At 54.2% G+C, this 141,744-nt stretch overlaps 1 protein-coding gene and 1 long non-coding RNA gene across 2 annotated transcripts; both read right to left on the bottom strand.

The window, feature by feature from the left end:
* Window positions 1-22,005: 22,005 nt before the first annotated feature.
* Window positions 22,006-134,344, bottom strand: COL15A1 (collagen type XV alpha 1 chain). Its single transcript, XM_051843674.2, has 43 exons — window positions 134,131-134,344; window positions 133,871-133,956; window positions 133,704-133,789; window positions 94,208-94,755; window positions 92,899-92,973; window positions 90,976-91,056; window positions 85,770-85,917; window positions 82,707-82,822; window positions 80,362-80,484; window positions 79,062-79,184; window positions 76,560-76,709; window positions 75,955-76,104; window positions 70,557-70,607; window positions 69,261-69,320; window positions 68,233-68,325; window positions 66,640-66,765; window positions 66,092-66,154; window positions 58,005-58,040; window positions 57,515-57,655; window positions 57,289-57,357; window positions 56,148-56,183; window positions 55,955-56,038; window positions 53,376-53,441; window positions 51,379-51,414; window positions 48,942-49,004; window positions 46,623-46,691; window positions 46,506-46,541; window positions 44,071-44,124; window positions 43,913-43,972; window positions 42,493-42,561; window positions 42,321-42,362; window positions 36,994-37,039; window positions 34,833-34,913; window positions 34,375-34,424; window positions 33,799-33,900; window positions 32,789-32,933; window positions 29,374-29,438; window positions 27,191-27,319; window positions 26,983-27,042; window positions 26,208-26,273; window positions 24,914-25,099; window positions 23,576-23,691; window positions 22,006-23,122 (listed from the first exon to the last, which is right to left on the bottom strand). The coding sequence occupies exons 2-43, from the start codon at window positions 133,879-133,881 to the stop codon at window positions 22,909-22,911; spliced, it is 4,125 nt and encodes a 1,374-aa protein (XP_051699634.2). The 5' UTR covers window positions 133,882-133,956; window positions 134,131-134,344; the 3' UTR covers window positions 22,006-22,908.
* A 3,235-nt stretch (window positions 134,345-137,579) lies between these two features.
* On the bottom strand, window positions 137,580-138,621 carry LOC127484851 (uncharacterized). Its single transcript, XR_011381200.1, has 3 exons — window positions 138,566-138,621; window positions 137,977-138,228; window positions 137,580-137,885 (listed from the first exon to the last, which is right to left on the bottom strand). It is a non-coding gene; the product is annotated as an uncharacterized lncRNA (long non-coding RNA).
* Window positions 138,622-141,744: the final 3,123 nt, after the last annotated feature.

Here is a 141,744-nt window from a genome sequence, read left to right as displayed (position 1 = left end):
ATTACAAAGAGAGCTAAAGCTGCATTCTAAACCCGGATTCCCCGGCTCAGTCACCAGGGAAGAAAAGCTTCGCTTCCCGAAGCCTCGGCCTGGGTGGGATTCTCTGGAAAGAACCTGACTCCAGAAGACTTAAGGGAGGAAAAAATTGGCTGTCCCCACTGAGGAGGACAAGGGCAGATGACGTCATCAGCTCCCTCACGCTCTCCCTCCATCTCGCCTCCCAGTCTTTGCTCTCTATGGGCCTTGCTCTCTCCTTCAGACAACTTCCAGCATGCATTACGGGAGGGGGTGGAGGGAGGAGAGTGGTTAAGAGTCAGGCTCTCACCCCAGCCAGTGAAGTAAGAGCAAGACACCTTCTCTTCCAGATTTTCTAAAACAAAACCCCAGGGACGGACACTACTTGGTCAGTTGAAAGTTGTCAATCCCAGGGGTCAGGGGTTCTCAGCAGAGATGCAAGTGGCCTTGTGAGCAGGACAGGGTACTGTTCTGGGCATGGCTGGTTTCTGGCAAGCCCTTCAAAGTCATTATGACAACAGCAACTAAACACAGCCAACCCCTGCCTCATGTGTCCAGTGCTGGGAGTGTGGGCTGTAGAACTACCTCCTGTGGAGATACACTGCCTTGTGAACCATGGACCTGGGTCTTGGGGCATGGTGGTGGCCAGCTGACTCCCTGTCATCTGCCCTTGCTTGTGGGGGAGGACAGTACAGATAGGACACTGTCCTTGGCAACCCCATGGGACCATAGGACATGGTGGTTAAGGAGGAGTCATTTCCCAAAGGAGCTATCACCAGGTTCCTGCTATTGGATGGATGGTCTATAGACAAAGAGCAACACCTGCTGTTTCCCAACATCCCAGTGGGGAAAACGAGTGCTTCCCAAGGCAAGGAGTTCCACCTTCCTCTCCCCACCCCTCCTCCCTGCCTGGGCCACTCTGCATCCTAAATCCCAGGACTGCAACTCAAAACCAACTGTCCTTCCTGGGGCACTTGATGGCCCTCCTGGTCTCTTGTGTTGGACCCCTCCACCTGATCCCTGACCACAATCTCCAAGAAGGTCAAGGCCACTCTGTCCCCACTGCTAGGCTTTGGGAGTCAGCTCAGAAACTTGCTGGACCAAGCAAGAGCCAAACGGAGGATCTGGGGATTCATCAGAACCAGGCCACGTGGTCTTTCTAGGAAAGAACCCAGAGTCCCAGAGCCCCAAGCTGTCTTTGGATTCTGAGAAAAAGGGAAGATACAGTTACTTCTCGAAGGGGCCCAGGGCCTTCAGATCACCACAGCTGAGCTAAGCTGACCCAGCACACAACTGCTGGGACCCAAACACTGGGGACAAAAGCAGATGTCAGGACACATTTGTAGGGTAAAAGTTCAGAGAGCATTGGATGAGCCCTACTGAAGGGGTTGGGATATGCAGGCCAGCTCTGCCCCTGGGGCATCACCATTGTACCCAGCCCTCCAAAATACAGTCTTGACTTTTCTCTGAGGCCCCAGAATGCAGCCCCAATGCCTACCTAATTTCCACTAAGATAGTTGAGACAATTAGGTGCTTTCTGTAGGAATTTAACTGCTAAGCTGAGGGAAGTGAAAAGAAGAAAATGCCAGCCCCCACTCTCCACCCTCAACCTTACAGAATCTGTGTCTGAGTTCTGGAAGGCAAAAGTTCCACTTACAAAGCACTTTATATTTTTCCAAGGTTGGGTTCCTCCAAATTCCAACTCAAGTCCAGTTCGGGGTTGAGCAGGGTTGGGTGGAGGAGGGTGGGTGCCCCCAGGGGGACAGTGCAAAAGTCTGAGACCTTCCTACACATCCTTACGTCTTTCCTCTCCCGAACATTGCGAGGCCACCTCTTCTCACCCAGTTATGTTGTGGTCCAGGAGCTCACAGTTCAGTGGAGGATGGTGGCCGCATACCAGGCATGACCTGTCCTAGTGCTGGGGCTCCAAGGCTGACCACCTCCCAGCCTGTGCGTCATGATGCTTTGTCAAGAGAAACAACAGCTTGGCTCCCCCACCCAAACCCCCAGATGGTAAGTTTGCATGAGAAGGAAAACTCTTACATTGACATCTTCTCTCTACTTATGATCTTTGCCACTCCCTCTTCTTTCCCGGATGTTGTCTTTGCCCCAGAGAGGCCTACCACTGAAACACTCACATACTCTATTAGCCTTTTCCCTCCACTTCTCCCAATCCCCAGAGCTCTATCATGGAAGCCTTTGGGGTGTAGAGCAGGCCTTGGGGAGCCACCCCTGAGGAGAGGAAGGGAAGATGGGTCCTGTTGGTGACCGCCATGATGCCACAGGCCAGGTCCAGCCGCATCCGGCTTCTTTCTCAACACCCTTTCCTCTGTCCATTCCCAGGCATGAATGCTCCCCTGCTCTGCCCCAGGTCTTTTTCTACCCTTTAGCCTGAACCTTTCCCAGGACAACCTCAAGTGCTCTCCTGGTGTGGATATGCTATTGACTCCCCAAACTCTGCTCCCCTAGGAATTCAGCCTCCTAAGTACCCAAGTTTTTCCAATATGTAAACATGGGGAACCCAGAGCTTGAGAGGGACCTGTGGTCAGCTACCAAGCTCTCTTTAAGGGCAACAAAACCATGACTGTTATAAGTGGGTTATTGATGATGTCACTTAGAAATTAAACTGTGACTTATTTGTTTATCTTTTGGTCTGGTTTTCTCCCTTTCCAGCAAGTTTGGTCTGGTAGGGTAGACACTGAATAGGTTTTTTTGTTTCAGACCAGATTGAGCCTCTCCTAAGCATGCATTTGTAATATTTCCAGGTCCATCAAAGGATCTGGATGGATTCCCCAGAAGAGAGATCCTTAGATGATTGGATCACATATTTCCCCTCCTCCCTGCCTCCCTGCCACCACACACACACACACACACAGTGGTTAGGGAATGATATGTACTAATTGGTCTAGGTCTGGGATTACTGCCTATCTTTGGGCCAACCATGGTAGCAACCTAGCTGGGATTGTGGTTAATTGGTTTAGGCTATTCATAGCCACTCCTAGAGCCCATCCAAACGACAAGGCTCTCCTACTGCAAGGAAGAGAGGGAATAATAGATGAATAGGGGTGAGTAAGCAGCCAGTGTCCCTAGCAAGCTTCCTCTTGAGCAGTGACTTGCAAATATATTTTGAATGTAATTCATTCTGAACACAGGAAGTAGTTTATATTATGACCTAGGACACACACACACAGAAGCAAAACACAATTTTCACTAAACAGTATTTACCTTTGGCTGTCTTGCCACTGAGAACATGTTCTGATAGTTTGCAATCCTGACAAGATAATGCCCAATTCTGTTGTGTGTGTGTGTGTGTGTGTGTTTTTTTTTTAAATCCTGGTCTGAACTCACTGAATTGACTTCACAACTCCCTGGTGGGTCATGACCCAGAGTTTGGAAAAAAAAATGCGATTCTTCACGTTTGCATAAACTGCTGTCATTGTTGATACGGTTGTGAAAACGTGACATAAATCCTCCAGGAATCTGAGAGGAAAGTGTGAAAGGAAAAGGAAGTTAGGTGGCCAGAGGGTCACTAAGGGTCCGGGGGAGGGGGAATCTTGTCACCGGAGACTCAGAAGGAAGGCGCTGAGGGAAGAGATTTTCAAGCTCCAGAGTGGGACTTCTTCAAGGAGCAGGGCGGTTCATCAGGACTTTCCCCTGGAACAGCTCAGATTCGTAGCAATAAAGGACTCCCGCGAGTGGCGCTGGACGTGCAAACGTAACTGGGTGCCCCAAGATGTTTTGCTCCGTGATTTTTGTTAGCTGGAACCCAATTCTCTAGCCTATGAGCACACTCCTTCAACCCCCTGGAGACGTGGATGAGCAAGCAGAGCGTTTCTGGTCATGCGGGAGCCAGGCTAGCCCAACGAGCTGCTGTGTGGGGGCTCCGTCCATGTAGGCCAAGGGGTGCGTGCGTGTGTGTGTGTGTGTGTGTGTGTGTGTGGCGGGAGGCAGAGGAGGATAAGCAAGCTAATTACATAAAGTTACATGACATCCACAAGGGAAGAGTCGACTTCTTAGGGCTGCATTCGTATGAGAAAGACAACATTCAGGGTTGAGAGAAAGATAAGGGAAGGGGCAGAGAGGAGCCTTGCACAGTTGGGGTACACCTGGGGTTCTTAATCTAAGCAGTGGGATACCCAGCTGCTTGTTTTAGTATTGTAAATGTGACATGAGTAGCTTGCACACACACTTACCTACTGGCATGTACCACCAAAAGCAATAAGCCATGGACTCCATGCTTCATGAGCTCACAGGCTCAAGTGGAAGGCAACCATCCCAGCTAATATATCACACAGTGAGGTCATAAGAAATACAGAGGCAATTCATTCTGGCTAATAAAACGACCTTGGGTAAGTCATTTTATTTCTGGAGGCCTCATTCTTCAGATACATTACACATATAGAGAAATATAAAATGTATACATGGTATACGTGTGTATTTTCTGTATATAGTACACATGTATATGTACATAATAGGCTTAGTATGAGAACCGACTGATATAATGCATGAGAAAATGTCTGACAAACTGAAGTACAGAACACGGGAGAGAGTGTTATCACTTCACGTATCTTTGCAACTGCCGATTTCTGCTGTGAAGCTGCTATCCCACATGGATGGGTGCTCAAATGGCAGTCTGAAGCAAGCAGGTTGGCAGTGGCTGCAAATTATTCTCAATCCAACAGATTTTGTGTCTAGCACAATAAGGGATGGAAATAAAGGTGGCACTGGCTATCAGCGAATAGCCTGTAATTGTCAGAACAGAGGCTTGGAGCTTGAGAGGCCCAGGGCTGGCAGAACAAGGGAGCTGAGGACTTTGGATCCGTGGACCATTGTGGGTGGGGGGAGCTGGTGCTGCAAGCAGAGTACAGTGTTTCACTTTCCCTGATAGAGGCTTCTGTCTGATTGCTGGACCTGCACCGCCACTCTTATCCTAGCTCCTGGCAGGTGCCATTCCTTGGGCCTGGGCATGGACACAAGTCCTTCCCCCACTTCCTGTGAGCCAAGTGTAAGAAGCATAAAAAGACCCTGGCTGGTGAGGCCGCCTCAAGGGTCCCAGAACCTGTCCATGCCCCTCTACTCCACAAGACACCCAATTCAGCACACGCAGCCAGCACAGCTCTGCAACCTGCTTGCTTGAGGTCCTCATTTCCTGGTTGCTTGCCATCTCCCTGGGAGGGGCCCTACCTCAAGTTCTCAGAGGCTTGTTGTCCGGGATGAGGTGAGAATGCGGCATCAAGCCCACGGAGCCCAGATTCAAGGATGCTGCAGGCACACAGACTCCTGAAAGCAGGCTCCAGGGATCCTCCCCCTTGGGGAAGAATCTGTCCCAGAGCCTGGGGGAAGCTGAGACCCAGGCTTGATCAGGTAGTTTATCAGTCAGCGTTCCTGCTGAGCAGGTGGCACGTTCAACCAGGGTGTTTGAGGCAAGTTTAATGAAGGGGTTGTTTTCAAAAAGGATGGCAGTGTGTGGAGAAACCACAGAGGGAGTTTAGAACCCCTATGGGCTCATCAAAGCACTGTAACAGCAGGTACTGTCAGCAGCTCAGGCCTGAACAGGTGAGGGGGAGGAGAGCTGCTGGCACCTGGAGCAGGAGGCCTGGGAAGGGAAGAGCGCTTGATAGGGTTTGCTGTTTTCTTTTTTTTTCTTTAAATATTTATTTATTTATTTGAAAGGCAGAGTTATAGAGAGGGATATGAGAGATAATAGTCCATCCTCCGGTTTACTCCCAAAATGACCACAATGGCCAGGGCTGGGCCAGGCTGAAGCCAGGACCCAGGAACTCCATCTGGGTCTCCCACCTGGGTGCAGGGGCCCATCTGCTGCTTTCCCAGGCACAGGGAGCCGGATCGGCAGTGGAGCAGTCGGGATTCAAACCAGTGCTCATCTGGGATGCTGGACTAGCAGTAAGCTGCTACGTCACAATGCTGGCCCCTGAAGAAGCTGCTGTTTTCAATGGAGGGATGGCTGCTGCAGCCCTTGGAGAACCCACAGAGAGGCAATGGGCAGACCGTACTCTGAGCTCACGCTCCTCCCTCCTGCCTCCATCCAGTTGGCTGACCCCAGCTGGAAGCAGAAGGGAATGAGGACACAGTTCATATTCCAGGGAGACCAGGTTGCATGGCACAGAGCCAGGGGCATGGGGGGAGCTCCTCATGGCCTGACTGTGTGGAGGGGGCTACAGAGGCCAAATTTGGGTAGCACAGCCCAACAGTCAAGCTGGGAAGAGCCAGCCAGAGGCCACCAGAGATGACAAATACATGGCCAAGCAGACTCCTGGGCAGAGCAACTTCAGACCACAGGGATTCAGGGCCTGAAAAAGCCACGGGCAGGTGAAGGCACTGTGTGCAAAGGTGTGACCTTGGTGGCTGTATTCAAGCACGCTGCGTGTGTACCAGGACGAAGTCACATCTTTGTAGATCTATTTTTGGCACGCAAGGAGTGAATTCATTTAGCAATTTCACTTGCAGCACTAGGTTGAATTTTCCCATCAACTGCTTTCAAGGACATTTAGAAGCAAATTCATAGCAGACGCCCTATTATTTACTTTATTAAGCAAACCCGAGTGACTTAATGCAAAGATCCTCATGCAGCGATTCAGAAGCCCTCAGCGCTGGGATTCACAATGCCTCTGGCTCACTGGATTTTAAAGTCCATTCCCCCGTACGGGCCTCAGTTGCGTTCTCGGGAATGTGAGAGGTTGGCTGTGTGGTTTGAGAGCCCTCTGATTCTGGCGTGCTAAAATTCAGCACAAGTCACAGCACAGCATTTTAGCCAAGCCAGTTTGACAGTCACTATGGGATTGCATTTTGTAATCTGCAGTTCTGTTTCTTCAAAATAGCTCTTTTAAATCGCTCCATTAGATGAGTGTTTGGCACAGAGGTTAAACCTCTACTTGGATACCTGTGTCCCATCCCTGGGATTGACTTTTGGCTCTACTTCTGATTCCAGCTTCCTGCTAATGTGCAACCAGGGAGTCAGCAGGCTCTAGTACTTATTCCTGCTGCCTGTGTGAGAGACCTACATTGAATTCCAGGCTGCTGGCTTCAGCCTGGCACAGCCCTGGATGTTATGGACATTTGGGGAGTGAACCAGCAGGCAAAGGCGCGCTCGCTCTCTCTCTCTTTGTGTCTGTGTATCTGTCTGTCTCTCTCTCTCTTTCTGCCTTTCAAATAAAAAGTGAAAATAAATAAATAAAATTTCACTTCGCTCCATTCCTCTGACGCAGTAAGAGACAAGACAGAATCATTGCTTTCCAGTGGACTCATGCCCATGAAAACAAACCCAAGCGTACTGCTCCTAAAAAGGATCCGTCTGCCACACTTCCTATTTATTTGGCTTTGGAGGATTGGACGGAGCAGAGCTGGGGAAGGCGCGACACACCGCACTGAGTCACCCCTGGAACGGCTGCTTCCCGAGAACCCAGCTGGCAAGCACGGGGCGGCTCTCACCGCTCCCCCTTCTCGCATTCCTCTACAAAGCGCAGCGCTCACACTCACTTCCTCATTGCAATTCCTGTCCACCAAGCTCATTTCTTGTTTAAGACAGAAAAGAAAACAGAAACAGGCCTCTGAATGCTCACTCTTTCCTCGGGTCCTGGCAGGCAGCCTGACTCGCGGTCAGGGCTCTGCTCCACTTGCCCACCCGGCTTCTCGTTGCTTTCTGAATGGGGACAACTGGCCTCACCTTCGGCTGCTGTTGGAGATCTCCTCCTTCTCTATTCAGTCGTACTGTGGATTCTGGCGTGGCTGCCAGTAACAGATTCCAGATGCCAGGCCAAAGAGGGTGACGTGACCCTGGCTGCACCACCCCCAAGACTGTGGGCAGAGGGGAAAATTCAGACACAGTTTCTCCTAGGAGATGCTCACAACGTCCTGTGACCCCAGGAGTTGCAACAAGCAAGTCATTCTGCAGCGGACAGCGGCTGGGTGTTCTTGAATGTAACTCAGCTCTGACACTGGCTTCTGGAGATAGCATCAGGTGCCACGGGTCGAGAGCTCACACCCCATCGCTGCCTCTAACCTTCCTCGCCAATCACAAGCCTACGTCACTCTACCTGTGCTTCCAACCAACCTGCCACAAATTGGGCTTCGTGCAATTCACACCTGTCTTCAGGTGTGATGACATTGAGTACTCTGTCCTCAGGTGTGATGATGTTGAGTGGCACCCAGGACCCAGGGAAGCACTTGGCCTAAGTTTCCCAGTTTCTCATAAAGGAGATTACAAAGAGTACCGATGAAACGATGCAGGGGGCGAAATGTAGGTGAAGGGGAGTGGGCACCACCCTCCAGGAGCCTCCACATTGTCCACTGTCCAGCTCTCCAAAGCCTGTCCTTTCTAGGTTTTTATGGAGACTTCACTGCATTCGTGTGACTGCAGCCTGGACAACCATGCAGAAAAGGGATTGGATAAAAAGAGTGAGATCTGCGGCTAACAGTCTCAGCAGGGTCACCAAGCAAGAGCAAGGCCCGTCTGTTCCCACTCTTCTTGGCCTCTGTGTAGTTATTTCTTCCCCTTGGGTACCGCAGGACCCCTTCTGGAAAGCAGCATGACAACCTACTCCCAGACAACCTACCAGGGCAGAGAATTTCTTTATGGCCGGTTCCAAGACAGAAAGGTGGGATAAGTTGAGTTTCCATGACCAGCCTGGGGGAGGAGAAATTCTAGTTTCTATGGCCTGCCCTAGGGAGGGAGTTATGAGCCAGAAGCTGTGGATAAAACCAATGTGTAGATAATCTTCATCCAGCCACTAAGACTGAATGAGGAAACTCAAAGCTGGGCCAGTCAACTGGAACTCTTCTGTCCAGTCAAGTGAGGGATGGAGAGAGCCAGCCCTCTCTTGCTTTGGCAAGGCTGAGCTGAATACTGTAAGCCACGAGCTCCTGGTAGACGTGACTTCCATATCCTGTTCTTGCTAGGACAAAGCCATTGGCGGTTAGAGACTGTGAGACCCCAAGCACAGAGAAAAGCTAAGATAAGTGATGGAAGGGTAGAGATGGGAGAAGGGAAGGAAAGACTTGACAATGTGGTTTGTTTATCCTGCCGCCAGGTCCACCGTTTTGTATGAGTTGCTCTCCTAAGTCCCCCAAGGGTGTAGGACGATTAGGAGGACAGAAAGAACCTATTGATGCTGCCAGGAAAGAGAATCGTTGCTGCTCTCTGTCCCAAGAGATGGGATACAGGTTCTTAGCTGATGACAAGTGGAATTGTTTCTTTCTTTCCGCTTCTAAATGGAAATGTTGCAAACATACATGGAGTAGTTCAATGTACCATTTAGTCATAGCTGGCAAGAGCATGAGTGTGTCCAATAGGCTGCTCAGCTTTCATGTGAACAAACTATGGCTTTTTCATTTATTCAACACATAGTCATTGAGCACCTGCTAAGCGGCTGATAACTCTTCTAGGCCTGCAGATAGAATGATGAAGTAACCAACCAACCATACGTCTGTCTCGTCCTTACAGAGCCACTCCCATACCAGGAAGTAGCATCTCCATTGAGGCACCTGGCCAGGCCCAAATCCCAGAAACTGCAAGATTCCTCCTGCCAAATTCATGCCAAATCTTCCCACTTTTCTCCACCTCCAGCTCCTCAACCTTTGCCCGGGACATCATCTCAGCTAAGTCACCACAAGAGTTGATTAGCTGCTCCGTTCGCCTTTGGCATTGTCCTTGCAGTCACCAAGGTCTCTCTCGAGTACAGATCATTTAGATACTACTAAACCTAGTAGACCTGTGGAAGCAAACATCTAGATAGCTGTGTCCGACCCAATAAGAAAATGAATGGCAGCCACAGGAGGTGAATATGTGTGTGGGGGCCTCTCTTTGTGTACCGAAACAGTCAACTCTGGTTTTGTTTTTTGACAGTGGAAATGTCACCGTGACACATCCAGTTATCTAATTTGCCACCTCAAAAAAGTAAAATCACTTTATTCAATGGAACCATTAAGCCTTTGATTATAATGTAATGTTATCTCCAAAAAATTAGGTAAAATATTCAGCTGAAATACAAATTAAAATCAATTCAATTATATCAGCTACTTCCAGCAGCTCCTTGGAGCAAGCAGATGTAAAATCAAAGCCCTCGCTTCGGCCTCCAGTGACTGAGGCGGTCCACGGCTGCCTGCCTACCTTTATCTCACTCTGTCTTCCCTGCAGTCGCACTTGCCCCAGCTCCTACCAGCTCCCTCTGCCCCATGCCACTTGCCAAGGCCTTTCCATGTGTTGTCCCTCCCTCTTGGGCACTCTGCCCCCAGCTCTTTTCCATTGCTCACATCAACAGGATGCTCCATGACTGAGGGGCTGTACAGTGCTCTAAGAAACCCGGCCCCCCTCCCAGAGTTTACTAAAAGGCATCTCATCTGCTCCTACCAGCCTCTCCCCATCCGTCCTCCCCCATCCCCCTCTCCAAGCTCCATGAGAATGAGAGGACTGGGAAGGGAAGAAGGAGGGGAGCCAGGGTCAGAACCACCTGCTTTGTGGGGAGTTTAGTGTTTATGAGGGGAAGCAACCTTCCCCCCAAGCCAAATACTGGGGAGACTCCAAAGAATCAGGCATGGAATAGAAGGAGGGTACCAGAAAGAAGGGGAAATTATGCTGTTCTCAAGTTGGATATCATTTTCTAATTTGGCCTTGCACTTACCTGAGTAAGATAGGAGACAATGAGCTTTCCTTCAAGAAAGGAATGAGGGCAGAGGAGGAGCTACCACAACTCCTGCAATTGCCCTGGCGAGCATGGGAGGATTTCCAGCTGGGCCTGGTAGATACTGCAGAGATGGTTGGGTTTGTGGTTACAGGTCCGCCAGAGGATCACCTGCATTTGTGCCTGCACAGCGAGGGTCACAGTGGCCAGCATTACCCAGAGAAGCAGTAACAGCCAGCCTAGGAAGGGCTGCAGCTGCAGCCAATGAGTAGAGACTCTAGTCCGGTTTCTTCTTCTTGCACCCAAGTTGACTATACTGCAAGAGCTGGGCCTTGAAGAAGAAAGAGGAGGAGATTTCTCAGCCAAGGACCACATTCCTTCATTCCTAGAAGTCAGGATCTGGGGCAGGGGAGAAGGAAGGAGACACATACATAGAATTTGAGATTAGAGTCTTGGAGGAGACTGCACTTTTTGTAGGACATTCTGGAATCTTCCTGTGTCTGCCTTGGGCATGCTTGCCCTCATCCTTCCCTAGCCCTGCTCTGCGTTGGAAGTGGGGACCTGACCCTGCAGGCTGTGAACCCCAAGCTGCTGAGCCCACTGACCCTCGGCTGTGCGGTGAGAGGCAGGCAGAGTGGAGGGACTGGGAAAGAGGAGGGAGGAGGGAATCGAGGTGTTCGCCTCTGTCCTCCCCGTCGCCAGTGGGGTTTCTGCTGGGAGCTCTTCCTCCTCCTGACCCCAGGCCTGGTGCAGTCCAGCTTCTGATATTTGATTCCAGCCTCTGAGATCTGGCAACACACTGCCTTCCGTAGGCAGACAGTCCTCTGTCCTCTGTTCCTTTCTTGGCTCTTCCATCACTCATGTCATTAATTGTCCGCATCAAGTTCTCTCTGCTTCAATTTAAAAAAAGGTTGTTTTTTGTTTTGTTTTGTTTTTTTTTGTTTGTTTGTTTGTTTGTTTTTTGTCTTTTGGATAGGCCTTAGCTAATACTCTGCCCCACAGGTCTATTAAGGGTCTATGCTATAAAAGACTGTGCTGTAGAGACAGCATGGTCAGGCATAGCAATTGCAAGAAACCAAATAGTTTCCCATTTATACCTCCACCAAGACATCCTCACACACAAATTACAAATGCGGCAACTCAAATGTCATGTCCTTCCCCGTGCTAGGCTAATCCTCCGCCTTGCGGCTCAGGCACACCAGGTTCTAGTCCCGGTTGGGGTGCTGGATTCTGTCCTGGTTGCCCCTCTTGCAGGCCAGCTCTCTGCTGTGGCCCGGGAGTGCAGTGGAGGATGGCCCAAGTGCTTGGGCCCTGCAACCCATGGGGGACCAGGAGAAGCACCTGGCTCCTGCCTTCGGATCAGTGGAGTGCGCCGGCCACAGCGTGCCGGCCGAAGCGGCCATTGGAGGGTGAACCAACAGCAAAGGAAGACCTTTTTCTCTGTCTCTCTTTCTCACTGTCCACTCTGCCTGTCAAAAAAAAAATTTCAAATGTCATGTCTTCTGAAGGGTGTCTCGATGCTAGCAAGGGCGGTGCCTCTGCTCCCCTCTCATTTAACCCCATTACCTTTGTCTTGTAGCAGCTTTCAGTACCCAAATTCATCTTCTCTGTTTATTTGTTTGTATGTTTATTATCTCCTACCTCTGGGATGGAAGATCCTCAAAGGCCCACTCTGTCCTTATCTGCACTCCTGGGTGTTCAATACATGATCAGCAATTGCCCAGTCAGCTCCAGGAGCTGACTGAATGGGACATGTATCACCAGAGATCCCTGTCCCTTAGCTGGATGTGACAACTAGATGTTACTTGAGGGCATTTTTATTAAAATGAGTTAGAACACCTGCTGGGGTTTGGATATGTGTTGAGCATGTCCCCAGGGTTCATGTGCAGGGAGATTGTCCCTAGGATGTTGGAGCAGAGAGGTGAGGTGTGAAGTGGGAAGACCTTGGGTCACCAGGAGAGCTGCCCATGGAAGGGATTAAGGTGTCCTGAGTGAGTGCCTGAGTTCTTGTGAGAGGAGTTGTCATAACAGCGAGATCAACTCCTGAGTCATCTCTGGATGCCTATTTCCAGATATTTCCTGTATCTTCATCCAGCCCAAGCTCCTGTCAGTGTAACTCCAACCATCCATAAGTCCTAACCAGGCTGAACCAATAGGGCTGTTACAAGTGAATGGCAGGGTTCTTGTCTTCGCGCAAGAAAGAATTCAGGCATGAGACAGAGAGTAGTGGAAAGTAAAATAGCAAGGTTTATTAGGGCAGGGACATCTGTAAGAATGGATGGGCACCTCTCCAGACAGAACCTGAGAGAGAGTGCCCAGTCGCTCAGACTGGGGGAGAGCGAGGTTACATGGTTGAGTGGAGAGAGTACACCTGGCCAGGCCAGGCGGGCGGCTCAGCAGCGAGGCAGAGGGCTGAGCGCAGTCTCTGGTTGAGGCTGGGGGTCTTGCCTCCCCACCTCTGCTCCTCTTGGAACAAATAACTCCTTGGATGTAAATAGAAAAACTCCTATCTAAGTTTTCCCCCTGAAGTTATCAGACAGGAGGAAGCCTGGCTGGCACCACCCCAGTTAGAGGAAGGGTGAGCAAGACCCCCTGGAGGATCAGGATCCAGGAGCAGGGTATTTGAAATGCAGATACTGGGCTGCACCTGAAGGATTATCAGGCAGAAGGGGCAGGGACCCACACCTGGCAGGTTATCTGGTAGAGGGGCAGGGCAGGAGTCAAATCCTGGGCTGCCCCTGAAACGTTATTTATCAGGATGACTTTCAGATGCATATGCTGGACCTAAATGTCTCCTTAGGCCTTTGTCATACACACATAAGCTCATATCTGACTTCCTACCTAACAGGGCCGCTGACCTTGAGCTTTAGTTTTCCAAAACCAAGAGCTAAGTAGTCGCCTTCCTGAGTAACCTGCCTCGGGTACTTCAGTAGAGTAATGCAAAACAGACTAATAGGGCATTTGTGCAATGGGAGGGGTGTGTGTGGGCATGTCCATTCTATACCCAAGGAGTGCAGGTGCACTGGGGATCATTGCTTTTCACTTGCTCATTACTTCCCCCTTCTTCTATGACATCCCCCCATCTTTGAGCTACTGCTCCTATCCCACCCATAACCTATCTAAGAATGCAAAATTTGGGGAGCTGAGATTTTTTCCCTAAAGTTTATTTATTTGAAAGGCAGAGCAACAGCTTTATTGTAGTTTCCTTTAATAATCATAACACTATAAGAAGAAGCAACCGGGACAGAATCTGGCACCCCGACTGGGACTAGACCGGGACTAGACCCGGGGTGCCGGCACCGCAGGCAGAGGATTAGCTTAGTGAGCTGCGGCACCGGCCAACCCACCTATAGTTTTCTAACACATATTTTTTTTTTTTTGGACAGGCAGAGTGGACAGTGAGAGAGAGAGACAGAGAGAAAGGTCTTCCTTTGCCGTTGGTTCACCCTCCAATGGCCGCCTCGGCCGGCACGCTGCGGCTGGCTCACCGCGCTGATCCGATGGCAGGAGCCAGGATCCAGGTGCCAGGTGCTTTTCCTGGTCTCCCATGGGGTGCAGGGCCCAAGCACCTGGGCCATCCTCCACTGCACTCCCTGGCCACAGCAGAGAGCTGGCCTGGAAGAGGGGCAACCGGGACAGAATCCGGCGCCCCAACCGGGACTAGAACCCGGTGTGCCGGCGCCGCTAGGCGGAGGATTAGCCTAGTGAGCCGCGGCGCCGGTCTGTTTTCTAACACATATTAACTATTAAAGCAAAAAGCTCCTCAGCCCAGATGCGGGACACATAGTACACACTAGGAAACATGGATTTGGACATAACGTAACTTAAGCTGATGGTGTTTCTCACTAGGTTTCTAGTGTGAGCTCCAGGAAGAATTTCTAGATCATAGTAAGTTTCCTACCTCATCACCAGTGTCACAATGAGTGAAAAAAAAATTTTTTTTGAGTGAAGCTCAAATCTCCTTGGTATTCCTGCCTCTGGGGAAAATAAGGTTGTCTAAAGATTAACAAAATAGGAATTTTCTGGGATGTTATGAGTTCTTACCTCTCTGCCGACTTCCACCTGGTTATGGTTCTTCCATTGAGTCTGTTTCTCAGAATGGGGACCTGAAGGCTATAATTTTGAGACTTGACATTTCTAAAAATGTCTCTCTTATTTTCGTACATGAAGGTTTGACTGGCTGTGAAATTTTAATATAATTCTTGGCCACAGGGTTATCTACATGTTGCTCTGCTGTCTCTCTCCTACTTCTCTGTCTTTCAAACAAAACAAAAATAAAGAGATAAAAATTAGTGAACCTGAGTCCTGCGGAAGCCTGGGTCAACCAGGGTGTTGTTTGTGCTGTGCAGACTCCTCTCTGCTGGTTCCCAAGACACAGGAACTTTCAAGAGAGCTTCACCACAACCAGGAAACATCAGCCACAGACTAGGAAATAGCCACCGTACTGAAGATTGACTAGGGCCGGTGTGGGAAGGGTGATTAACGACCCCACTGTTTGCTGTACACTGATAACACTGCATGTGGGAAATGCATATGGCAATGGTTCCTCCTGATCAATAACCAAGTCTCTTAGTTATTCCCAGGGGGTCTTCAATTTCCAATGAGGTATCTTTGGCTTTCAAAGTGATTGATAACTACACACAAATCTGCATTGTTGAAGCCTACTCCATGCGTGTACTCACCCCGTGGGGAAAGTGTGACACCCACAATCCAAGCAGCAGAGTAGCAGCTCAGGTGACTGGCCGGGAGGGCTCTGGGTTTAAAGCCTCAGCCTGGCCGGCTGGAGAAACTTTAGCTTTGGTTTTCCAACCAGACTGTGATTTCTGGCTAACAGCCATCCTCTGCTGCCTCCCAGGGTGCGCACTAACAGGAAGCTGGATGGGAAGCAGACTAGCCAGGACTGGAACCAGGCATCCGATAGGGGAGGCAGGCGTCCCAGGCGGGGACCGAGCTGCTGTGCCCCATGCCCGCTCTGTCTTCCAGTTTCTAAGATTGGAAATGAGAACGCCAATGCCGATCCATAGATAAGACTCAGGAAATATTCTCTCATCCTTTTGTTAATTGACATAGATCCTTGTCTTCCATCCATTCAATGTTCTTATTCTAGGGGTCCTGTTATATAAGTATTGGAACAGTATATCTGTCTCCCTTTCCCTTGCCTTTTCTCTCGAGAATTTATCTTTCTGTCTCCGTGCTGAGAGGATCACATTCAATTCTTTTGATTTTGTGTAATAATCTGCTAAACCAGGTTTCTACAGCACGTATCCTGCACTTCTATGTTGCTGAGCCCAGTCATTCTTTCTTTTGCAAGAACTCTTTTTTGTTCTCCTTGTATTCCATTTCATGTGTTTTTTTTTTCCCTAAAGATTTATTTTATTTATTTGAAAGGCAGAGTTACAGAGAAAGAGAGAGGTGGGGGGCGGGGGCCAGGATCTTCCACCCACTGGTGGCTACAACGGCTGGGGCTGGGCCAGGCTGAAGCCAGGAACCTGGAACTCACTCAAAGTCTCCCCCATGGGTGGGGGGCCCAAGCATTTGAGCCATCCTCTGCTGCTTTCCCAGGCATATCAGCAGGAAGCTAAATCAGAAGCGGAGCCATGACTCTAACCTGTGCTCCCATGGGGGATGGTGGCATCCCAAGCAGCAGCTTAACTGGCCCCAGCTGTGACATTTGGAGAGGTATTTCCTGGTTCTGATCCACGTGTCGGTTCCCTTTTGGAGGCTGCTGAACCCCTCCTGATGACCATCGATGCTCTACCTCCACAAGGATCCACGGCCCTTCCGGGTGCTGTCAGCAACAGCACGGCCCCATGAGCATCAGTGGCTCTCCTCTCAGCTTCTCTTTGCCACGGTCTCTGCGGGCACGGTGAAGTGGGTACCAGGCTCAGCGCAGACACTCAGACTCGCCGGGCCTTCTCTCTAGTTGTAGCATACCCCAGCACACCGGCTGCCATCTTGCAGAAAGCCCTGATGGTTTCTGCTTGCTTGGCCTCTCTTTTTCAACAGTGGTGTTATAAGTTGTTTTTCTTCGCGTTTTTATCCTTTGAGTACCATTTGAGGAAGTTGCTCTAAGCTAAAATCTTTATCTTGAAATCAAACCCCAGTGGCTTCCTGTTAGACAGACCCTCATGTAGTAGGTACCCAGGTCTTCAAATGCTGATTGCCACCTACTCATTGCTTTGCCCGGAACTGTTCTCTGGCAACCTGAGCCCCCTCTACCTGTGCAACTAGAAGTTGAGGCAGGGCTCCCACCCCCAATTTTGCAGTGACTGATGCAGGTTGGGGTATAAATATGGGGCTACTTCAATAAGCCCATGAAACAAGAAGGGGGCGGGCATTTGGCTTGGTGGTGAAGGCAGCTGTACCCCATATAGGAGAACCTAGATTCTAGTCCTGGCTCTGGCTCCTCACCTCAGGTTCCCGCAGATACAGACCCTGGGAAGCAGTGGTGATGGCTCCAGTGACGGGGTTCCTGCCACTCAAGTGGGAGACGGGGATTGAATGCCTGGCTCCTGGCTTCAGCTCCCAGCCCAGGCATTTGGGGAATGAACCAGCAGATGGATGAGGGATCCACCTCTACCTTTCAAAAATGAATACTTTTTAAAAATAAACAGATGTAATTAAAGGATAAGTTTATGGTGCCAAATTGAAATCCATGCATAGTCTTTTTCCTGATGTACATTTTCCATGAGCTTCTGGAAGACCCCTAAAGACCTTCCAAGTGTCAGCCTAAGAGTCCTCGAGTCCCTAAGAGGAGCGTATGACCTGGTCACCCAGTGTGGACAAGATGCAGAGTTCGTTACAACCTGCTTTTCCTCCCCACCCTCAGCTGTGTTTCCTGGAATCAACTCCTATATATAAACTACTTGCCAATGAGTCTTCACCTTAAGGAAAACCCAAATCAAATTACTGCCTGCTTGTGGCATGCTTTTTTTTTTTTTTAATTTTTTTTTGACAGGCAGAGTGGACAGTGAGAAAGAGAGACAGAGAGAAAGGTCTTCCTTTGCCGTTGGTTCACCCTCCAATGGCCGCTGCGGCTGGTGCGCTGCGGCCGGCGCACCGCGCTGATCCGATGGCAGGAGCCAGGAGCCAGGTGCTTTTCCTGGTCTCCCATGGGGTGCAGGGCCCAAGCACTTGGGCCATCCTCCACTGCACTCCCTGGCCACAGCAGAGAGCTGGCCTGGAAGAGGGGCAACCGGGACAGAATCCGGCGCCCCAACCGGGACTAGAACCCGGGGTGCCGGCGCCGCTAGGCGGAGGATTAGCCTAGTGAGCCGCGGTGCCGGCCTTGGCATGCTTTTTCAAAAGTGCTCTCTCCTGCGGTGGGGAGAAGCGGGAAGGCAGGTGGTAGGCAGGGAGGTGTGCGGCCCCTGTGTGGAGGGAGAGACAGGAGCATCACCCTGCTGTCTCAAAGGAAGACCGCACAGGCAGCAATGCGACAGTACCCCAGGAAGTTTCTTCATGTTTTGACATTTAAAAAAAAAGCGACATTGGAGCATGCATTTGGCCTGGTGGTTAAGACACCTACAACCCCTATCAGAACGCCTGAAGTCCCACCTCTGAGCTCCATTCCAGCTTCCTGTGAAAGTGAAAGTGCACATCGTGGGAGGCAGCAGGTAATGGCTCGAGGGGTTGGGTTTCTGCCGCCCAGGTAGGAGGCCTGGATTACATCTCTGGCTCCTGGCTTTGGCCTGGTCCAGCCCTGGCTATGGCAGGTATTTGCAGAGAAAACCAGCAGATGGAAGACCACAGTCTGTCTGTCTCGTCTCTGCCTCTGTGAATCTGCATGTGTGTGTGTGTATATGTGTGTTTCTGCCTCTCCAGTAAATTGTTAAAAATCAAAGTAGTCATCAGGGAAATACCGCACCTTGCTGAGCCTCCTAGCACTCACTCTATGGTTTATTCTTGTTATTGTTGTTCTCATTACTAAGGAGACACTCAGTCAATATTTGTTGAATGAATGCATAAATAAACGACTCCCAGGCTACTGGCCGGGCAGGGTTGCCATTGACTGGTAGAAGGACCAGAGGCAACAGAGTAAGTCTGGAAGGAGAGGAGAGCAGGACGTTGCTTCTACCCACGTATCACATAACAGGGCACTCTGGGCAGGCTTAGGCAGGGGGATAATAAATCTGTGTAACAGTCATTGTGGCACGTGCTGCTGTCAATCAGAAGGAATCTAGCCATAGTGTCAGGGCTGAGTCTGGGAGCCCCTGCTGAGCCAGATGACAACATTGTGTTGGTTGGGTTACAGGCAGGATGAGCACAGGGCAGGGCTGCTGGGAAATTAGGGCTCGGGAGAGCCGACATTCCCCAGGCAGCAGGTAGAGCTGTTAACTGTGTCCACGGTAAGTCACAGCTCTGGACGTGCAGACAGGCAGAGAAACCAGGCCGGGGGGAGAACCCCAATAGCTCCTGGGAGACGCAGGCCAGGGATAACGAACACTGATTGGAGCCTTACTCTGGGCCAGAACTCCATTCCCAGTGCTTCCAATGAATTAACCCAATGGAGAGAAGTTCCCCTGATTATCCTTATGTTATAGATGAAGAAACTGGTGTATAGGAAAAGATTCCATAGGAATTATTTTCAAGAACTAAGAGATTTTCTGTACCTTGCCTATAATTACATAGTAGGTGGCAGAGGCAAGCTTTGAACCCAAATACCTCTGCACACTTGCCTGTAAGTTGGAGCACAAGGAGAAAGGGGAGGCAGTCAACCAGTAGCCATCAAATGGCTTTGAGGCGGCTTAGTAGCATCCCAGTGACCCAGGAGTTAAAGGTCTCTCTCTAGAGTCAGCTAACACACAGATCCTTGTCCCAGATCCTTGTCCCAGCTGGTAGGTTTCTGAGTTGTAGGATAAAGTTTAAATGCCTCGCCCTAGAATTCAAGGCTGGCATGATCTCACCTCTGCCTATCCTCCACCCCCACCAGACCCCCACCCCCAAGTCAGCCCTTTCCTGCTGCTCTGTGTGGAGGCATCTCTCTCTCTCTCTCTCTCTCTCTCTCTCAATCCTCTCAACCTCTGTGTGCCTGTTTTCAGGCCATTGCCGCTCCAGCATGCACGCACAGATACACACTATTTGGGATGGAGGAATTGTTCCTTCTGCACAGCTCATCTCTGGTAGGGCTGCTCAGCAGAGTCATGGGCACAGGCACACCACACGAGTAGGACCCATCCAGGTCATTTGCAGGAACCGATACACTCCCAGAGGGGAGAGGAAGCCTTGTGGGGGTGGCGCAGTGATGCAAGGCTGGGGCTGTCTGCAAGCACCCCTGCCACACAAGGAGTCTTTCCTTGGTTGGATTGAAGGGATCATATACAAAGAAAAGCAGCGCGTGCGCACACACACACACACACACAGGTGCATGGTGTCGTGTGCCTCTGCATCCCCTGTTCTTCCTGGTTCCAAGGCACTTACACATACAGTAAGTATCTGGACTAATACTCAGCTGTCCTGGATTGCTGATCCTTCCTAGAATTCCACACCTCTCCTACTTTCACCCCCAGCAGGCTCATGTGAAACAGTGCAGGCCACAGAGTCCAGAGGGGTTAGGAAACCTGAGGGCGGTGCCACATCACACGGCCATGTCCAGGTCAGTGGGTATTGTCCTGTATCTTCTTGGTGCTGTCGCCTTGCTACCGTTTCAGTCCCCTTGCTCTTCTGCCCCCTTCTCGTGGGGCCTGGCTCTGGTGTGGGCGGGCAGCTGTTTCTGTCCTGCTTCCTCTGCTGCTTCGGACCTGTGGCGGCTGCAGGCTTCGGATCTTGAACATCTTGAGGGTCTGCCCCAGGTACTCGGAGCAAGCACTCCAAAGACCTGAACACTTTGAAGATAGCTACTTGTGGCCATCCTCCTTTCCTTCTTACGCCTGAGAGCTGCTTCCTAGCCTTCAGGTCCATTCCAGACTTCCAGGCACAGAGCTCCCTGCTAGGCATGGGACCCTTGCCCGTTGGGCTTCAATCGTGTGATAAAATCCCTATTGGGGTCAGAGCGGGGAGCATGAGAAGGTGGGCAGGTGTCGAGGATGGAGGCACACTGCAGATGCACCAGCCATCGGCAGGAGCACCAGGGTCGACCTGGAGTGACTGAGGCGTGCCCGAGATGGGGCAGGGCACGAACACGGCCTGGCAGAGGAGCCCCTGTGGCTTCCTAAGTGACCACGAAGGCTCTGGGCTGCGGCCGGCAGTCACGTGGTAGGACAAGTCAGTGGGGATGTTGCATGCCAGCCGGGCCAGGGATTTCCACAGTCTTTCTCAGGTCTGAGTGGGGCTGTGACTGAGTCAGGGCCTGCTTCTGGGACGGCTGCTTAAACCTGCTCCAGGGCGCGAAGAGGGCCAGGAGCCAGGACTCCTGGTCTTCCAGTTCCTCCCTGAGTCTCCATCCCACCCTGCCCCTTCCACGGCCATACAGGCTCTCCCTGGAACGGGTGGCATCTGCCGTTGTGACCTCAGGTGCTCCTGTCCCCCACCCCTCCCGGGGCCGTGATTCCCATTCATGACACCCTGTCACCCAGCAGGTATGCTGGTCCTCAACTCCCCACCTCTGGGGCTTCTGTCTTCAGTCCCTGACTTGCTGTGGAGACTCTCACTGCTCTTCCATTTGGGAAGCCCCTAAGTGGAGGTTCCGGCTGCTGGGTTGTGTTGTTTTTTCCTCTCCTTTAACTTCCTTCCTACTGCATCCACTGTGAGAGCGAGTTCACTTCGCTGAGTTTCTGGGCCAGCCCAGCTGAATGGCAGGAAATATCCCAGCAGCCCTCTTGCCTGGTGATTCTGTTTCACCTACAGGGAGTCACGCACGGGAGCTGGGAGGGAGCTGGGAGGAGCCTCGCACAGCCGCTCCTAGGAAAGATCTGGAATGAGACAGAGCCTCTGTCGGAGTCCAGCCCTGCTGCTCTCAGCTCTGGGACCGGGGGCATGTCTGCACCTCCACTTTATTTTTTCCCCCTCATTTGCAAAGTGGAGATAACAATACTGACCTTGCTGAGTTATTATAAAAAGCAAATGGGATCTAGAGTGAGTCTGATGTTCAATACCTGGGAGCTGACTTATGCTTGTCTTAGGCTAACTCCCTTAAGAGACAGAGGCAGACACGCCCCAGGTCATACCCTGAGACAGTGATGGAAACACACCTGGGTCCCACTCCGAGGCTCTTAGGTCCACCTGACACTGCCCCCACCAAGTGAGATGACAGGCAGCAGAGCAGATGAGCATGGTGGGAAAATCTTTCTAGTCTCTGATCCCCACGTGAGGGCTGGCACAGGTGGCAGAGACAAGATAGCAAACCCACCCCAGCCAGCTTCCACACCCGCGGTGGAGAATAAAGGAGCTGGGGGAAAAGTCAAACAGAAGAACGTGCCTGGAAAAGATGTTTTTTATGTTCACTTACATGGAGGGAAAAAAAATCAAAGTATACAGCATGAAGATAATGCTCAGAAAATCCACCCTCTGAGCCAGTCAGTTTCAGTGGCAGCTGTAATTCAAGAATTGCCAAATGCAAGTCATAGAATCGGGGGGTGGGGGAGAGGGTGGGGGTGGGGGTGGGGAGGAGAGCCGCCGAGGACAAGGTGGTGATTAGGTACTATTTCTCTTCTAGTTTCAGATAATTTGGAGTTTCAACTTTTCCAGTAAGTCAGAGTCATATAAACAGATGCCATAGCAAAATATGATTGTGTACAAATAGATGACTCCTGAAGCATCATGGAAATACTATTTTAGGGAAAAATATTAAAGTCTGGTAATAACAGAAAACACAAATAGGATCATTCGAGCAGTTCTGTTTCCTTGTATGAACAGCAGTTGTAAATGATAGAAGCATGTGGAAGAAGGAAGCACTGGGTTTGCACATAACTTAGAATGGGGTAACATCTCCAACACTGGCTTGGTAAGAAAACATGGAAGACATCTTACACTCAACAACAATGGCTAAAAGAAGGACATCACTGTCTGAAAAACGCAGTGGGCAAAATGCCATGGCTTTTTGTTTTCAACTCGCCCTTAACCGTGTTGGGATGTGTTCACACCGCGTGGGTTTCCTGCGGGATCTAGCACCGATATATGGATCAGATTTTGCTATTGATCTGAGTCCTTTGTGTCTTCAGTATTGAGTGTATTGAGGTATGTTTTCTTTGGTTGCTGTTGTAATGACTGTGTAATAAAACATGTAATATTTACAACATTTAGACATTTCAGATTTCAGTGTCAACTCTTCTTCACATCAGAAACATTGGAAAACTCTCTCAGAAGCATCGGAAGGTCATTACTTCCTAGCATCTGTCATGAAACTGTTTTCGATACACAGAACAATCAGCCGGTTGGCACAGCTGTAGGCTTTCTGGTCCAGGATCTTCCCTGTGCTCAGCGGGGAGGCCAATCCGGTGACGGCCACGTCCGAGGTTCGCCACGCTTCACAGTACTTGTCCACAAGACGGACGCCATGCGTGCTGGAGCCGTGCCAGACGACCTTCTGGGGCCTAGAAAGTCATGTTGTCATGTTATTTTTCCAAGTGACACTTTGGTGTGGTATATCTCCGTGAGCAAACTGGCACACATCTAGTGAATCAAGTCAACTCGTTAACCCTGTAGGGACACCTCTCTCTCTCTCTCTCTCTCTCCCCCTCCCCTCCAAGTCCTTCCAACTTTCTGAACACAGGCTACCCTGGCCATACCCAGCTTTCATGACTCGGAGCCCTGCTCGCTACATTGCTTGGTCTTGAGTGGCTCCTCTCATTCTCTGCCCAGGTTAGTGTCTCATCCGTCAGACTCCATCACTGGCCTCTCCTTGCACACAGCCTCCTCTGATTCTACCCCGAAGCAAAAGCGATTCATTTCGTTGGACCTGGAGTTGCTCTGGCTCCCGGCGCAGCTGACCAGGGGCATCCCGTTGCCATGCCCGGGACCCCAAGAGGGCGTCCACCTCCACTTACCAAGAAGGATCTGCCATGATGTCTCGACCGTCGAAGGAGTAAATCGGAACACGTGCGTTGAACTGACCTCCATGGCCAGAAAAAATCGAGTCCCAGTTATTAAAAAGTACTTGGCCCTGTGGCGACAAAACACCACATTAGAATCCTTAATCCATCAGCCTGCAAATGAACTCGAGTTTTCCGCATTCCACCTCAAATGAAAGTCCCCACCCACGAACCCAGAGACTGGACATCGTGGGAACTCCGGAAATGTTCCTGGTTGGATTTTATAATCTATCCTTGAGTTCTTCTTTAAAAATTACCTTAATTTCTGGAGTTAAATTCTCTTAATATATGCATGTCTAAGGCTCTTCCCCACGCGAGGTATGCTTCAGGTCTTGGTTTTATTTATTGTCATCTTAAAAACTTTTATGCATGTGTACTGAGATTTGACTCGGTGCCAGGCTTTGCCCCAGTCTACACTGTGGGTGATACGGTCATGAATCTCAGTCCCTTTCCTAAAAGGTCCTGTTCTCTTATGGAGAGAGGGAGAAATGCTGATTATTCCAGTGGGCAAAGGTGGTTGGGATAGAACCAGGGAGAGCGGATGGAAGGTGCTGGCTATGGGGTCAGGGTGGAACTTGCCCGCCTGTAGCTTCCAAAGTGGGGCACTAGGGTTGCAGGGACAGGAGGGTCTCAAAGCTCGTTTGAGATCTCCTTAGGCATCAGCACCCAGGATGTAGGTATGAGTAGCAATAGAACCAGGATACATGTGGGCGGCAATAGAACCACCTCTCTCTAGCCTTACAGGAGCTGACCAGTGCCATGGTATAATGGAGTGGTCTTGCAGGGCTCTAATGTCTGCCATGCTCTGGCAGCTTGGATACCTAAGAGTAGCAGGCCAGGGTCCTGGTCCCCTGCCCCTGAGCTTGCCCAGGAGCTGCTCAGCTGCTGCCTTCTGGGAGGCATCCTCGAGTGCTGCCAGGCACAGGGGTCAAGGACACTAATTTTAGTTGGCCGTGACTTTGAGCCAAGTTTTCTCATCTGATAGACTGGAAAAGGAATAATTCCCATTTTTCTTGGAAGTATCTATTAATATAATAAAGTGCTCTGTAGTAAACAAAAGAGGTTATTGTTCTCCATCCTGTCTGTTCCAGCAGCCGTGGACCAAGCAAGCAGGAAAGGCCATCATAAGCACGAGGAAGTGGAGGTCCAGAGAGGACGAGTGACCGCACAGAGCCAGGGAGAGAGCTGGGCCTGGAGTCGACACGCCTACTCTGTTAACATCACGGCAGTGGCTGCCAGTCCCCGGGGGCCCAGTGAGTCCGAAAGGTAAGGGAATCAAGTGTTTGGCTTTACCTTGAGGTTCACTATAGGAAGGCTGTATCGCTCTGCCTTCCTCACAATGGAGGAGAGATCTTGCAGGTGGGTGGATAAGAAGGCTCGGTAGGTTGACAACAGGCCTGCAGCCCTGGCCTGCTGGAAGCACTGAAAATCAGCTCGAATGTCCCCTGAAAATGGCGTGTTCAGGGCCACCAGGTGCAGCTGAGAAAGTAAGGGAGAAAAGACAGCACAGTGAAAGGCAAATCCAGCCCTGAGAAGATCCAGACTTCTCAGGGCTTACTGCCATGTTCTTATACCAGCATGTGTCCTTTGTATGAAAACCACGTCACGTCACAGGGGTCAAAGTGCTCAGCTGGCTGTTTGGGAGGTGGCGGCAGTGTGGGTGCAATTACAGGTGACTACTTAGTCTCCATTCCTGTTAGGCGTTGTCAAAATGTACTACAATGAATATGGACTGCTCTTGAGTTTATGAAACACTAATTTTAAAAAATCCATCCCTCCTGCCCTACGTTCTTTCGGGGCTCTCTGAAGGGCCCCCTTCCACATGCTTCTCTCCCAACTCCCCTCCCATTCCTCATCGGACAGCAGCCCGTGAGCCCCTGGGTTGCCTCGCTCTGGTTTCTAAATTTGAAGGACACCTTTCAGTTCTTTTTCTGGACCGCCTGGCAGCCTCTGACGCCGCTGGCCACACTGCACTTGGCATTCTTTCTTCCTCCCTGGCTATGGCTTCTCAGTCTCCTCGTATTTCTTCCATCAGCATCTTTTTTGTTTTTGCTCCTCATAGTCCAATCCCTCTTTGCTGGACAGACCCACTTTCAGGAGCCCCCACCACTCCTGGGACCATTGCTCTGTCTCCAAAGGCTGCGATGTCCACGCCAGCAGAGGGCTTCCAATCTCCATCTCCTATTCCCTTCTGGTGGTCTCCACTCAGGCATCCCGCAGGTGCCTCAGACTTACCAGGACCCAAGTGAGGTCCTCCTTGACCAATGGTGGCCCTGTATGAAGCACGTGTCTAGTGTCTGTCAGGTTCAGGCCTTGTTCTTTGGAAGCACACCCGCAATTCTTGCCAAAAGGAGGGCCCTTGGGATCTTCGTTTAGTGGTAGCCCCTTCCAGGCAGACTTCCCTGACCTTCCTCACACTCTAGCACCCGATGGCTGTCTCACCCAAACACCGCAGTGCATTGTAATTGTCTGTTTTGTGTTTGTCACTCTCATTAGTCCGTAAGCACCCTGTGCACCCAGTATGAGGCCTGGTAGAGCAGGCACACAGCTCCAGTGCATGCTGGATAAGCGTGTGGATTGTACTTACAGCAGGTCTCTCATAATTGGCACTCAGAACAGGGTTCAGTGGAGGTTGAGGCTGAGGCTGATGTGGCTGTTACAGAAAACAAGAGAAGAATCAGTTCCGACTGTGGACTCAGTGCCAAATGCCAGGGTGCTAGCAGGGAGACGTTAAATAGTCTGTCTTTAACCGTGAGGAGTTTTGTGTTAGAATGAAAAAGTTGGCCTCAGAAAGGGAGGAGCATGTTCTGAAGCCTTTTACAAAGAGCGCCAAATCAAAGAAGCAGAGACAGGTTTCATAGCCAATCTGCTCACTTCCTGGAGCAAACCACCTCTTCAAAGTCTCAGTTTCATGATCTGCAAAATGGGTATGATAGCACCTGCCTCAGAGGGTTGCTGTTGGGGCTAAAAGATGCACCATGTCAGTTGTGCACGATTCTAGAATGCCCATGATTTACAAGACAGAGAGTGTCAAGACCTAAAGGGTTGTTGGAGATCACTCATGCCAGACACTGATTTCACAGAGGAGCAAACTGAGGCCAAGAGGAGGGAAGGCCTTGTCCCAGGAAGATTCAGCTACTGCATGGGGGTGGGCAGCAGGTCTCCAGCCTCTGGATTCAGTTCTCCTGGCACTTTGTGGAGCGAGAACATTTTATTGGTACCCAGTAACCTCAGGGAGCCGCCCAGATTTAAACCATGCAGAGCCGGCTGTCCTGTCTGGAAAGCAGCGAGCTGGAGACCCCAGGGCACTGGGAAAGCACTGATGAACCGAGGCAGCGGGGCACAGCCGGGAGACTACTCACGTTGCTGGAGAGCGCAGGGGGCGGAAGGCTGTCGGCCGGGATGGGGATCAGCTCCCCCAGCTGGAAGGGAAGCAAGACATTGACAGTGGGACCACCACTAGAAACTGTTTGCCTGTGTTCAACACAGACGAGCGGTATTTGCAGGAGTAGACGGCTATTTTCGTAAGGTGCCTGGAGGCAGGTTGTTAAGGAAAGTGCTGGGAATTACCTGTAGTTTTTTCCAGCCATCTCGGACGCGAATGAAAAACTCAGCGCTGTCCTTCAGGTAGATGAACGTCCCCTCTATCACCAAGTGTGCGTGCCGCAGCATGTCGTCCATGTTGCTGAGTGCTGTGACCTGCCAAGAACACAGCTGCTCTCAGGGGCATCGTGGCACACATTGGCCACTCGTGGAGCCAAACAGGAGCCACCCTCCCATATCTGATAGAAAGGCGTAGTGTACACACGGGGATCTAGAGCTTCATTAATAATGAAAGGATGCTCGTTTTTCCTAAATTGTTTATTTATTGGGGAGGCAGAGTGGGAGATACAGAGATGGGGTTGGGGGAGAGAGAGAGGGAGAGAGAGAGAGAGGGAGAAGGGGGGAGAGAGAGAGAGAGAGAGAGAGAGAGAGAGACTCCATCTGCTCAGCCCCAAATACCTACAATGTCCAGGGCTGGACCTGGCTGAAACTAGAGCTAGGAACCTAATCCAGCTCTTCCATATGGGTGCCAGGAACCCAACTACTGCCTCCCGGGTCTGCATTAGCAGTAAGTGAGAATCAGGAGCCAGAGCTGGGGTTGAATCTGGGTGCTCTGACATGGGACATGTGTCATAGCTGGTGTCTTAACCACTAGGCTCAATGTCCACCCCAGGACGTGCTTTTTGGGAAAACAAAGCACATAGCACTCTGAAACACAACACTGCATGGCTAGAAATGAATTAAAACAAATAAGAGAGTATCTGTGAGTACAAAGACGTAACAGCAGGGTTGAGTTCTGGCATTAGCAAAATCATCAGTAAGTTGCGCTCTTTCCATTTTTAAGCTGTTTGGTGGCACGAGCACTGGTCCACAGTGTCACCTCATGCTGCTCCTCAAAGACGTCCAAAAGTGAGCGGCCATGCGTCGGCCTTGACTCTTTGCCGTCCCACGGGGTAGGTATAAAATTAAATACTCCTTAGAGAGTGGGGGCCTCTAAATTCTCTGTCTAGAACACTGACAATGATCAGCCAGCCATTTGGCCTATCTGAAGCAGACTTGAAAGTCACAAAAATCCATTGAATAGCACCAAATCTCAAAGAACTGTCAGCTAAGACAGCTTTTATTTTTCATTTTAAGTGAGGAAGATTATAAGTAATGTTCACCTAGCTTTGAAGGTAATGACTTTGTGCATCAAAAATGGCTTAGAAATCCCACATGTTACCAAATGTGAAAATTCCTATCACACGCTGGACAATTCTCTCGTAAGTATTTGAACCAGACACTGCCGTGTGGCACGTGGGCATCCCAAGCAGGGATGGGACTTAGCCACTGTGCCAAATGCCCATCACCAGTTCTTTTCCTGGCAGCCAGTTTTTCTGATTAGAATCCAGTAAAGATCAAAGAGCATCTGTGGGACTGCTGACATCCTCAAGAGATATTCTCCATCTTTCTGCCACGTACAATAACCCCAGAGTCCTGTGCCCTGCTCTAGTGAACTGTGGAATAGCAAATGTACTCGAGGCATCCTTGGCAGAAGAGGGAAGGCTGAATTACCCAGGGCACATCTGGCTGGCAAAGGACCTGCTGTGATATTGTTTATAGGCTTGTGCTTGGGGCTGGTGCTGTGGCACACCTGGCTAAGCCACCACCTGTGACGTCGGCATCCCACATGAGGGCCAGTTTGAGTCCCAGCTGATCCATTCCCAATCCAGCTCCCTGCTAATGCACCTGGGTAAGCAGTGGAAGATGACCCAAGTGGGATACCCAGATGAAGTTCTAGGCTCCTGACTTCAGCCTGGTCCAGCCCTGGCCATTAGAGCCATTGGGGAGTAAACCAGCTTATAGAAGATCTTTCTCTCCCCCTCTGTAACTCTACCTTTCAAATAAAATAGTAGTATGAAATATGTAGTAAAAGATACATACATATTCTTGAGCTTATGGAATGTATATATTATGAATGGCTCTTACTATAGCTTAGTCAATTAAAGATTTGAAGCATAGAATGTAGATCACAAATATTTTCCTGCGTCTTTTTTATTTAAGAAGCCATCTGAATAGAAATAATACCTTCTGTGATTTGTGGAGCTCTACTAATTTGTCACAGAATCCTAATTCCAAAACAAAAAGAGTGCTAGGCTCTAAACACTGTTTTAAAGTTTTCAGGAAACCCATATGAAGTAGGGTAATAACAGACACGCAATGCTACTCACCAAGTTTCTGGTTCCTGGAAGCCCTGGCTGCCCTGGAGGGCCAGGTGGACCAGGCAGGGCCACGGCTAAGACAAAGCAGAAAAGGAAAGTTACAAAAACACACTCAGAAAAGTGCCTCTGGTGTCAGTGGGTCACCTCACTCCTGTGTTGCGAGGTATCCCACCTTGCACCTGCACCCTGGGTGTTCGGGCCCCAGCGTATGACTTGGGCTGCAGAGATGGTCCAGGGAGGAACTGAGATTCCCATCACTCTGGATCAAGCCACACTGAGCACTTTTCAGTTTTGTAAGTGAATAAATTCTTCATGCTGTTGTTTGTAAGAGACAGTTGAAGCTGAAGTTTCTTTCCCGTGTATGCAAACGTGTTTTGACTCATTCAACTTCTTCCTCTCCAGAGCCAAGCATGTGACCCGTGAACAGAGGAAGCAGGCTCAGAAAGAGGAAGCGAAGGTTCTGGGCTGTGGGAGGAGGCGCGGGGGGGGGGGGGGGGTGTAGTACCAGGAGCCGTGACCTTGGGGCTGGGAGACACAGACCCAGGTCCCTGGGCTGTCAGCTCCCAGCTGGGTGATCTTGAGGAAACCACAGCTCTGTGAACCCGTTTCCTCAACCGTGAAATGGGGACAGGCATTGCTTCTTCACCGGGCTGTGGTGAAAACAAGGGCAAACTGTCCAGCATTCAACCAGGGCTTCTCAGCCTTTGAGGAGTCACCGTGCCTTTGGGAGCCTGACCCAGGCTCCACAACACGCCTGCACACACACACACCCACACAAGGTTCTACAAAAGTGAGATGACAGATCCCAGAGGCACATTCCTGACTGCTCCAGGAGCCCTTCCCTCAGGCAAACATAAAGTAGGCACATAATACCTATTCCTTTGCCCTTTTTCTACCTCTCCAATCCCCTGCCACTCAAAATATCTGCCAAGTTCTCTGCAGAGTTAAAGATACTTTGACAAGTCCCCATAAAGTCACTGCATATGATTCCTCAGGTCATTGCACACCAAGTCTTTAGTTCCAACGAGGGACTTGAACATCTATACATAGGTGATGAATGTCTGGTGGACAGAAGAACAGAGAAGGACTTGCATTTGGATCCCAGCCATGCCTCCTACTAGTATTTGTGACCTTGAATAAGTCTCTTAACCTTTCTGAGCTCAGTGTCTTCATCCATGAAATGAGTTTTAGAATAATATCCATTTTATCTCCCCAGGGTTGCCGTGAAGATGAGAGGGGATAATGGCTATGCAAGTGTTTTGTAAACTGTGAATTACTGTCCATCATGTGAAGGGCAGTCCTTGCTCAATGCAGCAAGGTGCCCTGGGGTAGCCCGGCGCAGTGCTGCTCAGGGCCACAGACTCTGCACCCTGCACTCACACTGCTCTCTGCCTCTGCCTCTTGCAGCTCCTACTCAGCGCCAAGGCCACGTGGGCCTCTCTGGCTCCATCTACCTGGCATCTGCTTTCTTTGCAAGGCCAGTATCCTTGTACCTTCTCTTGGGCTCTTCCTCCTCATCTCCACAACCATCTGGTCCCAAAAAGAGCTACCATGTTCTCATGGGACCCCACCTTCTGGCCAAAGGTGATGGGCACGAAGCTCAGGATAAGCCAATCAGAATCCTTCCCTGGGAGTTGTTCTACCCCAGGAATTTCTGACTAAAATTGAGCAATAAGTTAATATTTCTAGCTGTCAGGGGAAGCTGTAGGTTGTTGTTAACTGTATGTCCCTGTGTGCAGGGGATGTGGGCTCTGGGGAAGAAGCATGGCACAGATACACAGAGGGAAGCTGAGACAAAGCCACAGAATCCTGGCAGGGATTGAGTCTTTGGTTCTAGCTGTCCCTGGGGTCCCACGGCACATCTACTTCCCCCATGCATTGATCCTTTACTCTCCTTCATGACCAACACGGTTCCTTTTAAACTGAGCCAAGTTGTTACGTTTTCATCACTTGCAGACAAAGGGCTCAGGGATAAGTTGAAGCCCCAGTCCCAAAGAGATCTCCTATGTGGAGCTCTGCCTGGTGCCCCAGACTCTGGAGATGTCTTCCCAGGTGTGCTTCCACCACACCTGGATTATGCCAAACAAAACAAACAGGCATTCAGGCTATTATTGCTACTATTACTTCCTCAGATAGGTCCAGGGAAGTAGTACAGGCTTTGGAGCACACTGGTCTGAGGCCTAATCGTGTTGTGCCACTTATTAGCTCTGTGACATTGGAAAGATTCTTGAATGCCTCTGGGTCTCCCTCTTCTCCTCTGTCAAACGGAGGTGCTGATATTTTCCTTTAAGGGCTACTGGGATAACTCAATCAGATATTGGGGGACAGCGATTAGCAAATGCCGGGCACATGGTAAATATCCAATAACTGACGATTTTCTTTAATCTCGCTGATATTGCATTTGAGACTCTAAGAGGCAAATAGATTTTTACATAGGGAACCTTAAGTGGGGACTTACAATCTCAAGTCCTTAGGCATCTACATAGAAGTCAGAAAGGTTCTACCCACAGACAAATAGAGGCTCAACATCACTAGTCATTAGGGGAATGCAAACCAAAGCCACAATGAGCTACAACTTATCTCTCATTCGATGGCTGTAATCAAAAAGATATAATAAAGACATAACAATGGCAAGTATTGGTGAAGACAAGGAGAAACTGGAACCTTCACATGCTGTTGGTAGGAATGCAAAATGTGTGGCTGCTTTGGAAAACAGGTGGGTAGTTCCCCAAAAAGCTAAACACAGAGTTATCATATGACCCAAGCCATATGTGTCCCCGAGAGAACTGCAAATACACGGTCACACAAAAACTGGTACACGAGCGTTCACAGCAGCGCTAGCTTCAACGGCCAGCACGCAGAAACCGCTCAAATGTCTAGGAACAGATGAGTGAATAAACAAAGGAGATACCCAAGCAATGGAATAATATTTGTTCAAAAAAAAAAAAAAAAAAAGGAGTGAAGTACTGATCCTCGCTTCAACATGGAGGAACCTTGAAAACATGCTGCTCAGAGAAAGCAGCCAGATACAGAGGACCATATGCTGTGTAAGTTATATGGCTCCATTTATACATATTGTCCCAGACTGGCGAATCCTGCGACAGAAAGTAGATTAGCAGTTGTTACGGTCCTGGGTGAGGGGTAGTGGGGATAAGACAGTGACGGCTAATTGATACAAAGTTCCTTTGGGTGTGATGAGAATGTCCTGGAATCAGCAGGGGAGGGTGCAAGACTTTACGACTAAATTAAAAACCACTGAATTGTACACTTTACATAGGTGAATTTTATGATGTGTGAATTATACCTCAATTTTTACAAAAGAACAGAAAGCAGTTTGCATGGAGCCAACAGCCTCTGTTAGACAGTGTGTGGCTGTGACGCACTACCCACACATGGTGACCCCGACCCTGCTCACAGTACTAACCTGCTCCTAGGATAGCTGGTGGTCCTGGTGGCCCTGGGGGTCCTGGGGGTCCGGGAGCACCAGGTCTTCCAAATCCAGGGGGCCCAGGCAGGCCAGGAATACCCGGGGGTCCTTGGGGGCCAACAACAGTCTCCCCTTTTTGGCCCTGTCAAGGCAAGCACAGGGTAACAGAGGGGAGAAAGGACCACAAATCCCTAGAAGTCCCTCCTACTCCTCCTCTGGGGTCCTTGGTAAGAAGTCAAGGCACACCAGCTACTGCTATTATTACATTATTGTGCTACGTGACTGTTCTTCTCAATCCTGGGTCCCATTCACGGAGATGCAGGACCTAAGGATGGCAGCCCAGTCTCGTTGAAAGATACCACAGAGAAGCCCAGAGTGCCCTTGGCAATGACCTAGCATGGGGTCCTGGTGTGTAGTTACATTTTGCAGATAAAGAAAGTGAGGCTTAGGGAGAAGTCACGTTGGAGGCAGAGCTAGAAGTGGAAGGCTGATCTTGCCTGTTCTACCCTTGTGCTGAGCTCTGGGGCCAATGCCAGTGACCTGGACCCTGCGGTCAAAACTGGGCCCACTGGGGCACGAGCTTGCTTTCCTCCCTGGTGGCCTGGAGAAACCTCTCATTCTAGGGAGACCGAGCAGCCCAGGAGCCCCTTCTTCAGTAAAATTTCAGAAGAATCAAACAGCCCCCGGAACCTCTCCCCAAGCTTTCATTCTGCCTCCATTATCTGACAGGACCACCGTTAATAACTCTGCATTGAGCAAGATTTCGACCGCTGACATGAATAAGACAGAGGGCTCAGTGTCTTGGCCAGTTCTCTCCCCTCCGTGGGCCTCAACCAACCTCCCCACCGGCCCACAACCACAGTATTGAGGGGAGAGCTGGCTGATCCCCAAGGCCTGCTCCAGCTTGTAGTTCTGCGACTGACCCTTGAGTCTCTGTATCAACACTGGGGGCTTCGGGGGAAGCTGTGAGTCCTCGGGGAAGATGACTTAAAGGCATCACTACTCACAACCAGACCCGGACTTCCCGGCAGGCCCGGAGGCCCGGATACAAAGAAGTTGTCATTTGCATCGCCTTTTTCTCCTTTGAATCCCCTGTCTCCATTCTCCCCCTGGAAGAGAGAACACAGGAAGGCTGAGTCAGGAGTGGGATAAACTCAGTCTCTGACATAAGCCCAAGAAACCGGACACAGGCTGCTATGCTCTGAACGTGTCCCCCAGATGTCAAGTGTTGAAAACTTCATCCCCGAAGGTCATAGGTCAATGGTAATTGGAGGCAGGCTCTTTGGGAGGTGACTAGGTCATGAGGGTTTTGCCTTCAAGAAGGGATTAATTCATTCATGGGCTAACGGATTCATGGGCTATCAAGGGAGTGGTTTTGGTATAAAAGCCAGTCCTCTCTGGCTCCCCTGCTCTGTCTCACCACGTGACACCCTGAGCTGGCCTGGGACCCTGCAGGGAGGCCCCACCAGCAAGCAGGCCACCACCAGATGCAGCCTTCCAGACCCATGAGCTGAATTAACCTTATTCTTTATAAATGGCCCGGATGAGGACACTGGCCACGTGGCTAGTAGAGAAAGCCTCACCTTCAAGCTGCTCAGGATATGTCTCAGGTAAGCAGGATCAACAGGAGGGCCTGAAAAAGAAATACTCAGTAAAATCCACAGCCTCAATGGTGAGAAATTTAAAAATAAAAGTCTCCAGGCTGGCAATCCTGGGTTTCTGCTGGTGGGAGCGACCCTGCTTTGGTTTAGCTAATTCAGAGTCAGCGCTGGGCTTGGAGGCAGAAACAGGTGCTGGGCACCCTGGGCAAGTTCCTGGCCCTCTTTGGGCCTCATCTTGCACGTAAAACATGAACAATGGAACTTCTGGTCTCTCTTGACAATGTTCCAACTTGGCCAGGCCAGGCCCATGACAGGGTCTCACTGGCACGCAGTGGGGCTTGTGGCCAGGCTGGTAATGCAATCAGTCTCCCTCTCTGGCCCAGCTGCATTTCTCATGGAACAGAAATCAAAGGCAAGGTCTAGGACAAGAGCTGGAATACCTGGTGGTCCCTGGGCTCCTTGGTCACCTTTTTCTCCCTTTGATCCAGGAAGACCCCAGGATCCTTTCTCTCCTTTAACACCTACCGCCAAAACATACACACATAAAAAAAAAAATGAAACATAGCAAATCACCTCCATTGTGAATAGAACTTCCCTGAGACACGTTTGAAACTGAGCCTTTTTAGCCCAGTCCACTCACATGAAAACACTGGGTGTAAAATCCTCTGGCAAACGACGGGGAGGGCAGAAGCAAGTGCATCCAACACAACCCTGACCTTGAAAAGCTAAGTCTCACTGGGGAGACAGACATAGCGTGCAGTACCACAAGGCAAGGTGGTGAGTACTATTGTGATGCCAGCAGAGTGCTGTGGGAGCCCAGTAGAAGCTACAGCGAACTCTCACATGGACAGTTTCACGGGTGTGGCCTGAGGCTCCACATTGGATCAGTCTACCAGGCTCATCTCAGCTGGGTCTGTGCAGCCACAGGATGAAAAGGGAGCAGAGGGATCTCCCGGAGTGCCCGCCCCCCAGGACAACCAAGAGTGCTCAGTTGTCCTACACTGTTGGGTGAACGCTCCAGGCGCCTCATTGCGCCCCCTGCAGGACCCGTCAGAAACACCATTTCTGCAGAGCTGGCACTGCAACCCCACCCTCGCCTCCAGTACTTTATACCAGAAGAGCTCAGAAGACAGCCTTTTCGGGAGGACCAGCAGTTGGGAAGTGGTTCAGGTAGGGTGGGCGGTAGACCCATGAATCCCTGTTCCCTAAGAGGTACAACAGGTCACCCTGCCAAGGAGCCAAGCCTGGAGATGGGGTCACAGAATGCATATGAGGTCTGAGGCTCAGGCTCCCCCAGCGTGGGCATCAAGGCACGAGACTGGCTGTTGCAGGTCAGCAGGGAGATGGGAGATGCAGCCCCATCTCTTGGAGCCTTGCCAACAACAGGGCAGTTGCCTGAGACTGGACATTTGGACTGTGGGGGCCAAGACCATGGATAGCAGTGAGCAAAAAAGGAGACCATGAATTCACCACTTGTCTGGGGGCGGGGGCGGGGAGGGGGATGAAGACCCACAAACAAGCAGGAGGATACTGCGCACCAGGGCCCATGGCAGCCAGAAAGGTCTGTCTGCTCCCACCCCAGGCAGAGGAGCCCACAGGGCTCAGGAAGAATTAGGGCTCTGAGAAAGCAGAGCCAGCTCCATCCCTCCTCCCCAAGGCCCACCTTGCGCCAAGGGAAAGGACAGCCTTGGACTGGATCTGGGCATGAGGTTTGAAAATAAGCTAGGCACTGCACCAGAGGTGACAGAAACCTAGAGGCCAGATGTCATCAGGAGACCCCCGGCTGGCAGGCCTGGGGGACCCAGCCCAGGCAGAGGTGAGCATTGGAAAAAAAAAAAAAAGATCTTCCCTTATTTAAGGAGCATGCGTCTGGACTCTGAAGTCATGAGGGGGACACCGGGAGACACCGGGGGACATCTGGTGCCACCGGCTGTGAAGAGACAGTGACTGCCCACCTGCAGGCCCCCATCCAGGCCTGCTCCCCTCCTCTGTGCAGTGAGGACGGTGCTGATGTTGAGTTACCAAACATCCAAGCCAGCACTCATCACACAGCTCCCCCCCGGAAGCCTGTTAAAAGGCAGGTGCTGATGGGGCAGGTGGAGGGTGGGGCCTGGGGCTCTGCATTCCTAACCAGCTCCCAAGGGATGGCTGATATTGCTGCTGCTCTGTGGCAGAGGTCTTCTGAGCCGCCACTGCTCTTCTCGGTGTTAGCCCTCGGTCTAGTGCACTACCACGACTATTTAGCCGTCAGTTCTCTCAACGGATTCCAAGAGCCTCAGAGGCAAGAACAGCTTAGGGGTCATGGAATTCATGTCTCAGTGCAGTGCATGGGGTAATACTAAGCAGGGGGTCAGTGACAGTTTTCTGAACAAATGGAGGGCTTCCTGCTACTAGAAGGCCAGCCAACACGAGTAGCATAGACAGATGTGTGACTACACCTCAGGGGCCCAAGCCCACAGCCTGGCTCAGCTGCCACCCCTGCCAGCGCCCCCTGGGCACCCATTCTGCACCAGCACAGGGCACAGGAAAGCCATCTCCTTCAGAGGCCCTGGGGCCAGGACAGGATGCGGAGAAACACAGAGCAAAGGAAGGAGTGCGTACCGTGGAAGGTGATGAGTTCTGGGTCGCCAGAATGAGTGGTGCCAACCTGCAGAGAGAAAGGCCACGTCACACACTGCCAACCCCGCCCTGGCATTTGCAGGTGGCCATTGTCCAGGGGGTGGGGAGAGTGGAAGAGGCGATGACCTGGAACCAGGCAGCCATCCCTTTGACTCTGGAGCCCCATAAACCCTAAGCTCCAAGCGGGAGTCTCAGCATGTAGCTGGGCTGGGGCAGATAGAACTGAGACCCACTGGCCCCAAACCCAGCAAAGGGGAAGTCCAAAGCTTTAAGGCAACAGAGGATGGCGGTGATGGTCTGGGGCAACAGGAGCACTCTTGGCCTCCTGTCTTATCAGCGAGGATTGGTTTATGCAACCCAGCCAGTGATGTGCACAGGCCACACAACAGCTTAGCTCTTGTGTGGAATCAAAAATGAGCTTAAGGAATGGGAGCAGGTGGTAATTATTAAGTGGGGGATTAAGTCATTAGATTGGAGGAGGGGGGCTATTCTGAGCTCCCTGCTAAGCGCCCAGGTCCTGGAGTCAGTCTGTCGCTCCCCGTCTTCATGGGGGAACGACACAGGACCCTGCGCTGTTCTTTTGTCTGCTCGGCCCTCCCCGGGTTTGCTGCTGGTTCTTCCCGGGTTGGCTACTATCCCTTCCACCTCCGTGGAAGGGCAGTTCCCCCTGGCCGCATTCCCCACTTCCGCAGGGGAGCGGCACACCGCCGGCCGGGTCTCTCGGGGGCTGCACGGGTTCCCTTAGATGTTCCCCCATAGATGTTCCAGGTGCGTGCCGTCTCTCTCCTCCTTTATAGTCCTCTTCCGCCAATCCCAACTCGGCTGAGTACGCTGCTCTCCAATCAGGAGCAAGTCCTACAGTTAATTGGTTGAACTGGAGGCAGCTGTGCGGAAGCCGTTTACTTCTCTCCCAGCGCCATATTGTGGGAGAGCAGATGCATAGAATAAGTCTTAATTCGAGCAACAGTCTAGTCCGGATTGCTCCCCACAGATCCCCCTTTCTTTTTATTTTTTAGCGTTGATACGCGCCTGTCTTCGGTGTCCCGCGGCACACACTCTGCTCTACTTGCTAGCGTTGCCACAGGCTCTTACAAGTCCTATCAATCAGGAAAACCGAATCCGGGTCCTCTCTTCGCCATTGTGAGGAGGTTTTTAGGCGCTGATGCGTGCCTGTGTTCGGTGCCCTGCAGCGCATGCTCTGCTCTGCTAGAACTGCCTGCAGGTGTTTACAAAACCTATCAGGCAAACCGAATCCAAGCCTTCTCATTGCCGTATTGTGGGGGAGACTTATTAGTGTTGGTTCGTGCCTATCTTCGGTGACCTGCAGCTCATACTCTGGTCGAGCTTTGCTGGCGCTTACCGCCTTAATTCAGGCAGACCGAATCCAAGCTTAATATTGTTGCATTGTGGGGAAGCTTTACTGATGTTAATTCGTGCCTGTCTTCGGTGACCTGCGGCTAGCCACCCAGGTACTCATCGCCTCACTAATCGGGCAGACCGAATCCAAGCCTTCTAATTGGCATGTTGAGGGGAGGCCTCATTTTTCTCTATTTCTCTATCTCCGGGCATTTCTATTTCTCCCATTTCACTTCTATCTTCCAGCATTCCCATTTCTCTTTTACTTCACTTCCAAACTTCTGTTTCTCTTATCCCTGCGGCTTTCCGGCACCTCGCCCCGCCGGCGGGTTCCCGGCTCTGCGCCGCTTCAGCCCGCGCGCCTCTCTGCGCGGCTTCCCGGCTTTGCGCGGTCCGCGGTCTCCACGCTTAACCCTTTCGCGTCTGAACCACGGCCTACGCCAGCGTTCCCTATCTATTCACGCCCCGTGCTCTCTCTGCACGCGGCGGCTTCCGCGAGTAACACAGCGTAGCTTGCGTCTCCGCCACTAGGATTCAATCTAAGTTCCCCGGGCTAGCCTGGCGAATTCAACCCAGCGTACGTCTCCGCCCCACGATCTGGCTTCCCGTCCTTTGCTCCCCGGGCTAATCAGACGGATCCCAATCTGGCTTGCGTCTCAGCTTCTGGTTTCAACTTTTCGCCCCCTATTCCCGGGCTAACTTGAGAACCCCAAAGTGGCTTTCGTCTCCGCCTCGGCCTGCCCCCCGCGGCTTCAATTTCCCTAACATTTTTCTCTACCCGGTATGTTTCCCCAAGCTTTCCTCCAACGATATTCCTCCCTCATTTCTCCTGGCCTCTCCCCACAGTCCGCGTCCGAATCTGTTTGTTCTAGCTTTCACTTTCGCTTTCGACCTTAGAGATTTCTCCCAGCTTCCCCCCGTAGTCCGAATCCGAGTCTATGCCTAGGCTTTCAATAGCTTCTTCCGGCTCCTTTTTCGTCCGGCTTTTCCCTAGGCTGTTTGCTAGTCTCTCTCTCCGGTAATTTCCCAGTTCTTCCCGTTTCTTCCCTCCTAAGTTTCCTATCCGAGTCAGGTTTCCTATCCGAACTAGGTTTCCTATCCGAGTCACGGCACCATTATGTCGCTCCCCGTCTTCATGGGGGAACGACACAGGACCCTGCGCTGTTCTTTTGTCTGCTCGGCCCTCCCCGGGTTTGCTGCTGGTTCTTCCCGGGTTGGCTACTATCCCTTCCACCTCCGTGGAAGGGCAGTTCCCCCTGGCCGCATTCCCCACTTCCGCAGGGGAGCGGCACACCGCCGGCCGGGTCTCTCGGGGGCTGCACGGGTTCCCTTAGATGTTCCCCCATAGATGTTCCAGGTGCGTGCCGTCTCTCTCCTCCTTTATAGTCCTCTTCCGCCAATCCCAACTCGGCTGAGTACGCTGCTCTCCAATCAGGAGCAAGTCCTACAGTTAATTGGTTGAACTGGAGGCAGCTGTGCGGAAGCCGTTTACTTCTCTCCCAGCGCCATATTGTGGGAGAGCAGATGCATAGAATAAGTCTTAATTCGAGCAACAGTCTAGTCCGGATTGCTCCCCACATCAGTCCAGACTGTTCTAGAAACTCTCCCTTCCCAGAGGCCTGCAGTTCCTTATGTAACAGGATGGAGCCACCTGCAACCTTGCTTTTAATAATCCGCCTTCACCTTTTTCCCCGTAGATACATGGCATCAGGCTCCGGCTGGTGCCAGGCTCCTTCTATGCCTATGGGGCAAGGGTCACAAGTTGCTCAGAGGCCACCAAAAGAAGGCTGGGGGCTGGGGGGCTGTGAGGGAATCTTCCAGGCAAAACGTCTCGAAGTTAAGGACGAAGGTTGCAGCGCCAGGCTCCTATCTCGCAGCTATGCTGATAAAGCTGCTCCAGCCCAGGCGTGAGCTGCGAAGCAGGGAAGAGCTGGAAGGGGCTGGCGTGCGAAGGGACCGTGAAAGGCTGCTGCGGGTGAGCAGCACTTCTGCTTGGAAACAGCCACTTTGAGAGCTGGTGCCCCAGCTCCCATGGGGTCCAACGAGGCAACTTGAAATAAAAGTCATCAAAGGGGCTCTGTTACCCTTGGGGCGAACTCCATGACCCCGCAAAGGCCATGGTGCTGGGAAGGGTCCCAGCACAGGACCTGGTACTTGCAGTGACATTTCTCTGAAGCTTCTGCAGACTAATATGAATGGGCCACCCGTGGGAAGCACCTGGCATTCACTCACTATGGGCCCCAGAGCTGGCCATAGCCCCTGTGAGCTGTGAACTCTCCTCTACAGGGTGGAGGTGGCACACGGAGATCTCCCAGGAGGGTCCCTCCACGTGGGTATTTTGTGTCTGTCTTCAGGTCATCAATACAAACATATACCAGGATGCTGTTGCCCTCCCATAGAGCTGGGGGCCAGCAGGCCCCTTTGTCACCTTCCACAGGCTGGTCCTGTCCTCTGCCTCCCAGGCCCTGGGCTGCAGATTTGGATGCCTCAAAGCTTCGACATGACAGACGCATAGGGAAACGCTCAGCTGAACTGCATCACCACCCCCGACAGACACCAACTATGAACCCATTTCAAGGACTGTTTCTAAATCGTGATCAGCAAGCTCCCAAGAGCACAGGCCACACCCGGCTAGTTCGCTCCTGTATCCTCCAGGGCTTGGCAGAGGACTTGGCACTCCCAGAGTGCTCAATAAATATTTGTTGAATGAACGAGAGTGTGATCACACACAGTCTTGTGACTCATGCCTGGGCACACACAGGAGAGGCCTGCCCTCCCTGGCTTCCCCCACCCCACGGAAATGAAGATCTCTTGATGAATAGGGGGATAACCTCAGGCATAATGCTGCTGACCTGTGGGGGGAGCAGGAGAGTGAGCCCACAGAATTGGCATCTGCACCTGCTGTCCAGAGGGCAGGACACCCAAGCTCCAGGCCCAGAGACACCCTGTCCCACGACCTGGGACAAGCCAGTGAGCTTCTCATCATCAAGTGGGAGAGAAGACCCCAGCCCCACTATGTTGTGTGCTGTGTGGTGGTGCAATCATGGGGGAAAGGCCAGAACACAGTCAGGTACAGGGTTTAGCCCAAAAGCACCACGCAAAGACTTCAGGCACCATTGCTTTCTTTTTCTCACCTGTATTTTTTAAGAGCTCTGTTTTTCCCAGTTTTATACTGCTCCAAGCATGATGCTAGTGTGGTCACAATAACAAATGACACCCTTTTTAATGGACTGTATTAAAAGCAGCATCCTGCCACTGCGTGCCTCCTTTCAGTGTGCAGGGACCGGCGTTGTAGGGCAGTGGGTGAAGCCATTGCCTTCAATGTAGGCATCCCACGTGGGCACTGGCTCTCGTCCTGACTGCTCCCTGATAATGCACCCAGACAAGCGGTGCAAGATGGCCCAAGTTCTTGGTCCCCTGCACCCATGTGGGAGACCCTGATGGATTTCCAGGCTCCTGGCATTGGCCTGGCCTGGCCCAGCCCTGGCCATTGTGGCCATTTGAGGAGTGAACCACCGAATGGAAGATCTCTCTCTGTGTCTCCTCTGCCTTTATCTTTCTTTCAAATAAATAAATCTTAAAGAAAAAAGATATCCAGTGTATAGCCATGTGTTGCTCAAGGACAGGATGAATTCTGAGAAATGCACCCTTAGGCAATTTGGTTATGCAAGCAGCATAGAGTGATGTTATGTAAGTGATCCTTACACAACCCAAGGCAGCCACGATGCCGCTAGGTGACAGAACCCTGTGGGACCACTGTCGTAATGCAGACATGGCCGGCCGAACCATCATCATGTACTGTGTGGCTGTACTGTGTGGCCACTACTCAATCTAGAAGCTTCCAGTCATTTAATGGTCCATGGGTAGGTGATAGAAGACAGAGGCTGATCTGTATCTCTGGGTTGCTACCCATGCAAAGCCTGCTCTTAGGACAGGGACAGTGTGCTACTTACCGGCGTTTTGCAGTGTGGCCGGACAGGTACTGGGAAAACGGCCTGCGGGACGGGAAACGAGAAGGGGGAAGCCCTCAGGACACCCGACTCCAGCTCAGGCTGGTGCGGTGCCTGGTCTACGATCTTCCCCGCTCCATACCCGCCAGCCTCCCTCTCCCCACTCCCAGCTTACTCCTTTGATGTTAACCACAGCTCCAGGTGGTCCTGGGGGACCTGGAGGGCCAGGTAAGCCAGGTGGGCCCTGTAGAGAGAGAAGCGAAGCTGTTGCTGAGTTCAGGTTGTTGTGAGGAGGCAGCTGCAGCACACTCCCCACCTCCCAGCTTGGGAACCACGGCAAGGAAAGGAGGGGCCTCGGACCCCACCACCTTTTCCCTGGGGTAGGTGGTCCCATCGTCCACAGAGCACTTCTACACCTGTGACCTGCTGGGGGCCCCCTAGCAGATGGTGGCAGAGCAGCTGCAACTGCCAAGTTGATACCCATGTTTATGGACGCCCAGAAAGGAGAGGTAACCTGCTCAAGGCCACACAGCAGCTCTCCGTGGAACCGAGACTGGAACCCAGGTCTGACTCAGGAGCAATGCTTGGTGTACAGCCAGCCTCTCTACCAGCATGTCCCCAGTGTGGAGGCAGGGTAGGGGGTGGGGTGGGGTCCCTTGCAGGACACGGTGGTGGCAGGGTGCCTCATAAATGCAAAAGTCAGCATGGACCCCACAGTAGACTGCAGAGTCCATCCTAAGCCAGGCCAGCCCGACATCAACGCCAGCAATAATTCCTCCTCCTCTGAGCCAGGAGGCTGGGCTCACGGCAGCAGAGCTGAGGCTCCGGCGGGCAGGCACGGAGAGCTTGCCCAGGTACAGACTGAACTGATGGCCGTCGCCGAAGCCACCGGTCTGCCTCCCAGCTCCATGGGCTTGAGGCCTGTACGTCAGACCCGCGGTGTCTCAGGCAAACAGTAAACTGTGCTGCTGGCCTTACAGAGCGGAGCTAGGGTGGCACAGGCAGAAGCAGCCACCGATTATGTTTGCATCCCGGCTTGGTGTTTCTCTCCTGCATGACCTCCTAGTTAAGGGGTGGGGGGGGGGGGCTTCACTTCTCTAGGCCCCAGTTTTCTCTTACATTAAATAAGGACCCTGCAGAGTATCTTCTGGGACAGTTATCACCAAGACAACATGAGTCCCTCTCCGCACAGGGTCTGGGACATAGTAGGTGCTCCGTGAATGCTTGCTTCCTTCTCGTAGACCCTGCTCCCCCCTAGATCCTGAAGCCCCAGCATTTTCCACCTCCTGCGGCTCTGCCTCAGCAGCTGCTCTGACTTTGACCTCACTCACAGGAGCTCCAGAGCTCCCGTGAAGTGAGCAGCCCTGGGACTGTGGGGAGAAGGGAGGAGGGGACGTCACCCTAGAGGCAGAAGACCTAGGATTTAGAAGCACATTCTCCTGAGTGTGCCCGGACCCCCATCTCCCACTGTTCCTCTGGGGTCTGCATGGGGAAGCTGTGGCCCCCGAGGTCCTGCAGGTGGATGGCAGCTGGCCCTCACTCATTCCGCCCCCGGGCCCCGTGCTCTGAGTTGGGGGCAGTAGCTGTGGACTCACCGGCATCATGAGCCCTCGATCTCCTTTGGCGCCCTTGGGGCCATTCAGTCCTGGGCGACCCTGAAACCCACAGGAGACACCTGGGTCAGCCCCCTGCCCACAGGCCAGCCCGGCCCACGCACCCCCACCCAGGCAGGCTGAGGATCACGGATACCTACAGGCCGTCCAGGGAGGCCAAATTCTCCTTTGTGTCCTGGGGGTCCTTTGGGACCCTAGAGTCCAAACAAACACCAGATTAGAACATGATAGAAACTCAAGGTCCAGGGGAATGGGGGTGCCCATCTGCTCTTGTGGGTGATGGCAAAGAGGAACCATGGGCGGGAGGAAGGAGGACAAGGAACAATTCCAGAACGTCCACCCGCCGGGCCCCTTGGCTCCTGGTCTCTCCTGCTCAGCTAGAAGCACCTGCTCAACCCCACAGCACACCCCACTCTCCCGCAGGTCTACATCCGGGACTCTGCACCCAACCCCCACAGTCAGGGCTAACTGAGGAGCAAGAGCTCAAGTCGTTCAGGGACTCAGCAGCACCCAGGTGACCACTGCTGGGCCAGCTCAGAATGTGACCTTGGCCCCTGACCTCGTGTCCGGAGCTCACCTTCCCCTCTGAGGCAGCCCTGCCTCCTGGCCCCTGCCCGCTCTGCCCAGTAACCTGCTCCTGGATCTGGCTCCTGCCTGTTCCGTGCACCAGAGGCTTGCCTGGGCAGCCCAACCTTCAGCTGAGGCCCCAGGGCAGGGCGTCCGTTTCAGTGCTGGCTCCCAGGGCCCACATGCCTCTGAAGCCACTGCCCTGGGCAACCGGGGCGGGTGCAGCCTACGTGGCCTACAGCACCACCGATACTGTGCTGCTCCCAGGAATCTGCTCCACCCTGGGGCTGTGACTTCTCCTCTTCCAGCAGAGTCCGCCCTGTCTCCCAGGGGAGCGGCCAGTTTTTGCCTGGGGCCCTTCCCTGTCCTTGTTCCTGCTACCATTAGGCCCCGAAAGATGGCAAATAAAGACAGAGCTGAAACGGAGCCGGTATGTAAAGCTCCCGTCCCTATGACTCTTACAGGCAAGGCAACGCAAGGACGCAAGGCATTTACAGGGCACAGGGCACAGGCCACTTGGCTGGCACGTTCTGCTGCGAGTCACTCCCAGGAGCCTCTTGGGTCTTGGTAAAAGAGAGACCCAGTCTGTGTGGGCTGGGACCCGGGGTTCTGCATTTCTACCCCGCTCCTGGGTGTGTGTCCCTGGTTGGAGTAGCAAGATCCTAGTGCGTTTGCAAGGGAGCTGTGACCTGCGCTCACCACTGGGGCCACGGTAGCCTACATGGCACCTTCCTGCAGATTGCAGGGTGGCCCCTCACTGCCTGAGCCTGGCAAACTGTGCACAAGCTGGCCACCATCGCTACCTGTTCATGTTTGCCGTGGTATTGCAGGCTAGTGAGTAATGGGTTATGATTAAGACTCTCGCGGTCTGCCTTAGCCCTCAGCTAGGCGCACAGCAACCAAAGGCATTAAAAACGTTTTAAAAGTTGCATCTCAGAGCCGACAGGTCATTCAGCAGGGACACGTCTCTGTGAGAGAAAAGCATGACCCTTTCTCCCCAGCCCGAGGTCCATATTCTGCCAAACCAGCCTCATGGGCAATTCTGGAGCCCTAAATGTGTCAGAGGAATCGAGGGCAGTGCATTCATGGAACACAGCAGAAGGGCCCAATGTAGGGTCTGGCTGGCTGGCCCCAAGTCCCCACTCTGCCACTCAGGTTCTGTGACAGCAGACAGGTTACACAAACTGTCAGCCACGGTCTCGCCTATCAAGCAGGGATTCTGAGGCTTGTGAAGACGGGATAAGGTGACCCGCATGGAGGTCAGTGCAGGGTCTGTCTGCCCACGGCAGATGCATTACACCTGAACTTGGGGAACAGGGAACGGCAGGGAAGTACAGCAGCATCTATACTCAGGCAATGCCCTCAACACACGGATGGGAAGACGGGAGTGCGGAGACACACAAGGGCTCGCTCAAGGTCTCACAGCAAAGGACAGGGAGATCCGGGACAGAACCCAAAGGGGCCCCGGGGAGATCTTCTGGGGTTCCTCCAAGGGCTTCCCTGGGCAACTGGCGGTCCTTAGCAGGGGGATGCCCTGCAGCGTACCTGGGAGCTCACCACAAACCCGACTCTTGTCTTTCCTGGACACACAGCGACGCTGCGTGTCTGGCCAGCAGAATGTACTAGAAGTGCTGCTCATTGTTTCCCACCATCTTCTCCCCCTCCCAAGCTCAGCCTGCCAGCCAGAAGACACCAGAGCGACCCTGAGCCCACAGGAAGGCAGAGTCCCAGGAGGAACACACCCTGGGTCCTTGTGTCACCGTCACCCTGCAGAGAGGAGATGCCCCACTGGGAGCCACACAGTGGGCTTTGCAAGCGCGAGGACTAAGCTGCCATTGGGTCCCACCGCTGAGATTTGTACCTGATTGCTGCGACCCTGCCCTTAATACCGCATATTTCATCACCTCCTTCGTATTCCCGCTACTAGGACAACCAAATCTAACCGAACACGGGTGGGAGAGATACTTCTAAACCCAGGGCAGACCCCGCCCAGATCGCTCCGCCTTACCATGGGTCCCGGGGCCCCGTGCACTCCAGGCTCCCCCTGAAACAGGAAGATGACACTTGTCACTCGGGGGCAGAGGCCAGAGCAGACGGCTGCCTTCGGGATCGGGTGCGGAATTACCTTCTCTCCACGTAGCTTTTCCAGATCCACGTCCCCGGTCAGGATGGCACCTGGCTCTCCCTTCTCACCCTGCAATCCAGAGCACCTTCTGATGATGTCGCGTCTCCTCCCACCTCATCCAGAGGGTCCCCAGACCCCTCAGCACTGCCACTGTGATCTCTCGCCTTCATCCTGTCTCCGTGCCCACCCCCTAGACTACTGGTCTCTGTGCTCCTCCCGCCCTGCACTGTCACAGCTTCTGTCCCAGGGCCCAGGCCATGGCCTTCCACGCCCCCCCCCCCCCCAGGCTCCCACAGGTGACCAACCTGCATCCTCACCTCACCCCTCCAGGACCAGCCTCACCCACAGCCCTGTCCGCCCCCCCCCGACCCCCCGCCAACTCTAGCCAGTTCCAGCTCCCAAAGTATTTGATGGCTTGCTTTCCTAACGACCTGACGCGATCTGTTCCCCCCAAGAATCTGTATTCTTGTTAAAACACGGAAAGTGGAAACGCTCAGAGGCCTCGTGTCTGCCAACGCCAGGCTCCTGTGCAAACAGTTCAGGTGATCAGGCAAAGAGAACTGAGAAGCTAGGTAAGAGCAGATGGGAAGACTGGGGGCAGGGACTCTGGATCCCGGCCCTAATCCTGTCCTAAGCAGAGCCCTCTACTATCTGCGGAGGCTTCTGGGAAGACACGTGTCCCCAGGACAGGGCCGCGGGAGAAACATACAGCACCCTGGGGCCTGGGCTCCAGGCTTCCACACTGGCCCCTGGGGAGCTGGGCCAGGCCACACAGATGCCTTCTTTCACGAGGGCGGGAAGCAGCCAGGGCAGCGGGACCAAAGCAAGCAGAGCAGCCTCTTCTCTCGGTCCCCTAAGCCCACATCCGGTAGTTGGGTCTTACCACTCCACTGGTGAGGCGAGGCAGTCCTGAGCGGGCCAGCAGCCAGGAGAAGCAAGCACACAAGCATTAGAGGCAGAGCGAGAGGAAGCGTGTTCGCTGCACTGGTCAGAGCCCAGCCGCCTGGCTCGGTGCCCGTCCCAGTCGTTCAAGGTGGCAGGGAGTTAGCAGCAGGGGTGGTACCTCCATCCCTCTAAATCCACCTGTGCTCACGACACACTGGAGACAGGGCACTGGAGCGAGAGCTGCTCCTGCCTGCCCCCGCCTCCTCCCAAGCCAGCACTGGCCCAGCCCTGTCCCATCCTCATCGGTTCCTTCCGGCAGAAGAAGTGGTCCAAGACATCATGGCCGTGAGGTGCTGAGACTCTGCACAGCATGCTGATCCCTGCCCCAGCCCAGAGCTGTGGTCCAGCAGACATGGGGGCCTCGCTGCCCTCCCGTGTGGCGTGGTGGGGAAGGAAGGAGAGAATCCTAAGGCTCCTTCCTCCAGAGGGCACGCCCACCCTCCCTGACTCCCTCTGCAGCCCCGCCAGCTCTGCACAAGCCTCCCTTACAGTGGCACATACACCCTGTTTGCCTATTTGTTCCTCGTGTCTTAGCACCATAGCCCTAGTGCCCAGGACGGGAAACTGGCTGGCACCTCTTAGGGGATCCGTGGCTGAAAGATGGATGAGTAGAGAAATGGATGGGTGAAGAAGTGACTCCCATCCAGTCTTTGCCACCTGTTTCCGGACATCACTCTCCTCCTTACCTTGAGAACACACCTGGGAAGTTAATTCTAAGAGCCAAACACGGAAGGGTTTGCACCCTGGGAGTTCTTGGGAGGTGCTGTGAATGCTGAATTTTATTGCGAAGATTTTGGTCCCAGACTGTCACCCAGCCGTAGAACACTCTCACTTACACTCTCTAAAGATCTGTATTCCTGTTACTCGTTAGTCACACACTCTGACCCAGCAAGCATTTTGGGTGTCTTGTGTATGAGGCCCCACACTGGCACTGGAGTTATGGCAAAGGCAGGGCACATTCTAACAGGAGTGGAGTGCCCAGAGAGTGGTTAGGCAAAGCACGGTGCACATGGCTCCAGCATTCAAGGAAGTGCGCCCTCCTCTTTCCAAACCACAGTGAAAATCAATTTCACCCCCTTTGATCATGGAGAAACCTTGAGATTATGAAAGATCCCAGCTGCAGAGTGATTGCTAATGGGACACCATTTTTTTGACATGATGAAGACATTCTAGAATTAGATGGTGGGGATGGTTGCACAAGCTGGTGCATCTACCAGAAAAAGTCCCTAACTTGTACAATTCGAAGCGGGTGAATTTTGTGGTATGTGAGCTGTATCTCATAGAAGAGACCTGTCCATAGTTTCTTTCGGCCAACTGGAAACATTTAGCAAATTCCAGAACCTCATCCCACCCAGAAGCCTGGGTCCCTCTTACCTGTTCTCCTTTGAGTCCTGGAAATCCAGGCACGCCAGTGTCGCCTTTCGGTCCTCGAGGGCCCTGGAAGGAATTACAGGAGGGTACTTTGTTGTTTGTCCAGACAAAGATGCATGAGCTGATTGGAAAATTGTTTCCTTTCAAAAAGTGTAAGAGTAGAGCAAGCTATTTATTCCCCCCAGGTAGGAGAAAGTGTGATTAGCTGTGTTATTTTCTTATCTCCAAGTGGGCCAGGAACTGTGGTCTGATAGATAACGTAGAAGGAGCAAAGTGTTAGGAGGCCTTGGAGGCTTCCTGCATCTTTTCAAAAATGAGATTCTTAAAAATTTGCTTTGTTTATTTGAAAGGCAGAGGGACAGGCAGACAGAGCTCCCTATCTGCTGATGTCACTTTCCAAATGTCCACAACAAAGCCAGGTGCCAGAAACTCAATCCAGGCCTCCCGTAGCGGTGGCAGGGGCTCAACTACTTGAGTTATCACCTGCTGCCTCCCAGGGTGCACCTGACCGGGAGGCTGGAACCGGGAGCAGGGTTGGCAGTAAAACCAAGGCACTGTGAAACTGCCCAAGCAGTGCCGAGTGAGGCCCCTCTGCGACACATCTTTACACGTGTCTTCCTTGCAGCTGGCGACACAGCCCTGTTACCTGGCCTCTGGTCACTCCAGGCTCCCCTAGTCCATCCTGCAGCCTACCACCTTCCAATTCACCTTCCAGGACCCCCTCCCCGTCTCTGGCTCCCCGCTTGCCTATGAGATGGGATCCAAATGCCGTCACCAGATACTCCGACCCATCCCAGCAGACCCCTGCCCCTCACCTTCCACACCACTGGAGTCCATGCCTTCCCCAGGCCTCCCTGCTCCTGCCACCCCTGCAGGAGTGCCCAGACACCCCTCACCAGAGCCAGACACCACACCCCCAGCCAGAGGTCCCACCTCCAGCAGACCTGGAATGTCTGTGACAATGACTCATGCAGCCACAGATGTCTGCCCCCAAAAGGCATTTCAACACTTGATTGCTACCTAACTTTCACAAGTCTTGGCTTGCCCTCTGGGGGAAAGGGTGAGTTACCCGTTGGAACAGCGGCTTCCAAATCTCTGTTCTTGGTAGATTTTAGCTGTGAAACGTTTTACTTTTTTTTTTTTTTTTCCAAATACAGTCTTAAATGAAAACCCAACGTTTCAAATACTCCAAATGGAGCCTCCGCTATCAGTGGTTGGTGGTCTGGAACCTGCCTGTTTAGCCCCCTGCTTACTGCCTGCAGGGGTCCGGGAGGGTCTTCACAACCACAGAACCACTCATCTGGAGGACAGTGTGGTCTGAAACATGCCCAGGTCTGCAGCAGCCAAGCTGGGGCTGCAGTCAGAGGGCTGGCCTCTTCTGCTAACCAAGAGGTCATCCTGTGGCTGGCTCGCTCTCTCGCTCTCTCTCTTTTTCTCTCATGGCAGAGAGACAGAGAGTGTAAGAGAGAGGCAGAACTTCCCTATCTACTGGGTGGCTCTCTAAATGTCCACCACAGCTGGGGCTGGGCTGGGGCGGAGTCAGGAACACAATCCACATCTCCCATTGAGTGGCAGGAACCCAATTACTTGAGACACCACCTGCTGCCTCCCGGGGTCTGCATTAGCAGGAAGCTGGAGTCAGGAGCTGGAACTGGGAGTCGAATTCAGACACTCCGATGTGGGACATGGGTGCCTTAAATGCTAGGCTAGGGGCCGGCACTGTGGCGCAGTGGGTTAAAGCCCTGGCCATATGGGCGCTGGTTCCAGTCCCGGCTGTTCCTCTTCCGATCCAGCTTGGGCCCCTGCACCCATGTAAGAGACCTGGAAGAAGCTCCTGGCTTCTGGCTTGGGCATAGCCCAGCCCCAGCTGTTGGATCCATTTGGGGAGTGAACCAGAGGATGGAAGATCTCTCTCTCTGTGACATAGACATTCAAATACATTAATAAATCTTAAAAAATGGGGGGAAAGGGCTGTGCAGTCATGAAGATGGTGCAAGAGTGTGGGCACACAGAGACAGAAAAAAAAAATGCAGTTCAAGGGGCCGGTGCTGTGGTGCAGTGGGTTAAAGACCTGGCCTAAAGCGCCGGCATCCCATATGGGCACCGGTTCGAGACCCGGCTGCCCCACTTCCCATCCAGCTCTCTGCTATGGCCTAGGAAAGCAGTAGAAGATGGACCAAGTCCTTGGGCCCCTGCACCCACATGGGAGATCCGGAAGAAGCTCCTGGCTTCAGATTGGCACAGCTCTGGCCGTTGAAGCCAATTGGGGAGTAAACCATCAGGTGGAAGACCTCTCTCTCTCTCTGGCTGCCTCTCCTCTCTGTGTAACTGACTTTCAAATAAATAAATAAATCTTAAAAAAAAAAAAAAAAAAACGCAGTTCAAGTGGAGAAGAGACAGAATGAGCAGAGCCCAGGGCCCAGGGGCAGGTGGTACTTACTGGAAATCCCGGCAGCCCAGGCAGCCCGTCAGGCCCCTGTGACACAGAGACAGAGCAGCTGGGTCAGCAGCAGCATGTGCAGAGTCACAGGATCCCTGTGCCCCGGGGCCCTCCCCCTCCCTGCACCTTCCTAAGGCCTGAGCCTGCTCCCGCGCAGCAGGGCTCCCTGTCCCGTTTTGCAGGGCAGTTTGAGGAGGGGAAGGAACCGAGCAGGGCCCGACAGAGCCAGTCGGTTCCAAAGGCAGACTGCACCCAGCCTCCCAGAGCCCCCACGTCCTGGGCAAGAACCCAGGTGGCCTCTCCTCCGAGAACTCACTGCCCATTTGAGATCCCTGGGGGTGGCGGGCATGGTGCCAGTACTCCAGCAAATACGCCCTGAGGGATGGGCTCGGAGGAGCTGGGCTATTGCAGGTGGATGGGGGGTGCGTGTCAGTGGGGCTTAACTCATTCCCTTTAGCCGGGGGAGAATCTTAAGGGAGCAGGCATTTTAAAGGACGCAGGAAGCAGACAGCTTGTGCTTCACTCCACTGGGGCCAGGATCTTCCTTCCTAACATCTCCAGATACCTGCAGCTGTTAAAGGTGTATGAACTTGGTATATGTATATGTACGCGTGCATTTGTGTCTGTCTATCCATCTATGTATCTACAGAACTAGGTAGCAATGAAATTCTCAGTGCACTGCACCTATAGCAAGGTAGAAAATCATGAGGGTGACAGCCAGGACTTGAGTCCTCCTAGGGAGGAGCTGCCAAGCTAGGGAAAACTTCACTCAGCTCTGGGATGCAGGGTCCCCCTATGGGCCTGGATTGACAGAGGGACAGTGACTGGGAAGGGTGTGGGGAAGAGGAGGAATGCGGGAGGCACAGGGCTGCAGGCAGACGGCTCGGGCCTCCTACAACACACATGCCCAGCCTTGGGGTTTAGGCCATCTGTGTTTTGCTCAGTGTCAACCCCCCTAACACCTCCTACCTCCAGGAGTTTGGGGAAACCAAAGACGCTCTGGGAATGGACTTCTGTTTGTATGTTAGTTTAAGATTTGATTATTGAGGTGTCTTGTTCATTTCCGTAGAAATCAAGGGCAGGGAGCAGGACTGGGCGGGGGGGTGGGGTGGGGGGGGAGACGGCCCAGAGACAGCCGTCCCTCTGCAGAAAGCTAAACGGTGGCGCAGCAGCTGCCCAGACATTTGCAGCAATCTCGGGGCGGGCCTGGCATCTCCCCCGGATGTGGAGGGTTGGGATTTGGGTCAACCTCATGGGCATGTGCAGAGGTGGTAGCCCCGGCAGGCATCTGGTTGCCCAGCTGTGGAAGCGGGGCCTCTCCATGTGCAAAGAGGTTTCGCACGCCTCGCCTTCTACAAGCTGTGCACAGACTGGAGTGACACCAGCCGAGAAGAGAACCAGAGGCTAAGAATGGGTGTGGTGCTGACAGGGCCGGGCGCCCCAGGCCTTCTGAGACCAGAGCTCCTCCTCTCTGCTCCGCACCACCAGCAGGGGCTAGGAGACGCAGGGGACTTATTGCACAGGCTGAGGGGGAGGCTGCCTTCCTCTCAGGCCCAGGTGTGCCGTGGGCCAGCTCCGTGGACTTGCAGAAACCCTGTGACTTTGTCTGTCAGTCTCCTGATCCCTAAAATGGGGCTGGAATGACCGAGGCCGGCTCCACACCGCCTTGCGCTCTGGCTTCCCCGGGAGCAGGACGCTAGGTGTCGCTTGGCTCTCCCTGTTCTGGGAAAATGAGGTCACGTGACTAACAGCCGGCCAAAAGCATTGCATTGACACCTGCTTGCTACTGAGCCTGCTCTGGTTTCCAGTCCAGGTAGTTCTGGTGCCTGGGACAGGACCCTTCCACTGCATAGGACAAAACTCCCTTTGTGACCACATGACTGGGACAGCAACTCTGCGCATGTGCAAGGTTCTCTTCCTGGCCCCCTTGGATGTAGTCGAGCTGAGTGCTTCAGGAGCAACAAGGAATTCAAACCAGCCTGGCTGTGGATACACACCGGAGGCCCCATGAGCTCAGGAATGTCCGAGAAATTCACGGCTCCGTGGGTGATGTTGATCAAGGACTGAAAAGAGGGAAAGCAGACAATGAGGACAAAGGTGGCATGCATTCCGCCTTGCTTCTGGCAGGGCGGCCTTCACGGATGTCACCCCGCACGGTGGCACACGGCACACACTGAGGACACCCCCAGGCCAGCCCTCCCACTTTTATGAAACAGCTCTGGGCTGCCTCAGCACTCCCCTCCCATAATTGATGTAAAAGTCACAAGACATGCCTGTCTTCTCTCTTTGGCAATCTTTCGACATAGATGTGTATATGCAAAAGCATGCGCCCCTACAAGCATGTGTGTGCAGGGAGTGTGTGCGCGTGTGTTCATGGGGGTATCTGATATAAATGGCATCAGTCTGTAGTATTCCTCTGCTTGCTTTTTTCGCTCCACCATATTGTGTGCAGATCTTGCCATGTGGAATTTTGGAGGGTGGGTATTTTTAGTTTTAACCGACTGCCAAAGAGCCTTCCCGACGGGCCGTACAATTCACACTTCCAGCAGGAGCGCCTGAGACGCCCTGTGTGCCGACATGCTGACCCATACTTTACTTGCTGTAATTACACCTTTGCCCCCTGCTAACGTCACTGAGCCTTTCCCTGGGTATTCGGGACTTCTTGTCCTGTGCTGTCTGCCAGCACGATGCGACTTCTCTCAGAAGAGCCAGGGTTTTTCACAAATGTGACAGCTTAGGTTAAGTGGCCAGCGAGCTGGGCCTCGCCCACAGTCTGGCCTCCTCTCCCCACCCCAGCCCACCCCCACCCCAGCCGGCTCCCTGTGCCGGGCCACTTACAGGGCTGCCAACTGTGGCCTTGGCCCAGGTGTTCCTGCCACCCCAATCCTGGAAGCCCCGGCCTCCGTGCCAAGCAGGTGTAAGGAACCTTTTTTTCCTGCCCAGAGCCATTTGGATATTTATAACATCATTTGCAAACCATAGTAAATTATCAATGTAAAAATTAGCCTGCTGGGGCTGGTGTTGTGGCATAGTGGGTAAAGCCACAGCCTATGACACCTGCATCCCATATGGGTGCTGGTTCAAGTCCTGGCTGCTCTGCTTCTGATCCAGCTCCCTGCTAATGCTCCTGGGAAAACAGTGGAAGATGACCCAAGTGCTTGGGCCCCTGCATCCACGTGGGAGACCCAGAAGTTATTTCTGGCCCAGCCCCTGGCTGTTGCAGCCATCTGGGGAGTGGATCATAGGATGGAAGATTGATCTCTCTCTCTCTCTCTCTAACTCTGACTTTCAAATAAATAAATACTTTCTTTTTTTAATGAGCCTGTTACAGATTTATAGATTTCAGATCCCACAGACAATTGCTTTGGAAGGGCCAGCCAGACCAAATGTGTTCATAGGCCTTATCTGGCCCACCCCTGCGGCATTCGCAGTTTTCTAGTCCCCGTTCAAAGACACTTCCTCCAGAAAGTCCCCCTTGATTTCTCAAATCTGGAACTGTCTTTCCTCCCCTATTCTCCGGCTTGTGATCCTTTGCAAGCAAGAGTTACAGTAACAGTTCTGCTGCAGCGATTCTGGCCACACAGGGGCTCCTGGAAGGCAGGAATTGTGTCTCGCTCGTCTTGATACCCACAGGGCCCGGCATGGACCTGGCGCAGAGTCTGTGCCCGTGAGTATTTATGTCCAGATGCTCAAAGAGAATGAAGGGACATCGACACTCCATCAGTGAGCGGTCACTGAGCCTGCACGTCGGCCAGGCAGCGGGGGGACAGCAGCAAAGCCGGGCCACGACAGCCATTTCCACAACGAACAAAACCCCGTCCGTGGTTTCCCTGCAGATGGGGGCTGGGGACCCCACTCGGACAGAGCTCTCTCCACGGTGGGTGGAGGGTTGGAGGCTGGCTACTTTTAGTTTTAACAGAGCTGTCCCAAGAATCCAGTCAATGACATTCCCTCCCACAGGAAAGCGGCTCCTGAGTGTGGCCCTGGCTGCTCGCGGCCCCTTGACTCCCTCCCTGGAAGGTGGCAGGTTCTTCCTGGAGGGCAGCTTGGGGAAGCTTACCTGGGCACGCTCAGCCCACCCTGGCCCTCCTCGCCCTTGGGGCGCCCGCGTGCCCAGTGACAGATACGCGAGTCTGATTCTCGGGTCTCCTTAGCGAGAACACTGTGCTCCTGCTGGGCACGGGCTGCCGTGGTGACCTTGATCTTGATCCTCCAGCACACACACACACACACACACACACACCCCGCTTCACCTGTAACCTTGTTTCCCAACTTGGCCAGAGCCCGCCAGGGGAAGATGGGCACTGCTTACTCAGGGCTTCCTCAAAGACCCCCTCACCTCTCACGCTCCTAGGCTGCATTGACCCTGAATGCTGCCAGAGGAGAGGGTTCTGGAAGTCCCCTGCGAGAAAACAGTGGCACCCAAGTAGGGACAGACAGGTGTGGCTGCTGGCACGTGGAGGCCCCGACACCAGAGACCGCCCCTATGGCCCCCATAACTAGCGGCCCCAAAGCCCTGAGGTTGTGCACAACCTCTTGTCCCCTTGAGCAAATCTCTGACCGGGATGACACTCACAGCAGACAGGACCTCGACGCGCCCAGGGGGCCCCCTAGGCCCAGGGGGCCCCACAGTGCTGGTTCCATCCTTGCCTCTGTCACCCTGGTTACAGCAGAGAGAAGAAAATAAAATGAAGCTCACTGTGCATGGCTAACGCCCCTGGCACCAGCCTGGAGTTCCCGCCACCCTGCCCGACAGCTGGGGGCCTTACCTTGGGTCCCTGGTCTCCCTTTTCTCCTTTGGGACCCTGGAAAAGCAAACAAGCAGACCTGTCAGTTTGTTCCGGGTTTCTTCCATCCACTTTGCCCACCCTGCTCCTACCCGATTGTCTCTCCCTGGGCTCTCACAATGATTTTACACTTCCTTTTTTTTTTTTTTTGACAGGCAGAGTGGACAGTGAGAGAGACAGAGAGAAAGGTCTTCTTTTTGCCATTGGTTCACCCTCCAATGGCCACTGTGCACCGGCGCACCGCGCTGATCCGAAGCCAGGAGCCAGGTGCTTCTCCTGGTCTCCCATGTGGGTGCAGGGCCCAAGCACTTGGGTCATCCTCCACTGCACTCCCAGGCCATAGCAGAGAGCTGGCCTGGAAGAGGGGCAACCGGGACAGAATCCGGCGCCCCGATCGGGACTAGAACCCAGTGTGCCAGCGCCGCAGGCGGAGGATTAGCCTATTGAGCCACGGCGCCAGCCTCTCACAATGATTTTGTCTAAGACAATGGAGCAGGGGAGGAGGGGAACGAACAGTCCCCTTCCAGAACCAGAAGTGAGGGACGCACCACAGATAGCGAGAGTCAGAGGCCCCCTCCAAGCACCATGCCCACTCCTCCTGACCCTGTGGCCCTTGGGCCGGGGGTGGGGGGCTGCTCCGTCATTCATGGAGGGGCCGTGCTGCTCCCCTCCCCTGAATGGGAGTGCTCAGCTCTGGACCTAATTTGGCAAAGATAATGAGATCCCTGGCCTGGTCCTTATGAGAGCTGGTGTCACGGCAGAAAGGAGCCGGCACCTGCCAGGGCTGGATGCCCCGGGCAGGGGTCCCGGTCAGGAGCACGAGGCTGGGGAGAGGGGCAAAGAGGGAGTGGTGCATGGGACAGCAGAAGGGAGGCAGCAAAGCAGAGACAGGGGAGGGAAGGAGGAAGGGAGGGAGGGAGAGAGAGAGAGAAAAAGACAAATGATGTCTTATGCAAAATTCTGGGTTGGTGCTCATTCAAAGCAGCTAGGCTCCTCCCCCTCACACAGCAGGGGGCTGGGAGCACAGAGAAAGGGGCGGGGCCAGGGTGGCGTCCCACAGCCTGCTCACTCCAGCATTGCCAGCAGCACATCTTCACAACACAGGCTTTCTAAGCCAACCTACACTGGAAGCCGTGGGGCCGAAGAGTCGGGGTTCACTCAGCAGCCTGACACTTCCGGAGCCTTCGGTATCCTAGGGAAGGAGGGAGAAAGAACCTCAGGTCCAAGTCCAGGTGTGGTGCTGGCTGGGACCTCTGGGGGGAACGTGTCCCTCCGCTCAGCGTCCAGTAAGCTGGACTGTCCCGTGGCCCTTAGCATGTGTCATTACCCATAGAAAGGAGGAAAAGTACCTCGAATCCGGGTCCCATGGTACAGCCAGGGCCTGGGGGCCCTGGGGGTCCAGGAGGCCCTGGGGGTCCCATGACCCCAGGAGTGCCGACTTGTCCGTTTTTCCCAGGGGGTCCGGGTAAGCCTCTGTTGCCAGGGTCACCCTGTAAGGAAGAGGACAGGCTGATGCCCCAGCCCCAGGTCACTCGAGGAAGGCAGAGCATGTGTTTCCCGAGTGAGGAAAGTCCTCCGTGAACTTAACGGGGTTGACAAATTCTCCGATGCGCACCGCTCCATGGCACAGAAACAGCTGCTCGCTAATTGACACTGCACTTGGAGAGCAGCCAGGGCACTCACTGGAGTGCAGGTGCAGGGAGCAGGTGTGCCAGGGGAAGACATCCCAAGGGCATTCACACACACACACACACACACACACCCCACCGCCCGCAGCCCAATGGCCAATGACAGGAAACCCAAAGAAAGGGCAGGGAGAGGGGGGCGGTCTCTTTTTACCTTCTCGCCAGCTGAGCCAACAGGTCCTCTTGCTCCCTGATAGACAAAAACAAGGGCCAACTGATGTGGGAGCAGACTGCAAAAAGTTCATGGAAAAATGCAATTGAAAGGGAAGTTTGTGGATTGGCCCAAAAAAATGGAAATCCACTCAGTGCTCTCAGAATGCACATTTCCTGTGAACTTTTTGAAGGGCCCTGGTATATCTCGTTACAAGGCAGAGTCATGAGCCGTAAAGTAACGGGATATTAATAACAGGGGACTCTCTCGGTCTGGGTGCTGGCTGGCGTCTGTGAGTTGAGCGCATTACAGGAGGTGCTGAGAAAGTCGTGCTGAAAGCTTGGGAAATCCACTTCCCGATGATTAAATCATCACTCCCTCAAGAATAAAGCAGAGGGGCAGGCGTCCTGGCACAGCGAGTTAAGCCGCTGTTTGGAACGCCTGCAGGTGCCCAATATAGGGTAGCCAGTTCAAGTCCCGGCTGCTCCACTTCCCACCCAGCTTCCTGCTAATGCAACGGGTAAGCAGTGGAGGGGGGTCAATTCCTTGCGTCCCTGCCCCCCATGTGGGAGACCCCGATGGAGTTTCTGACTTCTGGATTCAGCTTTAGCCAGCCCTGGCTCTTCTGGCCACTGGGGCATGAGCTGGTAGACAGAAGGGTTCTCTCTTTCTTCCTCTCTCATTCTGCCTTTCAAATAAATAAATAAATAAATAAATTTTTTTAAGGAGTACAGCAGAGGAGTAAATATTAACCCAAGAGAGACACAGAAGAATTCTCTTGTAGAGTTGCCTGTGCTGGGGCAGCCCCCTCCCCACCTCTTCCATGACAGGTTAAGGGGGCTTCCCACGCCCCAAACCAAGGGAAGGGGTTTCAGGAACTTGGCATGTACACCCTAGACTTTTGGAGATCATGGACAATGATGACTGACTTTCTTCTGGAAAGATCTAAAGACCAAAAGCTGGCTGGAGTGGTCTGCAAGGGACCGAATAGGGGAGCAGGTGCCATTAGAGAAAGCCGCATGTTCACCAGACCACACCGCAGTTTCCCGCAGGGGTGGGGGTGGGGGGTCCTACAGAAAGAATCAGCTGTGAGCGCCGAGCACAGGGGTGGCTGGAAGTGGTCAGCTACAGGCGATGCTGCCTACAACAGGGGTGCAGGTGCAGAAGCTCCAAGGAAACCACAAACCCACCTGCCAGAGAAGAAGCCATCGCCGGCCAGAGGGGAGGACCTGACCAGACTTCAACGTCCCAGTCGCCTAAGACTGCACCCAGCCCCCAAACCCCTTTTCCTTGAGCTATATCAAAACCACAGGAGGAACAGAATGGATAATTCTAAAATAGATGTGCTCAAAAATAAGATGAGAGTCATGTTGGACCTGAAATAAGAATGCTAAGGGGAAAACAGATGGGAAGCTGAAGACAGAAACCACGCTGGGAAACGTCTCCTGCAAAGCAGTGGTGGGAGCCAGGAGCCGGGTGTGGCCCCTGGGCCTCTGCCAGGGAGCGAGGCTGAGTCCACTGCGGGCCAGCCCTGCCCACCCTGCCCACCACCCTTCACTCCCCTCTCCCCACCTCTGAAAGGGGCAATTACAAGTACTTTAATTTTAGAAGAACAATCAGAGCTGTGCATTGGGGCAGGGCCTCAGGTGACTAAGGAGCCCTAGGAGTCAAGGGCGCCTCCCACCCCCAACCCCCAACCCCCACCAGCTGATGCATGGCCTATTCCTCCCTCCCCTTCCGGAAACCTGCGAGGCTCAGAAGTAGCTACCACCCACGTCCCCAGAAGTCTGTACAAACAGATTAAAGCAGGATCCCAATCTCTAAAGCAATCACAGGGGCCAAGAAACACTGAACACCGAGGGAAGGCGACGTAGGAAAGAGAGACAACACAACCAACAGCAGCACACGAGGGAACTTCAGAAAGTGTGTGGCAAAATGGAATTTAAAAACAGGGACATTTAGAGATAGTTTGTTTGGTTGCAAAAAAAAAAAAAAAAAAAAAAAGAATTTGAAAGCCAGGCATCACAACTTGCATTTTCCATCAACGTTCTAAGCAAATACAGTGAAGAAAACAAGTCGATCAGGACTTTTAAACATATAATGAAGGTTCTCGGAGAGAAAAGGGAGGACACACTATCATGAAATGAGAACAGTGCTTATGAAAGAGAACCAAGTAGAGATCTTGGACAGAAACATATATAGCTGTTGAAATAAAGGTCTCTCCAGAGGGGCTGGATCACAGAGTGGATGCTACCTGAAAGAGAATTAATAAGAGAAGATCGGACTATAGAATTCTCCCAGGAAGAAGGCCAACAGGGTGAAGACAAAGTAGAGACACGGGCGACAGAATCAGAAGTCCCAACATCTGCTTAACGGGCATGGCAGAAAGAAAGCAAACATTAAGAAGCAATAGCTGACATTCTGTGAAAAAGCAAACCACAGGAGCACCCCCCCCCCAAAAAAAAAGGTCATTAAATCAAAGAGCACATTTTAAAGAAAATGCACGTTTAGTTACTACTGGCAGGAAAATTTCAAAACATCACGAATAAAGAAAATAAATCCCAAAGTCTGCCAAACAGAAAAGTCAGATGACCTTCAATAGAGTCAGATTCAGAGTGAAATCTGACTTTGTGTTTAGCAACCCTGGGTGTTAGGAGAGATTAGTGATTATTTGCAAATCACCAAGGGAAAATGACTTCGAAGCTGGAATTCTAAACTCCACCCAATGGGAGTAAAATAAAGACATTTTTATAACCAAGGTCATTTGCAGACCTTTGCCAAAAGTATTACTAGAGGATGCACTCCAACAAGGACAAGAGGAAACACAGGAACAACATATCCTTATCTGACTCTCACAATTAATAAATCAATTTAAAAAATATCTAACATGGTTTGCATTGTTCCTCCACCCAGAAGCTCCAAGCCACTTCCATAATGTCACTGTGAGAGGCAGGGCCTTTCCCATGCCCCAGCTGCTCCCCCAGACATGACATATTTGTGACCCGTGAGCCAAGATGCAGTTGGAAACCAGGGGGCTAATAATTTCACAGGTATCTTCTGGCTCTGACCATCTGGGACTTGGGTTGAGATTGAGCCTAAAGGAAGCTCTCAGTATAAAAAAGATGAGGCCACAGCGTGCACCATAGGCAGCCCCCACACCACAACCTCCCCCTCTCTCCTTCCCAGATGAGAACATCATGCTCTCTTCTCCATGGCTAAGATAAGTTCCTTTGGGAACTGGCTGTTCCCTCCCCTAGGTGAGGCTCACAGATCTGCCTCTGGGTGCTGTATAAAGATGAATGCCTCACGTCTGGGGGAGCAGCTGGGCCATGGGAAAGGCCCTGCCTCCTGACAACCACTTTGTTCCTCTGTAGGGTGACCCTGCCTGGACCTTGGTGTAGAAATGGGGACATTGGAGAGAGGCGGGGTGGGGGGTGGACCTCCAGGACAAGGCACCGGGCTCCTGGGGCAGGAAGAGCGATTTCTACACTCAAAATCCTCTTTAGGCACTGCTGAAGCTGCTTTGTGGATATGTGGGTGTCTTCCTGGTCATGGGTCCAGCAGGGACACCCTGGCTCTCCGGAGAGGTGGAAGGAGGAGTGTTTGGTGCAGGGGGTAGCTGCAGCTGGTCCCTGTCGCCTCCCTGCTGGGCAGCCTCCCCAGGGAGGAACACAACTGTCACCCTCCACCTGGAGCAAAAACTCAACGCAAAGAATCGGACCCCATTTTCCTGCCTAACCCTGAGGCTACAGCTTCTGCATGTGCTCTTGGGTGTGACCAATCACGCTGTCATCTGCTGCTTGCAGCAACCTGTCCTTGATGAAGTGCCAGCCTCATGCAACTTTCCAATTACAGGTCAAACCACCACCAGGGGTATTGTGAAACAGACGCTGAGGGAGTCTCCTCTCTGGAGACCTTATCACAGCTGTGTTATCAGTTGATCTTGTTAAAGAAAATTATTAATGTAAAGTGAAAAGCTATGGCTTCAATTGCCTTCCCCAGTCCTTGAAATCAAGAGTGCTCCTAGGCTGGCACCGTGGATCACTTGGCTAATCCTCCGCCTGCGGCGCCGGTACCCCGGGTTCTAGTCCCGGTTGGGGCGCCGGATTCTGTCCCGGTTACTCCTCTTACAGTCCAGCTCTCTGCTGTGGCCTGGGAAGGCAGTGGAGGATGACCCAAGTGCTTGGGCCTTGCATCCGCATGGGAGACCAGGAGGAAGCACCCGGCTCCTGGCTCCAGATCGGCGCAGCGCTGGCCATAGTGGCCATTTAGGGGGTGAACCAACGGAAAAAGGAAGACCTGTCTCTCTTTCTCACTGTCTAACTCTGCCTGTCGAAAAAAAACAGAGTGCTCCTTGTAGTAGCTTCAAAGGAACTTCTAGCAGCTCTTTTGGACTTATTTATCTGTGTCAGAAGCAGAGGGTTTTGTCCAGCTTCTATGTGGTGGAAGGATAGTATTTGGAGGCACCCCATGACTCACAGACATGCTGGTCACCAGCTTGGAACATGAACAGATTAGCTTAGGACAGCAGAGCCCATCTGAATGGAACGTATTTGGAGAGGTAGGATAACCAATGGGAGCTCCAATGAAGGGGCTCAGAAGGGACCCCACATGCCCTAAATGGCGACGGTAGAGCTGTTCTTAGGGTAGCTGTCCTTAGCTGTTCTTTGGGGGATTTTTGTGTAGTGAGGCTATGAAGTATCTTGGAATTTCCATTAGTAGAGCTGAAAGCATTGTTTAAGTGACGATGTAATATGGAGATAACGGTTCTGCACAGAGAAGCGTTCTAATGAGGTAGAGTTGTGCCACATGTTGCAAAATCATGGTGTAGAATTCGTTAGAAATTTTGGCTCCTCGTGGTGAATTGGATGTCCGAGGACATCACTAGACTTCAGCCTACAGGAACATCAAAGAACCTTCTAGATCATTTTTCTATTGCGGCATGTGGAACAGCACAGTATGTTGCCTTGGGGAAGCTTGTTGGTTTTGCTGGTGGTGTGTCTGTAATGCTGACAACTCCAGTTTGTTATCCATTACAATCGACCATGATCTATTTGGTTGTTATGGAGACCCAACATCCAGATGTTGCCCCAAACCTGGCTGCTGCTGAAGGAAGATACAAAATAAGAACTCAGGCAAATACTGTGATGCTTCATGTAAACACATCACTTCGTTCTAAGTCATAAGCCCAAGACAGGAGCCCAGGCCAAGCCAGCATGTGGCTCAGATTCCTGAACGTTCCCTAATCCTTGTTATACAAGATGTAGAAAGTTGTTCAGAGGCAGCGGGGATTGCTCAAAGAAACTGCAGGAGATGGTTTAACTGCATCGCTCCTACACGTTACGCAGACACAGAATCGGATTTTACAGAGCCATGCAGACAGCTCGGTGGGATTACTCAAAACCAGTTACAGGCAGTGCAACATTCTGCAGCAATTCTGGGCCCTGAAGAAACTTCCCACACACAAACTCTTCCGAGCCCGGATGTCCCAGGACCTTCTGAGACTGCAAATAATGTAAATGACGTAGATTCTGAAAGCACAATCTCCAGGACAACTGTGATTCCTCGCTGTGAGCCGAAGACCTGGCTGGCAGGACCCACAGTGCACAGTGCAGGGGCCCCCTTTGCCAGCAGGGTCCCCCGTGCCCTCTCCAGAGCATTCGGCAGCAGAAAAAGCAGGCTGTTCCTGCACCTGCTCCTTCTTAGGCCAAAGATCTGAGAGTCAGCTGCTCTTGTGAATTTGGGGGAAAGGCAGGCTGATCTGCTCACCACATGGGGACAGGCTGGCTGACAGGTGCACCCACCAGAGCCTGGAAGGCACTGCTCGGGCCGGGAGGGAGCCGCTCACCAGCGGGCGTGTGTGAGCCAAGGGAGGAGGATCGCGATGGGAAGCTTCTCGACTCCTGTTCTGTAACATCCCTGAGGCTGTTCATTTCCTTTAGCACATGTTGGTTATTTTACATCTCGATTATACTCCTTGGCTTACTTTAGAAAAAAAAATAAAAGGCAAACGCCGCAGGCAAGTTTTCCTTCCAGCTCGCAGAAGCAACTTCCCAAGTCCGTTCTAGAGTCTGCTTGTACTTGACCAGAAAGCCTCAGATGCGCACAATGCAATGCACACAGCTCAGCAGGTTTCAGGAAAGAGCAGACACACACATGTGACTGGCCCCCAACAGCCAGGCTGGGCGAGCCTGCTGCGGTGCGGGCCCATTCTCGGAGCACCGGGCTCTTTAAGTGCAAGGCAGCACGTGGGAGGGCTGTGTCGGGCTGGGGAGCCGGCAAGAAAACAGGCAAGGCGGTGTAGGTCTGGGGTGTTTCCTGCGACACTGAATTTCTTATGAAACAGTTGGTACGCGTGCAATGAGTTCTGCAAAGCTTGGCAATTGTTTCTTTTTTTTTTTCTGAGAAGTGAGCTTTCCATGAAAACCAGGGTACTGTTTCCATGAAAATACACACACCTGGGAGCTGACCGCCCTGGAAGTTCAGTTCAGTGACGATGATGGTGTCCAGGGAGTCGAGGGGTATCCTACAGAGACCCCGTCTTTCCATCTCGAGGGAGGGCACCCTCCCTGCTTGGAGCCCCACGAGCCCCCCCGACCCAGTCTCTCCTACAAGAGTCACCTTGTCTTCACTCTCCCCTTTGCTGCGCATGGCTTATTCCACCAACAATGCCACCCCTCTGTCCCCCTGCCCCAACATCAGCACCGGAAGGCCTACGTAAGCGAAACGATGAAGGGATGAAGGCAGCCAGACCCTGAGAGAGGCAGGTTAGGACGTGTCTGCAGGAAGCTTCCCTCGCTTATCAAGTGCTGACGGGGGCCTGCGCAGGTGCTGAGGTTGCACACACAGTACCACGGGCTCCGCGGCAGGCCGGCTAACACCTTGAGAGTCACTAGCTAGGAAGGCTCTCGGGAGCATGAACATGGTGCTAACAGACAGGGAGGGGAGGAAGTGGGTTTTTTTGCTCACAGAGTTGGGGGAGTTTCCCAGAGCACCGTTACCTGTGGTCAACCACAGTCCAAAACTATTAAATGAAGAATTCCAGAAATCATTCCTAAGTTTTAAATCGTGCATCTGTTCTGAGTAGAATAATAAAATCTCACACCACCCACTCCATCCCACCCAGGACGTGAGTCATTCTTTTGTCCAGCGTGTCTACACTGTATGTGCTACCTGCCCAGTAGTCACGCAGTAGCCAGCGCAGTTATCAGACTGATTATTGTAGTATCACAGGGACTGTGTTCTAGGAAACCTTCTTTCACTGAACAATCACTCCAAAGTCCTACAGTAGGAATGCTGGCATTTATTACAGTATATCGATCTCTTTTATCATTAATTACTGTTGTGAATCTCTTACTGTGCCTAACATATGAACTGAACTTGATCGTAGGTATATTTGTATAGGAAAGAACATGGCACCTTTAGGGTTCAATGACAGTTTCAGGCATGCCTGTGGGGGTGGTCTCGGGATGCACCCCCCACAGGGAAGGGGGCATGACTGTATCTCAACTGGGCCTTGGAGGATGAGAAAAGGAAACGCACATCCCAGAGAGAGAGAAATCCACATGCGAGGGCCCAGAGGCTGGTGCAGACGAGCCTGCCCACAGGGCCCTGCCAGGACTGGCCAGAGGCCGTGGGAGGGGGCGAGGCAGCTGGTACCACCCAAGGAACCGGGGAGCTTGCACAGAGTTTGGGGTGTGCTCTGCCGGCAGTGGGGACAGGGCCATGACCGCTGAGAACCTACTATGGGGTGGTAGGTAAGGTGGAGGGTGGATTGTGGGGACAGAGAATGGGCTCCTGCCATGGGGTGCATCAGGGTGGAGAGAAAGATGAGGGAGGTGCCAGTCCATACTGGCAGCTGACCAGTTGTGGCAGGAAAGGGAGAGGGAGGAGCTGGTGAAGACTTTGTCTGAGTCCCAGAGCCTCACTCCCTGCAGCTCGGACGTACAGGAGTGGGCAGGGAAGGGGCTGCCCATGCTGAGGGATCCAGCAGAGGTGACCATCAGGGTCACCACACAGAAGAGCCAGTCAGGCATAGACAGTGGGTCTGGTGGCCCCTGTGTGTTAGAACCTTCCCGCCTTCCTCATACCTTCTCCCCTTTCATCCCGGGAAGGCCGGTGGCTCCGTCAAGTCCAGGCTGTCCTTCGGGGCCCTGGGAAACATCAGCGACAGTCAGCACACAGCATCTCTGCTACGAGTCACATACAAACCCCCTTCCCCTAGAAAGAGGCCAGGGTGGCAGGGGTGAGGCCATTGTGTCCAGGGCAGGAGCACTAGTCCCCAGCCCCAGCAGGGCCACGCTGGCCAGGCCGCTGTGGGGGAGAGCCTGCATCCTCAGGGTCTTGCTTTTCCTCTGTGGGGTTGGGTGGGATGGCATCCAAGAACCCCCACCGCGGCCAGACTCTGCAGGAGCCTGCACTTCCCGTACCGCCTACCGGAGGAGGTAGGCAGGGAGGAGGCCGACGGCTTGGCCGCTGCAATGATTCAGCGGAGCAGCATTTCTGTCCGCAAGCATTGGCCAGCGGCTCCCCGCCATGGAGAGCCTCAGATGGTGCTGGGGTCTGCGATCTGGGTGCCCCCTCCCCGGGAGAGGAAGCCCCAAGGCCACAGAGCGGAGAGAGGACTTCAGCTACTCACCGGGGGCCCAGGTTCACCAGCAACTCCATCTTCACCAGGAGATCCAGGGGGTCCCATGAAGACATCAGCCCCAGGTTCTCCTGGAATCCCAGGTAAGCCAGGTGGGCCTGGAGGCCCTGGGGGACCCTAAAACACAGGCCTTGCGTTAGAAACAGCGAGGGCAGGGTAAGCACACACTGAGCACGGACGTCCCCAAGAGGCTCTCTATTCCAACGGCCCTGCGAGCAGAGATCGTGCAGCCACTCCCAGAGGGAAACTGAGGCTCAGCGAGATGTTGTTTCTGAGGGAGTATGCACACACACGCACACACAGCCAATCAGTAGTAGAGCAGGGATTAGAATCTAGGTCTTGGGGTTGGCCTGGCATAGCCGGTTAAGCTGCTGCATCCCACACTGATGCCGGTTCGTGTCCGCACTGCTCCACCTCCAGTCCAGCTCTCTGCTAATGTGCCTGGGAAAGCAGCAGAGGGCGGCTCAGTCTTTGGGTCTTTGCTCCCATGAGAGATTCCCAGATGGAGCTCATGGCTCCTGGCTTTGGCCAGGCCTAGCTCTGGCCATTGTAGCCATTTGGGGAGCGAACCAACAGATGGAAGATCTCTCTCTATCTCTCCCTTTCAGCTAACTCTGCCTTTCAAATAAATAAATAAATCTAAAAACAGAAATCTAGGTCTTCCTGAGGTGGATTACATCATGTTTTCTCCCAAAAGGGGGTATACAATAAAGATCTAATTAGCTAGAATTCTCAGGTATGCGCTTGCTAATTTAGTTGTCAGGTTCACGGTGAGGTTAGTCACAACCCACCTGTCACTGAAATGCTTCTCTCTGGCCTCTGGCTGGGTTGGCTGACCCTCCCCACGACCAGCCTGGGTGATCCCTGGAAGGCTCACTGAGTGCAGAACCCGCCCAGCCCTGGTCATGAGGAATCCGCAAGGAGCAGCTAAGTGGGGCTGCAAAGAGGGGATTCGGCACAGGTGCCCCGGGGAAGGACGGAGAGGAGGTTGGGGGCTGGGGACAGAGGTGGCAGCTGCAGCTGGAGGAAGCAGGAGCTCCCCTTGGGGCAACTCAGAGAAGCGCAGGCGGAGCCCCAGCCTTGGGCAGGAGGCCAGGGGAGCACGAGTGCCAAGGAGGGAGAAAGAGCAGTCTCCGGGCAGGGGGCAAGGGACGGGGGCTGCTGAGTGGTAAAGATCGCTCGAGAAGAGTCTGCACGCCCAGGGGTGAGGCGCGGTGTCTCTGGAGAGAGAGTAAGAGCTGAGAGAGGCAGGGTGGTGCGGGGGACCAGACGCCGACTTGCAGCCATGAAGGTCAGTGGGTGCACCTGCTGGGGAGCAGCCTGCTCCGGAAGCTGCCAGGGACGGGGGACTGCGGGCAGTGGAGGAGAGGCGGTCTGGCTACAAAGCGAGCCTCATATTCACTTAAAACGAAACCGATCAAAGTGGGAAATGTCAAACACATACAAACGCCCATGGACTCACGGCCCACAGTCCTCAGCAAGGCTGATCTGGTCCCATTCACTGCCTGCTCCCCACCCCCACCCCCCAGAATCCCAGACCCATTCCCCCCACCCCACCCCCGCGGTGTCACCCAGCACACTCACCCTCAACAGCTCCTCACTGCCCACCAGGTCCCCGGAGCCGGAGCCAGCGTCAGAGTCCCAGCCCAGGCCGGAGCCCTCAGCCTCTGCTCCCACCTGGAGGGAGAAGCAAGTCACAACTTGGCTCCGCAGACAGCCCTGCCGCGGGAAGTTTCCCTGTGTTCTGTAGCCCGGTAACTTCTGCTCCCAACTCCCCTTCGGGCCTTTTCCACCAAGGCCCTCTCCACGGCCTCCCAGTCCTAAACCTCCTCTCCAGCTATGCAAACTCCTACTCATCCTTCTCGGCCTGGTTCTGCAGTCACCTCCTCTGTGAAGCCCTCCCTACGGCTCCTTCAGGCAGACTTCATCTCTCCTTCCTCAATGCCCCCGCTAGCCTCCGCTGGCACCACCTGACCTGAAACCTAGCCCTGCATGTGTCTGTCGGCTTTAACAGCAGGGTCCAATCCTGAGGTCCCTGGAGCCCAGTGCAAGGCCTGGCACCAAGAGAGCACTAATGTGTGCTTACTGGATGTTATCAAGTGCCTGCAAACAACCAAAGGGACTTCACAAAACCCCGTCCTGGCACTTCATGCTTGAAGGCAGGAGCCAGGTGAGGCATAATTCAGTCACCGAGTGCATGTGCGTTAAGGCTGCATTGAGCTACTCCAAGGAGGAGCTGGGACCGGGAAGGTCGAAGTAGTGGGGCTGTGTAGGTGGGAGACAGGAGTGAGATGGAGGCAGGGAGACCAGGTGGGAGACTGCCACCCTCCACGGGATGAGGAAGCCCTGCGAAGCCAGAACCAGGAGGCTGTGGGGGCGGGATGCCTGGCTTGCATGTGGGTCAACAGGTGCGTGGGGTGCCATCCCCGGGGAGGGGGAGGTGTTGAGGGCAGGCTGAGTTGGAGGGACTGCAGGCCACACAGGGTGCCAGTTACAGACCGAACAGGACTGGTAGTAGAGGTGGGACTCGAAGGTTCTCAGGGGGCTGACAAGCCCTCACCCATGGCATCTCTGCACACTGGGCATGGGGCAAGCCTGGCTGGGAATCTCACCGTGGGTCCAGCAGGTGCAGAAGTTCCGGGGGACCCGGGAAGGCCCTCCTCAGCCTCATCCTAGGGAAACAAAATGGTCAGTGACCCCTCCTCTTGGCTCCTTTCCTTCTGCAGAAACTGTGCTCATCTTCAAGATCAAGCTCGCCCACGCGTAAAGAAAGACACTGTCCTTCCCAGCCCAGCCCCCTCTGAAGCCCATCCTGCCCACCCACACCTGCCACCAATCTTTCTAGCTTGTAGGGGCCTCTACGGCCCACAGGGCTGCCTCCCCTGACTGTGAACTCCTGCAGGGCAGGCCAGGTGCCAGCGCCCACCACAGGGCTGGGGCCCAGGACATGCTTCCAGAATGGCAGGGTGCCCTTGGGAAGGAGATGGAGACAAGATGAGAACAGGGGCCTCCCAGAGGTGTCGGCCGCCAGCAAGCTCCAGAGCCACGGCTGCCCTGACACACACAGTGACCAACTGGCTGGACCACCCAAAGAACGGAAATGTCCACAGGGAAATCCCCAAGTCCCCCTGAGAGCTGGCCACTGCTCTGAAGTGCACTGAGAGAGCCGGAGCAGAGGGAGGGGGGACACCAGCCTCCCTGTCCTGGTGCCTCCTTCCACACTCAGGTGGGTACATACCCAAGGCATGGGGCAGGAGCACCTGCTGCCCGCAGGGCAGAGGAGCAGGACCAGGGTACAGATGGGAAGGGTCCCCAGAGGCAGCTTAGCAGACTCCTGAGCCAGACCTCCTGGGGCCATCAGCTGGGGTCCCATGATGCAACCCCCTGGGAACAGCTTGTCACTAGTCGTTCCACTAAGGGGAACCCATTATCTTCCTGTGATGACTGGCACCAGACAAGGCATTTCCTAAACACCGTCTCCATGCTTCCTGGCAGCCACCCTGCAGGGCCATCGCCACCATCCATTATGCACAGACGAGGAAGCTGGAGTGGAGTGCAGGACACCCAGGATCCTGCAGCTGCCCAGAGGCAAGCCTGGTCCAGGGGCCCGAAGCTGTGCTTTGCCCCACGCTTTCCCAGGGAGACAATCAGGGCTGAGTTTGGAGTGGACACACAGAGCCCCCGAACAGGAGGGACCCTTTGATAACAAATAGGGAAACTGAGGCCTGCGGAGGTCTGGAGACTTGGCCACCAGAACTGCTGCTGTGCTGTGTCATCATTCTCCCACCCCCACCCCAGTCCCATCTCTCCAGGACTATCGATCAGAACTGAATAAATTAACCCCAACAACATGTGCAGGACCCTTGACCAGGAGCCAGTGCCACCTCCAGAACGGTCACAGCACAGACCTCTTCTCCTCTGGGTGCGGCTTGTCCTTCCATTTCCACATGTACGTGAGCCTAAAACAAGAAGATCTGGTTAAAACGCAGTCATAACCACTTTGGGACACGGAGCTGCAGAGCTCTGGCTAGTGAGCGGGGGCCTTCCTGCCCAGCAGGTCACTGGCTCTCGGTGCCTATTAGCAACCAGTGGACCGTGACATCGGAGTCCCCACACTGGACCATCTAGTGTCTCAAAACACAGGTGTTAACACTCAGTACTTCCTCTCAAGGACAATGTTCTCCAAGTGTTCTCTGAAAGATTCTTTTTTTTTTTTTTTTTTTTTTTTGACAGGCAGAGTGGACAGTGAGAGAGAGACAGAGAGAAAGGTCTTCCTTTGCCGTTGGTTCATCCTCCAATGGACGCTGCGGCCGGCACACCACGCTGATCCGATGGCAGGAGCCAGGTACTTATCCTGGTCTCCCATGGGGTGCAGGGCCCAAGCACTTGGGCCATCCTCCACTGCACTCCCTGGCCACAGCAGAGAGCTGGCCTGGAAGAGGGGCAACCGGGACAGAATCCGGCGCCCTGACCAGGACTAGAACCTGGTGTGCCGGCACCGCAAGGCGGAGGATTAGCCTAGTGAGCCACAGCGCCAGCCTCTCTGAAAGATTCTAATACACAGGTCTTCAAAGTGGGATGACCTCATTGAGACCACTGTGGGCTCTGCTAACCAGCTTCAGGCTCAAGTCTAAAGATGGTGGTCATGGACAGTGTAGAAAGCCAAGGCAGAAAGTCCAGAGAACAAGGCTCTTGTCTCTATGCAAATCCGTGTAGCTGTGTGACCTTGAGCAAAGTCCTGGCCACCTCTGAGACTCACCTGCAAAATTATTCTGTATAGCAAGTTCGTTGAGCACGTACTGTGTGCTAGGTGGAGTTTATGTCTTAACTCATTTAAGCCCCACAACAAATCAAAAGGTACGTAGGAGGTTCAACAGTTCTGATCCCCAGTTCATGCATGAGCAAACTAAGACAGAGAGAGGTTCAGAAATTAGTCTTGGATATGTGGCAGAGCCAAGCTGGGATGTCACCTGCCACTTGCCAAGCTATACTGCTGGCCCTCTGCATTCACAGATTCAACCAGCCGTGGGCTGTGCACCATATAGTTAGGCCTGCAATGGTTGCATCTGTACTGAACATATACACACTTGTTTTTCTTATCACTATTCTCTAAACAATCACACATCAGTTTTTTGTAATATGCATTTCCACAAGCTTTTTGCACACCCCTCGCATGCACAGACTTTAAACTTCTTTGCACCAAAATAAACTCATTTTTAGCTCCACTCTCCACAAGCTTTTTGAGGTGCCCTTGTGTTGCATAGTAACAATCTGCACAGCATTTCCGTGGGATCAGGATTAAAAGTAATCCGGAGGTGATTTAAAATACATGGGAGGTGTGCACAGGCCATGGGCAAACTGCGCCATCTTGTAAGGGAGTGCAGATTTCTGTAACTCCGCAGGTCCTGGAAGCTGTCTCCTGTAGGGACAGAGGGACAGCTGCCCTCGGTGACTCTGGGATTCAAATGATCCTACAGATATTCCAGGGGTGCTCTCTCGATCGTCCTTACTGTGGACCCTGGAAGGCGGCAGTGACAGTTCAGTTAGTTGGGTCTTTGCCATCCCAGGGGGAGAGCTGGATTGAGTTCCCGGCTCCTGGCTTCAGTCCTGGCTGAGCCCCAGTCACTGTGGACAACTGGGGAGTAAACCAGCTGATAGGAGCTGTTTCTGTCTCTGACTCTCAAATATAATAATTATTACTAATACTAATAAGCTGCTGTAAAACCATAAGCCTCCATGGTGGAAAATATCACAATGCAGTAAGACCCTAATTCCCACAGTTCCCCCACTTGGAGGCGACGATGGCTAACATTATGGGAAACATTTCTTTAGGGTGTTTTCCCATGTGTCTTTTTTTTTTTTTTTTGACAGGCAGAGTGGACAGTGAGAGAGAGAGACAGAGAGAAAGGTCTTCCTTTTGCCGTTGGTTCACCCTCCAATGGCCGCCGCGGCCGGCGCACTGCGGCCGGCGCACCGCGCTGATCCGATGGCAGGAGCCAGGTGCTTCTCCTGGTCTCCCATGGGGTGCAGGGCCCAAGCACTTGGGCCATCCTCCACTGCACTCCCTGGCCACAGCAGAGAGCTGGCCTGGAAGAGGGGCAACCGGGACAGAATCCGGCGCCCCGACCGGGACTAGAACCTGGTGTGCCGGCGCCACAAGGCGGAGGATTAGCCTACTGAGCTGTGGCGCCGGCCCCCATGTGTCTTTTTTAAATGGTTAAGACCACACAAGACGCTCAAGTTTACAACCAGCTTCTTTCACTTAACATTACATGGTTAGCATTTGCCTTCATCTTTAAATCCTCCTAATAATAATGTTAATAGTTGCATAATGCTCCACTACTTGGATGTACTAACCAAATCATCCCTGCTGCTGGGTGATTAAATCATGCCTAAGCTTTCCCCGCGATGGACAATATTGAGATTAACAGCGTTGTCCACAAAGCCTTTTTTACACACATGTTGGACTATCTCCACCGGGACCAGTTCCCACAAGAGGACTTTCTGGTTTTAGTTTTAGGGTTGTTAACAGATGTGGACAAAGACTTTCCCGCATGTGGCACACCCTCAGCACTCCCACCAGCATTGCTAGGTTCACCAGGCCAGCGTCTCAAGGCAGAAACACAAAGATCTAAGGACCAGGACCCATTTCTGCAACAACTAATGGCAAACAGAAGGTGGGAGACAATCAGATTAAAAGGAACCTAAGAGAACTATCAACCAAGCACTTGTTTCGTTTCAGAGCCAAACTGTAAGATGGCTTTCTTTTTAAACAACCAGGTTATTAGATAATATGATGGAATTGTTGATTTCATTAGAGGAGGATAATTATGGTTATGACCAAAAAAAAAAAAAAAGCCACCGATCAACTATTGGTAATGCATACTGAGTTATTAACAAGTTAAATGATATGATGTTGGGACTTATTCATTATTTATTTTTATATGTATAATATATATTTAAAAGGGGGGGCAGGGGAGAGAGGGAGAAAGAGAGAAATATTCCACCTGCTGGTCACTCCCCAGCAGAAACCAGGAGCCAGGACCTCCATCTGTGTCTCCCATGTGGGTGGCAGGAACCCAAGTACTTGGGCCATCACCTGCTGCCTCCCAGGGTGCACATTAGCAGGGAGCTAGAAGGGAAGCGAAGGCGGCTGTGTGACCTGATGGGGCACTCTAATACTGAAGCAGGCATCCCCAACAGCAGGTTCACCCTGTGCGCAACAGCATCTGCCCTGGGACTCCTCTGCAAAGCTCCAGGCTTCCTCTTCCTTCCCCAAAGGATGGAGGTAGAGGGCGCCATGGATAAAGCCAGCTGGGCAAAAATGCTGGTAATCACTCAGGGCAGTGGACGTGTGAGGGATTAATGATCCTATTTTAAGTCCATTTATGATTTTTCAAGATTTTCACTATGAAAAGACAGACAGTGCAGAAGTGGCTTCACCTGTGTGTGATGTGGTATCCTCTAGGGGAGATCTGGTCTTGGGTCACAGCCAGGCTTACACGGTGGGATGAGGGCCTTTGCTAGAAGTCACAGTGTGTGAGCAGTGGGCCAGCGTCTGTGCCCATGAGAATCCGCGGGGAGCCCTGAGCCCCAGCCTGTGTCTCGCTCACTTGGTCTAGCATGGGACTCAGACCACCACCGGATGATGGACCCCAGCTTCCCAGGGGTCTCTAACGTGCAGCCAGCGTTCCAAGCCAGACAGCTCTTGCTCGCCTGCCTCCCTTTGTGGAGGAAGACGACCAGGGCAGGCCCACCACGGACAGGGCTTTCTCTGGAAGTAGAATTGTGGTCTCCTGGCTCCCTGTCTGGACTTGTCCCGCCATGCCACGCCCGCAGGGATGACACCAGCAGCCGGGGGAAGCTCAGAAGCTCTGCAGGACACGAGGCCTGAGTTCAAACCCCAACCTGGCTCATGGAGACCTCGCATAGAATGGAGGCCGTCCACCTTACGCCAGAGTGGTGGTGCACACAGAACCAGATACACCTGGAGCACAGAGGGCTTCGTCAGTGTCGGGGCACTTGGCTGACTTCCTGCCCCTCCGACTGTCGATTCCTTGGGGACAGAGGGTGAGTTCGATTGACCTGTATCTCAAGGGGCTGCTCTGAGAGGCTCTGAGGCCCAGAGGTGACTTGCGTGCTGTTAGTGAGCAGAGGACAACGTTGAGGAAGCAGTTTACACAGCGGTGGTCAGCACACTGCTGAAGGGGCCCTGGACAAGAGGTGGGTACTCAGGACTCCCTGGGGATGCCCCTGGCCTGCTGTCCGTGGTCTGTGGGCCCAGCGCAGGTCAGTCCTGGGGGCATTGCAGCCAATGTCCCACACGACTGCAGTCTGAGTTGTAGCTTTCAAAGTATGCATGACCAAGTGTCACCCAGCAAGCTGACCAGCCCAAGCCGGTTGCTAATGGGGTGTTTTCCTTTAACACTCTATTTAAGGGTGGGTGCCTGGCTCAGCAGTTAAGCCACCACTTGGGATGCCCTCATCCCATATTGGAGTGCTTGGGTTGCAGTCCCCACTCTGCTTCTGATTCCAGCTTCCTGCTAATGTGCACCCTGGGAGGCAGCAGGTGGTGGCTCAAGTCCTGGGGTCCCTGTCACCCACATAAGCGACCTGGATGGAGTTCCCAGCTCCTGGCTTCCATCTGGCTGTTTTGAGCATTTGGGGAATGGACCCGCACCTGGGGGATCCCTTTTCCTTTCAAATAAAATAATTAAACAAATAAAAAATTCTTTAAAACCTCCCAATCTACATTCACACTCAAAAAGCAGCTTCAGTCTCTGCGTCACACAAGCCCAAGCCGAGGGCCCCTCTGGATTTCCTGTTTCTGAAAGACAAAGTCACAGCCCCTGCGCGGTGGCAGTGGCAAAGCCCCGACGCGAGAGTCCGGAGCCTCCCAGCTGCCCTCGGACCTGGCCTCGCAGCCACCCTTTCACAGATGGAGAAACTGAGGCCCTGGGCGGTGCAGGGATTTGCTTGAGGTCACACAATGGCAGCCCCTGCGCGGCCAGCACCTGCTGGTCACCCCACAGGCTTCGTGCTTCAGAAACAACCACAGCGCTGCCTTTCAGAGAGGTCACATTTCAATCAGAAAGAGCAGGAAGCTCGGTCCACTCCATTTTTTCCCCTTGCTCATCCCTCTCCAAACTGCAGTCCTTCTAGTATTCCCTAGGCTGAACGCCCTCTAATGGCCAAATGGACACCCGCCCCCGAGAAAGCCAGAGGCCAGCCCTCCGCCAGCTCCAGCCTTTCTGCCTCCCCAGGGCAACCGGGCCCAGTCAGTCTCCACACCCCTGGGCCTCTCACCAGAGTGACCCCTCGCTCAGGAGCCGCCGTGGGAGTGGGGAGTGGCAGTGGAGCCGCAGGGGGGGCACTGGCGGGCTCCTCTTCCTCAGCTGAGATAAGGGGCTCCCAGGTGGTGGCTGCCGCCAAGTCTTCTCCATCATCGCCCGGTGCCTGAAACAGAAGCAGCGTGAAGAGTCACCTCCTCCAGCCGGCGAGGCTGCGGGGCTGTGGGTACAGTGGGTACGGTCGCGCCAGTTCAAAACCCCTGCCACTGTTCTCACCCCTGCCACGCCCAGGAGCCCACATCTGCTCTGGAAATCGTACCCCTCTAAGCACCCAGCCTCTCCCCCCAGGGATGGGGCGCCCACCGCTCTGCCCCCAACTTTAGACCACCTGTCTCTGAGAAAGTTCTGGGACAAAGCTGGGCAGTGGCAGGTTGGGTCCCACCCCTGGGGTGCTGATGCCCCCCAGTTTGTTCCCTCCACGGTCTCCTGCTTCCCTGACCCAGGCCAACCCATAATGAAGCTGGGTGTGTGGGCACCTCTGTCAAGGCCAATACCCGCCCCCAGCCCAGGCTGCTGACCTCGCTCCCCTGCCAGCCAGAGAGGACACAAGATGGCACTTACAGAAGTGACCGCTTGCGCAGGGCTTGGGCTAAGGACGAGGGGTCCCAGGCCATCGGTGGGGGACCCGCTGGCTTCCTCTTCCTCGAAAGTGCCGAGGGGCACTTGGGTTGCAGCTGCAGCTGTTGCTACACTTTCTCCACCTTGTGGACCCTGGAACAAAACACTAGGCTACAGAACTGCCCTTCCCCCAGCTCTCGGAGGGCTATACTTGAGCCCCTGTCACCTGAACCTCAGGGCATGTACCCTGCTGAGTCCCCTCTGGCACATCCCAAGGGCTTCCCTGGTCTTTGTTTGCAAATCTCTGATAAGGGAACCCCCAAGGGCAGCCCTTTGATTTGCAGAGAGCTGTAGTCAAGTTCTAGTTTCCAGGGAGCTCAGACCTGTGCAATAGGAACCCGAGCCTGGTGTTCTCACCCTGTGGTAAGAGGGAGGGAGGGAAGAGGAGGAGAAAGTGGAGAGGAAGCTAAGGACCACTTTGTTCATGGAAATAATCCCTACCGTGGTCAAGTGGCCCGAGAGCTGGCGGCTGGCCAGTGCACATCCTCCCCCACTGAAGGGAGGTTCGGCAAGTGCTGGCCCCTGCCTGATCAGTGTGAGACAGACTGGGGAGCAAACGAAGGCAGGACCTCAAAGGCAGGGGGCGTTGATCTGTGCTGGCCGGGAGACCCCATTCATTCACTCAGCTAATGCATTCACCAGGAACAAGACCCACGAACATGACAAATGTCGCCTCTGTCCTCACTGTGCTGACATCGTGCTAGGCACCTGTCACCAGGCTTGGCATGGTTAGGTAGGAGGTTAGAAATTAGCCTGTGTGTGTGTGTGTGTGTGTGTGTGTGAGGGGCCTGAGGACAGCAGCATCTACAGAAGCTCACTTTGGAAGCAGCCCAGCACCTACACTTCAGTGTCCTGTACACACCGAGATAACGTTCCAGGTGGTCCCAGGAGAATCCTCTCTCCCCAGCACCAACTGGGTTACCTGGCCTGATAACACTGAGCGATAAAACTTTACATCCTTCCTAGGTGGCTCCCAGTCTGATAACAAACTGGCACTCAGCAAACCCTTTGTCCTGGAGGAGAAGGGGGAGTGAGTAAAGAGAGACTCCTTTAAAACCAGGAGTCTAAACAAAGACTGCACACAGCTCCCTCAGCTCTGCTGAGCCCCCTGCCTGGCCTGCCAGGTGTATTCTCCATTCAACCACGTAACCTTGCTTTCCCCCCAGTCTGAGTGACTGGACACTCGCTGTCCCCTCCCTTCTGACGGATGCCCTGTCTGCAATAAAACGCGGCTACTTGCTGTCTCAGGCGTGAATTCTTCCTTGTGCAAAGACAAGAACCCCATGACTCCTCTCTGGTGACAGCATCAGTGACAATTATGACCAGGCCTTGCAGGGACCAGCGGGACCACCCCCGGCCTGGGACAGCACCTCGGTGAGGAAGTGCCTGCGAGGTAAGCCAGGGGGAAAAGGAGAGGACTGCAAGAAGGGGGCTGGCGGCAGAGGGCAGAAGGCAGAGGGCAGAGGGAATAGGAAGCCTGGGAGGCCAGAGGCAGGGTGCAGGTGTGGTCAAGAACCCCAAAGGTCAGGGAGAGGGGCCTGGGATGTGCTCAGCAAGGCTGCCCTCGGATGTCTCCCAGCTTCTGAACAGGGGCCTGGCACCTGACCGAGGGGTCGTGAGTGGGTGCAGGAGGCTGGGCAGGGGCCCCAACCATAGCCCAGGCTAGGAAGGTGGCAGCTCAGTCAGTGCAGGGCCTGGGACGGGTGGAGCACAGGTGTGGGCAGGTTCACAAAGTGTTAGAAAAATCCACAGGACCTGGCATGGGGCAGGACATGGGGTGCACGGACGAGGGAAGGGAGTTCTGGACTGGGTAAGGGGGAACACATTAACCAAGGGGAGAACGCACATGGAGCATGCTGGGGGGGGGGGGCTTGGGAGCATCCATGGGCAGGGGGCAGGAACCTGGTTTCTACCAAGGGCCACGTGGCTATTTCTAACATCACCCAGGGGCCATACTAAGTTATCAGCCTAAAAAATCAGCCTGCCATAGATGTGCTGAATTCGAAGTCCTGCTTGCGGTTCTAGGTCCCAGATGTTCCCCACCCCTGCATCAGAGGGACCCACCGGGGCAGACTCGCCAGGGCCCTGCAGGGCTCGTGTCCTGCATGCAGGAGCTGGGTGCAGTGTCTCTGCACTGTGGGGGGCACATAGCTGAGAGGCACAGCCCCGCCCTCTGCTCAACCCCACCGCCTTCTAGACTCTGAGCTCTGTCACTTCTTCCATTCAGAGCCACCACCTCTGCTCCCTGCTGGAGCCCACAGGGGCCCCCCCAACCCCATCCTCCAGGGGGCTCCACCTTGCCCTTTCCCAGGCTTTGGCAGAGCCCAGCCTGGGTGAGCACTGGGTCAGGGAGGTGCCCCTCCCACTCAGGCTCCCCAGTGTTACGCACGAGAACCTGCACTGCGAGAAGGTGTGGGGCTGCGCCCGGCCCCTGATGCTCCTTACCAGAGTGGCCTCTTCCCCGAGGGTCTGGGTGGATATGGAGAGGGGGGACCCCTCAGTGGGCGCCCCGCTGGCCTCGGCCTCCACCGCTGCTGTGGCTGCTGAACCTTCTTCCTGATCGGGACCCTGGATGGAAAGACATCACCCACTGCCTGGGGCTGCAGGGAGCGAAGGCGCAGGAACTCTCCTCCACCCGCAGCGCTCGCGTGTTGAGGACCTCGCCTCGAACCAGCACCCTTAGTGTGGCATCAGTACAGAAACGTGGCCTCCCACACCTCCCCAGGGCACTGCTCCGCCCCAGGACCCCTCCCGTGCCATCAGCCTGCTAACCTGGAAGGACCCCTGCAGCCTCTGTCCACCACCCCGGAAGCAGAACTTCTCCTAGTACTGAGGTACTGAGTCCTTGCAACAAACCTGAGTCCCCCGCCCCATCGCTCCCTTGCTTAAGGAGCCCCGTCCATCGCCAACCGCTCCCCCAGCCCAGCACCTTCTGGCTTCTTGCCTCCCACATCCCTAAAAACCTCTCTCTCCACGGTCACCCATGGTCACGTGAACAAATGCAATGGGCATTTTCCATCCCTGGCTCACCGGGACTTCTGGCAGGTCCCGGCACAGGTGACCCTGGAGCACGGTTAACACTGCCACTTACCCGAAGCCCGACAGGGTCACCCCCCCCCCCAGCCGCCGTGTCCAGGCCTGCCTCCCCATCCTCCCTCCACTGGGAGTCAGACTGCTGGCTCCAGAATCCTCATCCGGCTGCCTCTCTTGCTTGCTTCCTACCCTCCCAGGACTCCCCTTTTCTGCAGGGGTTCTCTCGGGTTCCTTGGCATGGCTCCCAAAGCCTGCTCTGGCCTCGGAGCCCCTCCAGCCCTGCCCCCCACCCTCACCCACCATGCTCACGCTTGGCCCACAGGCATGCCACGCTTCTTCAGGCCTTTGCCCCAGCAATACCTGCCTCCCTCCCCCCTGCTCTGCCCTGGCTCAGCTTCCTCATCTGTCCCTCAGGAAGTCCGCATTCTGGGCCCCTTTTCTGTGCTCCCAGGGCATGCTGGGACTCTCCTCCTGTACCTCTTGCCACTGTGTGTGTCCCCAGACATGTCTATGCACCACTGCCCCCTATGACCAGGCTCCAGACACATCTGCTGCATGAGTCAATGCAGATGCGAGCCCCCTGCTCAGGGCCTGGGGGGACCTGGCCCCACAAGGCTGTCACTGTGCATTCCACAGACAGTGGGGGAAGGGCAGTGACAGCCCCCACCCCCTAGAGGCAGATGCAGTGGAGCTGGCACCGTGAGCTACTTACTGGGGTTACCCCTTCCTTAGGGTCTGGGCTGGACACGGCCAGGGTGGGCCCCTCAGTGGCCTCTGCTTCCCCAGGGGTGCTGCCGGGCCCCTCGGCCTCCCCTGCAGTTGCTGCCACTAAGCCCTGAAAATAAAGACACCACATGGGAACACACGCGTCACTGGGGCCTCCCCCCCAGGCCCATGGGGCCTGCGGCTGGAGAGAACGGGACCCCCCGGCCACGGCTGCACCTGCAGCTCTTTGTCGCGAGGACTTTCCTGTTGAGGACTTCACCCGAACCCCACAGCAGCTCCAGAATCACAGAATCCGGGGACAGGAGAGACCACCTGGGCACCGACGCCCTGGGTTTGATTCCAAGCATCTGTGTGCACCTCCGGGCACGGGGGCGTCACTGCCTCCAGAGTCAGCCCCCTCCAGCTCTGGGCACTTCCGTCTTGGACACCTTGGCCAAATGCACCTGCCCAGAGGCCACGGCACAATGTCTCTGCCCACAATGGAGCTTCAGCAGTGGGCAGGCAGCACCTACGTCCTCCTCGACCCTCTGCGGGCCACACGTTCCACGTCCTCTCTCGCCCCGTGACTCAGTTTCCCCTGAGAGCGCACAGGCAGTCTCTCTGACGGGCTGCAGAGCAGATGGGGGAACTGGAAGCCGAGCAGCTTTGGCTGCTGCTGTCACCAAATGGACTGTGTTTTATCTCTGTTTTCCAAAGATTTATACTTTGATGTTTTTCTTTTGCAAAATGTAGGTTCCTTTGGATGCAAAAATACGATCATGGTCAGATTTCCTTGCTGCGGGGCTCCTCGCAGTCTATAGGAGGAGGAATACGGAAGGGAGCATGCCCGAAGCTGATTTGACGTGGTGTCTGGTTTTCACGTAACGTGCTATGGCCCTGCAGAATTATTGTTTAGATTTAGAGAAAAGACGATGTCACAGGATATTACAGGGGACTTTTTCTGACCAAAGCCCTGTAGGGCAAGGACAATCCCACAGGCATCAGGGGACCAGGGAACCCCCACGTGCTGACCCGGGGGCCTGCATGCCTCTCTCCGGCGCCGGGCCATGCAAGGAAAGGGTGTTTGGGGCTGAGTGATTGGACAGCCAGAATCCCCTTGGTGAGGATTTTCAGGGTGCTGTGGCTTTTCCTCTCCCCTCTCCACACTGCAAACCACTGGGAGAGCGGGATATGGACTTCACATTTGGGAGACACAGGGGCCCATGCAGGGTTCTCTCCAGGGAAACACAGAAGGTGAGTGTGGCAGCCATGTAGTTCCAGAGTGGGGGGGGGGGGGAGGAGAAGAGGAGAGGGGAAGGGAAGGCAAGGATAGAGGGAGAGAGGGGAGGGGGAGGAAGATAGGCTCTGTCCTGCCACTGGAGACAAAGACACAATCCCTCCCAAGGCAGTTGGCAAAGCCATCTGGAGGTGGACAGTACTCAAAGGATCACCCTTGTGCCAGGGCACCCAGGAGTGGGTGGAAGCCCAAGCAGAAATGACAAAGGCAGCCAGGGACCTTGGTCCTGCAGGAGGAATCACAAAAGCCCCCATGAGGGAAGGGCCCAGCCATCAGGCATCTTCCACGCCACCTGCCCAGCCTTGTACAGCTGTGCCCCTTGCTGCAGGTGGGCCAAGGCCTGCAGAGGTTAAGACAGCAGCCACAGGAGATGGCGAGGGGCCAGGGAATGGGGAGGCGAGAGCAGCAAGGAACAGAGGAAATCCCTAACCACGCTTCCCTTCCCTGGGAGATTCTGGTCTGCAGCCGGCCTGGGCAGGGGAAGAAGACACTGTGTTTGTATTTTGTTGAATTGTTGACATTTTAAAATACCTGTGAAACTAGCCTGTTACCAGATGGCAGTTGGGAGAGCTATGCATGAGAGTTATCGAAGTTCTCGTCCCGGACGTGAAACGGCACTGTGGGCTTTGAGCAGGCAACTTTGTGAGAACATTTTGTTTCCTTCTGTTCTGCACCCAGCCTCACACAGCATTTCGAACTTTGCAAGTGCAAAAGCTAATTACCAAGCAGCAGCATGGGCACACCTGCAATTGACTGGCTTCGGCCTCGCAGGGGCTCCCAGGGCTGCTGGGGCTACGTGTCTTCACAGGGGAGCAGGGGCAGGTGGTTACCATGGTGAGGACGGGACGCAGGTGAGGACAATCTTGCATCCCTCCACCTGTCCTCAGGCATCCCTGGAGACTCCCTGTAGCCCAGGACTCTCCCTCTCGGTACCAGGAGGATGGAGGTGGCCTTGGTAGTGATTCTCCATGGTGCCAGTCGAGATCACCATCGAGTTTGAAATAGGCACCCAAGCTTCCCAGGGACCTACCCAGTGGAATTTACCACTCACTCACCTTTCCTTCGGTGACATCAAGGAAGGACCCATCGCCGGAGCCAGTGCCAGCAGCCGCGGGGTCTTCATCCACCACGTGAAGCCCCTCCAGTGTGTCATTCAGCATCTCACCAGACCCTGCAGGAAGCAGGCATTCGGCAATTGATAGCCACAGTGCACCCACTTGGGAAAGAAAGCACTATCTCTTCACCTCTTCTCTCGGAAAGATGTTTGTATCCCCGTAATGCAGGACTAAGAAGGAAGGCATCCAGCTACAGAACAGCACGTGGCGAGGTGGCGTGGCGAGCTGGCAGCCGCCGCCGCGGCTCTGCCACCTGCTGCTGGCCTGCGGTCTCGCTCTGCCACTGACCAGGAAGAAAACCTGTGGCGGGCGGCTTCCCCTGTGCCCCAAGGTCCTCCTCTAGACATGGGCATCGTCACCACTCCTTGAGGACTCTGTCATAAGGATTAAGTAAGTTCATGCAAGAAAGGCATAAGGACAGCATCAGACAAATGTTCCTTAGCAGAGTGGATGTAGATTTATGTAGATTATGTAGATTTATGTAGATTTATGTACAAAGGCATATGCGTGTACATGCTCCACCCTTACACGCAATGATTCTACAATACGTTCATGTGATAGGATAGTTGTTACATACAGCATATAACACATGCACATACAGGGAGATGTGTGTGTCTACACATTAATACCACAGTGCCTAACATCAGTGTCTTCCAGAGGATGGGAGTGAAGAAGAAGAGGAAACTTAAATGCTGGGTCCACACAGTTGGGAGCTGACAGAATCGCTATCGCATGCAGGTCTGTCTGTTGCAATTTCAAAACCAGATGGAGTCCTGAAGCAGAGGAAGAGATTCCGAGAGAATGCCTGCCTGGATAGGCCGGGCCCCGTGCAAGGCACCTCCCATGCGCACCTTGCTCACTCTCTCCGCTGGCTCACCCTCCCTACCCACAAGCACCCAGCCGGCCTCACTGCGGCCAGTCCGGCAATCCCGGGTGTTCTGTCTGCACCCCCCCCCCCACCAGCCCGTGGCAGGTGTGTGCTCTGGCCTGCACATTAACACTGTAGGATTATGAACCCCATCTGCCGAGGAGGTCCCACAGAGAGCAGGGGCTGGGTCGATTTGTTTCAAGGACAGGCCCTTTCCATACACACTGGACTCATGCGTGCCCCCTTGGTCAGCACAGCGCCCAGGGAGGTGCAAACTCTCCAATGGGCCCTGCGCCCCCAGGACTCCCACACGCAGCACAGGGAATGGTCCGCCCTGCCTGGCCCCAGACTCACATCTTCCCTGCTCTCACCACCAGGGGGTGCTGTGCCAGCAGCTGGTGGGCCTGAGTCCTGATCCTGGCAGGGTGGAGGCTGGCTGGAGGTATTGCCAGGGATAGGAGGGGCTTTTCCTAGCCAGGACTGGCGCACTGGTGCCACCGGGGCTGTCTGACCCACTGGAAGAAGAGGAACCCGCGGCCTTCTCGGGGGACAGGCAGCCCACCTGGGATCTGAGTCTGCCCCCTTGGGATGTTACCCAGCTCTGGCCCCAGGCCCTGCAGCCTCTGCTTGCCCCTTGCCACTGGCCCCCAGACCCCAGTCCCACCCCGGGAGCAGCACTGGCAGTTCATAAATCACTTTCCCACCGCGAATACTTGCTCCTCTCACGCACCCAGGAGGCAGGCAGGCGCTGTTACCGCAGCCCAGGAACCAAAGCTGGGAGACGCTCAGCCCCGCCCCAGCCCACGCCCCTCCGATCTATCCCCACCCCCCACCCCCCACCCCCGCGGAGGGCCGCTCCCTGCCCACCCTGACTCCTCAGGTGCATTACAGCTTTATTAGATTATTACACAAGTTCTTCGTGCAGTTCTCTCTCCCTTCTCTTACCCACAGACTTCTCTAGACGTTAAAAGAACATTCGGTCGCTCCCAGCATAAAGAGTGATAAATCTTACTCCAGGCAACTTGTAAAACACAGAAGTGTAATAAAATCGAAACCCCCCCTCACGCCACCCCCCAGAGATCACTGCCCAGAGCATCCTGAAGCATGCCGCATCTAATGCATCTAACACACATGCACAATGCCCGACCTCGCTGCAGAACGATACGTATAAATAACTCGTGTTCAGAGGTCAGGCCACAGCACACAGAGCCTGGAAACCTGTGCTTTTGGGGGAAAGCACCACGGCATGTCCCGTCCCCGGCTCATTAGAGCTGTGTCACTAATGTCGGTGCTGAGAATGCCAATGAAATAGCTTGCCCGAGGCGAGGAACCCCTGCTCAGGAGGTTTGCAATGCCTCACAGGGCTTCGAGGGCTGCTCTTGCTCCTGCATCTCCATGCTCTGGCCTTGGCTGTGACCGTGGTCCGAAAGGGCTGCCCCTTGGAGAAAGGGCAGGAAATGATGGCCACACCAGGCCTTGGGCACCTTGGGCTGCTGCCTGGGAGACTGGGTCTGACCTCTGCACTTCTGGCATTGCTTCTCCACGCAGGTAATGGGATAAGAGACAGGACCAGAGCCCTCCAGCTTAGGGCTGGCCACTGACTTGCTGAGTGACCACAGCAGTCCCTGTTCCTCTCTGGGCACCGGTCAACTGACCTGGGACTCTGAGAGACAGGCAGCTGTGGCAGAGGTCAGGAGGGGTGGGGACCTGGCATCAGGTCTGGGCTGCAGGCTGTGTAACTCGGCTCAAGTCACTCTCTGAGCGCTGGAGTTTTCTGCTCTAAACGCATGGTTAGTGCAATCAACACGGGGGTCAGAGAGGACGCACCCAAACATGTGGTGCACAGTAGGTACCCAGAAAACAGGGACAATGATCACAGCCCACAAGGGGTGGAGTCCGGGGGCTCAAAGTCCAAGTGTGCCAGATCCAAGGCCAGCGCTGCCGTGTGTGAGCCGCCGGGTCTCGCTGGGTCACTCAGCTGCCCTGCAACTCAGTTCCCTCCGCCTGTCTGTCAAGGAGGGTGACCGTCATCCCTCCCCTAAGGCGCTGAGGGAAGTGGCGTGACATTCCCGGGTCCCAGCCACAGTCATCACGCAGTGCAAGGCTGCCCAGGGTGAAGGTACCCAAGGACTTGCCTGGCTCAGGGCTCCTGTGCTGGATGGCGCTGAGGGTGGTGGCGTCCGGAGTCCCCTCGGGCACGGGCTCACCCGAGAGCTCTGGGTCCTCAGATGCAGAGGTTGGGATGGAAGGCAAGTTGAGGGGTTCAACTTTGGCTTCCTGTGGCTGCAGGGAAGAGAAAAGAGACATGAAGGGGTTTGCTTGGCAGTAGAGCAGGGGACGATGCCAGGGGGTGTCACGGGAGGAAGCAACACACCCACAGATGATCATGCAGCCCAGACCTGCTCCTGAGCCCTGGGCACGCAGGCGGAAATGCTGATGTGGTCCCCATTAGAGAGAGGCAGAGCCAGAGGCAATTTAAGACCCCTGTTCATTTAGGTGAGGCCGCCCAGCTCTGCCTAAGCTCCCTGCGCACGGGAACCACGCTCCGAGAGCCCCGAAGCCCAGGCCATGCTCGGGAAGGATCTGTTAGAGGAGAGTATGAATGAATGAATGAATGAATGAAGGAGCCAGGCTGCACGCGGTGAAGGCCGGGTGCATCCGACCCGGAGGTGCACTGGTGATGAGCACCTCTGAAAACGAGAGACGGCCCCGCTTCCTTTCCAGGAACCCCCGGCATCTGCAAAAGCAGCTGATGTCTTAACCACCTTGACGAACCAGGAGAAAACCAGCACAGAGCGCCTCGGGGATGCAGGCAGAAATGCTGATGTGGGCCCCAGAGGCCACGACCTCAAACCCGGACGGCAGCTCCTGAGAGCCGGGGCTGACAGCACTGAAACCGTCTCAACCGTTTCCAGACTCGAGGGACCCGGATCAGGGGTGGGGGTGAATGATGGTGCCTGCGGACCGGCGCTGGACTGTGGTCAACGAGAATAGACCTCTGTTTGGCTAAGATGTCAAGGTTAATTTGTTACGGCGGCATCTCATGCCTGTGCCGGCCAATGGCTGAAGGTTCTCTCCTTAACATCAGAGTCCAGTGTATACACGAGAAGGCTCCAGCTTAGGAAGCTCATCATTTAGGGCTGGACAGGTCAGTTTTCACTGTCACACTCAGCTACAATCCCAGCTCTCTGGTTATTCGCTAAGTTGTACAGGGCCTCAGTCTCCTCCTCTGTGAAATGGGGGCACTAGGAACGACTCAAGGGAGGGCATGCATGGGAGCGCTCAGCACGCCTTTATTTTTGGTGCACACACATCCCACAGTCATTACCACCAAAACCTGCAGGTGCAGATGGAGAGAAAAAGAAAACAACAGCCTCAAAGACCAACGCGGGGTGTGGGAGCGAAGGCCTCAAAGAGCTGGGTCTGGAAGAAGGAGCAGAGTCTCAGGAAATGGGGAGGGGGCAGGGGCTAATGGGGGGCACTCGAGCCCAGGGTTGGAGAGAGAAGCAGCCGCACAGAGCCAGGGAGGGGCGCTGAAGGGGGGGCTGCTCCCTTGCTGAGAAGTGTGAGCTGGGGCCCCGGGGGCAGCAGGCAGCAGGCGCGGGCTGGGAGGCTGGGAGGTGGCGTGGTCAGCCGTGGACTTTGGAGAGTGCACCCGGGAGGCGGTGGGAGTCTGGATGAGGGCAGGAGAGCTCGAGGCTGGGAGGGCACAGTCACTCCCTTGACACAGGAACGGGGGCAGAGCAGGGCCAGGGAGCAGGCACCTGCAGAGCAGAGGCTGCGAACACAGCCAGAGCTGACTTCTGTATTTCACCCCGGAAGTTGATCTAGCGGGGTGGGGAAGGGCTCCTACCCAGGAGCTTCCGCTCCCCTCCCTGCCAAGGGTCCAGGCGGAAGCCCCGTCAGCACAACAGAGGACTGCCCGAGCCTTCCCAGGGTGCACATTAGCAGGGAGCTGGGATCAGAAGCGGAGCCAGGACCGAAGCCAGGCACCCTGATCTGGGATGAGGGCATCTCAAGTGGCCCAGTCCTGGCTGTCACCAGCCACCGTGGACTGAGCCAGCAGAGGGGAGGTATCTCCCCATCTGCCTCTGCCTCTCTCTCAGCCTGCCAAACAAATAAATTTAAAAATTTGTTTGGACAGGTAGAGTTATAGACAGTGAGAGAAAGACAGAGAGAAAGGTCTTCCTTCTGTTGGTTCACTCCCTAAATGGCTGCTATGGCCAGCACGCTGCGCTGATCCGAAGCCAGGAGCCAGGTGCTTCCTCCTGGTCTCCCATGAGGGTGCAGGGCCCAAGGACCTGGGCCGTCCTCCACTGCCTTCCCGGCCTACAGCAGAGAGCTGGACTGGAAGAGGGGCAACTGGGACTAGAACCTGGTGTCCATATGGGATGCTGGTGCCGCAGGTGGAGGATTAACCAAGTGAGCCATGGCGCCGGCCCCTAAATTTAAAAATATTTAAAAATAGGAACATCAGGCTGGCGTTGTGGTATAGCAGGTAAAGCTGCCATCTGCAACTCTGGCACCTCATATGGGCACCAGTTCCAAGTCCTGCATGTTCCACTTCCAATCAGCTCCCTGCCAATGCACCTGGGAAAGCAGTGGAGGATGGCCCAAATCCTTGGGCCCCTGCCACCCATGTGGGAGACCCAGATGGAGCTCCAGGCTCCTGGCTTCAGCCTGGCTCAGCCCCACCATTGTGGCCATTTGGGAAGTAAATCAGCAGACTGAATCTCTCTCTCTCTCTTTTCTGTGTGTGTGTAAATAGTCATATATTTATAAATATTTATATATTCATATATAAATTTATATATAAATTTATATTTACATATAAATATAAATATGTATTTATTTGGAAGGCAGAGCATCATATTAAATAGAACTTTCCAGAAATGCAAGGTTGTGTCAGCAGAAGCTAACTCAGCATGAGACATGAGGATGGGGTTGCAGGGGCTCCAACAAGGAGGGGCTGACTCGAAGCTTCTTGCCACGGAGCCTGTCCACAGCTCCGTACTGGGCCTGGCTCCTAAGGCTGCGAATGGGGAACTGAGATCAGTGTCAGAAAGAAGCCAGACAGGGCTGGCTGGGGACTGCCAGAGACAAGGAGGGGTGGCCACAGAGCTGCTGTAGGAGATGACCAAGGGGGAAGCCCCCAGCTCGGGGCTGGTGTCACCGAGAGTGCCTGGACTCAGGCCCAAGACCTGGCTCTTCTACCTGCAGGCGGGCAGCGGCGAGCTAAGTTCTCCTCTGCCTGAAGCCCTCGGTGGCCTCCTCTGCGGGCCCACAGACCTCTTCACCCCATCCTGCAGACGGCACTGAGGAGTGGGAGCCCTGGGACAGCGCGAACTGCAGGACAGAGGCAGGGAGTCTGGTGATTGGGAACAGACAAGCAGGCGGCAGGGAGCTGGGCCAGAGCCACAGCCCGGGGGGATCCCCCTCCAGGGGTTTGGCATGACCGCCAGGCTCAGCCGCCAGCCCAGCGGGCAGCAGGACCAGAGGACCGAGGCATCCACACTGTGCCAGCGCCGAGTCCAGCCCAGAGCCGGGCCTCCCTTCAGCCTCACAACATTGTCACGGAGAAGAAAGCCGAGGCTTGGAGAGGTGAAGCTGCTCGCTCACGGTCAACCACCGGGAAGTGGCAGAGTTTGAATCCACACCTGGTGGGACTCTGACCTGCCCTGAGCAAAATGGGGCTGAGGATCCAGGAAGGATCCTCCGGGCACCCCCTGACCTCGGGGTGCCCCTTGACCTCTGGTGCCCCGTGGTCTCCGAGGCTATCACATCACAACTCTTTCTTCTACATTCCTCCAGATCCTCTGGGGATTTTGCTCCCCTTCTTGGCTGACCCCTGCCCCACGTCTGGCCCTGCACCTGAACCTGTCCAGAGGGAGGCTGGGCCAGGCTGGGCCCCTGCCATTTCTTTCCACCTCTATATAATGGGCTCACGCCTGCTCCCACGCAGAGTAGTTGCGAGGAATAAGTGACAACACAGAGACCCGAGTGCCAGGCACACAGTGGGGCCCAGGCAATGCCGACTTTCCGCCTTCACCTCCCGTTTGGGCCCCCTGCCCCAAGTCCCTGCCCAGCTCTCCTCCTCGCGATCATGTCACACTCTCAAAACTCGCTCTGCTCTCCTGTGCCTCCCAGAACCACCCTGGGTTATTGGCACCTCTGCGTGAGCTGCCTTGCTCCAAGTTGTAGGCTGGTGCCCGGTGTGGGGGGTAGGGGGTGGGGGGGAGGAGGCGGGCAGCAGGCTCAACAGCCCAAGGGACCACCACCGCGTGCCTGGGACACGTGGACAGGGTGGCCAAGGGCTGAAGGACACACAGAACTGCAACAGTGCCCAGGGTAGGTCCCTGCCCACCTCCCCACCAAGGTTTGAGTGCCTTGGGCCCCCAGTATCCTCCTTCCCAGCTGCTCAAGCTTGGCTGAGGTCCTGGGGTGTAGACTTCTGCAGCACTCCTGGGGCCATGACCCCAGAGACGGGCAGCAGGAGATCCTCCTCCAGCGCCAGCTCTGCCCGGGCACCCCTCCCTGGGCCTCAGTGTGCCCGGGGGCATGTAGGGCAGTTTTCTGGACGCTTCTGTGTAGAAAGCGGTGACCATTCCTTCCCCCTCTTCCGGAGCCGCCCCGTGCTGTCAGGGATGAGTCCCAGAGCGAGCCCGGCCGGCCTGGGAGGCCTCTGCAGCTTCTCTGTGCTCAGTGACTCAGGCCTTGCTCGCTGTTCTCATTAAAACTGGGCTCTGGGCTCCTCGGTGTCCACGCAGTCTGACTCAAAGCTTCCCAAAGCACTTCCTCGTCTGGACCACAGGGCGCCTTCCCAGGAGGGAGGAGGCCTAAACACACAGGGAGAATGCTTATCTCATGGGGCTGTGAGGACGTGGCGGCATGCCGGAGTCGGGCCCTGGCTTTGCTCTCTCAGCAGGAGCCCAGGGCTTACCCAACAGCAGAGTGGTCATTGTTCAAGGTCACTTCCCTTGTGCCAGGTGCCGGGCTGAGACTCGTGCCTGCACTGCCCCACCCCATGAACCCTCGCAGCAACCCTGTGCAACAGGGCCACGGTGATCACCACCCTGGGGAAGAGGAGCTGAGGTTCAGAGAGGCTGCATCATTACCTAGGACCACAGAGCACAAGGGCACCTTGGGACGGCCCTCCCATGGCCACAGGCCACTTGCATCATCAATGTCACTGGCATTCCAGGGCACCTGGGGACTCTGCAGAACACCCATTGGCCAATGCCCTCCTGGCCTCTCCAGATGGGCCAGCGATGAAGCCTGCAGATCTGAAAACAGAGACCTCAGAGCCACGGCTTCTGGCGGGCACAGCAGCCCAGCACTCACCGGCACTTGGGTGTAGGTGACGGCTTCTAAGATCTCCGCGACCCCGTCTGCCTCTTGAAGCCCACTGGTCTCTCCCGACGCCTGTGTGGAGACAAATCACGCCCCGCGCCGGGCACGGGGAGCAGGTTACACACAGCGCAGCCACTGGGAACGGCACAGGAACTTGCCGCCGACTCCTAAGGAGGAACAGTGTATGCACAGGTGTGGGCGTGCTCATGTGGGCACACGTGTGTGTATACAATGCACGCACACATTCATGTGTTCACATGTGTGTGCACAGTATGCATATGTGTGCATGGTGTATGTGTGTGTACATGTATGTACGTGTGTGAGATACAATGGGGCTGAGGGGTCAGTGTGTGTGCAGTGTGCATGGGCATGCATGTACATGTGTGTGTGTGGGAGAGAGAGACACGGTGGGGCCGAGGAGACAGCGTGTGTGCAGTGTGCCTGGCTGGTTATTTTTCTTGTTTCCTTCCACCTTTTACTATTCAGATAAACACAACCACCCGCAATCACACCGCAGCCTTTCTAACATCTCTGCTTGTATTTCACCCAGGTTCCCTGGCCCTGCCGTCTTTGTCATTGAAACCTCACCATGGGGACCACGACTGCTGAAGGCAACTCCTTGTTGCCCCCCAGTCTCCATATTGAGCCCCATGAAGGCAGTCAGGATGTCTGTGGGCCCTGATTCCAGAACCAACGCCATGCTCTTGTTCTTGTCTCTACTTTTTCAATGGCAACACAGAGATGAACGCATGACAGCGCCAGGGTTCCCTGCCTCACAGCCAACCACAGGCCCAGGGAGAACACACCGCTTACAGAGCCGTTCCACCTCTGGGAGGCGGTCCAACCCCAGGGACAGCAGCCTGGGTTCCAGGAACCGGCCATGCTCCGTTCGCCTCAGGTGTTTGCACCTGCTCTCCCTGCGCCCTTCTTTGTCTGCCTGAGGCTTGTGCGTCCTTGGTCAGGCCCCAGCTTCTCTCTGACACTGCCAGTTCTTGCTTTTCCTTCTTCCCACCACCACCTGAGCAGCTGAGTTCAGATCGGAGGAGCTCCCCGCCTCCACCACTGCGTTTGCTTGCAGGAGGGTCCATGCGCAGCCTGAGGACAGGGACAGTTCCCAGCTGGTTCCCCCTGCCCCAGGCCCAGCAGGTGCTCAGAAACCCATGAGGAGGGGACGTTGCCATGGCTCACTAAGTTAATCCTCCGCCTGTGGCGCCAGGTTCTAGTCCCGGTTGCTCCTCTTCCTGTCCAGCTCTCTGCTGTGGCCTGGGAAGGCAGTGAAGGATGGCCCAAGTGCTTGGGCCCTGCACCCCATGGGAGACCAGGATAAGTACCTGGTTCCTGGCTTCAGATCGGCATAGCTCTGGCCATGGCGGCCATTTGGGGGGTAAACCAACGGAAGGAAGACCTTTCTCTCTATCTCTCTCTCACTGTCTAACTCTGTCAAATTAAAAATAAAAAGTTTCATAAAAAAAAAAAAAGAAAAAGAAACCCAGGAGGAAAGGAGTGGGGAAGGAGGAGGGAACCATCTTTTCTCCATGCCCACCACCCCACCCCCACTTAGGAACCGATGCCCTTTGCCAACATAAAAACTAAAGTTAGGTTCGCTTTTATAGGAATTCGCACCCAGACTATCTCAGAGTTTTAGCTTTGATTTTAGAATCCTGACACCTTTTCTTGGCAGGAAGGCTGGAAACCAGGCCACTGACTGCCACAGACAAGGAAGCAGACATTCCCACCCCAGAGAGGGACGGAGAGCTTGAAAAAGTGAAGTCAAAGCCAGACGCCCAAAATAGGACTCGCGGCGGCACTTGCCAACACGAGAGGTCCCGGCGACTCTATGACGCGGGGGATGAAGAACCGCCTGGGCACCCAGCCACAAGGCTGCCGGGCCCTCCGCAGGGGTCGGGGGCTCACCGATGCCTCCTCAGCTTCACACAGCTCCTCGGGAGTCCTGGGGTCCGGGTGGAGGGTGAGCCGCTGGATGGAGCCCTAGGGAGAAGCAGAGGAGCCATAAGCCCCGGTTTGCATGTCCACGGCATGACACAGCATGTCCACCCATGGAAAGTGTGACACTGACACAGAGACGTGGGTGAGAGGAGGGTGGTGACCAGGAAGCCGAGCCTCGTTGGTGGGGTCTGGGAGACCCTCCTTGGGCCAGTGTGAAACAAACCCCCTTAGCAGAGAGCTCCTGGGAGTGCTCCGGCGGTGAAGTGCTCCCCCGGCCCCCAGCTGCTCAAAAGCAAGCCTGACATGCAAGCCCCCCTCTGCCGCAATGTGTCCCCGCCCCTCCCCCGCCAGCTCAAAGCTTCTCAGGCAGCCAGAGCCCTCCCTCCATCCTGCACATTCTCCCTGAGACAACTGAAGTGAGCACTTAAAAACTGTCCATCAGCGGCAAGTGTTTGGAACAGCAATTATGATGCCACGTTGGGAGGCCTGCGCTGCGTAGCAGGGTGCCTGGGTTTGAGATCTGGCTCTGTTCCCAATCCAGCTTCCTGCTAATGCATACCCTGGGCAGCAGCAGGTGATGGCTCCAACACTTGGGGTCCTGAACACCCACATGGGAGACCTAGATGAAGCTCCTGGCTCCTGGCTTCAGCCTAGCCCAGCCCAGGCTGCTGCAGGCATTTGGGGAGTGAACCAGCAAATGGGAATTCTGTCTGTGTGTGTATGCATGTGTGCGTGTGTGCGTGTGTGTGTGTACCCTTCAAATACAATGAAGACTGGGGCTGGCATTGTGGCATAGCAGGTTAAGCTTCCGCCTCCATCCCATATGGGCACCAGTTCAAGACCTGGCTGCTCCACTTCTAGTCCAGCTCCCTTGGGCCATCTGTTGCTGCTTTCCCAGGCACATCAGCTGGGAGCTGGATTGAGAAGGGGAGCAGCCAGGACTGGAACTTGCACTCATATATAAGACAGTCAGCATCTCAGGCAGCAGCTTAACCCCTTCAACACAATGCTTTGGGCTGAGTTTGCTTATCTCTGCTTACAGACAAGGACCAGGGATCAGAGAATCTGGGTGCTGGCCAGAATCCGCAGGCTAAGGTGCAAACAGAGGCTGGAACCCAGGCTTTCTCATTCTGGGCACAGTGTCCTTCCCACTATAACACACGTGCCTCTCTCAAGACACAGAGAGTGAAACAAGAGCAGTTGCTGGCATTTCCAGCAGGGTGAGCTGTGCCGGTCGTCCCACCCCCGACCTCCTGGCAGCGGGATGTGGACTCACAATGAATCTCTCCAGCCCCGTGGCCCCGGCGCTGCCCACGAAGATCCCTGCGCTGGGCTCGAAAGCCAGAGGCCGGGAGGACCTCTGGAAAAGGGCGTGGCCATGATCTTCACAGTCCAGGAGCAGTGTCACCTCCTCGCCCTGCACGGTCACCGCGAAGTGGTTCCACTTGTCGGTCATCACAGGCACCTCGAAGGCAGCGGCCTCATGGGACACGTGCGAGCCGGGCTCCGTGTAGTAGAGGATGACCCGCTGGTGGCCGTCCTCCACGCCCGAGAGCCGCAGGCCCAGGTAGATGACCTTCTGGAAGGCATCGGTGATGGCAAAGAGCACCCCACCACGGCCGCCGCTGGGCTTCACCGTGACACTGATGGCAAAGTCCCGGAAGAAGGTGGGGGGCAGCAGGGTCCTGGCCGGGCGGCCGACATTGGCCCCAGGCCCAAAGCTGTAGGCCGGGAAGCCACCGTAGCCCGTGACAAAAGACACTGATGAGGGCAGAGGGACGCCGATGAGCTCCGTGAGGTCCAGATGGCCCTGGGAGACTGACTCTGTGGGGAGGGAAAGAGAGGCCGTGTTTACGGGTGTATCATACCACGCATGGAAATGAGGAGGAAGCAGCCACACCGTGAAACAGAGGCCGTTCCGACCCCACTGAGGCTGTAGCTTCTAACCTGCTGGTTTCCAAGCTTGTTGACAATGACTTGCAAAAAGAAATGCATTAACACTGCAGCCTGGGCCGCACACATCAGATAAACACGCACCCCCAACACGGAATCGAATGTTTCAGAGAGCGGGATTGACTTTTAATTCTCACCAGACACCCAGGTCTCTTCCCTTCCATTTCATTATTCCTTTTGTCTTTTAGTTTATTAAAAACATGCTGGAAATGACTCAAAGTAACTTCGTTACCCACTCGTGAGTCAGAATCTGGAGCTTGCAAACATTTACAAGTCATTTCTAGGATATATAACGTTCCCCCATCAACTCGGAGATTTTTTTTCTCCGTTATAAAACTAGGTCGGTTTACTTTCTTTTGTTTTATATGAGGTCCACTGGTTAAGTGACTCAGGCTGTAGGGGGGAAAGCAGGGACAAGATCATGTGCGCCACGACCTCAGAACATCGTCGCCCTTGGTGGCGGTTGTGTCGTCGCCACAGCCAGCCTCATCATCCGCATTCCCCACCTTCTCACTTTGCACCAGGCACTGCCCTGAGCATTTCACGTCCCTTAGCTCACTGAACCCTCGCAACAGCCCTGTGAGCTTAGGTGCTATTATCCCCATCTTACTTTGGAGCAAACTGAGACGTTAAATTTGCTCAACTTAAGTTCAATGCAAGGGACAAACCCAGTGCATCTGCTGCCAGCACCCGTGCTCTTAACCTCCACGCCTTGGAGGGAGAAGTGAGACAGTCCCATTATGGTGGTTGGGAGAGGACCCCAGGCTCGAGCTGGGCCATCCCAGGGCTGTCCCCTGAGGGAGCTCGCAGCAACGTGCGCCCACTCCGGAGCGGATGTCCCAGGCACCTGCAGGGAGTTAGGAAGGCGGGTCCAGGGACAGGTGGACAAGACCACCGCAGCCAGGACTATGGACAAGCAACAGCCGTGGTCTCAAAAGTGAAGCTGGATCCTGAGGAATCAGCCAGGGAGGAGGCCTGTCATGAGTGAGGCTCAGAATCAAGCGGTGTCCTCCCCCGGAAGGCCACAGGGCAGAGCAGATGCCCTGGGGACTGCCTGGACTGCAGCCATGGCCAGGGGCCCATGAGAACCCACCTGGCCCTTGGGACGGGGTGGCTGGTCTCCAGAGGAGGCACAAACCACTGGAGGGCGCTAGCAAGGAAAACGCACTGCACCAGTGAAACCTGCTCTCCACTCTACCCAACTTGCCTCCCTCTCACTGGGCACAGCTAACCAGCCACGTGAGCTCTCAGACAACGGGTACTGACTCAAGGACAGCCACAATGCAGTCCACACTCTCCACTCTCCATCACGCCCAATCAACAGCCCCAAGAGGTCAGTAGGGAGGGTGTAGCACCAGCCCCACTGTGCCGGGTGAGGCTGCGATGCGGGCCTGCCTCTGGGCCCTGGAGCTTCCATGAAGGGGCGGGAGGCTTTCAAGCCACAGCTGGTCTGACTTACAGCTGCAGCCTCACTGAGGTGGGGGAGGCCCCCAGGGGTGCTCCCAGGGCTCCAGCCAGTTCTCCTGCCATACCCACGTCCCATCAGCAGCATGAGGGACATAGGTGCAATTTCAGGAACTCTAATTCTCCAGGGATGGCCGTGTGTGTTCCCGGAGAATGGGAAAGAGTGAGAGACAGACAGAATCGGAGTGCTGTGTCCCCACCCCCATGCCACAGCACCCACAGAGAGGGCTGCACATGGCCAGTGACTTCTGTGAGTGTGTGTGTGTGTGTTTGTGTGAGCGAGGGAAAAACACACATATAATTATTATGAAACATGCAGGCCACAGAAAAGGGTATAAAGAATAATATGAGATACTTAAAAATGGTTAAGATAGCAAAACTGATGTATATTTTATCACAATAAAATATAAGTAATTAGGGGCCGGCACTGTGGCATAGTGGGTTTAGCTGCCGCCTGAAGTACCAGCATCCCATATGGGTGTCAGTTATAGTCCCAGCTGCTCTACTTCCAATCCAGCTCTCTGCTATGGCCTGGGAAAGCAGAGGAAGATGGCCCAAGTCCTTGGGCCCCTGCACCCGCATGGGAGACCTGGAAGAAGCTCCTGGCTTCGGATCAGTGCAGCTCTGGCGTGAATTGGGGTGTGAACCAGCGAATGGATGATCTCTCTCTCTCTCTCTCTCTCTGCCTCTTCTTCTCTCTCTGACTTTCAAATAAATAAATAAATCTTTAAAAAAAAATACAAGTAATTAGTCCATATGGTTGTTGTGAGAATTAAAAGAGACCATACCAGGTTCAGACACAACATAGGAAAATGCTCAAAAAGTGGTGGATACTATATAGACTTTTAAATTTTTATTACCCGAGAGGCAGAGACAAATAGAGAGCACCCCGACCTGCTGGTTCACACTCCAAATGCCTTCAATGGCCACAGCGAGGCCAGGTTGAAGCCGAGAGCTGGAAACTCCATCCAGGCACCCCGGATGGGTGGCAGGGACCCACCTACTCGAGCCATCACAGCTGCTCCCTCCAGCCCGAGCCTTGGCAGGAAGCCGGAGTCAGGCAGCAAGGCCAGGTGGGGGGTACAGGCACCTTACCTGCTAGGCTCAAGGCTCCACCACCACCATCATCATCATCACCAGGTCCCAAGTTCCGAAAAGGAATCTCAGAGGTCACCTGCTCACCTGTTACCTAAGAGGTGTCACCTCCCTGTCCATCATGGTGGCTTCCAGCTGTCTGTGAGCACGGGCCATGTGAGTTCCTGGTAGACATGGCCACAGTGGAAAACGCAGACGGCATCCCAACAAAGGAGTGTAAACTGACACATTAATGATCGCTCTCTTGAGTGTTATGGTCACATGATGATTTGGGAAAATACCGGGTCCCATAAGAAACAGCATTTCAAAACAGCTTTAAAGACAAGGAGGAACAAGCCGGTGCTCACCACTCCACTCGAGAAAGAAAATGTCTGTTCAGCTAAGCTCTCGGCGACTCCCTCCAGTCCTCGCCGTCTGCCCAGGCCCCAGAGGTAGCCAGGCCTGGGAATGTGGTGTTTTTCACTCCCACGCATTTGTCTGGCAGTTTGCTATGGGAGTCTGTGTCTTGCACAGAATGCAGAACCGCTGTGTCTGTTTCTAAACTTCATGGAAATGTTGGCAGGCTGACTTTCTTCTTCTGCCACTTGTCTTTTTCCTTTTTTCACGCAACATTGTATTTTTCAGATTTATCCTTGTTGACACATGTGGTTTTGGTTTTAAAATTTCACAAGAGTACTTGATGTTATAAATAATCCACAATGGATTGATTCACTTTTTTGTTGATGGAAACTCAAGCTTCTCTCACTATTAACATCAATGCCACCGTGATACCCTTGCCCACGCCTCCTGGTGCTTACCTGTGCAGGTGATTCTACAACCTGGAGGTGGGATTGTTGGACCATATGGATGAGTGCACCTGCAACTTCATCAAACCCTGCTAAATTGTTCTCAGAAGCAACTGCACCGGGTTACACACCCGCCAGCAGCACACACGTGCCACCATTTAGGGCAGGCAAGGAGATGGGCTCGGGGAAGGTGGAGGGCTTTCAACCATAGTGATCGTGTTTATGTTTAAAACGAGGTGACAGGCCAGTGTTGTGGTGCGCCAGGTTAAGCCACCGCCTGCGACACTGGCATCCCATATGAGTGCTGGCTGAGTCCCAGCTCCTCCCACTTCTGATCCAGCTCCCTGCTAACGGCCTGGGTAGGCAGAGGAAGATGGCCCAAGTCCTTGGGCCCCTGCACCCACGGCAGAGACCTGGAAGTTCCAGGCTCCTGGCTTCACAGTGAGCACTTGGGGAGTGAACTAGTGGATGAAAGAGCTCTCTCTCGCTCGCTCGCTCGCTCTCTTGCTCTCTAACTCTGACATTCAAATAAATAAATAAATAAATCTTTAAGAAAAAATTAGGGCCGGCGCCGCGGCTCAATAGGCTAATCCTCCGCCTAGCGGCGCCGGCACACCGGGTTCTAGTCCCGGTCGGGGCGCTGGATTCTGTCCCGGTTGCCCCTCTTCCAGGCCAGCCCTCTGCTGTGGCCAGGGAGTGCAGTGGAGGATGGCCCAGGTGCTTGGGCCCTGCACCCCATGGGAGACCAGGAAAAGCACCTGGCTCCTGGCTCCTGCCATCGGATCAGCGCGGTGCGCCGGCCGCAGCGCGCCGGCCGCGGCGGCCATTAGAGGGTGAACCAACGGCAAAAAGGAAGACCTTTCTCTCTGTCTCTCTCTCTCGCTGTCCACTCTGCCTGTCAAAAAAATAAAAAAAAAAAAAAAAAAAAAAAAAAAAAAAAAAAAGAAAAAATTAGGTGATATTCAAAAAAAGTAGTGAATGCATTTTCTGTGAACTGAATTCCACAGCAATCATCTCAAAACACGGAGACTATGCAACCTTGGTCATAAGGAGAGAACTACAAGGTTACAAAGAGACGCAGGTCCCCCACCAGACTGGCAGGGGGCAGAGTGCCGGAAGCCGCGCCGCGCTGGCCAGGGCTGCAGGCGGCAGGAAGCCCTCGCTGTCACTGCTGGTAGAGCACAGAAGTTGCTCTCACTTCTGTGGGCTGCAACCTGACGATGCTGATCAACATTACACACGCACACAGACCCCGTGACCTGGCGGCTACACTTCCGTGAATATTCCTTCTAAAACTTTATTTACTTGAAAGGTGGGGCGGGGGGGGGGGGAATTAATACATTTGGTTAAATCTGACTGCACAGCAAGAAAAAAACTATGATAATTCTCACCAGATCAACAAAAAACACCAAACACTGGAGGAAAAAATTCTTGCTCCTTATCTCACAGACAACAATCTCATTTCCCTAATATCCAAAAGACCAACAGCCCAAAAGGAAAATGGGTTAAGAATAGAGAAGTCTGGGGCCAGCGCCACGGTGTAGTAAACTAAGCCTCAGCCTGCGGTGCAGGCATCCCATATGGGTGCCAGTTCTAGTCCCAACTGCTCTACTTCTGATCCAGCTCTCTGCTGATGGCCTGGGAAAGCAGTGGAAGATGGCCCAAGTGCTTGGGCCCCTGTCACCTATGTGGGAGACCTGGAAGAAGCTCCTGGCTTTACATCAGCCTAGCTCCTGCTGTTGTAGCCATTTGGGAAGTGAACCAGTGGAGGTCTCTGTCTCGGCCTCTCTGTCTGTAACTCTGCCTCTTAAATAAATAAGTAAATCTTAAAAAAAAAAAATAGAAAAATCTGTCTACAGCAAAAGGAGAGAGAAAGAAAATCTCCCATCTGCTAGTTCACTCCCCAAATGACTACAACAGCTGAGGAGACCACCCAGGTCTCCCACAGGCAGAAGGAATGCACCTGCGGCCTTCCTTCCTTCCTAGGTATGCATCAACAGGAACCTGGAATCGGGGTGGAGCTGGGACTTGAACCCTGGCACTCCGACATGGGATTCGAGCAACCCAAGAAGTGTCTTAAGCACAGCACCAGATGCCCGCCCCTCTGTGAACACTCTAACAGATGATGTTGCACACATGAACTTAAAGCCTGTACAAAAACATTCACTGGAGCCTTAAGATTCACCTAACCGTCCCTCTCTGGGAATGGTTAAGTAAATAACACATTATGATGCATCCACACAATGAATCAAAGGTGTGACCCTGGTATACTGTTACAAAACCAGCAACAACATGTATCAAGCAAAAAATGAACAGACTAAAACAAAAAACAAAACAAAAACAAGGTGCACCATAAATTGAGAGAAGGAGGAAGAGAAGTATCATTATATTCTTAGAATTGTATTTATGGACTACATTAAATATGTTCTCTTTATAGTTATTACAAGAGGTATACTAAAAAAAGAATGGCTGCAGTTGGCATTGTGGTATAGCGGGTAAAGCTGCTGCCAGCAGTGCAGACATCCCATGTGGGCACTGGTTCAAGACCCGGCTACTACACTTCCAGTCCATCTCCCTGTTGATGAGCATGGGAAAGCAGCAGCAGATGGCCCAAGTGTTTGGGTCCCTGCACCCACATGGGAGACCCAGATGGAGTTCCAGGCTCCTGGCTTCGGCCTGGCCCAGCTCTGGCCGTTATGGCCATCTGGGGCATGGACCAGCAGATGGAAGGTCTCTCTGTATCTCTGCCTTTCAAATAAATAAAAATAAATCTTTTTTTCTTTTAAAGTAGTAAGCATGTTAGTCAAGTTTAAGGACAGAAATATACCTGACAGACTAGGTAGGCAGTTTAGGCAAGGACCAAGCCTCTCTCTCTCTCTCTTTTTTTTTTTTAAGAACCAGCTTCTGGGAAATTATGTAGAAGAAAAAAAGATTCAAGCAATGCTAGTTTTTTGAAAAAAAAAAAAAAAGAATAGCTATTAGTTGGAAATACATCTATTAATCACAGTACCTTTGTAAGGTACGTTTCAACATATTCTAATTGCTCTAGAAGGATAACCAGAACCTGGAGCTACAGGTGCCCCTGGGAAGCAGGCAGGTGGCTGGGGACGGGGAGCTTTCCTCCACCAGGAGACCCTTTTAGACCTTTTCAGTATTACACCAAGCACACGGTTGAGAAACACACACACTTACATATTTTAGAAGACATTAACTCCTGGCATCTGCCTTTAGAAATTGTCACAGCCACTGCGCTTGCTTTTCCTCGCTCAGCTACAGCCCATCTTCGCACAGAAAGGGAGAAATAAAAGAGGCAAGAGAAAGAAAAGCAAGCAGCCCACTGAGATTTCTCGGCCCCCCCTGCACAGCCCCTGCCGGCTCTGCTTTCTTCTGCATTTGTCTGCTCCACAAACAGCAGTGTCTCCTGCGCACAGCACGGCGCTCCAGGTGGGGGCCAGTGTCTGGCTCCACCAGCATTCCCATCCGGGGGTCCCAGGTCAGGGCGGGGGCCGGGCTCCAGGGCCCTGAGGAAGGGGCTGGGGGGCTCCCACCCAGAAGCCTGCTTAAGTAGCTCAGGGCTTCCCTTGGCCGGCAAAATCCGCCTTGCACACGGCAATTGTGGGAATTCCTATTCCCAGGAATCTACTTTTTGAAAAAACTCACTTATCTATCCAACTTCTTTCTTTTGTACACAAGGAAACTGATGGTCAAGGAGGGAGCTCCATGACCAGGAGTCATGGCCAAGGGCGTCAGATGGAACAGCAGAGCAAGGCTGGACAGAGACTTGAATCACAAACCCTGGAGCCAGCACCCTCCCACCACCGCCAGCTGCCTCCACCCTTCCAGGCACTGTCCATTGTAGCCAGCTGCAGAGTGGGCACACAGGGCAACCTGCAGAGAATGCCCTCAGCTTGGGATAGAGCTGGGTTCAGATCCAGCCTCTGCCCTTTACCACACACACAGCCCCTGGGCGGATGACTTACTGGTGACGTCTCTGTCACTTCCCAGACGGGGATCTGGGGACAGCTTGACAAATTTTACCAATCGGTTTGTGATTCCACTTAAAGGGATAAGCTCAGCAAAATGCAAGGCCTGCAAAGAGCTCCCTTCCCAAGCCTCCCATCCCACGGCTACCCGGGGCCCCAGATGTGCGAGGGAGGACGAGTGTGCGGGCACCAGGCCACAGGGCCCGTTGCCACTGGCTCAGCCACAGAGGCAGCCCAGCCACGGATCCAGCGGCAGCCCAAGGGAGGTCAGCCATGCTCTCAGCACCGTCCCACAACGTGCCGTGGGGTGGGGTGGGGCGACCCCTGGCCTGGAGTGACCTGTGCTCAGAGCTGTGCCGGGGCCTCTCGGCTCGTCTCCCTTGGTGGTGGGCAGGAGGGCCACCTGCTCAGGCGGCCACCAGGGAGGGCAGAGGAGAAGCCGGCGAGCCAAGACAAACAGGCCCCGCAGTGTGGTCCAGGAGCTTGTCCTGGGATGGCTCTGGGCTGGGCAGGAAGTGGGGCGGAGACCACAGCTGGTGGGAAGACACCCCGCCATCCTGGAGGCCTGGACCTGGGGAGCTAGGGGCTGCTCACAGAGCTGTGGCCTAGGGCCCTCAGAGGAGGTCCACACAGATGATAATGCACACGAGGCTCCTAAGATGCTCAACACACGGCCGGGCACACACACTACTAGCTACCAGCTGCGCTGCCGCTGACCATGATCATTACCCTGCTATTTACCCATGCAATTGCCATCCCGGAAAACCCGGTCTCCTGAAGGCGTCCCACCCTCCCTCCACATCTTCAAGACTGCTTCTACCACCCGAGAGTGCTCCCCCTTCTCAAGGCCCAGCTTAAATGCCATCACCTCCTCCATGAAGATGTCCTGGATTCCCCACTGGTCGTCTGGGCATCCCTGCTGCTGCTGTCAGCCCTGAGTAGCATGCAGGACATCATGTCTTAAAGGGACAGGACCTATACTCCTTGAGTTGCCCCCCACCCCGCCTCCAGCACCCAGGCTCTGTCCCGAGCAGGTGCCCAGGCAGTGTTTGCTGGCTGGCCTGAATTCCAGTCTTGGAGTCTGGGGCCCTGGCGACGGTCCCTGTGGTCAGGCTCCATTCTCACATCCATCCATGACCTCACTGCGTGCTGGCCCATCTCCTGGGGACCCAGGCTCTCGCCCATCTCCCAGGGTGCCCACCGGGGAGGCACAGAGCCGTGGGGCCAGGCAGGGGAGGCAGGACTCCCACACGAGCCTCAGCTCCGTTCCTGACTGCACCTGTGCTCCTGGGACAGCTGTCCCCCCGCCCTGACCTCACCTCCCCACCTGCATGTGGAGGAGCTGGACAAGACGTGCCTGTGGGGTCTGTGTGCCGTCCTCCTCACTCTCCCGGGCTGAATCTGGCCTGTCTCTCCCCCACTGGGTTAATATTTGGGGAGCATGTCATTCCCGATGCATGAACCTGCTTCCACTTAGGAGGCCCCCGCCGTGCGCCTGCGCAGTGCTGCAGCTGCACCTGGAAGGAGTGCTGCCAATCTAGGTGACTGCCAGCAGTCATTCACCCAGGAGCTCCAGCACCCTCCATGGCTCCCCAGTGCCTCAGCATCGGGTCAAAAGCCCGCTCCTCTGTGTCACCTCTCCCTTCTCCACTGTGCCCTGGCTTCATTTCCACCTATGCTGATCCTTCTGTCGAGACCTCCCTTCCCCCACCTTCTCACGACTGAACCCCAAGGCACGGGAGTCCACCTCCATCCCGCAGACAGGGCCACCAGCATCATCCCCTCCTCTAAACAGGCAACAAGGGCTTGGCACGAGGCAGGCACCCAGCTACATGGCCTGGGGAGAGGGACAGACTGATAACCCTGAGGGCACACCTCCTCACTTGGTCCAGACTTCTGAGCCCAATTCTGGGGCGGCCCCTCCCCAGGACACAGGAAGGGGAAGTCGGAGGACTCCAGAGATGGACCAGGCAGAGGAAAATGTGAGCACTGGCCGCGGGGTGACTCCTCCCCAAGGTCCATGGCCAGTTTCCATGGAAACCAAGGCCAACTCCTAGCGATGGAGAAACAAACAGGGCAAGATTCAGGTTTTCCTTCCACAAAGAGGACAGCGACCTGGCCATATGGGCGAAGCACGGGAGCCCTGGGCTCTCGCCTCCTCTCTGCCACGGGTTCCGGGACTTATGATGGCCCCCTTCTCTGGCCGGCCTCCGTTTCCTCTTCCATGCAAGGCAAGGGGACAGCATTTGCATCAATGTCCCGGTTGGCCTGGACTCTGCAGACCTGCCTCCCTAAGGAGCTCTATCTGGCTTTGCACCACTCCAACGCACAAATGATCGTCCAGGACCTGAGCCCATGCTTGCCCGTGCTAGCATTTAAGGCCTGAAGAGGCTGAGGGTCGTCCTGTGCCTCCAGGCACCAGGGCAGAGAGGGGAGGGAGTTTGAGTCCCCTGCCACGCGGCAGCGGCCCCTAGCGGCCACGTGGGGGACTGCGCCTCCTCCCGGCTGTCGGCAGTTTGTTGGAGACGCCGGAGAACCGCAGGGCAGCAACAGAGCAGTGGTCAGGGGGTCTGCGGTGGACCCAGGAAAGTGGGTCTGAGGCCACGCAGTGAGCTGGGAAGGTCAAAGGGTCCCTCCGGGCATCTCTTCCCCTTCCTGCCCATATCTAAGAGCAGTGGAACCCTTTGGTCAGTGTACACGAGTCCACTCTTTAAAGCTAATCAAAGTCAGAGGACGCCCACCTGGGCTGTGGCCTGGGACTGGAGCCGGCAGATTCAGAGCGGGAAGGTGGCTGATGGCTGCCCCGGGACCCCAGCAGGCCCCAATGCACCTGCATTCCGTCCCTGGGGAGAGAGGAGGTCCCCAAGCCCCCTCTTCTGTCACCTGTGGCATGAGCTGGGCCCTTGCCTTCGCCCCTCCTCTGGCCATGCTGCCTCAGGATTCCCCCCCTCCTTGGAAGCCCCTTGGCACCTGGGTACAAACCAGTCTGGCCGTGTACAAACCAGACGCAGACTCATCCACAGGCCTGCTGGGGTCTGCCTGCACGTAGCCACTGCTGGGGGCTCACTCCCCACCAGGGCAGCCCTGGGCCATGTTAAGTCTTCAGAAGTTCTCTGTTATGGTGCACCCCCATGGCTCTCCCCTGCCCGCTGCCCACCTGGCTGGGCCTGGCTCTGCTCCCCAGGGGCCCTGCAGATGCCACCCAAAGCACCACCAACTGGGTGTATGATTTTTTTTAAGGCAGAGTTACAGAGACAGAAAGAGGTTTTCTATCCACTAGTTCATTCCCCAAAAGGCTGCAAAAGCCAGAACTGGACCAGGCCGAAGCCAGGAGCCAGGAGTTTCCTCTGGGGCTCCCACATGGGTGCAGGGGCCCAAGGACTTGGGCCAACATCCACTGTTTTCCCAGGCCATAGCAGAGAGCTGGATTGGAAGTGGAGCAGCCAGGACTTGAACCGGCGCCTGTATGGAATGGTGGTATCACAGGCAGCAGCTGTACCCACTAGACCAGAGCGCCAGCCCCTGGGCATGTGATCTGGAGCCATCCCCTCTTGTCCGAGGCTCAGGTCCAACATCTGTAAACTCTGAGGCTTGGATGAGCTATTTTCCCAAGGCCCTGGCCAGGCCTGTACGCCCTTGGTCCCACACCCTGCTCCTCTCCCGTCTGTCTCGGCTTTTCTAGCCACTCTTCATGCTGCTTCCCTCAGCTCACAGCCTTGGGCCTGGAAGGAATGACCAAGACAAGCCCAGCCCTGCCCACACACTTCCTCGGCTCTGGACAGCGTGGCCTGGCCGGGGGCATGGAGCACCATGCCCGAGAACACGTCCCAGCTCTCAGCCTGTGCAGGAACTCGGCTCCACCCAGGCTGGGGGTGGGGGTGGGGGGTGGTCCCGGTGCTCCACGACTCCCTTCCCCAGAAACACGAACACCACACAGTTCATGCTGCCGGGCATCCGCCTGCTCCCAGCAGAGATGCTGAGGTTCTTAGAAAAACCCACCTCCCGATGCCTTTCTTAGAAAAAAGGACTGTGTTCCTGCCAGGGACAAAATCCTGGATCGATTCGCAAGGAGACCTGGCCTGGCAACAATCAAAGACCCCATTTTTCTGAGCTACAGAAGCGCATTTTTCTTCAAGTAAACTTAGAACGCCTCCTTCCCCTTTCCGGTTTTCATATATAGCATAGGAATTTCCCTGCTCAATGAACTCACTGTGTGAGCGCGCTCTCGCTTGTGCTCGCGCTCGCTCTCCCCTCTGCACTGAACCAAGGAGAAGATGGTTTGGAAGGGGGTCTAATGCTGGGGACCGGGGCTACGGCTTCGTGTCCCTGGCCAGCAGGTGGCAAGCACTCAGCCCAACAGACAGCCCCAGCAGGAGAAAGCCCCCACCCATCCAGCCCCCCACATGTTCTTCTCCCCGGTGGGAGGCAAGGCAGGGGTCGGTCTCTGACTTTTCAGAGGGAGGGGCAGGAGCAAGCACTGAAGACCCGAAGCCCGGCCTGCTCCTGTACCCACCGCCTCCCAGGCTTGCCTTGCCGCTCTCACAGCAGGTGCACATCCCTGTGTCCCCATAGCCCCCATGTGTCACCTGGACAGCCCCCTCCACCTGCATTCTAGTTCCGGTTCCCCCTGCTCTCACCTCAGTGGGCGTGAGCTTCTGGCCACACCAGCACAGAGCCTGGCAAGGGTGGCCTACAGGTGAACTGGGTGACGAGAAACAACAGCACCAGCGCTAAAACCTGCTGCACACCATGCACTATTCAAAGAGTTTTCTACACTGGGGCCAGCACTGTGGCACAGCCGGTGAAGCTGCCTTCCGAGACCCTTATGAGTGCTGCTTTGAGTCCCAGCTGCTCCACTTCCCATCCAGCTCCCTGCTAATGTGCCTGGGCAAGCAGTGGAAGATGGCCTATGTGCTGGGGTCCCTGCCATCCACGTGGGAGACCCAGATGGAGATCCTGGTTCCTGCTTCAGCCTGGCTCAGTCCTGGCTGTTGTGACCACTTGGGGAGTGAACCAGCAGTTGGAAGATCCGTCTGTCTCTCTCTCTCTCTCTTTCTCTCTAACTCTGCCTTTCAAATAAATAAAATACTTCTTAAAAAAAAAGTTTTTCACCAACTAGGTCACCCTTACACTTGACTCTCTGTTGGGTAGATGATAGTATTATTCCTACTTTATAGGTCAGAAAGCTGAGGCTTGGAGTTCAATTGCTGGTCCCAGACCATGAGGTTCATAAGCGATTAGTCGGGATTTAGACGGACCAGACACGGTGGGGATGGCACGGTATGAAGGTTCTGGCTCCAGCCACATAGATATCAGAGTCATGCGGGAAGCCCCTCCCACCTGGCCCTACAAAGTCAGAGTCTTCTGGGGTCTGGCCTGGGGAGACTGATGCTTCTCACAGCTGACAACACAGGTAAAGGCTTACTCCCCGGGCTTTAGCCCCAGACCAGAACGTGAGGCCTGGCTCTGCCTCTCACGGCTGTGTGACCCTGGGCTGGCCACTCCACATCTCTGAGCTTCAGACTCCTGATGTGTAAGTGCAGCAGTGGGGGGACCTGGCTCCCAGCACCACTGCCGGGACAGATGGCACAGCGAGGACTGCGCTCAGCACCCAGTCTGGCTCAGAGTGAGCACCCGGCAAATGGCATGAGTCCTCACTCACGTGACTGGTGCTGCCCAAGGCCCGGGCACTCTCAGGTTCCCAGCACACATCACCTTGGTGCAGCCCCACCACCCCTCCAACTGTTAGCCAGGGAAGAAGGAACGCAGTTGGATTAAAAGGCCCAGAGACCGAGCAACTCAGGGGCTTAGCCCAGGGCGAACATGGGATGACTCCCTCATTCTGTCACCTGGGCCTGCTCACTGCCAACCCCTATGCACATGTGTGTGTGTACGCATACACACACACATCTGCACACCAGCCCTGGGGGCCTGGCAGAGGCTAGCCACATTGCATGAGCAGCCCCAGAACCTCAGGAAGAACACGAGGTCCTGCCGTCTGCCTCCATGGGGGCCTTTCAGGAGCCTGTGTACTGAGCCACTCAGCACCCTCGTGGGGCAGGTGGCCCAGTGCAGGCTGGCAGGTGCAGGCAGCCGGGAGCAGCGGGGGCCTCTGAGGGGAGTTTTGCTGTGCACTCAAGGCTTGGTTTCTGGACTCTGCTCCTCCATGTGGGGAACAAAGGCCCTTTGAGTGTGCCGAGGGCCCCGACTCCCAAGGCTGACATCAACTGAAGTGAGTCACCGCCCGCCCGCAGGCGGCTCTGCACGGGGGAGAAGGGGCCTGCTGGGGGCAGGTGATGGCCACTGGGTGGGAACAGGCGGCGGCCTGCAGAGGGAAGAGCCCGGCCAGTCTTGGCTCCTGAGCACTGCCAGGCTGGGCATCCATTCCAAGGGGACACGCACCTGCGGTGGGCAGGACAGGCAGGGCCAGGATAGACAGCTGGACAGAGGGTTCAGCTGGCACTGTCGGGGCTGGGGCAGAGCCTTGAGGGGCAGGAGAGGCCCCGCCCCTTGGCCCCCTACGGCATGCACACTCACACACTCACACATACTGCTGTTCGCACACACGAGGGCACTTCATAGAGTTTGTGGAAAAATCAAATTAAGAGAGTTTATCTTGGTGCAGAAATTTTGAAATCCATGCAGAATTTTTTCCTAATACACATTTCCCATGAACTTTCTGAAGACCCCTTGTACACTCACACCCGTGAGCACACACGCAGGTGTATACACACACATCAAACACTCGCATTGCCCCCAGTGCATGCACCTTCACCCACACCCAGCCCACACACACACTCCTTCATTCTCGTCCGCGAGCCTCCTACCCACTCCCACGCCAGCAACTCAGACCTAAGTGGTCTATCACGTGGGGTCCCGATCACGGCTCATGTGAAGACGGGGTTCTGCAGCTGAACACAGCCAGCAAAGGTGGTGGTTCCACGCGGCCTGCGGGGCCGGATGTCACCCAGGGCACGTCAGAACTCCCTCAGCCCACTCTGTCCTCCTTCGCTGCCCCCTCATTGGCCTGGAGACCCCTGACGGCCCTGTTCACACACAGTTTCCATGTTATCCTCTTTCTGCGCCTGCCCACTTGACCTAGAATGCCGGACTTGGGGTCGCGTCTTCCCAAAGTGTCACTCCCCAAAGCGATGCTGGAGACAGTCCACAAATAAACAGAGGCAGCTGCCGTGCGGAGCTGGCACAAGGAGGTACGCGGTTAAGCGTTTGTCTCGTGCGTGTGCGAGTGAACCCCAACAGCAGCTCGTGTCTCCCAAGCCCTGAGCAGGCCCTGGGGGCAGGGTGCTTCACCTGCACGGCAGCAGCTCTTGACCCTGGGCAGATTTGTTGAAATACAAGAATGCCCCAGACCCCAGGCCCCAGCCCCCCAAATGCTGATGCAGTTGGTTCAGGCATGGCCCAGGCACGGGGAGTTTGCACAAGGTCCCAGGTGGTGCTAATCCCAGCCCCTGAACTCTTCCCAGGAACCCCACACTCACTGCTCCTGATTGACAGGACGAGGCAACTGCAGCACAGAGAAGGTGAGTCACTTGCCCAAGCACACACAGTAGTCAAGTCCCAGAAGTGGCAACTTCAAACTCTCATCTGCTCGATGGCAGGGGCCGAGTCCCCGTCTGCTCCTCCCCAGGAAGGCAGCACCAGCCCCCAATGAAGCACGCCGGCCCGGCCCTCAGGGAGCTCAGATGTGGTGGCCTCTCCACTCCCAGGGCCCTGCCCAGGCTGTCCTGTGGCTCTGGGTCAACCCTCAGCCCCACGCCGCCCGCTGACAGCGACAGGCGGCTTCTCCTGGCCTTCGTCCTCCGATCAGTTCTGGGAGGGCAGAGGGGCTGGTCCTGCTGGCCACTGTTCTTAGCTTGGCTGATCTGCTACTTTTTCAGTTAGGAGATGGATCCCTGAGCAACCTGGTGTCAGAAACACTCAGCCAGCTCTGCGTCTAAGCCCTGAGCTGCACGTCAAAGCTGTGCGACTTTGGACAAGATAATTGGCCTTTCTGAGCCTTGGTTTATACATTTAAAAAATTTTTCATTTATTTTATTTGAAAGAGAGAGAGAGAGAGAGAGAGAGAGCTCTTCAATCTGCTTGTTCGTTCCACAAATGCCCACAACCACTGAGGCTGTGTCAGGCCAGAGGTGCGAGTCTGGCACTCAATCCAGGTCTCCCACACAGGTAGCAAGAACCCAACCACTTGAGCCATCACCTGCTGCCTCCCAAAGTGAATATTTGCAGGAAGCTGGAACCAGGGCCAGAGCTGGAACTTGAACTTGATGTGAACGTGATGTGGGCCTCCCAAGCGGCATCTTAACCCCTGAGCTAAACCTACCCCCGCGTCTACGTATTGAACACAGGAATAACACCACCTGCTTTGGGTCAGAGTTTTGAAGATGACCTGAGATGTCAGACACAAAGCACTGAGCACAGGCCTTAATAACAGCATGCATTGAATGAAGCTTAGTGCCAGCTATCATTATCAGTGATGTTGGCCCTCTCTTCCGTCCTGTGAACACCTGTCTGGAATTCCCAGGAGAGATAGCTGTGTACAGTTTCCCCCTTTGAATCTCAGTTTTCTCACCTGCAAAGTGGGGTGATACAACCTCCCTTCTCGTTTGCTGTGAGGGTCAAGTACAGTTCTGGATGTGAAAATGGTTTGTCGAGCACAGCTTACCCTCATAAGGAGCAATTAACACAAACAGAGGGCTCCAGAGTGGGGCCTGGGGACCAGAACCGGTGTTTATCTCAGATCAGCTGCAGGGCTGTCACGTGGCCAGGGTGGCTTCCTGAGCAGACTTCCCTGCCCCAGCCTGGGAGGGGGTTGTGTTGAGGACAGCAGGGCCAACCAGCAGCTGGAGCCCAGGAAATAGCTTCCTCCCATGGAAGCCATGGATCAGGCTCAACTACAGCTGCTCGAAGAAACAACAAGTCAACAATATGAATAATTACGGCCCCTGTTCCCTCCGGGGATACTGAATGGTGATCCTGGAAAAGACACGTCCATGTCCAAACCCCCAGAGCCTGTGATGTTATCTTGTGTGGAAAGTCTTTGCAGCTGGCATTAAGAATCTGCAACTAAGGAGATCATCCCGGATTAGCTGGATGGGCCCCAAATCCACTGCCAAGTGCTGTTATATGGCAGTCCTGCGTGGGGGGGTGGGGGGGTGATCTGACAGCACAGGAGGAGGCAATGGGACCACGCAGGCAGAAACTGCACGGTTGCAGCCCCAAGTCAAAAGATGCTGGCAGCCTCCAGGGGCCGGGAGAGGCAAGGAACTTCTCTCCCCCAGAGCCTGCAGAGGGAACTTGACCTTGCTGGCACCTTGACCTCTGACCTCTGGCCTCCAGAGCTGTTGCAGGAAGAGATCCCGTGGTTTTCAGCCACAAGGTGTGTGGACATTGTTACAGCAGCCTATGAAACCAAGGCGCCACCACGTGCTCGGTGTGTGCCCAGCACTGCCCACGTGGTGAGCAGGGCGGGGTCTTTAACACTCACAAAGGTGCTCTCACTCCCGAGGAGGTCCAAGCCCATCTGCTTACCCAGGACTCCCTGGTTCTCCCAGTGTGGTTCCCGGACCACCAGCGGCAGCACCTGGGGACTTGCTGGAGACACGAAGTCCCAGGAAGCAGCCCAGACCCACTCAACAGAGCCTCTGGGTAGGCCCAGCAGCCCCAGATGGCTCTGATGCACACTCAGCTTGGAGCCCCGCTGTGCTACGGTGGCGTCCTCTGAGTAAAAGGGAGGCCAGGCACGGGGGTCACAGAGAGGGACACATCTGGCCATGTGACAGCCATCTCGGTAGGACCCCTCCCTGTGAGCGCCCAGGAAACTCGGATTTACCCCCTTTGTTATTATTATCTGTTCACCTGCCCGTGCCCCTCAGGCGGCAGGCGGCACTTTCCACTTCCTGTGGCCCCAATGTCCCCTGCCTTACACAGGGCTGCACCTGGGGACAGCACACACGGAGCATCTGATGGCCATGTGGACAAAGGTGCCTACGTGAGTGAATGCATGAACCGAGTGGGCAGTGGACAAGAAGCCCGTCTCCACACACCACACCCGCTGCCGTCCGCCATAAAGAACGCTCAGGAATGCCAACCGCACCTGTGCCATCCAGCTTTGTCGGTGTCATAGCCCAGGGCTCACCTGGTCCCACAGTAGAGGTGCAGATCCCACACAAAGACTGGATGCTAACTGGGAGCTCTGGGAATGAGCTGATCTCTGCAAAACAGCCGCCCTCGGCTCTTCCCCACCGGCTGGGCTGGGACCACCTCTCTCACACACAGACACCCCTGCCCCAGCTTCTCACCCTCCAGAGCCGACTCTAGCCGCCTCCATGTCGGGGGCAGTGGGCCACAGATGCATCCCCCTCCCTGCCCTGGCACACACTGGAGGCACCTGAGGTTTGGCTGTGGGTCCCAGGGAGGCTGCTCACAGCCTCTCTGGGTGCTAGAGCCTGAGCCGGGGCACCAGGGAAAATGGGATGGGGTAGGCAGGCCCTCCAGGTCCTGGGAGCAAAAGAGACTCCCGACTTTCCCACGTGGTGGAGGGAACTGAGAGGTGCTGCAGTCCCTGGCTTTTCTAAGAAGCATCTCCCGGGTGTTTCTTGGAACTTTCTTTGGCCTGGCTGATGCTACGTGATCCATAAAATCTCTGAAGAGCTGCTCTCCATCCCAGCTGGACCCCAGGATGGGCAGAGGGAGCACACCTCCCCACCACACACGCTCTCCTGGTCCCACAGCCAGCAGCCACTGGTCGACCTTGTCTACACTTGGCCCTGGGCCAGGGCTAAGGATGAAGAATGAGGAGGATGAAGGTGAGGACATTGGTCCCCAGCTAGTTCTCAGCCTACGAAATACCAAGTACGCCCTGACACAGGGGCCTGAGCTCAGGGCCGTAATACAAGGGCAGGCCAAAGTCTGCAGGGGCTTAAAGGGGTGAGGAGGGAATCCTTGCCCACTGTGGGGGTCCAGGCAGGGAGCCTGAAGGAGGGGGCAACTGAGATAGGACTGGAAGGCTTTGCACACGGGCCAATGCGGAGTGGGCCGAGCAGAAGCCAACCCCAGGGGCAGGACTCAGGGGTATGCCAGGGGCTCCAGGGGTGGGAGAAACTGGGTCTTTAGGAAACCTCCCACAGTAGAGCAGAGACGGAATTGTGGTCCTGAGAGACACAGCTTTTGAGACATTATACTGACATCAGGCACTCACTCCTTTTGGACACTCATGGGTGGGGGCTGTGGCTGGCCCATTTCTCAGATGGGCAGACTGAGGCTGCAGGCAGAGCTGGTCACTGCAATGGTTGGGACTTTCCAGGTCGTTCAACTTCATCCCTTTTTCACCCAGGAGAGCACAGTCCGATCGTGGAGAGCTTTCACCGCCAAGCCACGGGAACTGAGACACACGCGGTAGCCGCAAGGGAGGATGGCTGCAGCTGACCATTTTAGGAGGAATCGCCACTCCATCCCCAACGGCTGCCCCTGGCGGGTGAGCGCCCGAGACAGTGGCCCCGGGGCGCTGTGGAATGTGGAGCGAAGGCGGGCGGTTGGCAGCGGCAGGAGACATACTTTCCTGCAGTCTCTCGGCACTTGGCACGTGATGCCCTGGGCAACATCGCGCTGCCCTGAGAACGGCCCGGGGCGGCCCAACAGATGAGCTTGTGTGAACGCAGCCAGGGCCGAGGAGCAGCCTGGGCAGAATGAGCTCATGGCTTCGGCAGGCACCGTGAAATCCCGCCTGCTCCCAGCCAGGCTGGTGAGGGATCAGGACTGGAAAGAGGGAGCACAGAGGACACCCACTTCAAAGTCCCTAGAGGAGAGCCCGAGGCCCAGACCAGTGGTGCACTGCCCTGGTGCCCGTAGCACGCCGTGATATTCCTAAAGAACCCTCCAGGCCACTCTCGCCAGGGACCCTGAAGAAGGCCAGGCCTGGTGCACACTCAGTGCCCACTGTAGGAGTGGCTGCCTCTGAGCGTGCCGTGGGGGGCTGTGGCCCACCAGTAGCAACCTGGGTGCTGTCAAGGGAAATAAACACCCTAAGAAACATGTGCTCTAGTCGTTATCAAACATCCTGGCTCAGTCTTCTCTCTGCAGGATGCTGGAGCCCCTCTCAGCTTTGAAGAGGGGCAGGAGTTTAAGGGAACAGCTGGAACAGCTGGGGACCCTGAGGTCATATTTGGCAACAAGCTGACTCTTGTTTAATGTTGATGAAGGTATAGCTTGGTTCGGCGCCCCGGCTCAATAAGCTAATCCTCTGCCTTGTGGCGCCGGCACACCGGGTTCTAGTCCCGGTCGGGACACCGGATTCTGTCCCGGTTGCCCCTCTTCCAGGCCAGCTCTCAGCTATGGCCCGGGAGGGCAGTGGAGGATGGCCCAAGTCTTTGGGCCCTGCACCTGCATGGGAGACCAGGGGAAGCACCTGGCTCCTGGCTTCGGATCAGCGCGATGTGCCGGTTGCAGGCCGTGGCGGCCATTGGAGGGTGACCAACGGCAAAAAGAAGACCTTTCTCTCTGTCTCTCTCTCTCACTGTCCACTCTGCCTGTCAAAAAAAAAAAAAAAAAAAAAAGAAAGAAAGAAAGAAAGAAAGTATAGCTTGATGGTCTCTGAATGTGTGCAGGAGGAGGCCTGTGGACCGCTGCCCCTCACCCCACCAGAATAATGTGAGGGGCCCTCAGACCTTCCGAGATGAGAACCCAGGAGATGCCTGCTACCTGGACCAGACACTGAGCCAGGCGGGAGGATGAGCCGGGCTTAGCTCGGTGCCAGGAGAAGGACCCAGAATTCGGCAACAGGCAGCCCCGCAGCAAGTCCCTTGCCTGCTGGGTGACCTTGGGCACGTTCGCTAACCTCTCTGAGCCTCAGTTTCCCCATCTAATCATGGACTGGGCAGTACAGCTTTCAGGGCAGCAGCGCAGGGTGGACAGCAGGAGCCAAGCCCACTCTGATCGTTCACTCATCCACAGATGACCAACAAGTCCCAGCCCCAGCGCACCTGGCGCCGCTCATGCTGCACGTTCAGAGTGAACAGGACCGGCATGAGTGTCCTAGCACTGGGCTCCTCAGCCCCGCCTGGGTGGCAGAGTGACCTGGAGGGTTTGGAATACTGGAGCCGGACCCCACCCGAGCAGAATCCCTACGGCTGAGGCCCAGGCCCGGGCCCCAGGACTGCCCCAAAGCTCCCCAGCGATGCTGCTGTGTAGAGGGTGAGGTCCGTGGCCTGGGGAGAGCTCTCCCTCACCAAGCACCTGCTGTCCCCAGGCTGAGCTTGGCATGCTCCTCGGAGCTCTCTGCCAAGTGTCCCAATCTGTCCCAGGAGGCAGGACTTTTGCTACACCTCAGTCCAGATGAAGAATACCAATGTTCCTTCTGAGCCAAGTGCCCAAGCCACCAAGCCAGTAAGGCGTGAACTGGGATTTGAAGTCCATCTGATGATTTCAAAGCTCACACGAACCCCACGCCCTGCCAGGCCCAGCCTGAGATTGTGCACACTGGCGCCACCACTGTGGCCAGGCAGTGCTAGGATGCACCCAGCTGGACATCAGAGGACACAGCTCCAGCACCGCTCATCCTCTCCTGTGACTCCAAACAAGCCCCTGGTTCTCGCTGGACCTCCATCTTCCAGTCCGTAACCCAGGAGAGCTAGAAGAGGTGATTTCCCCCAGGTTCACAGCGGCTTCCAATGGAAGCGAGGCGTTGGCGAGGGGCGGGGCACTACGGGCCCTGTGAGAGTGAAGGCACGGGGGCCGGCCGAGCTGTCCAGGGTACATGAAAGGTGAACGGCGCCTTTGTCCACAAGAAGCCACCGGGCAGCCTGGACCACACCGGGTAGGAGGCTGCCTCCAAAGGGCGATTCTTAGAAATCTTGAACTTCAGCAAGACTGGCCAGTCTCCTACATGCATAATGCATGAACGGCATTTTTCACATTCCACCCAAGCTTCCCAGGCTGGCGCAGCCACACACACACACACACACACACACACGTACTTCTGGGAAGGTAAATGCAGGCTGAGATGAAAGCTTCTTGTTGCTGTGCACACACACACACGTACACACACACACTCACACACTCACTCTTCTAGTCACTGACCATTGCTGTAAGACAGGCATCGTTCCAGACACTGGGGATGCAGCAGTGACAGAGAGAGACAAGTTCTTTCTCTCACAGAGTTGACAACTCTAGGACAGGAGCTTTGCACAGGAGTGACCCCCACCTCCACCTTGTCAATATTAAAACACTAAGATCCCCTACACACACACACACACACACACACACACACTAGGTATCTCCCTGTTGGAGGCAATGGTTACCCAAGAATGGGTTCTGTCTTGCTTTGCAGTAATTCTGAGCTCTCCTCCCCCGCCCCAACACGTACACAAGTTAGGGACCTCAATTCTCTATGTGACATCGTCTCCACCAAAGCATCCTAGCATCCTAGAGAGTGGGTACCTACACCGTAGGCCTGGATTTGGCCCAAGGGCTCCCAGGATTCTGAATTGGCGTTAAAGACTCCCCAGATCGTAATGAAGAGCATGTCTGGTTTCACAACCACTCCCTACCATATGCGTGTTTTTTTCTTTTGATACAATAAAAATGTTCTAGATTATTCCCCAGTTGTTACTAATGTCCTTACCCAAACTTACCAACTGCTGGGTAGAATAGATGCTCCAGGAAATAAACAATGTGGCTCTTTGCAGGCCACTGTCACGCAGCCAAGAACCGCGAGCACACCCAAGTCTAAGAAGCAGCAAAGGAACGGCTTGGACAAGAGGGCAGCCGTGCATCAGGCACACGGCACTTGTGCAACCATTGCTGGAGGGACCGCTCCCCTCCGTACTCCACCCCCACCCCCACGTTATCTGTCCCAACACCTCCCCCCTGTTTTTCGGCCAGGGGATTCCACATTGTGGTTACGGAAGCACATTCTCCCTACGGAGACCCAGGAAGGGGCAGACGGTGTGAAGACATCATCCTGGAGCTGGCGGAGCCCCTTCCCTGCAGAGTCGAGAGTGTGGCAAAGCCAGGGCTGGGTGCCAGCTCACTGCCAAGGGCGCTTCCCAGAATCCTTGCCTCACTTGACCTTCACTGCCTCTTGACCTGGCAGCCTGATGGCCTGGGAGGCTCCGGGCAGCCCAGGCAGAACCAGGAGCTCTTCGCGCTGGCTCGGGACACCTCACTGGGGCCCTGCTTCCCTAACATGGCAGCAAGTCTCATAACTCCTGGCGTTCGGGTCACACAGAGGAGGAGCCCTTGTTCCCCGGCCCAGGATAAGTCACTGTCCCGTAGCAGAGGCAGGAGCAGGAACCAGCAGAGTCGGGAGTCCTACCCTGCACTCTGCCCAGCCCGGGGCCCTGGGCGATGAACGCCATGCGGGACCCGATGGACCCTGGAAAGCCAAGACGCTCAGCCGGGGCCAGGCCAGGGAGAGCAACTACCGGGTGGAGCTTCTGCTTTCCTGCCAGAGACTCTCCCCAGGCCCCAGCCACAGGCAGGCGGCTTCTGCAACCCTCTCCTCACCCTATTCCTTCTCTCCAAAACATTCCACTTCCCTTCCAACCCCCCAGCCCGCACCCCTTCCCAGCTGCCTCACTCACTCCTCAGATCTCCTTGGAAGTGTGCCTCCTCGGGGGGCACTTCCTGCCCCCGCCCGGTGCCAAGCAGTGCCCAGGAATGTGCTTTTGGGGCTTGCTGGCACTCTTCACTTTTTTCATACACTCTTCACTGGGTGCTGGTGTCCCCATTAGACTGCAGGCTCCTTGAGGGCAGGAACCAAGCCCAGCTTGTTAGGCACCCAGGAAACAACCAGTACGTAAAAGTGAGAGAACAAACAGGTGGATGAAAACCCTGCAAGGCTACACTGGGCAGAACGGCTGTGCTACCAAGGCCGGAGCTCTGGAATTATCCTGCTCTGCCCATCTACCCTGGCCAAGTCCACGTTTAGCTACACTGCACCTTTCCCACACTGGATTACGGTTGCTCATCTCCCTCCACTGCGAGTCAACCACTCTGAACTCCAAAGATGAATGACATTGTCCCAGGCCTCTGTCCACCTTGACATTGACTGGCAAACACATTCTGACCCCTGATCGAATGAACCAGATACAGAAGAGGCTGGGAGAGGCCACCAGAAGGTTTACGGATAACACCAACTAGCACTGGGATTGAACCCATGACCATGGCCACCACGTCTGATTGGGGACTTAGCATGTCTCAGGCACTGTGCTGAGAGCTTCGAGGCTGTTACTTCATTTGCATATCAGAGGAAGTCTGGGGTAGGTGCTCTCATGATCCTAGGGAAGATGAGGACTGGCAGACTGTCCAGGGTCACCAGCTAGTACGTGCAGAGCCCACAGTCCCCGTGCGTACCCACCATGCCACAAAGTACTGCTGCCCTCACGTTAGCATAACACACCTTCCCGGGGCCTGGTTCAAGTATGGATTCTGACGCTGTAGGCCCAGGGCAGGACCTGGCTCTCTGCATTGCTAGCAAGCTCTCAGGTGCTGTAGCAAGTCTATAAGACAAAAAAAGGTGAATGGAGACTCACGGGGGCAGGGAGACCATTCCCCTAGGCCGGGCTAAGGGAGACGGGAACGTGCACAGTGAATTCTGAGATCAGCAAGCAGCTCGGGGCGGCTGGAGCCAGGGCCGGGAGTGATGTGAGAAGGGAAGAGGCCTGGAGCTTCAGCCCAAGGAGGGGGGAGTTTATTGTGCTACGGTGGAACACGCGGATGCATAGGAAGAGGGCATGTGACATGATGGGGCCTGTGTTTTAAACGGGCCTCTCGGATTTCAGTGGGAAGCTGAGCTGGAGGTGAGTGAGAGGAGAGCTCCCACTGGCAAGGGGGCTGCTGCAATGGTCCACGGAGTGACCCCACGCAGGCCAGGAGCCTGAGGGGCTGGGGCTGCAAGAGAGAGATCACAAGCAAGACAGGCAGGGACAGGCCTGATTCCTTTTAAAAAAGTTTTTAAAAACTTACTTATTTACTTATCTACTTATTCTTATTTGAAAGGCGGGTGGGGGGAAGATCAATCGATCGATCTCGCATCCACTGGTTCACAATGCCCACAACAGTGAGAGCTGGGCCAGGCCAGAGCCAGGAGCCCGGAACTCCATGGGGGTCTCACACATGGCGACAGGGACTAAAGTACTTGAGCCATTGCCTGCTGCCTGCCTGCCTGAGCAGGAAGTGAGATAGGAAGTGGAGGAGCCGAGACTTGAACCCGATCACTCTGATATGGGGTGTGAGCAGCCTGAGCCATGGCCCAACCACTGAGCCACAATGCCTGGCCGCAGAACAAATTTCTTTAAAGCAAAAGCTCCAGTGTTCTTTCCCGGCAGTACTAAAAGCTGCTCCGCCATCCCACGTACTAGAACCACAGTGCAGAGATAACAAACACTGTGGCGGCCGTGGACATTGGGGGCAACAGTTAAGCCATGAGTTGGGATGCCTACATTCCAGGTCAGAGTCCCAGCTCACCCTCCAGTCCAGCTTCCTGCTAACGCCCATCCCGGGAGGCAGCGGGGGATGGCTCTAGTACTAGGGTCCCTGCCAGCCACGTGAGAACCCAGGATTGAGTTCCTGGCTCCTCACTCAGCCTAGTCCAGCCCTGGCTGTTGCAGGCATTTGGGGAATAAAGGAGTGGGTGGAAGATCTTGGCTCTCTCTGCCTTTCTGAACAGATAAATAATAAACAAACAAGCTGCTGATAGATACAAACCAGATCCTCCCATTTCTCAAACAGAACCACTCTTAGCAATGGGGCTCACAACCATTTCTTTCCAAGCCAGCCACGCCTTTCTGTGGGGAGCCAGCCTTGCCCTCACTCGGCACGTTTTCTGAGTCCAGAGCCTGCCAATGACTTGGCCAAGCTCCTGCGGCCAGGCCTAGAACCAGGCGCTCCTGACCACGAAACCAAGGCTATGCAGCCATCCGACCGCAACAGAGAAAACGAAGCCACTCCTCTGTGATCGGATATCAGCCACCCTTGGCAACGTTAAACAAACCAAATCATGCTACTTCTCATACCCAAACCAAACCAAATCAATCCATAGCCAAACCATGCAGCTCATGTCCTAAAAGGTGCGGGGGGGTGGGGGGAGGGACGCTACGGTTAAACCTGAAACAAAATTAGAAAACGTATCACATGGAAAGACTGTGCAAGGAGAAATAGTTTCTTTTTTTCTCTGCCTTTTTTCTTTCTGTGGGAGAGTGAGTAATTTGGCAACTTAGCTGGGCAGGGAGAGCAAGCAGCTGTCATTTCTGTTTTGTACCAATGCACGCACTTGTTGGGCAGTTCTGTGGCCCAGCTCATGAATGGGATGCCAGGGAGGGAGGCCAGCAGTGGGATGAACAAGGGCTGAGCACGGCTGAGACCCATCACTGCTGCCAACTGCTGCCAGGTGTGGCCGAACCGAACACAGACGTCCTGCAATGTTCTCACTAACACTCGCGCCTCGGGGGTTTGCCTGGCCAGACGGGGAAACTGAGGCCCAGAGTGGTCAGGGATGGTCCCGAGGCAGAGGAAGAGCCTCCCTCCCTGTCGCCATATCCGCCTCCTGCTATCAGCAGCCCCTGGGTGTGGCAGGGCTCCACCACTGGGCTATTCCTTTGACAAGCACTGCCCGAGTACCTGCCATGGGCAGGTGCCAGGTACAGAGCTACAGCGGAGAAGAACCCTTGGCAGCTCTGTGTGGTCTGAGACCAGGTTGGAGAGAGGGAGATGCTGACATGAGGGCAGACTCTCACCTAGTGCACTGCGTTTTGGGGTAGGCTGCTGTCTGCATCGCCGACTGCTTCCAGAACAAACTCCCACAAGCTTAGCGCCACATTCACAGTCTTCCATGCCGGGGGTCAGGGGCCCAGCGCAGGGCTTACTTGGGTTAGAAATCAAGGTAGCAATGCACCGTGCATCCTTCTAGAAGCTTCTTCCAGCTTCCACAGGCTCCTCAGCTTCCTTGGCTCGTGGCTCCTTGCCCGGTGTTCCAAGGCTGCCGAGAAGGCCAGTCCCATCCTAACATCTGCCCGCAGTGGCCCCCTCGTCTGCCTCCCTCTTCTAAGGCCACAGATATCAGCCTTACTTCCACCTGCAACCTCCGTGCCCTGCTGCCATGGCGGTCACAGGTGCTGCCGGTTGGGATGTGGAAGACAACAAAGGGTCTTAAGCAGGGGGTACCCTGGAGTGTGGCTCAGGACCTCATGAGAATGCAGGCTCGGATTTGCTGGGTTTGCAGGAGGGAATGAAGAGTCTGCAGCTCTACCAGAATCACAGGTGGTACTGGGGCTGCCGGCCCGTGGACCGTTTGAGGAGCTAGGAGCTGGGGGACTACTGTGACTACAGCACCGGGGGGTGGGCTGCAGGACAGAGAGAGTGGAGACCTGGAGACAGATCTTGTGTGCTGCTATCGAATTGTAACATTGTAACTGAGTTTCTCTTTGCCGGGCTATTGTGAGAATGAAGTCCGTTGACTGTAAGCACAGACGTTCAGGCTCACACACACATATGGCATAAAATGTATGTGCATATAAAATATACATATACATATATAAGACATCCTCAAAGAGTTCACGGAAAATGTCTGTTAGGGAAAAACGAAGTTTTTTTTCTCTAAAATAAATTTATCTTTTAATCCCACTTCCAGGCACTTTCTGAACTACCTTCATATTCTTTTTTTTTTTTAAGATTTATTTATTTATTTGAAAGGTAGAGTTACAGAGAGGTCTTCCATCTGCTGGTTCACTCCCTAGATGGCCACTATGGCCAGAGCTGGGCCAATCCAAAGCCAGGAGCCAGGAGCATCTTCCAGGTCTCCCACATGGGTGCAGGGACCCAAGGACTTGGGCCATCTTCCACTGCTTTCCCAGGCCATAGCAGAGCACTGGATTGGAAGTGGAGCAGCCGGAACTCGAACTGGCGCCCAAATGGGATGCCGGCACTGCAGGCAGCGGCTTTACCCGCTACGCCACAGCGCCGGCCCCGGTACCCTCTTATTCTGCACACACATGCATCTAGATATTACAGCCGTGACTGACACAGTGAAAGTACTCTACCACTATTAGCAGGAATCCTAGTCTTGCTGTCTGGCTGAGACCATGGGCAGCTCTCTGATCCCCAGAGCACTGGTCTAGGTGCTCTCACTCACTCCAGGCCTGCCCCTGCTGCCAGCTTCATTGTCACCTTGAACTGGTCACTTTCCCTACCTGGGACAAGGACAGGGACAGCCATCCCTACGATGGCACGACTAGAGGTGCAGAAGCAGCTGATGAGCCAATTTCAGAGGGAGGGAGTCCCATGTGTGACGTTGTTGAAATTGCACAAACGCCGGTGAATTTGGTATCAGTGGGATCTCCGCCTCTCCATCCCCTGTGGATGGAATGGTCACAGTCTTCTAGCATTGAAAAAGCAAATCTTCATTTTTCCTTCCAGGAAAGTACTCTAAGGGCCGTGTTGTGGCTTAGCTGGTAAAGTGGCCCCCTGCAACATGGGCATCCCATATGGGCATGGGTTCAAGTCTTGGCTGTTCCACTTCCAATCCAGCTCCCCGCTAATGCACCTGGGAAAGCAACAGAAGATGGCCCAAATGCTTGGGCCCCTAACACCCACATGGGAGACCTGGGTGAAGCTCCTGGCTCCTGGGTTCAGCCAGACCCAGCCTTGGCCATTGTGGTCACTTAGGGAATAAAACAGCAGATAGAAGATCTCCTCTTCCTCTCTCAATCTCTCTCGAACTCTGACTTTCAAAGAAATAAATAAATCTTTAAAAAAATGTTAAAGCACTCTGTATCTATATCGATATATTTCTATGTATGCTATAGCCCCGGCTAGTGCCCTATTCGGCTCCTTGGTTGTCCATGGCAGTGGATGGCAGCAGGGTGGTCTTCCAGTGGGGCTGGAGGCACACACAGCCTCTACACGGTCAAGGGTTCACGCACTGGGTTTTCACTAAGATCTCCACAGGCCCAGGCTTTGAATGACTCATTCATTAACGTACTCAAGTGCTCATTGTGTCCATTTGGTGCCGCGTCGGATGCTGGGGAAACGTGGATAAATAAGCCAGCATTCCCACCCTCGGGGAACCCACAGTGATGTGGGAGCAGAGAGGCAAGGAGGGCCCGAATGAGGCCACTGGTGACAAGCCTCATGCTTGTCTCAGGGATTCTGCCAGTTGGGATTACTGTCCCTGTTTACAGATGAGGCTGAGAGCAGTGACAGGTCCAAGTCACTCCAGGGCAAGTGGCAGAGCTGAGATTTGAACCCAGGACCTTGGGTCCCATGGTTCATGGACATCAGCTGCACCTCCCCAGGCTCTCCCCCGGCTGCCACCTGTGTCTCACGACCACGGATAAGGGCTGCTCCTCTCTGGACCTCAGACTCACCCCCTTGGAAAGGGTGTGCTGTCCTCGCCTTAGAAGTCAACCGGGAACTTTGAGAACCCAGCGGAGGCTGGACCTCACCCCTGATGGATGAAGGCCAGGCCCAGGGTTCCCATGGAATCCTCAAGTAAGCTCTAAGGGGCCCCCAGGGGAGAGGGCCCCAAGGCCAGTGACCTGAGCTGTCACACACGAATCCCCTTCTCTTCTAGCCGACCCCACGGCACACGCAAAGTGGGTGAACAAAGCAGGGTGGAAGGGGATCCTCAGCCCCACCTGACCAAGGCATTGTCCCTTTAGCTGCTGCACTTCTGGCTTCTGGTGAGAGAAGGAGCAGCAGTGGGCAAGGCAGGGTGGACCGTGCCTTCTCCTTTACTCTTGCCGGGAGTGCCAATGACCATGGGCTTTCTGGAGAAAGCAGTGAAAACCTGGAAAATGGGCGTGCACCAGACTGACTCAACACCTGCTTCTGTCACTTGTGCCAGGAATAATGGAAGAAGTGGTCAAGAACTACAAGAATTCCCCACCACAATAACATACAGCAGAGTGAGCCGCTGGAGCGGCCTGCAGGCCTAGAAGGAGACTAGTTCAATTCCACTTTCAGAGTGGACACAACAGGGGCGACTTCAGGAGGAGGCTGGCCACAGGCACCTTGTGTGGGGGGGGTTAGCTCTTGAGCTGGGCCCCATCTGATTCCCTCAGTGACGGGAGAGGTGATTCCCTATTCCTACAGAGGCCCAGGGCCAGTTTGCTTGCCCCTGCAAGCCAGACTCTAGCCCACCCCAGCCTCAGTCCCAGCCCCAGGAAAGAGCTCTCTACTACCTGAAGTCAGTGACTCTGGTCACTTGAGGGAGATACCATGGCCCTCAGGTCTTCTGCCCTGTCCAGTCCTTTAAGTCACTCGTGGCACGCAGCAAGTGTGAGTTGGATTGAGCTGTTAGGTTGGGTCGGGTTGGGTGGGTGGGGGTGTGTTGCACTGCAAGGTGTTGAGGTGAGGTGAGTTGAGGAGTTGAGGTGAGGTGAGTTGAGTTGAGTGAGAGCTGATGGAGATGAGGAGTTGGTACACCCCTCAGGTGACCTGGGCCCTGTCTCCCTCATTAGATGTTGCCCAGAAAGAGGTCTGGGTCTTCTCCCAGGTTCTGCACTAAGCTTGGACTTTCGCTCTCTGCAGGTGAGGGAAGAGGGTAAGGTGATCCGTCAGCAAACCAGCTCCTCCCAGCACCTCTGCCAGCAGCCCGGCCCTCCCGGGCTCTGCTGATTGCAAGCTCAGACCCCACAGTCTGGCGCTCTGACTTAGAAGCTTTATAGGTTATCTTTTCTCTTCACTGGACATGAATGTCTTAAACTGAGTCTTATTGTAAAATTGCTTTCTTTTTTACAATCCTCACCCACGCTACACTCCTGGCATCCAATCCTCTCATGAGGAGACTATGTGATAAACCAGAGGCAGGAGCAACTCCCTTACCTGACTTTAAAACATGTATCATAGCAGCAACCATCAAAACTATGTGGATTTACATACACACACACACACACACACGCACGCACAGAGACCCCGCCAACACACACAAGCCAAAGAAAGCGACCAGTACAGAGATTCCAGAAATAAATTTGTATCATTAAAAGAAAAAAAATAGAGAGCATATACCATAGAACAATGATGCGGCAATATCTTACATTGTAATTAGCACTTTGGGGAATCCTAGGTACCACTTTGGAAAAGGTCGTACCATAATCTAAGGTCCCTTTTAGCGGATCAAGCTGTAGATATTAAAAGACTGGAAAATAAGTCTTTTATGTGTTTAGCTAGAAAAAATAAATGCCCAATTTCTGACAAAACAGATGCGACACTATCCAGAATAAGATGAGCCTACATATGCTAGAAAATAAATTCTTTATACAATAAATGTAAATTTAAAAAAGGAGACAAGTAACATTAGTGTAAAATTTAACCTAACTAGTTACCAAGTTAATAAAACTAAAAGTCCCGGAATGTTCTCTGATTACTCAGCCTTGGTTGCCCCATGGTTGTCACAGCCATAGAACAATCCAGATGTTTAAGTCGGGTCATCAAGCCACAGACTAGACCAGTCCATTCATTCTTCCTTTGATCCATTGGAAATGTTTGCTGAGTGCCCGCTTTGTGCCAGGCCCTGGGCCAGCGTCTGAGATTCCAAGTTAGCAAGCCCAGTCCCCGCCCCAGGGAATTTCCCTCGAAATAAGGGAGACGGACTAGGAGTGGTGGTCTCTGTGCACTCTGGGCAGTGCTGGGACAGTGAGACACCCAGCACACTCCAGAGGGCAGGGGACATCCCCAGGGTGGAAGCTTAGGTATGGGTAAGGAGTCCCAGGTAGACCAGGAAAGGCGTTAGCCACGGGTAAGGAATCTCAGGTAGACTGGGGAAAGGCATTTTTTAAACAGGACAGACCTATGTCAAGACACAGATCTGGGTGACACTGTCTCCTTGCCAGGCGTTTGTGTGAGCCCAAGTCCAGGGGGCTCAGCATTAGTGGAGGAGAGTCAGGGCCATCAGAGGCAGGAAGCATGACTCTGTCCTTGGTACAATGAGAACCCAGAGAAGGCAGTTTAAACCAGGGAGTGGCATCGTTAAATTTCCATCTAAAGAAAGCTCTGCCTAAGCACAGAAGAACCATACAACTAGTTCTCTTGTCTGCTAGGTGAGTCTGTTTGGAGGAATATAGCCAAAGGAAACAATCCAAAACAAAAACAAGCAGAGGCCAATTGTCTGAGATGTTCCCAGCAGCACTGTTTATAATCATAGCAAAATGGCCAAAGTCCAAGTGGCCAGCTGTGGACAATTGTCCTTTGGGAGGTGAAAGCAGAGGCCAATAGCACAAAATCCCAGGTATGACTCTGTCACCCGCTCTACCCTCACTCGGGAGAGCACACCGGACAGCCAGGATGCAAGGGTGGCATTGTTAGAGGAAAATCCTGCGCTGCTCTGATTTGAATGTTTTAAGTTAAATCAGTTTCTCCAAAGAACATATTCCAATAACCAAAAAGCACTCGGAAATGACTGCTGATGGTCAACATCAGTAGTCATTCAGAAATGCAAATTAAAACTACAATCAATAAGAAGCCAATTCATACCCACTAAAATGGCTATAATCGAACAACAGGTATTGGGACTAACAGGGACAATTCAGACCCCTCCTACACTGCTGGTGGGAAAAAGGATGCAAGTACTGTGGAAATTAGTTTGAGGGTCCCTCTAAACTTAAACATAGAATTATCACATGGCCCAAAAATTCCCTTCCTGGGTGCACATCCAAAAGACTTGAAAACATATTCAAACCAGATACTTGTGCAGAAGTATTTGTTGTAGCTTTAGACACAACAGCCAAATGGTAGAATAATAACCATCAATGGATGAATGGATAACGTTCATATAATCTATACATACAATGGAATACTACTCGGACATGAAAAGGAATGAAATACTGATACATGCAACAAGATGAATGAGCTTTGAAAGCTTTATACTAAGTGAAAGAGACCAGACTCAAAAGGTGATATATTATATTGGCTCTGTTTATATGAAATATCCAGAACAGGCAAGTCCATAGGCAGAGAGCAGTTTCCTGCTTGCCAGGAGCTGGGCTGAGGGGCAATGTGTGTGGAGTTTTCTTTTGAGATGATGAAAATGGTCTTGAAGTTGATAGAAGTGGTGATCGCATAAATATACTGAATGCCAATGAACTTTAAAATGATTAATTTTATGCTACATGAATTTCAGCTCAATAAAAAGAAAAATGGTCCATAAACATGTGAAAAGGTGATTGACCTAGTTAATAATCAGAAAAATGAAAATTGTGGCTACAGTAAGGTTCTAAAATGCACCCCTTAGAAATGCTAAAATCAGGGGAGGGTAATGTTGCAAGCCGGTGAAGCCGCTGCCTGGGATGCCCGCGTCCCATACCCAGTGCCAGTTCCAGTCTTGGCTACTCCACATTTGGTTCAGCTTCTTGCTATTGTACTGGGAAAACAGCTGAGGATTAGCCCACGTATGTGGGTCCCTGCACCCAGCTGGGAGATCAGGATGGAGTTCCAAGCTCCTGGCTTCAGCCTGGCTCAGCCCCGGCTGTTGCAGCCATTTGAAGAGTGAACCAGAGGGAAGATCTCTCTCTCTTCTCTCTCTCTTTCTCTCTCTCAATATATATGATTCTGCTTTTCAAATAAATAAATACATAATTTCAAAATGCGAGACTTAAACCCAGGAATAGGACAAGTGCTGGTGAGAATGGCCATGTATGTCACAACCACCACAGTGGAAGACACGCTGGCATTGTCGACTTGGTGGGTGTGACCCCACGCTCCAATCCTGGGCACAGAAACAACAGAAATTGGTGCGCATGTGCCCTAAGAGACATGGACAAGGTAATGGCCCAAATGTTGCTGGAAAAAGAATGGATAAATAATATATGGCATGTTAACACCATGGAATACTAGACAGCAATGAAAAAGAACTAACTATAGCCACACACAACAGCGTAAATAAATCTTCAACATTCAAGACTCAGTAAAGGAACCAGACACCAAAGAATATGTCCTGCATGCAGAAACGTTCAAAATCAAGTAACACGCCTTGGGCATCTGAAGTTCCAACCTCAGGCAGCAAGGTTATTTTTAAAAAGCAAGAAAATGAGCACACACATCAGGCGATGGCTCCCTCTGGCAGGAGGGCTGGGAACCACAGCAAGGGGCACGGGCAAGTTTACAGGGGGCGCATCTGAGTTTTGGCCGGGGTTACATGAAAGTTTGCTCTGTGCGAATCACCGGGCTGTGCTATTACGGTGCACTTTTCTGAATGGATGCTGTTTTCACAATACAACCGGATAAAGAAAAACAAATAACTTACACACATCTGCACTTTATTAACAGGAATAAATTACTTGTGACACACCATACTTGCCCCAACAATAACCCCCTGGCCTTCTAAAACAGCCAATGTCCCGATGACACTGTCCTCTACCAAGACAAGGAAGCGGTGACGCAAGGGGCCGTGGGAGTGCCACTCACAGACTGGGGTCTCTTCCAGGAGGAGGGTGGCTGTGCACAGGACGTGCTGGCTGCTGGAAGAGCAGAGCTCAGAGCAAAAGTGAGGAACAACTGGAGGTGACCCCGTCCTTCTACCTCTGAATGGTGAGCGCCTGGGGCAGAGGCGGGCCCAGATCCTAGGGGGGTCTGGCGAGCATGGGGGCAGACAGAGAGCTGGCACTCAGCATGTAGTTGTTGAATCAAACCATGTGGAATAATCAAAGCTGAAACTAGGTAAGTACCCCTGTGTTTTGTTTCCTGAAGTTTTAGGCAACATTAGAAGACCAGCTGTTTCACAGCTGGGCAAGCCGAGCCTTGGAAAGGGCGAAGTGACCCATCGCAGTTCACAAAGGAAGTCAGTAATGGAGCCCATCTAGCATTTTTATTTGTGTGTTTTTACGAAGTTTTTTTTGGGGGGTGGGGTGGGGTGGGGTATCAGAAAGCAGAAAGGCCGGTGCCGCGGCCCACTAGGCTAATCCTCCGCCTTGCGGTGCCGGCACACCGGGTTCTAGTCCCGGTTGGGGTGCCGGATTCTGTCCCGGTTGCCCCTCTTCCAGGCCAGCTCTCTGCTGTGGCCAGGGAGTGCAGTGGAGGATGGCCCAAGTACTTGGGCCCTGCACCCCATGGGAGACCAGGAGAAGTACCTGGCTCCTGCCATCGGATCAGCGCAGTGCGCCGGCTGCAGCGCACCAGCCATGGCAGCCATTGGAAGGTGAACCAACGGCTAAAAGGAAGACCTTTCTCTCTGTCTCTCCCTCTCACTGTCCACTCTGCCTGTCAAAAAATTAAAAAAAAAAAAAAGAAAGAAAGAAAGAAAGAAAGAAAGCAGAAAAGATCCACTTTCCAGCCGTTCCATGATCTGTGAGTTACCTGGTACCTGTGTACCAAAAGCCCTGTCCTGGGCCCACAGTGGCGCTGGGGGCTGGGAGGGACAGTGGGGTGCAGACCTAGAGACACAGGTGGGCCTGGTCCTTCCAGGTGGAACTCACGGTCCATTTCCCAGTGCGCCGTGCGGCTGTCGGCTCCTGTGGGGCAAGCTGTGCACCGCTCAGTGCCAGGCTGCCTAGGAGCTCCACAGGGAAGCCCTCCACATGTGCAGCCGGATACCCTGGGAAAATGCATTCTTTTGCTCTTACAGCTTTATTGAGGTACAGTGTACAGCCCGTGAAATTTACCCCTTTAGCTGCACAGTTGGAAAAGTTTCAGCAAATTTATATAGTTACACAACTACCACCACAATTAGGTTCTGGAACATTCTTCACACCGTTTTGCAGTCAATCCTCACTTCCATCCTCAGCCCAGGCAACTACTCATCTATTGCCTGTCTCTGTAGTTTTGCCTTTATAGGAATTTTGTATCAGTAAACTCTTAAAATATATAGATTTTTATATTTAGCTTCTTGCACCCAGCTGAATGATTTTAAAATTTGTCCATGCCATAGTATGTATCTGAACTTGATTCCTTTTCAGTGCTGAGTAATATTTCATTGAATGGATATGCCATACTTTATCTATTCCCCAGTTACTGGACCAGTTTGTTCCCACCCTTGGCTATTAAGGATAACGCTGCTATGATCATTTGCATATAAGTTTTTGGGTGGATATAGGCTTTCCTTCCACTTGAGTATCTACCCAGGAGTGGAATTAATGGGTTGTAGGGAAATGGCTAACCTGTTGGGAAAATGAATTCAAAGCTCATAACGTCCTATTGACAAACACTTTCAGAAGCCACTATGCTTGCATGCATAGCATGGTGGTTAAGAGTAAAAATTCAGGGGCTGGCATTGTGGCCAAGGAGGTTAAGTCATTGCCTGCAATGCTGGCATCCCATATGAGTGCTAGTTCAAGTCCCAGCTGCTCCACTTCCAAACCAGCTTCCTGATAATGTGCCTGGGAAGGCAGAAGATGTGCCCCCGTACTTGAGTTCCTGACACCCATGTGAGAGAACTAGATGGAGCTTTTGGCTCCTGGCTTTGACCTGGCCCAGCATGGCCCATCCCCCACTGTCATAGCCATTTTGGGGGTAAGCCAGTGGATAGATGATATCTCTCTCTCTCTGTCTCTCTCTCTGTCTCTCTCTCTCTTCCTCTGCCTTTCAAATAAGTAAAATAAATTAAAAAAAAAAAAAGAGGAGCCAGTGCTATGACCTGGGTGGAGTTCCAGGCTCCTGGCTTCAGCATGACCCAGCCCCAACTGTTGAAGCCATCTGGGGAGTGAACCGGCAGATGGAAGATCTCTCTCTCTCTCTCTCTCTCTCTCTCTCCCTGTCTCTGTGTTACTCTTCATGTCAAATAAATAAAAAGTAAAACTTTTTTAAAAGCTCACGGAAGTGGGGCCGGTGCTGTCTCATAGTGAGTAAAGCCACCACCTACAGTGCCATTATCCCATATGGGTGCCCATTCAAGTCCCAGTTGTTCCACTTCTGATCTAGCTCTCTGCTATGGCCTAGGAAAGATGGCCCAAGTCCTTGGGCCCCTGTACCCATGTGGGACACCCGGAAGAAGCTCCTGGCTCCTGGCTCTGGATCAACCCAGTTCCGGCCATTGTGGCCATTTGGGGAGTGAACCAGCGGATGGAAGACCCCCCCCCACCCCGACTCTGCTTCTCTGTAACTCTGACTTTAAAATAAATAAATAAATCTTTAAAAAACTTTTTTTGAAAAAAAAAAGAGTAAAAATTTCTGGATTTAGACCCTCTGCATCCAAACTATATGTTTACCACTGAAGGTTGCATGCCCTTGGACAAACGACCTTGTGCCTCAGTTTCTTCTTCGGTAAAAGGGGATAATAAATGGACTTGTGAGGACTGAGTTAATTCACATGAGACACTTAGAACACTGCTGGCTCATGTCAGGGCTATAAAGTCTCAGCGATATTTTTTATAGCCAGTTGAGCAATGGCCCCATGGGAGAAACAGCCCCAGTCTTGCAATCCACAGATGGGGGAGGCCTGTCATGGCCCGAGCCTGTTACAAGCCACACACTCTCCCTGTGTCCTCTGTAGGGTGCAGCCAGACTTACCAGGTGGTGGCTCTCATGACTTGGTGAAGGCTAAGTGCTTTATAGACTGCACAATGCCACACAGACACAGGGGACGCATGTTACGACAGTGACAGTGACACCGGGATGGCGGGGTTTACTGACCACTGGAGGGCCTCTAAAACCTTCTCCAGCTATGAAGTGCCTCCGACTGAAGACCAGGATGGTGAAGGGCAAGGATTCTGGAGGTAGCCTGGCTGGCTCAAACCCTACCCCGTCATGTGGGAGGCTGGCGATGTGCACCTCGGCTTCCCCAGCTGACGTAGTAACATGTGATGGTGAGGGTTGCATGAATGAAATCTAAACATGTGCACACATCAGCCTGAACCTAAGGAGTATTTCCTAAGTGTCAGGCATATTAAACTGCATCCTATATCCGGCTTGCCAAAGCACAGCTCACGTTTCTAGTAATTCCCCTCAGATTCCCAAAGGGGCATGACTACAAGTGGCCTTCCCCAGACCCTGCTCCACTCCGAGGGTTTCCAGGCCCTCCCTTTCTGTGTTATGGATGGGAACAGGACTTCCTCCGTGTGGGAAACAATGGTTCTGAGCTGGCGGTGAGGGCCACTGGTGCAGGAGGAGGAAGGAGAAGGCCACACCAGAGGGTCTTGCCCCAGGGGTCTCTTCCTTTGGGGGGGACGGGCAGGTTGCAACAAAGGTCACAGAAGACCATGCAACTCCACGCTACCCCTCGCTGGCGAGTTGGCAGTGCTCTCGATCACATGCAAAATTGCAATGTCCCGACATGGGCCATGGTGCTGGGAAGCCAGAACTCCGCTCCAGTTGCCCGTTGATCTGCAAGAAGCACCAGGCTGGACACTCTGGCAGGAAAAGCCACCATCACGTCTGGGTCTTGCTCCCCAGGAGACAACAGCCCGGGGTGCTCAGGGCTGCTTCAAGTACACAAAGAGTTCATCAAGGCCACTGGCTCCATCCCCAGTTTCTTTCAGGAGACTAAGGGTTGTTTCCCATTTCCTTACTGCATTGAGACTGTGAACTAATCCCCTAAATCCAAATGTGGTCAGAAGCCACTGTTGGAAGAGCACAGTTTTGCAAAGCTGCATGGGGAAGGGCCTGGCTTTTGGATGGGCCACTCCCTACGCGCCTCAAACTCAGTGTTGCAACAACGCCTGCATTGCTTTCCATCACGTACACATTGCATAGGCCAAGCGGTCATTTCGATCCTGATTTTGTGCCTGGCATGTGCCAGGTACATTCCCTTCACAGCATCCCCAGCAGGAAAGTCGGTCAAGTTATCCTCCTTACTCAGAGAAGGAAACCGAGGCACAGGAGGTGAACTCCAGTGGCCAAGATCCCTCAGCCAAACCCATTTCACACCCCTTACCAAAACCCATTTCAACGCAAATCCCACTCTAGCCATGGGACCCCCTCCGAGCCTTGGTGGGAAAACAGTCCCCGCACACAGAAGGGATCACATCCCCTGGCCCCCGGCCCCCAGTTCTTTCCATCATCCGTGGCTCCTCTACCCACCACTCCCTAGGGTGGGGCTCCCTAGGTAACTGGGCGCTAAGTTAAGCAAAAGAGCGACTCGGGTCCGTTATTTCTGGCGCGGCAGAGGTGCCAGGTGACCCAGCTGCGGTCGTGCTGCAGTCGCACCTGTGCACGGAGAGGGCACCTGACCGCTCCTTCCCGGGAGCCAACCCTGTGCGCACGACCTGAGCGCGGGCGCGGTGCGCGCCAGGCTAACGGTCGCCGCCGGCGCGGGCGCGGTGCTGCCTAGGTCCCTGTTCGCCCAGGGCTGGAGGAGCCGCTCCCAGCTCGGACACCTCCGGCTCTCACACAGGGCTCCACCGCCCCGGCTGCCCAGGGGCTCCGATTCGCGGCTGGAAGCCCCGCACTGCCAGGAGGAAGCGGCGGGCAGGACCGCCAGCGCGCACGGAGAGCCGAGGACTCCCTTTTATGTCCAGGAATGAAGCGCGCACCGCAGCCGCGCCCGCCGCCCAGAACCGACTTCCCCAGGGCGCAGAGGCAGCCGGTGCCACCCTCAGGCCGGGTCGCTTACCTGTCGCCGCGCGGGTCTGAGTGACAGCGGAGAGGAGCGCGGAGAGCGGCAACAGCCACAGCAGGCGCCAGCCCTGCCCGTTCTTTCTGCAAGAAGTAGCCGAGGGAGAGAAAGTGAGGCGGGCAGGAGGCTAGGAGGGGCCCGGGGCTCGGGGAAGCGGGTCCTACCTTGGCGCCATCTCGCGGGTCTGCGGGGTCCCGGAGCTCCCCGGAGGCCGAGGGGCGCTGAGCGCTGGCCGCCGCGCTCGCCCTTCCTGCAGCGAACAAAGGCGGCGCTCGGCGGCTGCGGCGGGCAGGATCCCGGTTCCTGGCCCGCGCCCGGAGTCGCCCGCGCCCTGAGTCACCCGCGCTCTGAAACCCGACTCCGCCGCGCCCTGCGCTCGCCCGCGCGCTGCGCCCCACCTCGGGCAGCCAGAGCGCTCTCTCACCCCGGGGAGTCCCGCCGCGACGGCCGCTTCCCCACGCCCCTTTCTCCCCTGCCACACACGCGCGCTCTCCCGCGCGCTCTCCACTCCGGGTGGCAACCAAAGCCCCGCGTCCGAGCTGCTCCGGGCACGCGGGACGCGGCTGCTTCCCGCCGTCCAGTCCGTGCCGGTCGGGGCCGCCCCGCGGACCAACCGCTTCCCTCGCCACAGCGCAGAGAGCCTGGGCTCACTGTGATTTCCTTATATGACAGACGAGGAGACTGAGGCTCAGAGAGGAGGAGCGAGTGTCACCCGCTGGATTGAGCTCCCGCGTGCTGCGCCCCACCCAGCGCGCGGGGCTCGCGGACCTACTCGAACGCGCAGGAGTGGGCGCACCCAGGCGGGGCATGAAGTCCTGGTTCTCCAGGCGGCCCTCTCTTTAGCTAGCCCGTCCCCGTCCCCGTAAGGTAAACTCCTGGAGGACAAGGGTGTCTCTCTGCTTTGTTCTCAGCTCAAGTAGGAGACCCCGATGACCCTGGGATGAAGGAAGAAGCATGGGTTTGTAGGAGACCTCACCGCCCGGGCCCTGGGACAGGCTGTAGGGGAGAGGAGTCTGGCTGGCTTCAGTGGGGACAGGGGTGCAGCCTAGCCCTCTGTACAGAGCTTAGCACAAAGCTGGGGAAACCCTCGAAGGGGGGTGTTTTGTTTCTAAGATTGCTACCAAGGAGGGTAGGCCTTGCGGTGCCATGGGTTAAGCTGCTGCCTGGGACGTGGCGTCCCCCTACCAGAGGGCCTGGGTGCATGTTCAGCCTCTGCTGCTGATCCAGCTAATGCACACCCTGGGAAGATGGCCCAAGGACTTGGGTCCCTGCCACCCATGTGGGAGATCCACATGGAGTTCCTGGCTCCCAGCTTTGGCCTGGCCCAAGCCTGACTGTTGCAGGCATTTGAGGAGTGAACCAGTGGATGGAAAATCTCTCTGTCTCTCTCTTCCCACCTCTCCCAGCCTCTTCAAATAAAAAAAGTTTTTAAAAATGTTATTGTGTAGGACTTTTGGGGTGAGAGGTGGCACCGCCAAAGACAGCTTTGACCTGGACCTTTATGAAGCCAGGCTAAGCCAGGAACCTCTCCTCCTGGTGCCCCAATTGCATGGTTTCATTCGGTACCATGGCACATTCTCTAGTGGACACGTCACTCCACCTGCCAAGTGAAAAGGTCGCTTGAGGTGGCCATGGCGATGACCATGGCAGTTAACATACACTGGACGTGGGTTTTGTCTCAGGCCCTGTGCTAAATGCTTTGCCTGTGTTATCTCGTGTAATCCCCACCATCGCCCTGGAAAGGTGGTACTGTAATGACCACCCCCCCCCCTTTTCATGGATGAAGAAGCTGTGGCTAAAAACGTGCCCAGGCTAGTGGGTAGGGTGCCAGCACACATGTTCCTCACCATTTAGCCACATTGCCAATTTGTGAACAAAAGGATGAGACCTGAGGCCTGCTCCCTACCCCTGTGAGCTAAAATGCACTGGACACAGTACTCAGGCATGAGAGAGTTAATGCCAGCCCAGGTCATGAGGGCTCGGAGGAGGGCCCGCTGCCCTGGGGAGCTGCAGCCTTGACCCCAGTCTGGTTCTGGTCCTGGCTGCACAGTGAGTTGGGCAAGTCCTGCTGTATGTCAGATTTTTTTTTTTATTTCTCCACCTGTGTAATGATTGTGATCTGGATGGTGGCTGTGAGTCTCTCAGTGAGCTACCTCGTAGCCCCACATTGCGCTGGCCACTGCCAAGAGCTGTACAGGCATGAAGGACAGAGCCTACAATGCATGTAAAAGTTTTTCAGAAAGGGAGTAACCAGCAAGCCCTGGAGAAGTCAAGAGAGACTTCCTGGAGTAAGTGACGCGAAACCAGGCTGGGGGGCGGCCAGGGGCTTGGGGACTATTCAGAAGGAGAGGAAGGCTGTGTTCACAGGGGTACTTTTGCAAGCAGTACCCACGTAAGAACCGCCCCACTCCGGGCTGGAGAGGGCCCCCCGCAGCCGGGGAGGTGCTGAGGCAGAGACCTGCCATGGCAGGCCAGTGGGCAGGATGCCCAGGGCCCTGCAGACCGCGTGAGGTCAGGGGTGCTCCCTGAGCAGACTGGCACCCCAGAAACCTGATCCAGCCACCTCTCTGCATCTCCATTTTGTTCATGGGGAAACAGGCGCAGCTCAGCATGCAACTTAGAACTCATCTCCCCAGTGAGTGACAGATTGGCAGGCCAGGAAAGTTATCCGAGGAGGGCAGAACCGTCTGCAGTGTTGTGGCATCCATGTGGAATCTGAGGAGCCTTCTAAGGTAGTGAGCTCCCCGTCCCTGGGGACCGGACACTTGGCACACAGGAGTCTGCAGGGTGCGCAGGAATTGCAAGCTTGGTCTGCCTGGACTGGATCCTGGCTCTGTTGTTTGTGAGTTCTGAGAAACAGGGGTGAATCCGCCAGATGAGGTGGAGAAAACGTCTTTCTTCCGAGGTTAAGGGGAAGAGTCAAGGTGTTGCTGAGCTAGAAAGCGTTTACTAGGGTGCCTGGCACAGGATGAAGCTTCTAGGAAAGTGGAGGTGGCCATGCCCATGATACTCTCACCATCGGGGCTGACGCCTGGGGAGGAGGGCACCTGCCCAGAAAGAGGCAGGACCCCAGACAAGGCTCTTAAGGGATGGAGGCACGAGCAGACAAAGCCGCTCCAGAGCTAGGGTGGCCCCACGTGAGGCCATCCCATAAGGCAAAGCGTATCCTAACAGATTGGCCACTGTGCCTCTTCCTCAATCTCTTCACGTTCTCCAAGAACCCGTCCCGCTTGCCGCCATGCTCTGGTGGGATTACCCTTATTACGAACTGCTAACCACAGGGAATTCGCTGTCTTAGTTCTTGCTTTCCCTGTTGCTTGCAAAATACCACATCAACTGGGAATACAATTGCCTTCCCCAGAGCTATATTTCTATACTTCTTTGAAAAAGCCACAGCTACCATGACTGCATAAGAGTTCCATGGCTCTGTTTGGACCAGAGATGGTAAACTGGTGGCACTGGACTCTATTTGGATGAAAGACATGTTTTGTTTGGCCTGCACGGTGTCAACCTCCTAATTAAATTAGTTAGCAATGTTCAATAAATAGGAAGTTGCACATTAAAATCTGGATTTCTTGCTTCTCTCTGAATGTTTGAAAAACTTGACCACAAAAGGCCTACATTCCCTATGCCAACAATGGATTGGCATTGGATAGGAGCTACTGCCTTCAGTTAAGACAATATTCTCCAGTTTGCCACAGTCCCCACTATCCCGTTTTGTCCTCACACCAAGGCTAAAAATCAACTGTTGTTTATCACCACACTTTTTACCTTTGCTTATAAGAAAAAGTGGCGTAGAGCACTCGGGTTCCTGCTGGAAATAAGTCAACCAAAGATAGAAGAGGGTGTTTAAGGAAAAATGGGAAAAACATATTTTTTAAGATTTATTTTATTTATTTGAAAGAGTGAGGTACAGAGAGAGAGGTCTTCCATCCGCTGGTTCACTCCCCAGATGGCTGCAGTGGCCGGAGCTGTGCCGATCCGAAGCCAGGAGCCAGGAGCTTCTTCCGGGTCTCCCATGCAGGTGCAGGGGCCCAGGACTTGGGCCGTCTCCACTGCTTTCCCATGCCATAGCAGAGAGCTGGATCAGAAGCGGAGCAGTCGGGACTAGAACTGGCGCCCATATGGGATGCCGGTGCCCCAGGCCAGGGCTTTAACCCGCTGTGCCACAGCACCTCCCTGGAAAAACATATTTTTACATGTTTAATATGCAAATAAAATGTGTCCACATTGACAGAAACAAAAATTCAGGTACCTTAATGAAACGAACCTGGCCCAACTCATTACGTGTGTTCCCCAAAGGGCGAAGGCGAAACTGCATTTTAGTTGGGGGGCCTGCTCCCGGTCTTGTTTGTCAGTCTAAGACACTGATGCGGAAGGTAGCAGGCTCCTTTCCTTCTCCTACAGGGAAATCCTGTGTGCACAGTTCATGTGTTGCTGCTTCTGTGTAAGGATCTGACAGCTCCCAGTTCTCTGGGATCTAAAGATGCAAGGCCCACGGTCCCTTTCTCCTGACACATGCCTGGAAACAGATGTACACTCCCGTTACTGGTTTTGTACCTGCGCCACCTGGCAAGCCAGCCTGTGCTCATAGGCGCGAGGGCTTTCCTCTTGGAGTCTGGCCTGGAGGTGGAATTATAAACACAGACTGATGGAGGGCAGGGAGGGTCTTGGCCTGGGAGCCGCGTGGTCCCAGCTGTGGGTGTAGGAGGGATGGGGCGGGAAGCCAAGGAAGGCATTTCACCTCCTGCCAGACAGTGTTTTGAGGGCTTAAGCGATTTCCTTCCATTCAATGTGCAGTTGTCGAAATAGCCAAGAGGAAGCTTCATGTCAGGCCCACGTTGGTCTAAATTGTTTACCTCGGTCAGTACATTCTGCAAGACTGGACGTGTGGAGACTGGCTCTTCCACCACTCGACGACATTAATGGGCTGTTTCATTTTCCTATAATCCATCCAAATGTTCCAGAAAACTCAGTCTCCAAGCGCATTCTCCAAACTGTCTCAAGCAACTGCAAAGAGCACAGAAATTTGTGAGAAGCACCCCAACCTCTGGTTTGGGAAGAACTTAGCAAGGCTGGGGCCAGCACTGTGGCACAGAAGGTTAAGCCTCCACCTGCCGTGCCAGCATCCCATATGGGCACTGGTTCAAGTCCCAGCTGCTCTGCTTCTAATCCAGCTCCCTGATATTGGCTTAGGAAAGCAGTGGAAGATGGCCCAAGTGCTTGCCAAACACTTGCCAAGAAGAAGCTCCTGACTCCTGGCTTCAGCCTGGCCCAGCTCTGGCTATTGCAGCCATTTGGAGAGTGAACCAGTGGATAGAAGATCTCTCTCCTCCCCCCACCCACCCCGCCTTTCAAATAAATAAATGACTCAATAGAAACAGCGAGCTGTGGTGTCCGTTATTCTGAACCGAGCTTCCTCCCCACCTGAGCATCATGTGGTACACCGGAGGGTCCCAAAAGTTCGCATCGTCGTCATCTGATTCAATGCACAGAAAAAGCAGAATACACGTAAAGAGCTGGCGAGAAAAGAACGTCCTAGAATCACCGAAGAGGATGGTTCCCTTTTGGATAAGCCGTGGCAGCTTAAACCCACCACTGCCCCGAGGAGGACCGTGAGCACCTTGAAGAGTGGGGACCACAGGCTGCGAAGCATGTACTAGACAGTGACAGATTTGACAACTGGACAACCTGGGAGGAAAGGAGGGAGAGTGGATCCGACAGCCGCTAGGTGCCTGTCAGTGCCCCGAGCATGTGCCCCCGCCACTGTCACTATGTGCATGGTGGCCACCTCCCAACTGCCAGCCTCCCTTTACCCGAGCACTTGCTGTGGGTGCTGGAGCCTGTTCTGCCCACGAGCGTGGCAGCCCCCGGAGCCACGGAATTAATGATGCACCCTGCCCTGAGATGCTCTCCACCAATGGCCAGCCACCCGGGATCCACTGCAGCAGCCAGCCACCCGGGATCCACGGCAGGGTTAACCTCCGGGGAGTGGCACACTCACACTTTCTGGGACGCCTCATTTCTGCACTGCCCCTCCAGTGTTCCTCAGGGACTGGCCAAATGAACCACTGGCCACGAAATCCTGGCCTCAGAGTCTGCTTCTAGGGCTTCCAGATCAGGACAGCCACCCCAGAGCGTGTCAGTGGCACCCATCTCTGGGGTGTTTGGTGCCTGCCCTCCTCGTGGTGGTCGACTCTCCCTGGACTCTCACCCGCTTCAAGCAGGTGCCAGTCACAGCCCCACGCCTCATACCCGCGTTGACCCCTCTCCCTTTCCTCTCTGAGTTTGCTGGCTAAGGCATAACACCCTCAAGGTTTGCTCAGCACCCACAGGCCAGCCTAACTGCCTAGGGGGAAGTTCTGAGCTGATGGAAGCCAGCAAATGCACTTTTCCCCCTTCCCCTTCTAAATGCACTGTCCCAGAAAGATAAGGTACAAGGGAGCTCAGAAGGTGGCTCACAATACTGAGCAACCAGCGCATCCAAGGCCTCCCATGGGTCTTCCTCCTTCCCTGCTTCGCTCTCCTTTCCCTGACTCCCGCTGCCTGGGATTGTGCTCCCTGATATGGCAGATGCTGAGGTCGGGGAAACCCAGCAGAAGATGGGTAGTGGAGTCTGTCTCCCACCCTCCAACACATCTGTGCGTCCTAACAGGGACCTGCAGCAGTTGTCACCTCCTCCTTGGCTCCCATTCACGTGATGTCTCCATTCTAGAGGACTAGTGTTAGAGTCTCTGACATGTGTGCCTGACCAAGTCCCTCTGGACACCATTATAACAGATGACCGGTTGTCCATGTAGCACCTGGTGGACGTGGACGAGTGTCCTGACCATGTGAAGCTGGCTTTCACACTGCCTTTGATTGAATTTGCCCAGTCATGCTGCATCCCATGTGCCAAGGATTACCACCATATCTGGTGTGGCAGCTACCAGTGATGTCACCATCTGGCCAAGTTCATAGCCATCCACTAGTATCGGCCACAATCCATACAAGTGAATTAATGGAAATATAATGGGACTTAGCACACGTGGACCATTTAAGTCTTGGTAGTGGCTCTAATCTATGCAGTGCTTCCTGGGAGGTGTTGCCTCTGAGCTACTACTTTGAAGTGGGGGAAGGGAGGTACCTTCAAGGACTTCCACTTGACTTTTCCTTCCAGACTCTACAAGTCGAGTTGCTAATTTAAGAGTTCTGCCAGAAGCTAATTGTGTCGATCCCTATTATATATTTAAGGTCAAGCCTAAATAAAGTCTAGAAAGCATAAACAAATAATGTGAATAGGTTATCTGAGTCTCCTAGTTCTTTCATTGCTTTGTACCAACACTTTTTCGTTAACTCCTAATTTCATGAGTGGTTTCCTATGACCAATAAACAGAGAAGTAAAGAACTCGGGCTGCTTCCCAGGTGAGTCAGTGCGATACATTGGTGCTAGTTGAAAATGGGCTCTTGGGGCTGCTACTGAAGCTTAGCAGGTTAAGCCACCACCTGCAACACCAGCATCCCATTTGGGCATCAGTTCTAGTCTCCTGATGCTCCACTTCTGATCCAGTTCCCTGCTAATGTGCCTGGGAAAGCAGCAGAAGATAACCCAAGTACTTGGGTCCCTGCACACACATGGGAGACCCCAATGAAGCTCCTGTTCATGGCTTAAGCCTGGCCCAACCAGAACCAGTGGATGGAAGATATCTGTGTGTGTGTGTCCTTCTCTCTCTGTAATTCCACCTTTCAAATAAAACAAATGAATCCTTTACAAAAAGGAAACTGGACTCTTGCTGCATTATGGCCACTCAGGAGTGGCCCTAAAGGACAAGAGTGAAGAGAATTCCTCCAAGAGTCAGAACTATGAGTGGTGCACTTGGTCACCTCTTTGAAGGAGGGAGAAGTGGCATATTTACATGCATATAGGCTGGTTCCGTGGCTCACTAGGCTAATCCTCCGCCTGCAGCACCGGCACCCCGGGTTCTAGTCCTGGTTGGGGTGCCAGATTCTGTCCCGGTTGCCCCTCTTCCAGGTCAGCCCTCTGCTGTGGCCCAGGAGT

This window comes from Oryctolagus cuniculus, chromosome 1 (assembly GCF_964237555.1).
Source record: "Oryctolagus cuniculus chromosome 1, mOryCun1.1, whole genome shotgun sequence".
NCBI classification, from domain to species: Eukaryota; Metazoa; Chordata; class Mammalia; order Lagomorpha; family Leporidae; genus Oryctolagus; species Oryctolagus cuniculus.
Note: the sequence above shows the minus strand (reverse complement) of the source record. Positions and strands in the feature narration are given on the sequence as shown.

Coding starts and splice junctions, on each gene's coding strand:
- COL15A1 (XM_051843674.2), bottom strand. Junction 27,043..27,190: donor ATGGCTGGAAAAAACTACAG/GTAATTCCCAGC, acceptor CTTCCCTTCCAG/CTGGGGGAGCTGATCCCCAT. Junction 25,100..26,207: donor CCAATTATGAGAGACCTGCT/GTAAGTACAATC, acceptor TTACTTTCTCAG/CTGCACCTGGTGGCCCTGAA.